Here is a 144,179-nt window from a genome sequence, read left to right as displayed (position 1 = left end):
AGCAGATATGAATTGTGCCCATTCTATAGATGAGGAATTGAGTGACTTGCCCCACAAGAAATGGGATGGTAGAGCTGGGACTAGGTTTCAACGGGACCGGGTAGAGCTGGGGACTTTGCCAGGCCAAGATGTACACGAAGGGGAATAAAGCAGCTACACTGAGGAGCAAGGCTCACCCTCAGCCCATGTGCACTGGAGCTACATGCTGAAGGCTGATTTTGGTGGGACTTGGAAGAAAGGTTCTTGTCTGAAGCTGGTCTTCTGGCTTCCATGCCTCATCCAACTCCTACCGAACTGCATTCTCACAACCTAATGCCAAGTTCCTAATTTCTGCTGTCCCATCATAGATTGTCAATCTCACTTGTCCTCAAATGACTAGTGCTTCGGGTCTAGATGTCAAAATATTTATTCCCAAAATTCACTTGTAATTGTCAAGAAGCCAAAGGGTCCCGTCAGAAGAGCCCTGTTACTTTTTTTTTAATCATTCTTTTTTCTTTTCCATTATGCTTTATTACAGGATATTGAATATAAGTCCCTGCGCTACACAATAGGACCTTGTTTTTTATCCATCCTATATATAATACTTTGCATCTGCTAATCCCAACCTCCCAATCCACCTTCCCCCAGTCTCCTTCTCCCTTGGCAACCACAAGTCTACTTTCTATGTCTGTGAATCTATTTCTGTTTCATAGATAAGTTTATTTGTGTCATATTTTAGACACCACAGATAAGTGATATCATATGATATTTGTCTTTCTTTTTCTGACTTACTTCACTTAGCATGATAATTTCTAAGTCCATCCATGTAGCTGCAAATGAGCCCTGTTACTTTTTATTAGGTACTAAGAGCTTAGCTCCACTGACAGCCAGGGACCACATGGGTGCCTTTATTCTGTTATCCTCTATTACTCAGTATACTTTATTCCTGGAGGCCAAATGAGACTCTCTGATGACTTTCAATATTCATTCAACAAATGCTTATTGAGTACCTACTATGGGATACACAGAGGGCTGGGAGTGCAGGGAAGATATGGTTCCTGTCCTCTTCCTTATGTTCAAGTGGAAAGTCAACTGCACGGATGAGCACTAAGTGATATCAGACAGTTTGGAGGGCTTGGTTTAAACTGGGTTTGTTATTTAAATGCATTTCATGGAGGTCCTCAGAGAACTCAACTAAAATATTTTTTTTAGGTAGATCTCTTTTAAGGATTTCAGACATGAAGGGGCTGATTGGCCAAGGAAGCTATCACTCTTTCAGATCTTTCTTGTTTTTAGGTTAACTCTTGCATTCTTTCATAAAAAGTGACCAAGTGTCAAGGAAAGGTAACCTTCCTCATACCCTCCCCCCCCCCCCCCCAGTGACTGGTCATTACCCCAAGGAGAAAGTCCTCAACTGAGAATAGAAGTGGTACATCTTGACAGTCTAAGTTCAAGGAAGCACCCTTGCCTTGTGCCAAACATCCATCCTCAGGCTTGTAGGGAGGTGGGACTGGATGGCCAGATGGGGCAGGGATTCTGGGAGAACACCCTAACCTCGGAAGTGGACATAGCACGTGACAGTGTTAGGATCTAGGAAACCACTGTTGTCCCTCTGGGAGCTGGAGCTGCTAGAGAAATTGGTCTGGCTCCCTCAAGGACATCAAAGCCATGGAAACCACATGGGGCACTGTTAGCCGAGCCAGCAGATGCTGTAAATGTTAGCAGTGATGCGGTGCCAGTCCTGGGATATAGAGTAGACAGGACCGAGAAAGTGAAGGGTTTCCTCCAATTTACACATTATATTGCAGCATATGAAAATTCCTATTGCTCTACTTCCTCATTTTTAATGTTCGACAATCTGGTGGTTGTGGTTTTAAATTTGATTTACTATTGAAATTGAGTACTTTCACTTATTTTTATTGATCATTTAGATTTACTCTTCTGTGAAGTACCCATTTAAATATTTGGTCCATATTTCTATTGGTTTTTCTTTTTAAAAAACATTGTTTGGTAAATATTCCATATGCAAGTCTTTTATCGGTCCTATGTATTGTAAAATATTCTCTCCCATTCTTTGGCTTTTATCTCTTTATTGTGTCTTCTGACGATTGGGAACACTGAATTTTACTGCAGTTGGGTTTATCATTTCCCTTAATATATAGACATTTTTGTCTTATCTAAGATATCTTTCTACAGCTCCAAGTTAATAAAGATATTCTTCTATTCAATATATTATCTTCCCAAAAAAAAAAAAAGTGAAGGGTTTCCTTCTATGTCTAGCCCTCTCACATAAACAGACTCTGACCTCCAACCTCCTGACCCCCTACTGCTGACTTTCTGTAGCCCATCCAAGCAAATGAGATCAGGCAGAGAACCAGGCCAGACCAGACCAAGAGTATAACATCCTCTCCTCCTCTCAACAAGAGTTCCATGATTTTGACAAGGCCAACAAGGAGACAGAGCTATGAATGGAGGTGATAATACCCACATTTCCTGGATCATGGTGAATTCCAAGACGTGGATAATGTAAGATGTCTACTCTCAGGAGAGCAAAGTTGAAAAATAAAAGTGATTCTTATTTTGCATATATCTGATGGTGACTCTCTGATTCATGCTTGCTACAGCATTGTATTCTATGCCACCTAGAGGACACAAAGGTCAAAAAAGCGGCCACGGGTCAGAGTGGAAATTGCACTGGCTTTGGAGGTGGACAGAGGGTGTTTAAATCTCACACTACCAGCTTTGTAGCCTTCATTCACCTCTCTGCATTTGTCTTCTCATCTGAAAAATGGGGATAATAATATATTACTTTCAGAATTATTATAAGGATTAAAAAATATATATAAAGGATGGAGCTTGGTACAGTACCTATCATCATTATGAAGAATATATTGCCTTGCCCTCAGGGAAATTGTAGTCTAGTTTGGAGTGCTAAGACTATAATAATAATCACAGTAATGTAGCCTGTAACAAACAAGGTCTTTGCAAGTCAGACAGGAGTTTGAAGTAGGGAGAGAAGCATTCCACCAAATTCCATTACATCTGCTCAGTTTTCTTCAACATACATTTATTAAGCATCTAACATGCACCAGGCTATATTATCAGAGTAGTTCAGTTCACAGGTTCTGGAGAAAGATCTGGGTTTCAATCCCATCTCTGTCACTTACTAGAGGTGTGATTTTGGGAAGTTACTTAACAGACACTCTGAGTTTATAGAATAAGGTTGTTAATAGTATCTGCCTCACAGGTTGCTGTGAGGAATAAATGAATTAATGCACATAAAGGATGTAGCAACGTCCCTGGCACACTGTAAGTGCTGAACAAAGCCTAGTTGCTGTCATCATCATCATCATATCACCACCACCCGTCTCTATGCAATGTCAGGGATTTAAAAAAAACGAATAAGATACATTTCCTTACCCCCGAGCACCTCACAGTTCAGGTCATCCTGGGACCATTTCTGATCTTTGAAGCCTTTTGTAGGTGAGCTAGGCAGAATATAGCCTATTTTCCTAGAATAGGAAAAAAAATTTTTTTTGCCTGGGAAATGAGCAATACTTTGACCTAGAGGAGGGTATTTACTTTCCCTTAACGACACCCACTTTGGGAATGTGCTTCCCTCTAGCTCCCCGTGAAATTGAGACAGAGGTTTGAGTCTTTACTAGGTCTATGGGTTTTATAGGACTGAAACTTATCTTGTTCAGTCTTTATAATAATGCAAATGGACAGATTTAGAGATTAGGGGTCCCACCTTGCTGTATCCTTTAATATATGTTTCATGCCTGTGGCTGTGGTTTGTATATTCCAGGGTATTCTAAAGATCCGTAAAATAAAATACGACAGAGCTCTTATTATACTGCACAGGAATCACCTAATTAGGGAAGTAGCATTTTTAGCATTAAAGTGGCATAAAAGTCATGAAGTGCACGCTTCAGTAAAAGGAATTTCTAGTATCTGGACTCAGGATAAGGGCTGTCACTCCCGGTTTATGAGAAAGAAAAGGAAACAAAACAAAAACCATGCATCCTTGATAAGAGCCTTTAATCTAAGGATTTTGAAGGGTGAAGTGTAACTCTCTGCTCAGAGGCAGGGGCTAGACCAGTTGGCTTTCAAGTTTCTTTTTTTTTTTTCTTTTTGTTGCGGTACGCGGGCCTCTCACTGTTGTGGCATCTCCCATTCCGGAGCACAGGCTCCGGACGCGCAGGCTCAGCGGCCATGGCTCACGGGCCCAGCCGCTCCACGGCATGTGGGATCTTCCCGGACCGGGGCACGAACCCGTGTCCCCTGCATCGGCAGGCGGACTCTCAATCACTGCGCCACCAGGGAAGGGAAGCCCTCAAGTTTCTTTTGCTTTTTGCTGTTTAGCTCATTTGGTGGAAGGATGAGCAGGACACAGAACAGTTAAATGGGGACGCCCATCAATTACAGACCACACAGAGTTCTCTTAAGACTTCTTCCAACACTGTCTCCTACTATCTATAGCAAGTCAGCATCCACCAAGGAGAAGGACATCTGTATATTTTTAGATGGAAAAGTGCTGTCTCCTTGTCATTTTGTAGGAAATGCTTTTCTGTCTGCTTCCCTTCATCGGGCCTGGTGGTATCTCCGAAGAGAAAGGAGCTACCTGGTAAATAAAGATAAGCTGTGCTTATTAGCAGAGATTTGCAAGGGAAGAGGCTGTTTAAAAATGGATAAGGAGGTAATTGTGTTCCTCTGGCTTAAAAGCAGGGACTCGTTTTCCTCCGTCAGGGCCGGGCAGCCAGCGAGGAGCTGAACAAGCGTGCTCGCCACTGTGGGGTGACCTGGAGTTCGCATGCACAGGGTTGCTCTCAGCCGCAGGAACCCTCAGGCCTTTGAAGCTGCTGAGTTGTCCCGACAGTAGATCCCTTCCATGAAGGACTGATGCTGTGCCAGGAGAGTGAGACGCCGTCGTTTTTAGACTGCCCTTTGGAAGAAAGGGGACAGTCGTGCGGTGCAGCTCCAGTGCCAGTCTCACTTCTGATGGAGCCGCCGTTGTGTGTCTCCCCAGCCCCACCCTCTCCACACAGCAAGCAAGGACTGAGCTGCTGCAGGGCTCGGGTACCAGGTCCCTTGGGAGGATCTAGGTAAACCATCGCATACGGAAACGAAGGATGGTGGTAGAGGCCACATCGATACAGTGTCTAACATCTGGTTCAAAACTGAGTTCAGTCATCTCTCCAGATGTTTCCACACACACAGAAGTTTGCCACTGGGAATACAAAGCCAGCTCTTTGTCACACTTCCCGTCCGATTGTTCTGGAGTCCCTGGTCTGTTCTTCTATCACGTTTGCTTTTCGATGTGAAGAATTGATCTGGGCCGAATGATAGAGGCACCCAAAGTTTTTTCTGTAACGTTCATCTCCCACCTTCCCCTGCCTTTCCCGTCAGGAGCACGTCAAGGAAATGGGAGAGCCCTGCACCCAGGGGACTAAGCCTGCTCTTTGTCGGCACATGAGCTCAGCTTATCCTGATTGTGCTGACTCTGTGGGATTCCCAGAAAATAAAAGCCAGGGACAAAGCACCGAGAAAATGACCTGGTCCACCTGGTGCCTGGTCTCCTTCCCATAGCCCCGCCTCCTGTGAGTAGCCCTGGGACGGGGGCAGGCGAGCTTGAAAAGGGGTTATGCTGAGAAAGCGAATACCTTTGCAGCCCTCACATTTTCTTTTCAGGTTAATTTCTGAGGCATAATGAATGTGTGTGTGTCATACCTCAGACAGTGTCACAAAGCAGAACGCAAAGTCTGTTTCCTAGGAGTTGGAGATGTCAACCTTCCACCCGCCCACCAACAGTTTTGCTGAAGGCATTTTAAATATCATCTGGTTATTTGGTTATTTCTGAGGAATAAAGGATAGCTGTGAACTGAATGTTATTGAAATATCCATTTTCAGCTGTGATTTTAATTGCTTGGAACTATGGAAGTTCAGTTTTTAAATTTCCAGACTGTCTCTCTTCCTGGCCCTGTCTCTTCAAGCTTCCTTTGCAGGAAGAGACAGAACTCCAAATACTTGTAGAATAAATCTGCCACTCAAGAAGACCCTCAGTCAGAGGTGGGTTTACTGTGAATGAATTAAGCTTAAGCATCCGAGCTTCTCATTTTTTTTAAATTAATTAATTAATTAAATTTATTTTTGGCTGTGTTGGGTCTCCGTTTCTGTGCGAGGGCTTTCTCTAGTTGCGGTGAGCGGGGGCCACTCTTCATCGCGGTGCGCGGGCCTCTCACTATCGCGGCCTCTCTTGTTGTGGAGCACAGGCTCCGGACGCGCAGGCCCAGTAGTTGTGGTGCACGGGCTTAGTTGCTCCGCGGCATGTGGCATCTTCCCAGACACGGCTCGGACCCGTGTCCCCTGCATTGGCAGGCAGATTCTCAACCACTGCGCCACCAGGGAAGCCCCGGAGCTTCTCATTTTTATAGGTGGCTTTCAAGGTCCTGAGAGGGGGTCCTACCAGTGTATTCACATGGTCCCGTAAATTTGTAAAAATAAAATCTCTTAAAAATGGAGTTTTTCTTAAAGAAGGCTACACCAATGCTATAAGTTTAGATTCCTGAGCAAACTCTAATAGCAGGGTGAGTAATTTCTTATAAACTCCCATCTTAATAAAGGCACGTAAATTAGGTTAACTTAGAATAATTTAAAGAGGAATTTTGGGGGCAATTGCCGTGGTCCTCTCAATATGCAAAACACCATTTATTATACTTTGACTTGTCTTGAGGAAAGAAGCTGGAGATGACAGAAGGCTTTCCAGAGGATTTCACAGAGCTAACTAACAGGGAAGAAAATAATAGCCAATATTTCATGACAGGAAGGGACCACCTCCTTGATATTTGGTGGGACACTAGCTTTTGGCAAAAGGACTGCATGGCCCATCTTCTGGACCCTTTCTTCAGGACTAGGAGAAATTAGAGGGAGGTTGGATGACTTAGGGCCCTCATATTTCTCCTTTTAACTTCAAATTTTTTGGGTGGCAAGGCTTGGGCCTAGATGTTTCCTATGATTGGCTTTGGTAAATCAAGTGGGGGGTTCCAAAGGAGAAGGGAGCAATGAGGGTCCTTTGGGCAGTGTGTGGGCTCTGGAGAGGGTTCAGTGAGAGTGTTGCTTGAACCCCAGCTCTGGTCCTCATGACCGCATCACAACAGCACAACTTGCTGAAGCAGAGATAGAGGCAGGACATAGGAATTTCATGGACCCCAAGACTTAGTTAGTATGGTCCCAATCCTTACCCCCTCTCTTTTCTCCTTGCTTCTTCCTGTGTGTTTTAAATTAATTCAATAAACCACATGATTGGAACATGTTCGCTTGCTCTGTGAGTCTTTCTGTTCTACGATCTCAAAGGTAGTTTGTCTGGTGATATACTTGGAGGCTACCAATGCGTCAAAGTAATTTCCCTTTAACACGACAGCATGAATCAGGGTTATTCAATGCTGGTAATAACTCCCCAATTTAAGAGGTTTAACGGACTCTATTTTTGCTCAACAACAATCCAACAGGGATGTTCCTTGTCATGCAGCTTTCCCGGGTAGCTCTCCTCAAAGCTCAAAGGGGACATGGGAACCTTCCATCTTGTGGTTGTGCCTCTTGAGGTCCTTGGAATCCTCTTCATTAAACACACAGATAGAGTGGAGGATTACACATGGGAGGATTTTATGGGGCAGAACTAGAAGACGCACATATCACACTCACCCACATTCTACTGGCCAAAACTAAGTCACATGACTGTGCCCAAGTGCAAGGGAGTCTAGGAAATGCAGTCTAGCTTGCTACCAGGAAGAAAAGGGAAACAGGATTGTGAAGGTTCAGGCAGTCTGTGCTGAAGTGTGCCTACAAACTAATACCAACTACGAAGCGAAGATGTGGAATCTTCATGCCTCAAAATTAGTATTGCAAGATTCTTCTTTTTCTTTTTTTTTTTTTACTTCAGAGCATGGCGGTTGAAGCTGTTGGCTTCTTAAGCCAATTAAAAATGACACAAATAGTCAATGCTCATTTTAGAAAAATTAGAAAATACTGATTCAGGTGACTACTTGATATACATTTTAATCAATGGTGTACTATAGGGGTAGAATTCTGCTGAGTGGTAAGAAGTGTGTGGATTGATTTTTTAAGACTGTTTTGAATCATAGAACAAAGCAAGGAACTAAATACATAGAATTTTAGAATTAGAAGAAACCTTAGAAATGGTTTAATCCAAAGCTTTAATAGATGATAAAACGGAAAGCAAAGCAGAGGGAAGGTACATATCCTGAGCTCTGACAGCGCTCTCAGGTCAAACTCTCTCCATTCCATGGGGAAGCATAATGGTGTGACTTACCCAAGGTCACACACCTACTGAGAGAAGTGAGACTGGGGCCCAGTGCTTCAAATTATGAGTCAATGTGCTCTTCACATTTTTTTTTTTTTTGCGGTCCGCGGGCCTCTCACTGTTGTGGCCTCTCCCGCTGCGGAGCACAGGCTCCAGACGCGCAGGCTCAGCGGCCACGGCTCACGGGCTCAGCCGCTCCGCGGCACGTGGGATCTTCCCGGACTGGGGCACGAACCCGCGTCTCCCGCATCGGCAGGCAGACTCCCAAGTACTGCGCCACCAGGGAAGCCCTTCACATATTTTTAATTAGCCCCCTCCTCCTCCCCCTGCCGTGGTCACATATATACATTCATGCTCCTCTTCCAAGTCATTCGTGTGAGTTTAATTCACAGTCCACTGAAATGGAAGGAAGACACGATTAATGTCCACTATTCTCATAATGTGAGGCTAGCAGGTCTGTGGTGTTACATTCGTAACAGCATCGTTTTCACGGCTTGTATGCTATTTGGCAAATAGCGCCAAAGTATTTTACTTGGTGATCACCAAGTTCCAAGAGAAATGAGATTCTTTTCACGGGTCTGGAAAAGAGCAAGTTGCACTGGCCGACTTCAGAATGACCCATTGTTCCGAGCCTTAACAGGTGCAGGTTTCAACACTAAGGGTTGGATCCCATTACCACTCAAGTTGCATGGATCACTGACCTTGAATGGGGTCTGCACACACATCAGTGTGGGACCCATCCTTTAGGAACCAAGGCCACTAATCTGAATGGCTATTTAGAGCCATGAATGGCATTTAACAGGCGCCCCTCCATTCTCGCATATGCTCACTGAAGAATCCCAGTCCTTTCCTCCTGCTTATTAGAACTGACACTTCCCAGGCCAGAGGGCTGACCAGGGTGAATCAGAGAGGTGAGGTCTTCATCCTGAAGGACAGGGTACAGTTTGGGGCCAGCTGGGGATGAAAGAAGTTACTATGGACAGTTGGGACTTGGGGCTTATGATCATGTCTCCATTACAACAAACACACAGTTACGTGGAATAGCTCAAAGATACCTCAGCTTGAAAGTTAGATGATCAAAGTAGTCGTTTTATAGTAGCCTGTTCAAAAGAACGAATCCTTCAGCCTTCGTGCGTACACCACCTGTCCACTCTTAATATCTCGAATAAATAGACATGTTCCCTCAGAAGCTGGTTTAATGCTCTGTTTCCATTTTATTTACTTCATTTAGGGTGTAGTTTGCCTTTGTATACGTGGTGGTCATATTTATCACTTTGGCTAATTCCTTGAAATCAAAACATAAAAAAGACACTACACATGTTTTAACAATTCAATTGAATTTTGAGGGTACGCAGCCACTGTATGGCTATTTCATGGAGCAAATTTTTTTGTTTGTTACTGGGGGCAAATTAGGCATTTACCGCTCTTGAAGCCCATGTTATAGTCAGTTACTCAACTGGTATTCTACCAATGGATGAGAGGCAGGGGCATTCCATACAAGTATGGAAATAACTTCCATTTAGTCTAAAATGGAAGTGATTTTCTTGGGGTTTGACTACCTAGCTAGTTCATCTATTCTGGTTAAAGTAGACGCAGGCTCACCGCTCAAAATTCAATAACGAGGCCAGGTTGGTGGAAAGGAAAGTTTGCTTTATTTTCGATGCCAGGGACCGGGGACGGGGGTGGGGGGCGGGGGAGGGCAGACACCTGTCCAAAGGCCGGCTCCACCCTCCCACCGACAATCAGGGGGCAAGAGCTTTTATAGACAGAGGGAGGGGGCTACACGCAGAAACAATACAGTCAGCTCTGACAGTATTCTTGAAATTGGTCATCAGTGGTGTGACCAGCGTCATCTTGACTGTTTTAGGTACAGTTAATCTTCAGTTCCAGGTTCGCTTTGTTTCCATTCCTTTGAGGCCAATTCTCGGAATTGTGGCAGCTTATGTCATGGTTACAGTCAGGGCATCATGTAGTTCACTTCTTCCACCTGGTGGAGGTCTCAGTCTCGATAAGACAGCTCACAAGATATGGCTGAGAATATTATCTATAACACTTAAGGAGGAACTAAAGGTCATTGACTATGCTTAATGACTAAACTATTATTATTCGGTCTCCTTTGACTGTTTTCCTTTGTTTCTGCACTTTCTCACTTCTCTGATTAAACTTATTCTTTGGCTAAAGTTTTACCACAGACAAAAGGCAGGCAGAGGACATGGGGGGCAAGGACCATAGGGTCCTGCTCCATTTCAATCTTTGCCAAAGGTAACACTCTGGAAAAATTTCTATTATTTCTATTTCTATTATTTTGAAAAAGTAGCACTGTGGCTTGTGTGTGATAACTATTTATTATATTAATTAATGATTTTGTTCATTCTTTTAGCAAACTGTTGAGCACTTCTTATGTGCAAGATGCTGGAATATAAAGTTGAGAGTGACATGATCCCAGCCTCCAAAGGGCTCACAATTTAATGGAGGAGACAGGCAAACATCCAGATACTACATGATGTGTTAAGTGTTTTGGTGGCCATATATACAAACCTATGTATATGTATATGTATATATATTGTATATGAATGTATATATGCATGTATACATTCATGTGTAAATGCATATACATTCATATATAATGTATATATAATGTTTAATGGCTCCCCTTCCCAGCCATTTGGGTGAACGTAGTTTACAGTTTTCTAAGGGGCTAGGGGAGTCCTTTGAGGGGAGCGTGGAGGAAGAGTGATGAGTTTTTCCAATGAAAGTCTACATCTGTGCCTTGCAAACCTGTTCATCTGTACCATTTTTCTAGATTCCACATACATGCGTTAATATACCATATTTGTTTTTCTCTTTCTGACTTACTTCACTCTGTATGACAGTCTCTATGTCCATCCACATCTCTACGAACGACCCAATTTCGTTCCTTTTTATGGCTGAGTAATATTCCATTGTATATATGTACCACATCTTCTTTATCCATTCGTCTGTCGATGGGCATTTAGGTTGCTTCCATGACCTGGCTCTTGTAAATAGTGCTGCAATGTTGTCCTGTGTTTTTTTCATCCCTTCGGAAGGCTAAGCTTTTGAAACCCCAAAGCCAATAACAGATTCCATTCTTCCCTGTTTTCTACCTTATAATTCTTTTCCTGAGGTAAAGGAGCTGCAAAGTTCTAGATCAGTGTTCTCAATCGCAGCTGCACGTTACCATCACTCTGAGTGCTTAAAAACGAATACAAATGCAGTAGATCTTCTTCCTGATCTTCTGATTTAATCGGCCTGGGGTAGAGCACAGACATTGGTATTATTTAACTGACTCCCCAGCAGATTCTAGCTGTAGTCAGGATCAAGCATAGTATTGAAAAAGGTCCAACATATTAAAAAATGCAGGGGAAACATCAGGTAATATTGCAAAGCATTTTCCAGTCCTGGTTGGCCAGTGCTGCATTTGGAAGAATCTTGAATGCCCTAGAATGGAATTTTGACTTTATCATGATGGGAATGCAAGATATTGAAAGAAAAAATTAAGTAATATTTACTACCTACCTTGTGCTAAGTGCTATGTTGTAAGTATTTATCTAATTTCAGCCAGAGATGAATCCTGCAAGGTGGTCTTATTTTTTAATTTTATGGAGATATAATTGACATATAACCTTTTGTAAGTGTAAGGTGTGCAAAGTGTTGATGTGATACATTTATATATTTCAATGTGATTGCCACCATAGCATTAGCTAATACCTCTAATATGACACACAATTGTAATTTCTTTTTCATGGTGAGAACAATTAAGATCTAGGCTCTTGCCAACTTTGAGGTTTATAACACCGTATTGTTGACTATAATCACTATGCTAGTAATTGTAAGTTTGTACTCTTAAGTGACATCTGTCCCCACATTGATCACCGGGGTTGATTCATCTGATCCGGCTGGCTAGGCGGGTGCCCCTTTCCTCCCTCGCTGCTCCACGTATGTGCCTTGTCGACGAGGATGCCCTTCCCTGATAGAAGAGGACCATTCTTCAGTCAAGGGTATACAAGCCCCTGTGCTCCCCTGCTAGAACCTCCAAACACACTCTCAAGGTCTCATTGCCTTTAGTCTGCATGTGGGGAAACGGTGAGTTTATAGAAATTTCTCAAGGTCATTGGGTAAGAAAATGGCAGCTCCCTCATTAGAATCCATCTGCTTTTTCAAAACCTAGGCTATTTCATGAACTGCTGTTGCCTCCCAAAGTGACCAGATAAGACAGTGTTTTAATTGAATAAGTCAATGATGAGTTCTGTTAACAAAATAGTAGAAGAGTGAAAGGTTAACCCTAAGGAAATGAATAGGTTGCTGGCTGAGGTTGCCTTCTTTTTCAGGTGGTTTTCATCATCCATTTAATGGTTATGACCACTTAGGTCTTAAGCTTTCTTTCAGCATAATTTAGGGAACCAGAATTTAACACATTCATTTGTATTTGTTTTACAAAAATCTAATTCTTTACCAAGTAAACTTTTTTTTATCCAATTTCTCCTGATTTATTTGTAGCAATGAGTTTTTATAATTAATTTCAGCACTTTTTGTACTAGTAGAATATAATGTCACTGAACAAAGATAGAAAGCTAAACTCCTAAGTGTAAATAAAGTATCCTTGCTGCTCCCCTGAGTGGGGTTTACATAACCTTTGCTTTCTTTACATATGTCTGAGGAACATCATTATCTTACTTTCATCTCTAGGTTGCTTCATTCTCTTTTGATGACAGTTATCAGCATGATTCAGATAAAACTTGTTTGTTATTTCCTTACTTGTGGCCATTAATTTTCTTACTTTCTACTTTTCATTGTTTAGGGCACATGAATGTCCATACTTACTGAATCCATTTTTCCTTCTTAGAATGAGGATGGATAAAATCCCTTCTTCAGAACTTGCTGCTGGATAACTTACTTGCCGAGAGATCACATTCCATTTTATCAAGTGATCTCTTGTTGGAGACATCAGAAAATCAGAATATATTCAAAACATTGTTTTGCCTCCACTAGTTATTGTACATTTACTTTTCCTAGTCATCCAGGTCTAGCAGAGTACGTGACACAGTGTAATTAATGTTGACTCCAACGTGGTCTTCACGTGTTAAACCGGTATGGGGTAAGCCAGGTACATTTCATCACCCGTTGTTGAAATGCAAATGTCCTAGTTATGCATCAGATGTCCAGAAGTATAAGATTCTGATCTGAGAGAAATGTATAGTGAATTCTGCCTTTCTACTGATGTTTAAGTCGTTTCTGCCCAGCCCTTCCATTCTGGACATGATAGCAAGCTTTCCTTTGATGTCGGCCAAATCTCCACATTTGTTTCATTTCCTTTTCCAGAGCCACACACTTATTTATCTTCCCTGTGTGTGTTTTGGGGTTGTATCTACTTAGTGAAAAAACATTTTCAATAACATCTTCTGCTTTTATGATGCTTCTATCAGCCTTCCCCTTTTATTACACAAGTTGACCTGGGCCCCATCAAAGAAGCAAGGGGCTTTCAACATGTAGGATCCAGTAACACAGAGTAGAGACACATAGTGTGGCAGTAAAATTTAGTACAGAGAGTCGAGGTGGTTAGAAAGGTGGAGAAATCATGGCTAGTGGAAGAAATAATGAGTGAACAGTAGGCGTACTGAAGATGTGTTTCAGGAGGAATATGTGTTTTTAAAAACAAGGTTGGGGCAGAGGGATGACCTAAGAGCTAAAACATAAATACAGTGGTTTATTTTAGGGAATTGGGCTTGAGAGTAATGGGAACACTGGCTTTCCAGGTCTCGGATGGGTTCCCCAGGCTTGTTTAGATTTGACTTTTATTAAAATCTATTACTACTGTTATTTTTTGCTTTTTTCCCTTTTGAAGGCCTCTGTTGTTCTGATAGTATATTAGAACTACATTTGGATGGTGGGGGGAATAGTTTTAAAAACTGGATGTCCTGATAGTAGGTTGTTTGAAAGTTTCATGGTTAGAGGGGGAGAGGCAAAGGGGAATTTGCCAATATTCTCATATTAGGAAAGATGATTTGCAAGGAGTGAGATTTCAGAAACTGCTCAGTTAAAGGGGACCTTCTAACTGGCAGAATGTGCAGGGGCAGAGGAGACTGTGAGGCAGGAATGGAGGAATTGAATGGAGAAACTGAGAGTGCTGGTAAGTTATTATGCAACGGATGCTTCTTTTGTGGAAGCTGCTGCCCTGAACTTGTCCATATCAGACCCTCTTTGTGTTCTTGAAACTGGTCCATCGTAGGTTCTGGATGAAAGTCTGTCTTCCTCTTCTGTCCTGGTCAACTGCTTTTTCAATCTTGGTGAATGATGCCCGCAGGTGTAGTAAACAATTGAGAGGGTGTACAGAAAAATAACATGAAGGAAAGTAATAGAACAAAACTGTGCTATGGAAATGGTTTCCCTCAGATTATAGATAAACATACATAAATAATGCCATCCCACTCTCCCAAATTCCCATCCCTGTGAAATTCTAACCCAGCTCAATTATCCTGGCTTTTCTGTGTCCCCAGCACTGTGTGATACTCTCCTTCCTTCCACTGTGAGAGCATTTTCAGCCTTGTCTTATACTCCTTGTGGGCAGAGATTATGCCTTAGCTCTTTTTCACTTGCCTGTAACAAGTACCTAATACATATTTTCGAATCAAATATAGATTAAAATGCATGGAAGATCTTGAAGTACTGAGTCTATTTGGACTGAATTGATAAGCTCTGTTCTCAGTTTGTAATGATCACATAGATATTTCCATATGTACACAAATGTGTGTTAACCTTTACACGTGTGCATGCATTTGAAGGCAGTGGTGGTTAGAGGTTTGGCATTCAGGTTCTGGACCTGCCTGCCTGGGCTTTGAATCTTAGGTTTATCACCATCCAGCTGTGTGACCTTGGTCAAGGTTTTCAACCTATCCTATCCTAGGTATTCTCTTATATAACTGGGATGATGCAAGCATCTCTCTTGTAAGACAGTTGTCAGAATAAAATGATATAATACATGTAAAGCACTTAGAACAATCCCTTTCAGTAGGGAATACATGCCAAATATTAGTTGTTGATATTATTATTATTATTATGGTCTCGCTTACAAATTCTTCCATCTGTGTGAGTCTTGTCTCTGATCCCAGATTATAAACTTCTTGTGAGTAGAGACTGTTTCTCTCTCTTCTGTATTTCGTAGCTCAATCTTAAGCAGAGAGTAAACTTTTAATAATTATGTATTTCTTAACTGTTGGAATTAGGGTGCTATTGGAGGCCAGAGAGCTCATGGTGTTTCAGAACATTTCCCTGAAACATTCCAGGCAGTAAAAGTGTAAAGGTAGATGACAGTCTGAACCCAGAAGCATCCCATATTTGGTTGGAAAGGCCAGGGCCTCTGGAACTTTCTGAGATGGTAATAAGAAATATTTATAGCTATAGGCAAACTCTTTTTCAACAAATAGCATTAAAAAGAAGCTGTATATTCTCCAAGTTCTAACCAGGTCCATGTTTTAGGAGTGCTAATTCCAACAGGGCTCATGAATTTAGGCAACTTTAATTTTTTCTTTGCCTTGATTGCCTTCTTTTTTTAGTAATGATATTTGAACTTAAGTTCTGCTTCATTGCTATGTCCTGAATTTGTCTTATTTAGGATAATGTGGGTTTCTAGATGGTGCAGAAATTAGCCTGGGAATATTCAGTGCACCTTTTCAGACTTTCTATTCAAAGAGGAAAAGGAAGAGAGGGCCAGCAAGAGTGTGATATTGGAAAAATATCTTTGTCTCTTTTTCAAACATTTTGAGATGATGAGATTCCACATACATAAAGCTAAATAAATGCCTCCTTCGCCATGAAACCATCAAATATTTCAAGAGAAATTAAATCCTTCAGACTCTGATTCTTTTACACTTGACTCATCAGCATCTTCTTTTGTAAGAGCAACTTGATAGCTCAGAAACCCCTGGAGACTTTATTCTTGAACTAGGAGGTCACATTTTTGCCAGTGCTCATTGCAACATGAACTGAGAGAAGCTCAAGCTCAGCTTCAAATTTGGAACCCACAACCTTGACTGAGTCATTGTGCCAGTAAAATCCATTCTCCCTGCAAATTCACTCAGAGGCCAGGCTTGGAATAGGATGGTCATCGTACACAAGTATGTGTTCTGAGGAGGGAAAGAACTGCAAGGTCAGTCGAGAGATGTCCACTGGGTCAGGTCATGGCAGAAATCAGCCCAGGAATGACATTCTGGGGAAGCCGAGAAGTGGAGTTCTGAAGCAGGGGACCCATGGGCTAACATGGGAAAGGAGTACATCAGGGGTTGTAGATGAGGTGAATGTGTTTTGTAGGCTGAGCTCTCAGTGACCGCTCCACAGTGAATACTCACTATATGTATTCATTCATTCTTTTAACAAGTAGCCATTGAGACCATTCTGTGAACAAACATTGCACCAACATGGGAAATAGAGAGGTAGCAAGGCAGAAGTGTCCCTTTCATCAAAGATAAACAAAGCTGGATACTAGTTAAAGTGGGAAGGACAGAATTTAATCAGAAATAACTATTGCAATGGGGAAAAGAGTCCAGCATGAACTGAACTCTGGTTCCATCTGCACAGAGGTGACTGTATATTTCAAAGGGAGAATGGGGGAGTAGGGTGAGGAGTGGGTGGCAGCTCTGTAGAGTCAGGGAAGTGAAAACTTGCAAAGAGAAGGAAGACAGGTTGGTCCATGGGAAAGCCATCTGGGTTTGCTAACTGGTGTTTATTGCAGTTACACTCCTACTCTCCCATAGAGATAGGTGTCGGCTGGAAGAAATAGTGAATTCTTTTGGCAGCCTTGAATTTTCCCAGGCAGGCACTTTAAGGGACTGGGGTCATCTTAGGGGTGTGGCCTTAAGCTGTTAGAAACTATGTTATTGTTTCTTTAAGTCTTTCTAGGCTGAGGTTGAGGACTAATGGAGAAGAGGGCTCAGAGGAGAAACTGACCAGAGTTTGGTCAGGAAGAGAATCTTTGTCACTTCCCTTGTAGAACTTCATTGTATCAGGAAATTAGAGAATAGCACTTTAATTAAATGTTTAATTAAATCTTTTAGTATTACCTTATGGTAAGAGTGTTCATTCTATAGTTCTGATCTTCCTAGCAAGATGCGTAAAGAAGCAACTTGTCAATTTTCCATGAAATTAACTTTGGAAATTCATGCAAGAATTACTCTGAGTCAGGTGTAATGTGTAAATGAAGGTCATCTTGTTTGACGTGTTTGTTTCACTGTCCTCAAAAAGTCTAAAAGTCTACCAAGATGTCTGAGTAGTCCAACTTTCCATTTGACATACCAAGATGAGCTATGTATATTGTATTCAGAAAGTCTGGACTCTCCCAAATCAATGATTTGGATCATTTCAGATATGTGGACACATCTTTCTTTCCCTATTTTGACTCTGACAAGATGACTTGGACACTTTCAGAACCAATTGCTGCCCCAAGTCTTGAAATCACTTCTTAGCTCAATCAGCTTCTCAGCACTACCTTCTTACCACTTTTGTAGTTTCAAAGCGGGGAACTCATAACCTCAGGGGACAATAAGAATATGAGCAAAAGTAGAACCTGAGTTCTGGTTCCAACCCCATCACGCTTCCTCTACAATATGGGACAAGTCAACCCGCTGGGGCTTCAATTTCCTGCTCTCTGCTCAGCAGGACACAATGAGATGTGCCCAGATGTGCTGTGAAGATGAAAACATGCTATGCACGTGCCAGCTTCTATTAATTTCATAAGCATGCATTGTGCCCAGAGCACATGGTAAGATTAGGCACTATGGTGGAGACAAATTACATGAAAGACTTGGTTCCTACCCTTAAGATATTGACAATCAGTTAAAGTTGGTGACATAAGCAATTAAAAGTGAAACAGGGAGTGATACTGTGGTTTTTGTTGTTGTAGTTTTGTGGTTTTTAGGAAAAGGAGTTGGAAGGAGAAAATACATTTTTTCCTCTGTCTTAAGCCCTGTGTATGAGGGGCTAGAAAACACAATTATAGTTAACGTGCTATTGTGATTTACTAGAATATGAGATGCAAAGTAAGGTAGTGATCTGGCCACATACATGAGGAGACTAGCCACCTGCTTCTTGGATACAGCGTTTGGTGATCAGGGCCACAGGCCAGGTGGCGCCCCCCCCCCCCCACGGGACCTTTGCATGGAATGATGACTGATAAACCCTGATTAGGGAACATGACTGTTCAGAAGAGCCTTTTCTCCTGAGAGCCATGATGTGTCCAAAGTGGATCAAAATCTCATTTCTTCTCTCCAGTTTTCCTTAAAAGGTTCACTGGAGTTATTTGTAAATTTGATAGCGACTAAGATTCAAAGTCCTCTTACTCCCCAGGCCTTGACTTCTTGTCTGTTCTGGCCCCTTAACAATACTCTCCAGAGTCTGGGACTTGCAACAATAAAAAGGAGCCAAGATCTATCGTCTGCATCTCAGTAAGGTCCTTGGTGTTCTAGACCTGGGATGCCAGGCTGCCTTCTCCTCCAACCTGCTGCCTCCAGATGAAGTGACAACTGAGGGCAGAGTCACAGAGAGGGCAAAGCAGCTGAAGGGACAGGACACTCAGTGTCCCCAGTCCCTTTTCCTCTAATAGGAAAATTATGCTGCATCCCTCTGGGGGAAGCATTTGCAGCCTCGTAAGAATGTTAATAACAAAAACTCTCACTGAAAAGTTAAAATTGATGGAAATCCTAGGCCTGATTTTCCTTTGGTTTGAAACGCATGCTGTTGCAAAGGCAAGTGACCTTCCTTTGTTGATGAAATACCTTGAAAATTTCTTTCACAGTCTCTTGCTGCCATGCCCAACCGAGTAAATCCTGCTTTCTCCCTCTGCTCCCTAGAGGAACACCTCAGGATCACACCGGAAAAAGCGAATGATCGATTAATGATGAAATTGGCCAACTTGCCGGTATCAATAAATTGCTTTGTTCTTCCCACAGCAAGGATGCCCTCTCAGTGTGTAGTCTGTGCCTAGAGATGGAGGATGGGAACCCTGGTCACACTTAACATAGGTGAGCTTTCAGACCCAAAATGAGCACAATGACAACAGTAAGAGTGACTCACAGGTCTGTCTTGTTTTTGACCAACTTAATATGTTTCATATAGTCTTATGATCAGATATTTACACTTGTGGAAAAAATGCAATACAAGTAGTCAAGATTTGGTCCAAGCAGGTCTCTCTCTCCTTTATTTGAGTGGATGAAAAGTATCATGGATGGGCAGGCAAATTTTAATGTTTTTAATTTTAATTTTTCTGAAGACAGCAAAACAAGAGGACCCACTAGGAATCTGCAGTCCCCTTGAGGAGATAAAATTTGCACATGAAACAATGTGAAAATAAATACCAAACAACGTGCCGTAATGGACAAATGGATATACACAGTCACTATTTTCATTTAGTAGTTTTGAAATCATGGAATTAATTATTTTAAGAGTAACATTAATGATGCTATACAAATTTAAGAATACATAAAATAATAAAGATAAAAATAATTATTAACTGGGATCCACCACTCAGGAAAAAGAAAAGCAGTCACTTAACATTTTACTGCAATTATTTCTCGTCTTTTTTTTTTTTTAAGCTTGTAGACTTCATTCATAGAAGAGTACGTCACTCATTCTCTATTTATTCTTTTTTTAAAAAACAGTGTGCAGCAGTGTTAAGCACATTCTCGTTGTGCAGCAAAATTCAGATCTTTTTAAAAAGACGCATATACATGGATATGATAGCTTTTTGATTACATTTATTTTTATAAGTAATGTTTTTTTCCCAGTATCAAAAATAATCCATGTTCAATACAGAAACCTTAGAGAATACCCATTATTCTAACACTAATAAATTAAGTTTTACTGGTTATCCTTCCAGCCCTTTTCCACGTGAATACAAGTATTGTATAGGTATGTATGTATGCAGCATTAGGATTTCAATTTATAAAGACAAAATTATATCAAAGGTATCAAATGCCTTCTCCTTTCGGATTATTTTGTGAATGATCTCATGAAAATAAATCTGTACATGCCGTTTTGTTGCCTGATTTTCTTTTATTTTTTTCACTTAACACTGTAGTGTGGGCATTTTGTGGTTACTTCCCATGAAAAAGCTGGAAAGGAATTTGATTGATCAGGAAGGGCTTTCTGGAGGAGGGAAGCATTAAGGCTGGGGGAGAAGGGAGTGCCGGTCCCACAGCCACTTCATCTCCTGCCAGGCTGTTGGCTACCTCTCCCGCTGCTCTGGCCTCTGAGGCATTTAGAGGTGGCGGGCTGTGTTCAGTGTCTACCCAGGGCGCAAGACTAGGGGAAGTTCCCTGGGTTGTAGTGAAATAGGCCGGCCCAGCTGTTGAAAATTAAGCTTCCTGCCTCTTGTTTGCTGGCTAAAAATGTCTTCTTTTCAGGTTGTAAGATAATAATGCTCTGGTGGAGCACTAAATGCAAGAGGAGAGGATACTGAAAGGCAGATACTTATTTGTTGCCTATAATATGTTTCAAGATACACAAGGGAATTTACAAATACTCCTTAAAATAAGAAATAATTTCAAAAATTTCAAGCAATTAGTAACAAGTAGGAAGTAGGCCAGATTATAGAGTTTGAACTGTATCTTGGTGTTAGAAAAATTGAGACCTTGGGTTCATAGGAGTCCTCTTTAATCTGCGATTCACATAAATGGATACATATCACTAATCACTTTAATAATCACACAGGCTGTAGACAAGCTGAGAGAGTTGTTATCAGATTGCTGGGGGTGGAGGTAGAAGTAGCATGTGTGGGGCTTCCCTGGTGGCGCACTGGTTGAGAGTCCGCCTGCCGATGCAGGGGACGCAGGTTCGTGCCCCGGTCTGGGAAGATCCCACGTGCCGTGGAGCGGCTGGGCCCGTGAGCCATGGCCGCTGAGCCTGCGCGTCCGGAGCCTGTGCTCGGCAACGGGAGAGGCCACAACAGTGAGAGGCCCATGTACCGCAAAAAAAAAAAAAAGAAGTAGCATGTGTGACAGGTCATAGAAATTCACTTACTATGAAAAACTCTAAACACACACATATACGCACATACCTACACACGCAACATATATTCCTACTACCTGGTTTGATTATAAAAACCAGTAATTTTGAGGTAAATTCAGAAAGAACAGACCTTCTTGTTTTACAGTTGAAGACAGATGTTGAGTGATAGCTTCGGGCAACACAGCAGATTAGCAATGTCTGACTTCCCTTAAAGGCTTCCTGGGGGGTCTGGGGCTCTGACTGAGGCTGGAGTCCGGGAGCCTGGACAGGGTGGGTGAGTGGACAGAAGTGGTATGTGGTTCCAGGCCGTGGGTGTAAAGTCTGAGCTTGGCGGAAGTTAGGATAGGGTGGAGGCAGATCCAGGAGGGATTCCCGAAACAACACTGCAGGAAGATTGAAGAGGGAGAGGGAGAGAGTGAGAACTTTTTTAGCAGGGACCAGCTGTCCAGTCTGTAAATACGGCAGATAGTTCTGACAAGTGCAGAATCACGCCTAGAGCTTGGGTGTTCTGACTCCTAGGTAATTTCTAAAAGCCACACAAAAAGTCAACACATTCTGCCAGCAGGACACTGTTCTGAGCATGTTCCAGAAGCACACATCAAAAGCAAAAGGTCAGTGTGGTGGATGTGACGGCCACCACCCTGATCCCTGTCCAGGAAGAGAGGACTGATTCCCCGCCTGGAAGACCCCAGGCTGTCAGCTGCTTCCAGGCAATTGTCTCTGCTGAAGAAACCCTTTCCCAGATAGCCTGAATCCAATGACTCAAAGGAAAATAAAGGTATGGGCCCCTCTGACAACTTGGAGCTATTTTGAAAGGTCACCCCTGCTTCAGAGGACCATGTACGACTGGCTGGGGACTGCGTTGAGAATATCCCAGCTCATTTCTGCTTCCTTTTCTTTTGTTTTGCAGGTGTTGAGCCCTGAAAGCTACTCACCATCTCAGAGTCTGTTTCCCAGGATCTGCTCTGGCTGACAGTCAACTTGTCTTCCAGGAAACTGGGGTTGTTACCGGAACGTAAATCTGTGTGCCTAACGCACAGCGAGGCCAAGGAATACAGAAACGTCAGAGCTTGGAGCAGAGAAAGGTTTATTACAGGGACATGCAAGGAGATGGTGGCTCATGCCTTAAAAACCCCAAACTCTTAGAAGGCTTTCAGCAAATCCATTTTATAAGAAAGGTGAGGGAGGGGTGTGGTTAGTTGTTGCAGACCTCTTGGTATCAGATCCTTTGTTCTTGCAGCTGTCCCCGTAGGTCAGGTCCCGGTCAGGTCATGCATTTCCTGGAAACCTCCATCCAAAACAAATGTTATTCTCTGTTATGCAACTTTTTTTAATTAAAAAATTCTTTTTATTGAAGTATAGTTAATTTACAATGTTGTATTTAATTTCTGCTGTACAGCAAAGTGATTCAGTTATACATACATATACATTGTTTTTTTAATATTCTTTTCTGTTATGGTTTCTCACACGATATTAAATATAGTTCTCTGTGCTATACAGTAGGATCTTGCTGTTCACTCATTCTCACACGATATTAAATATAGTTCTCTGTGCTATACAGTAGGACCTTGCTGTTCACTCATTCTATATATAAAAGCTTATATCTGCTAATCCCAGCCTTCCACTCCATCTTTCCCCAACCCCTCCCCCTTGGCAACCACCAATCTGTTCTGTCTGTCTGTGATTCTGTATCTGTTTCATAGATAGGTTCATTTGTGTCATATTTTAGATTCTACATATAAGTGATATCATATGGTATTTGTCTTTCTCTGTCTGACTTGCTTCACTTAGTATGATGATCTCTAGTTCCATCCATGTTGCTGCAAATGGCATTATTTCATTCTTTTTTATGGCTGAGTGCTATTCCTTTGTATATATGTACCACATCTTCTTTACCCATTCATCTCTTGATGGACATTTAGGTTGTTTCCATGTCTTGGCTACTGTGAATAGTGCTGCTATGAACATAGGGGTATTTTTTTTTTTTTTTTTTTTTTTTTTTGCGGTAGGCGGGCCTCTCACTGTTGTGGCCTCTCCCGTTGCGGAGCACGGGCTCTGGACGCGCAGGCTCAGCGGCCATGGCTCACGGGCCCAGCTGCTCCGCGGCATGTGGGCTCTTCCGGGACCGGGGCACGAACCCGTGTCCCCTGAATCGGCAGGCGGACTCTCAACCACTGCGCCACCAGGGAAGCCCAGGGGTATCTTTTTGAACTATAGTTTTGTCTGGATATACGCCCAGGAGTGGGATTGCTGGATCATATGGTAATTCTATTTTTAGTTTCCTGAGGAACCTCCATACTATTTTTTATAGTGGCTGCTTCAACTTACATTCCCACCAACAGTGAAGGAGTGTTCCCTTTTCTCCACATTCTCTCCAGCATTTGTTATCTGTAGACTTTTTGATGATGCCCATTCTAACTGGTGTGAGGTGATACCTCATTCTAGTTTTGATTTGCATTTCTCTAATAATTAGCGATGTTGAGCATCTTTTCATGTGCCTCTTGGCCATCTGTATGTCTTCTTTGGAGAGATGTCTATTTAGGTCTTCTGCTCATTTTTCAATTGTTGTTTGTTTTTTGTTGGTTTTGAGTGTTCTACAACTTTTTATCTAAAGATGTAATGCTCTTAAAGGTCATAGCCTTGAGAATAAGCAAAAAGACATCATTATCCCTCATTTTAGTTGTTCAATGTCCCAAGGCTTGACTTTCTCCCTCTGAGGTCCAGGCCCTGGCTAAGAGGAGGGCTTCCCTGCACAGGCCGGTTACCCTGCCTCAGAACGGTCTTCTAGCACCCATTCTGGGTCCTCTTGCCAGTGCGCAGACCTGGCTGAAGAGGCAGATCTCAGCTGGAGGTGCCCTGGGGGCCAGGCGCCCGGGACCCAGCCAGCCCTGAGGCTCCTCAGGCCACCCAAAGAGGGCCAGGTCCCACGGACTGCGACCCAGGGTGACTGTCAATGCCAGGACCACCGCGATGCTGACTGTTGGCAGGGCGGTACCGCTAACCACCGGGCGCCAAGGGTCTCTCGCTAACAGTCTCGGGCTAACAGTCTTGCACTAATGGTCTCGCGCTAACTGGCTGCGCACCTGCTCCACCTCTATTAAAGGGTCACAATAGTTTGACAACATGGTGTGAAGGTCATTTTGCTCTGTGATAATATTATCAGCTCATTTTAAATTTTCAAACTTTTCCTACAAGGCTTTGATCATCTCAATGACCTTGTGAGGTAGGTGGGACAGTGTCCCCCCCCAATTTTACAGATTTGGAAACCAATGCTAACTGAGGATTACGGACATGAACAAGAATCCATGACTAGTAAGTGGCAGGGACTTTGAACTCTTGATTCCTGGTTTACTACCCTTATAAAATATATGAAAATGGGACTGTCCTAAAAAAAAGATGGGGATTTATGGGGACACCACAAGCAGGGAGGCAGGAGAATTGCTATAAGGATCTACTGAAGTACAAACAATATGGCATAGATGTGTAACCATTGAAAATTGCAGCAGTGGCAATGTCAGCTGGGGATGGGAACCTGGGGGGGGCGGTCCTCAGGGATGGTGGAGATGCGGGGAGAGGATCGTTGAGGATACTTCCCCCTCTCTGAGGTGAAAAGTGAAAGAGATCTGGTGACAGTTTCTGAGGTTGGTAGCACTAACCCCAAACTGAAAAGCAAATTTTCTGTGCAGGATTCTATGGTCCTACATGAATCACACCATTTCTGTCGGTCAACATGTTAGTCTTTTGATAACAAAGAATAATTCTCTTTTTTGGTCACTCAAAATACACATATAAATTTCTATATTATATGTATAATTGTATACCATATATATATGTAATTTTCCCCCCACCAGTCACTTCTACGGCTATTGTCCTGCAAGCTCTCTTTCAAGCATCCAGTGTTGTGGCTGCATGGACCAATTCCAGCTTAGTCTCAGATTACAGGTATTTCTAACGTATTTCTGTGTGTTCGAAACATGCACATTAGAGCACAGTGCGGCCAGCCCAAGTTTTCTCACGGTTTCCTCTCCTCCCGAAGCTGCCTTCCTTTTGGCCCCCGAGCCGCAAGTCACAGGCAAACAGGCAGTTTTCTTTCGGGATGTACCGCGCCGCCTGCCTGCTGGTCCAGCTCTGCCCTTCTCCTGCAACAGACCACATCGGGCACGAGGATGTTGAGAGCAAACACGCCGCTCTGTGGTGTCTGTGACCCGATGGGCGACCTCGGAGCGCAGGCACCCGCTACACTCCTATCAGGCAATTAGCTGATTGCTTGCAGCCCGAGAGGTGCGCGGGGACTGGACTGCCTGCCCGTCTCTACTGCAAATACAGGCACGTTCTCTGACTTTGATAGCTCCCTGGGTTCCTGTGAAAAACAACCACAGCCTTTCCGTAGCGTATTTCTCAAATACGGGTAACAGGGGATCGCAGAATTATAGCAACAAATGTTACGAGGTGCTATTTCCAAGTAGACATGCGGAAAAAGAATCCAAATAGGACCATTAAATAATCATTAAAACCAAACCAACCCAAACGCAATCGTTCTTAAAAGTATTAGAGGGAAAACACCAAAATGTTTTGAGAAGATTAATAATTTTTTCATTAATGTTATTGGATAATGACTCATCATTGGTCTTTCCAGAGTCGTGCATTTTTTAAACTAAAAGTGCCTTTTAGATTTCTCCCATGCAATGTGCACATCAGGTGTGCAGAGAGCTTTTTAACATGCAAAAAGGAATCACAGTATTAGACAATGTGCTATTTTTCTATATCAAGGCAGCCTTTCCTAAAACATTAATCTGCTGCAAAAAGATGCTCCTAATTTAGAAGAAATTAGAGGCAGAGTCTACTCAACAAACACCTCTCCTAAAACTTCATTAGTATGTATTTTCACATAATTCAATTAGCCAAAACACATACGCATGCTAGCAGTGCTGTTCTCTGCTCTGGGAGTGTCAGCAAGACTTTAAGCAGATCTGAAACAAAATTGCATAAATGGCATGTAAAGCTCTGTGCATACAAAGATACCTTCAGGGTTCTAATAAATTCATGAAACTTTTTAAAGTATGATTTCCTAGCAGGCAATCACTTTTAATTAACGGGATCACCTACAGCAACACATGTCCTTCAAAAACTTACATTATTTTTTCTTTTTGAATTTCAAAGTTTCTGTAGTAAAAGTTGAATAGCTGAGTAGCTTAACCTCAAAAGGATTCCAGGCTTTTATGACAGTTATAAATCACTGTGGTGCCTTCTTTATAAGAAGAAAAGATTCTTAACACAACAGAGAAAGAAGGAAATCTCTTTTTAGTCATAGCTAGAAGCAAGCATTTTCTCCAAAGGTCAAAAAACTTTTCCTCAGTTAAAGAATAATTTTAAGGACATTGCAGCTACTTGTACAAGTAATCTCTTATAATTTACTTTATGAATTAAACATTCAATTTCCAGGATTGTGGTTTGACATGGGATGGACTCACCTCTTTCCGGAGCTAGCTTTGTACAGTTTTTCCTCTTTAGTTTTTAGTAAACAAGGGCCCTGGCTGAATGTAGGGTCTTATTTAATGAGCCCTCCTCCGTGAGGCAAATGAGACTCTGTATACTTGCCGAAGGATTCGGTTGAGTGGTTCTTGCTATTTCCGTTTCAGGCTTTTGTTTGAAAGACAGGGACATGCTCACAGGATGTCTAGGGCTAATGGTAAGGTTGCAGAAATCTGAAAGAGACCTTGACAACTGAGTTGAGGGAAGAGTAAGGGACACCAGAGAAAAATCTGTTCACCTTCCCTCCCCTGTCCTTAAGGAACCTGGGCAGTTGCTAAGAAAGGGTAGATAACCAGCTCCAAGAGCACCACCTGGTGAGGGATCCCCCCCTCCCCACTTCCTGTATCCCAGACCCAACACCCCCTTTCCCAATGCTCTTCTTCTCTTTCCTAGGAGACTCCTTTTACTCTGTGATTTCCCCAAATGTGAGGGGATAAACAGGTGGGAATTGGGGGCACGGAGAATCCAGATGATGTCTTCTGCCCTTCTGCCAAAGCTGATAACATACCTGCAGGGTGGAGGTTGCACTGTCAGGACCATAGGGGAGAGGAGAGGGAGAGAAGCCTTTGCAGGCAGATGCAGCAAAATACCCAAGCTCTTCTCTCCACTGCAAGGCCCCTCCTGAAGCCAGGCAGCATCATTTCTCACCTGCGGCACTGCAGAAGCTTCCCTTCTGGTCCTCCTGCCTCTGGTATTGCTCCTCTCAAACCCATTGTCCACATAGAGTTCATTTGTTGGCTTTTTGAGGAATTAGCCTGACCACAGGCTGTATTAGATGTTAGGAACACGAGATCTTTACAGAACATAAATCTGGTCATCTACTTTCAAGCTCAATTCTTTACCATCTTTAAGATAAAATCCAAATTCCTTAATTCGGTGCAAAACCCTTTCATGATCTTCCCCTCTGCTTATATTTCCAGCTTCAACATTCACCCTCTTTTACCATCAATCTGATTTCTAGCTATATTGGACTATTTATATAGGCCCTGACCCTAGCCCAAGGGCCAGTTTATTCCTCACTTTTCCCCCCAAAAATGTGGCTTTTTAGTCTCAGTCTTTGGAAGATCTCTTTCCCCTTTTCCTCAGTTTGAGTCAAAGGCCACCCTAGTTATTACTTATGAATTCATCAAAAAAAAAAAAATCACCCTTTCACATCTCTTTGGAAGTGTTCTCTCACTCCTCCAAACTGTAGACTCTTCTAAGCTCTCACAGTGCATGCTCTGTTCATTTCAGTGACAGGCCTCTTTCATTCAGTGAATATTTATTGAGCATTTACTATGTGCCAAGTACTGTTCTGGGGATATAAGGATGAACAAGAGAGATCTATATTCTAACGGAGCTTGTATTTTGGTGGAGGATATAAACACAGCATAACCGTTCCTATAAGTAAGGAAATAAATAAATAAGGCAATTTGTGATTGTGATCACTAGGATGGGGGAAGAATGGCCCACTTAAGTAGGGTGTTGAGGTAAGGTCTCTGTCAGGAGATCCCATTGAGCTGAGGTATGAATAATAAGAAGCCAGTCCAAGAATATCTAGTTAAAAGTCATTCCATATGCAAAAGAGGAGAAAACGAGCACAAAGTCTCTGAGGTAGGAACAAGGTTGGGGTGTTCCAAGACAAAAAAAAAAAAAAAAAAAAAAGCCAGTGTAGCTTCTGTACCAGGAATGTCTTATACTTTCTGTGACCTGTCTTAGTCTGGGGTCCTGTTAGCCAGCCCATTTGGCTCTCACGCTAAGCAGTGTATTACAACCAAGTCTTCACCAGAAATAAAGCTGTTGTTTTGACCTCTATATGCCATTCCATTGTTTTATTTCTCAGTTTGTTCAGAACTAAGCAAGGCAGAGGGCTGCCACTGATTGGGCTCCTCAAAGACTTCAACACTCATGACTATGTATTGTAAACATTTTTTCCTAGGTAGTTTGTTTCTTTATGTAGTTTATGGTGTTTCTTTTCCTTGTAGAAATTTTTATTTTTACATAGTCAAATTTATTATTATTATTTTTATGGTTTCTAGGATTGGGTCATGATTAAGCTTTTCTCCTGATATTTTAAAAAGTGTCAATTGGTTTTATTTAAAGGACTTTTTTTTTTAGAGCAATTTGAGGTTCGCAGCAAAATTGAATGGAAGGTGCATATATTTCCCATATATTCCTTGATCCCACACATGCAGAGCATCCCCCATTACCAACATCACTCACCCATGTGGTACATTTGTCACCGTTGATGAACTTATATTGACACATTATTATCCCCCATAGTCCATAGTTTACATTAGGGTTCACTCTTGGTGTTGTGCATTCTATGGGTTTTGACAAAAATACAACTTGTAGCCACCATTACGGTATCATACAGAGTAGTTTCACTGCCCTAAAAATCCTCTGTGCTCTGCCTGTTTATCCCTCCCACCCCATACCCCTAGTACATTCTGTGGGTTTGGACAAATGCATAATATCATGTATCCATCATTATAATACCATTCAGAGTATTTTCACTGCCCTAAAAAAAATTCTCTTTTTTCTGGTACGTTTAAGGTTTCATTTTTTACATTCTAGATGTTTGATCTATCTGGAAATTATTTTTGGTGTAAAATGGTAGAGAACCAACTTGCTTCCTTTTTTTCCCCAGCTTTATTAGGTAAAATTAACACAGAAAATTGTAATTTATTTAAAGCGTACAACCTGATGATCAGGTAAATATATACATTGTGAAAGAGTTTCCACAACCAAGTTAATTAACACATCTGTCACTTTACATAGTTACCTTTGTTTATTTATTTTTGGTGAGAACACTTAAGGTGCACTCTCATAGAAAATTTAAATTATACAGTAGAATATTACCAACTACAGTCACTATGTTATCCATTAGATCCTCAGACTTATCACCAAAAGTTTGTACCCTTTTACCAAACTCTCCCTATTTCCTCCACGCCCAGCTCTTTGCAAAAACCATTCTGTTCTGTTTCTATGAGTTCAACTGTCTTTTTAAAATCCTATGTATAAGTGACACCATGCAGTATTTGTGTTTCTCTGTCTAGCTTATTTCTCGTAGCATAATGCCTTTCAGGTTGATCCATTTTGTTGCAAATGGCAGGATTTCATATTTCATTCTTTGTAAGGGCAAATAATATTCCACTGTGTGTGTGGGGGTGTGTGTGTGTACATACGTACCACAACTTCTTTATCTGTTTATCCATCGACGGACACGTAGGTTATTTCCTTATTTGGCTTTTGTGAATAATGCTGTAATGAACATGGGAGTACAGATATCTTTTCAAGATAGTGATTTCACTTCCTTTTATATACACAGAAGTGTGATTGCTGGATCATATGGTAGTTCTATTTTTAATTTTTTGAGGAACCTCCATACTGTTTTTCATAGTGGCTATACCAGTTAACATTCCCAATAATAGTGAGCAAGTGTTCCCTTTTCTCCAAATCCTCACCAGCATTTTATATCTCTATTCTTTTTTTTTTTTTTTTTTTCGGTATGCGGGCCTCTTACTGTTGTGGCCCCTCCCATTGCGGAGCACAGGCTCCAGACCTGCAGACTCAGCGGCCATGGCTCACGGGCCCAGCCGCTCCGCGGCATGTGGGATCTTCCCGGACCGGGGCACGAACCCGCGTCCCCTGCATCGGCAGGCGGACTCTCAACCACTGCGCCACCAGGGAAGCCCCTCTATTCTTTTTGATAACAGACGTCCTAACAAATGTGAGGTGACGTTTCATTGCGGTTTGGATTTGCATTCTCCTGATGATTAGTAATGTTGAGCACCATTTTTTTTTTTTTTTTTTTTGCGGTACATGGGCCTCTCACTGTTGTGGCCTCTCCCGTTGCGGAGCACAGGCTCTGGACGCGCAGGCTCAGCGGCCATGGCTCACGGGCCCAGCCGCTCTGCGGCATGTGGGATCCTCCCGGACCGGGACCCGTGTCCCCTGCATCGGCAGGCGGACTCTCAACAACTGCGCCACCAGGGAAGCCCCAAGCACCATTTTATGTACCTGTTGGCCATTTGTATGTCTTCTCTGGAAAAATGTCTATGCAGGTCCTTTATCCATTTTTAATGGGGTTATTTGTTTGCTTGTTTTTTTTTTTTTTTTTTTGCGGTACACGGGCCTCTCACTGTTGTGGCCTCTCCCGTTGCGGAGCACAGGCTCCGGACGCGCAGGCTCAGCGGCCATGGCTCACGGGCCCAGCCGCTCCGCGGCACGCGGGATCCTCCCGGACCGGGGCACGAACCCGTGTCCCCTGCATTGGCAGGTGGACTCTCAACCACTGCGCCACCAGGGAGGCCCCTGTTTGCTTGTTTTTTGCTCTTGATTTTCTGTCTGGATAGTCTATCCATTGTTGAAAGTGAGGTATTGACATCCCCTAGTATTATTGTATTGCAGTCTATTTCTCCCTCCAAATCTGTTAATATTTGCTTTATGTATTTAGGAAATCCAAGTTGGATGCATAAATATTTACAATTGCTATACCTTCTTCATGAATTGATCCCTTATCATTATATGATGACTTCTTTTGTATCTTGTTACAGTTTTTGGCTTAAAGTATGTTTTGTCTGATATAAGTATAGCTACCCCTTCTTTCTTCAGGTTTCCATTTGCATGGAATAACTTTTTCCATCCCTTCACTTTCAGTCTATGTGCATCCTTATTTTGTTTTAAACATCTTTATTGCAGTACAATTGTTTTACAATGGTGTGTTAGTTTCTGCTTTATAACAAAGGGAATCAGCTATACATATACATATAGCCCCATATCTCCTTCCTCTTGCATCTCCCTCCCACCCTCCCTATCCCACCCCTCTAGGTGTTCACAAAGACCGAGCTGATCTCCCTGTGCTATGTGGCTGCTTCCCATTAGCTACCAATTTTACATTTGGAAGTGTATATATGTCTATGCCACTCTCTTACTTCATCCCAGCTTACCCTTCCTCCTCCCTGTGTCCTCAAGTCCATTTTCTACATCTGTGTCTTTATTCCTGTCCTGCCCCTAGGTTCTTCAGAACCTATTTTTTTTAATTTTTAGATTCCATATATATGTATTAGCATATGGTATTTGTTTTTCTCTTTCTGACTTATTTCACTCTGAATGACAGTCTCCAGGTCTATCCACCTCACTACAAAAAACTCAATTTCGTTTCTTTTTATGGCTGAGTAATATTCCGTTGTATATATGTGCCACATCTTCTTTATCCATTCATCAGTCGAAGGACACTTAGGTTGCTTCCATATCCTGGCTATTGTAAATAGAGCTGCAATGAACATTGTGGTACATGACTTTTTTGAATTACGGTTTTCTCAGGGTAAATGCCCAGTAGTGGGATTGCTGGGTCGTATGGTAGTTCTATTTTCAGTTTTTTAAGGAACCTCCATACTGTTCTCCAGAGTGGCTGTATCAATTTACATTCCCACCAGCAGTGCAAGAGGGTTCCCTTTTCTCCACACCCTCTCCAGCATTTATTGTTTGTAGATTTTTTGTTGATAGCCATTCTGACAAGTGTGAGGTGATACCTCATTAGAGTTTTGATTTGCATTTCTCTAATGATTAGTGATGTTGAGCAGCCTTTCATGTGTTTGGTGGCAATCTGTATATCTTCTTTGGACAACTGTCTATTTAGGTCTTCTGCCCATTTTTAGATTGGGTTGTTTGTTTTTTTGATATTGAGCTGTATGAGCTGCTTGTATATTTTGGAGATTAATCCTTTGTCAGTTGCTTCACTTGCAAATATTTTCTCGCATTCTGAAGGTTGTCTTTTTGTCTTGTTTATGGTTTTCTTTGCTGTGCAAAAGATTTTGAGTTTCATTAGGTCCCATTTGTTTATTTTTGTTTTCATTTCCATTTCTCTAGGAGGTGGGTCAAGAAGGATCTTGCTATGATTTATGTCACAGAGTGTTCTGCCTATGTTTTCCTCTAAGAGCTTTATAATGTCTGGCCTTACATTTAGGTCTTTAAAACATTTTGAGTTTCTTTTTGTGTATGGTGTTAGGGAGTGTTCTAATTTCATTCTTTTACATGTAACTGTCCAGTTTTCCCAGCACCACTTATTGAAGAGACTGCCTTTTCTCCATTGTATATTCCTGCCTCCTTTATCAAAGATAAGGTGACCATATGTGCATGGGTTTGTCTCTGGGCTTTTTATCCTGTTCCATTGATCTATATTTCTGTTTTTGTGTCAGTATCATACTTTCTTGATTACTGTAGCTTTGTAGTATAGTGTGAAGTCAGGGAGCCTGATTCCTCCAGCTCTATTTTTCTTTCTCAAGATTGCTTTGGCGATTTGGGGTCTTATGTGTTTCCATACAAATTGTGAAATTTTTTGTTCTAGTTCTGTGAAAAATGCCATTGGTAGTTTGATATGGATTGCGGTGAATCTGTAGATTGCTTTGGGTAGTATAATCATTTTCACAATGTTGATTCTTCCAATCCAAGAACATGGTATATCTCTCCATCTCTTTGTATCATCTTTAATTTCTTTCATCAGTGTCTTATAGTTTTCTGCATATAGGTCTTTTTTCTCCCTAGGTAGGTTTATTCCTAGGTATTTTATTCTTTTTGTTGCAATGGTAAATGGGTGTGTTTCCTTAACTTCTCTTTCAGATTTTTCATCAGTAGTGTATAGGAATGCAAGAGATTACTGTGCATTAATTTTGTATCCTGCTACTTTACCAAATTCACTGATTAGCTCTAGTAGTTTTCTGGTAGCATCTTTAGGATTCTCTATGTATAATATCATGTCATCTGCAAATGGTGACAGCTTTACTTCTTTTCCAAATTGGATTCCTTTTATTTCTTTTTCTTCTCTGATTTCTGTGGCTAAAAATTCCAAAGCTATGTTGAATAATAGTGGTGACAGTGGGTAACCTTGTCTTGTTCCTGACCTTAGAGGAAATGCTTTCAGTTTTTCACCATTGAGAAAGATGTTGGCTGTGGGTTTGTCATATATGGGCTTTATTATGTTGAGTAAGTTCCCTCTATGTCTACTTTCGGGAGGGTTTTTATCATCAATAGGTGTTGAATTTTGTTGAAAGATTTTTCTGCATCTATTGAGATGATCATATGGTTTTTCTCCTTCAATTTGTTAATATGGTTTGTCAGGTTGATTGATTTGCATATATTGAAGAATTCTTACATTCCTGGGATAAACCCCACTTGATCATGGTGTATGATCCTTTTAATGTGCTATTGGATTTTATTTGCTAGTATTTTGTTTAGGATATTTGCATCTATGTTTATCGGTGATATTGGCCTGAAGTTTTCTTTTTTTGTGACATCTTTGCCTGATTTTGGTATCAGGATGATGGTGGCCTCGTAGAATGAGTTTGGGAGTGTTCCTCCCTCTGCTATCTTTTGGAAGAGTTTCAGAAGGATAGGTGTTAGCTCTTCTCTAAATGTTTGATAGAATTCGCCTGTGAAGCCATCTGGTCCTGGGCTTTTGTTTGTTGGCAGATTTTTAATCACAGTTTCAATTTCAGTGCTTGTGATTGGTCTGTTCATATTTTCTATTTCTGCCTGATTCAGTCTTGGCAGGTTGTGCATTTCTAAGAATTTGCCCATTTCTTCTAGGTTGTCCATTTTATTGGCATAGAGTTGCTTGTAGTAATCTCTCATGATCTTTTGTATTTCTGCAGTGTCAGTTGTTACTTCTCCTTTTTCATTTCTAATTCTATTGATTTGAGTCTTCTCCCTTTTTTTCTTGATGAGTCTGGCTAATGGTTTATCAATTTGGTTTATCTTCTCAAAGAAGCAGCTTTTAGTTTTATTGATCTTTGCTATCATTTCCTTCATTTCTTTTTCATTTATTTCTGATCTGATTTTTATGATTTCTTTCCTTCTGCTAACTTTGGGGCTTTCTAGATCTTCTTTCTCTAATTGCTTTAGGTGCAAGGTTAGGTTGTTTATTCGAGATGTTTCCTGTTTCTTAAGGTAGGATTGTATTGCTATAAACTTCCCTCTTAGAACTGCTTTTGCTGCATCCCATAGATTTTGGGTCGTCATGTCTCCATTGTCATTTGTTTCTAGGTATTATTTTATTTCCTCTTTGATTTCTTCAGTGATCACTTCGTTATTAAGTAGTGTATTGTTTAGCCTCCATGTGTTTGTATATTTTACAGATCTTTTCCTGTAATTGATATCTAGTCTCACAGCGTTGTGGTTGGAAAAGATACTTGATACGATTTCAATTTTCTTAAATTTACCAAGGCTTGACTTGTGACCCAAGGTATGATCTATCCTGGAGAATGTTCCATGAGCAGTTGAGAAAAATGTGTATTCTGTTGTTTTTGGATGGAATGTCCTATAAATATCAATTAAATCCATCTTGTTTAATGTATCATTTAAAGCTTGTGTTTCCTTATTTATTTTCATTTTGGATGATCTGTCCATTGGTGAAAGTGGGGTGTTAAAGCCCCCTACTATGAATGTGTTACTGTCGATTTCCCCTTTTATGGCTGTTAGTATTTGTCTTATGTATTGAGGTGCTCCTATGTTGGGTGCATAAATATTTACAATTGTTATATCTTCTTCTTGGATTGATCCCTTGATCATTATGTAGTGTCCTTCTTTGTCTCTTCTAATAGTCTTTATTTTAAAGTCTATTTTGTCTGATATGAGAATTGGTACCCCAGCTTTCTTTTGGTTTCCATTTGCATGAAATATCTTTTTCCATCCCCTTACTTTGTCTGTATGTGTCTCTAGGTCTGAAGTGGGTCTCTTGTAGACAGCAAATATATGGGTCTTGTTTTTGTATCCATTCAGCCAATCTGTGTCTTTTGGTGGGAGCAATTAGTCCATTTACATTTAAGGTAATTATCGATATGTATGTTTCTATTCCCATTTCTTAATTGTTTTGGGTTCATTGTTGTAGGTCTTTTCCTTCTCTTGTGTTTCTTGCCTAGAGAAGTTTCTTTAGCAGTTGTAAAGCTGGTTTGGTGGTGCTGAACTCTCTCAGCTTTTGCTTGTCTGTAAAGGTTTTAATTTCTCCATCAAATCTGAGTGAGATCCTTGCTGGGTAGAGTAATCTTGGTTGCAGGTTTTTCTCCTTTATCACTTTAAATATGTCCTGCCAGTCCCTTCTGGCTTGCAGAGTTTCTGCTGAAAGATCAGCTGTTAACTTTATGGGGATTCCCTTGTGTATTATTTGTTGTTTATCCCTTGCTGCTTTTAATATGTTTTCTTTGTATTTAATTTTTGACAGTTTGATTAATATGTGTCTTCGTATTTCTCCTTGGATTTATCCTGTATGGGACTCTCTTTGCTTTCTGGACTTGGTTAAATATTTCCTTTCCCATATTAGGGAAGTTTTCAACTATAATCCCATCAAATATTTTCTCAGTCCCTTTCTTTTTCTCTTCTTCTTCTGGAACCCCTATAATTCGAATGTTGGTGCGTTTAATGTTGTCCCAGAGGTCTCTGAGACTGTCTTCAGTTCTTTTCATTCTTTTTTCTTTATTCTGCTCTGCAATAGTTATTTCCACTATTTTCTCTTCCAGGTCACTTATCCGTTCTTCTGCCTCAGTTATTCTGTTATTGATCCCTTCTAGAGTATTTTTAATTTCATTTATTGTGTTGTTCATCGTTGTTTGTTTCATCTTTAGTTCTTCTAGGTCCTTGTTAAATGTTTCTTGCATTTTGACCATTGTATTTCCAAGATTTTGGATCATCTTTACTATCATTATTCTGAATTCTTTTTCAGGTAGACTGCCTATTTTCTCTTCATTTGTTAGGTCTGGTGGGTTTTCATCTTGGTCCTTCATCTGCTGTGTGTTTTTCTGTCTTCTCATTTTGCTTATCTTACTGTTTTTGGGGTCTCCTTTTTGCAGGCTGCACGTTCGTAGTTCCCATTGTTTTTGGTGTCTGTCCCCAGTGGCTAAGGTTGGTTCAGTGCGTTGTGTAGGCTTCCTGGTGGAGGGGACTAGTGCCTGTGTTCTGGTGGATGAGGCTGGATCTTGTCTTTCTGGTGGGCAGGTCCACGTCTGGTGGTGTGTTTTGGGGTGTCTGTGACCTTATTATGATTTTAGGCAGCCTCTCTGCTAATGTGTGGGGTTGTGTTCCTGTCTTGCTAGTTGTTTGGCATAGGTTGTCCAGCACTGTAGCTTGCTGGTTGTTGAGTGAAGCTGGGTGCTGGCGTTGAGATGGAGATCTCTGGGAGATTTTCGCCGTTTGATATTATGTGGAGCTGGGAGGTCTCTTGTGGACCAGTGTCCTGAAGTTGGCCCTCCCACCTCAGAGGCACAGCACTGACTCCTGGCTGTAGCACCAAGAGCCTTTCATCCACACGGCTCAGAATAAAAGGCAGAAAAAGTAGAAAGAAAGAATTATTAGAAGTAGAAAGAAAGAAAGAAAGAAAGGAGGGAGGGAGAGAGGGAGGAAGGAAGGAAGGAGGGAAGGAAGGAAAAAAGAAAGAAGATAAAGTAAAATAAAATAAAGTAAGATAAAATATAATAAAGTTATTAAAAGAAATTATTAAGAAAAAAACAAAAGAAACAAAATAAAAACCGGACGGATAGAACCCTAGGACAAATGTTGGAAGCAAAGCTACACAGACAAAATCTCACACAGAAGCATACACATACACACTCACAAAAAGAGGAAAAGGGGAAAAAACCATAAATCTTGCTCTCAAAGTCCACCTCCTCAATTCGTTTTCTATTCATGTATTCCACAGATGCAGGGTACATCAAGTTGATTGTGGAGCTTTAATCCGCTGCTTCTGAGGCTGCTGGGAGAGATTTCCCTTTCTCTTCTTTGTTCTCACAGCTCCCAGGGGTTCAGCTTTGGATTTGGCCCCGCCTCTGCGTGTAGGTCGCCGGAGGGCGTTTGTTCTTCTCTCAGACAGGACGGGGTTAAAGGAGCCGCTGAGTCGGGCACTCTGGCTCACTCAGGCCGTGGGGGAGGGAGGGGCACGGAGGGCGGGGCGAGCCTGCGGCCTCCGGCGTGACGTTGCAGCAGCGTGAGGCGCGCCGTGCGTTCTCCCGGGAGAGTTGTCCCTGGATCCCGGGACCCTGGCAGTGGCGGGCTGCACAGGCTCCCCAGAAGCGGGGTGTGGCTAGTGACCTGTGCTCGCACACAGGCTTCTTGGTGGCGGCAGCAGCAGCCTTAGCGTCTCATGCCCGTCTCTGGGGTCCGCGCCCGTCTCTGGAGCGCCTTTAAGCAGCACTCTTAATCCCCTCTCCTCGCGCACCAGGAAACAAAGAGGGAAGAAAAAGTCTCTTGCCTCTTCGGCAGGTCCAGACTTTTCCCCGGACTCCCTCCCGGCTAGCCGTGGCGCACTAACCCCCTGCAGGCTGTGTTCACGCCGCCAGTCCTCTCCCGGCGCTCCGACCGAAGCCCGAGCCTCAACTCCAGGCCCCGCCCGCCCTGGCGAGTGAGCAGACAAGCCTCTCGAGCTGGTGAGTGCCGGTCGGCCCTGATCCTCTGTGCGGGAATCTCTCCGCTTTGCCCTCCGCACCCCTGTTACCGTGCTCTCCTCCGCGGCCCCGAAGCTTTCCCCCTCCGCCACCCCGTCTCCGCCCGCGAAAGGGCTTCTAGTGTGTGAAAACCTTTCCTCCTTCACGGCTCCCTCCCAGTGGTGCAGGTACCGTCCCTTTTATTTTGTCTCTGTTTTTTCTTTTGCCCTACCCAGGTACGTGGGGGAGTTTCTTGCCTTTTGGGAGGTCTGAGGTCTTCTGCCAGCGTTCAGTAGGTGTTCTGTAGGAGTTGTTCCACGTGTAGATGTATTTCTGGTGTATCTGTGAGGAGGAAGGTGATCTCCGCATCTTACTCTTCCGCCATCTTCCCGGAAGCCTGCTTCTTTGTTTAATATGGTCCTGTGAGACTCATGAATGCCCAGCTCCATTGGCTATCAGAGCTAGGTGACTGAGGGTCCATCCCTCAGGTGGCAGCTGCAAAAGTTAGGGCACCACATGTGTGGACAACCTCCTTTCAGGGAGAAGCTGGTCACTTGGTTTTATTGTTGAAGCAAGCTGGGGGGAGAAGGTAGTCAGTGCCCACTGAGTCTTTTAGGTTCATGGGAGTATTCCAGTCAGCTCTCAGATGCAGTCTGATTAGAAGCTGTACCCTCAGGCAGCAGCTGGAAAAACATACAGTTAAACCCCTTCCAGGGAGAAGCTGGGAGATGGGCATTTTTGTCTGCTTCCTCTTCACTGCACCTGGGGGGCGGGGAGCTGTGGGAAGTTCTCCCTTATCTGTTTAAAAACTGCATCTTTGTTTGCTCTGTCCCCATGGGACTCGTGAACACAATCTTCACTGGCTCTCAAAGCTGGGTGATTTGGGGCCCACTGCTTGGGTGGCAACCTTAAAGGTAGGAGTTCTAATTGTGTGTCCCAAGCTCTTTGCTCCTCAGGGAGAAGTTGGGATTTGGAAGTTCCAACCTGACTGAGGGAGAAGATTGGATTTGGAAGTTCTGTCCAGATTATAAGGTGCTGTGACAGAGATGGGGTTTATGACGAGAATGTTTCTTGGCCTTTCCCATTCTTTTTTTTTTTAAAAAAATTATTTTATTTATTTATTTTTGGCTGTGTTGGGTCTTTGTTGCTGCGCATGGGCTTTCTCTAGTTGTGGCTTGCTGGTTCTAGAGCGCAGGCTCAGTAGTTGTGGCGCACGGGCTTAGCTGCTCCACAGCATGTGGGATCTTCCCAGACCAGGGCTCGAACCCGTGTCCCCTGCATTGGCAGGCAGATTCTTAACCACTGTGCCACCAGGGAAGTCCCTCCCACTCTTTTTGATGTTGGTATTTTCTCAGCTGCCTGATGTGTAGAAGTTGCCCAACCAGTTTCTGGATTTCTTTCAAAGGGGCTGGATCCATGTATAGCTGTCTATTCTGTGCATCTGTGAGAGAAGAGAAAGTCAGGAGTCTCCTATCTTGTCATCTTGGTGATATAACTCAAATAACTTAATTCCTTTTTAAGATGTCAATCCAGTTGTCTTGTTAACTTTATCAAATAATTTATCATTTAACCACTGAATGTCATGGCTAACTTCATTAGAAATTACAGTCCTCGGGACTTCCCTGGTGGCACAGTGGTTAAGAATCTGCTTGCCAATGCAGGGGACGTGAGTTCCATCCCTGGTCTGGGAAGATCCCACATGCCATGGAGCAGCTAAACCTGTGCTCCACAACTATGGAGCCTGCGCTCTAGAGCCCACGAGCCACAGCTACTGAGCCCATGCACTGCAACTACTGAAGCCCGTGTGCCTAGAGCCCGTGCTTCACAACAAGAGAAGCCCCTGCAGTGAGAAACCCATGCATTGCAATGAAGAGTAACCCCCGCTCACCACAACTAGAGAAAGCCAACGTGCAGCAATGAAGACCCAATGTAGCCAAAAATAAATAAATTAATTTTAAAAAAGCCACTCATTAGAACATAATGGGATATATTCATTAAAATTTAAAAAAATAGAACTTACAGTCCTCTATGTATTTGGGTCTATTTCTGGTGCTATTTACTGTTCTATTTACGTGTTCTTAATCTTGTGCCATTACCCAGTGTTTTAATTATTGTTTTATATTTGGCAGCATTAGTTACGCAATTATTTTTCCTTTGAAGAATTTTCTTTGATATTTTTATGTATTTACTTTTGTTTTTCTAAAAATGTCTTTATTTTTCTCCTAAATAATGATTTAGCTGAATCTACAGTTATACCTCAATGATTATTTTCCTTCAGCATTGTGTAATATATTGTTCCATTGATTCTGATTTCCATTGCTGCTGTCAAAAAGTGTATGATCAATCTAATTACCATTCCCTTGTGAGTAGTCTGTCCTTTCTCTGTGGTTATTTTTAAGAATTTATTTTTGTGTTTGATGTTTTATCATGGTATCTCTAGTTGAGGATTTCTTCTTATTTTTGCTGGAGATTTGTTGAGATCTGAAGATTCAAATCTATCATCAAGTCTGGAAAATAAGCAGATACTGTTATTTTCTCTCTCACATTGTCTGCATGTTTTCCTCTGGAAATCTAATTAGATGTATGCAAAACCTTTTCATTTTATCTTTCATGTCTGTTAATTTCTATCTACTTCTCCTCTGCTCTATTTCCAGATTTCAGGGTGTGACAGGACTTAATCATCCTGTCTTCTCTTTCTAGGTGAATTCATCTATTTTCTGCACTTAATTCCATTTCCATGTGGATGACTCCTAAATTTTATTTTCTGCTCTTTCTTTATTCTTTTGGCTTGTATATTTATTTGCTTATTTGCCATTTCCCTTTGAACATCTTAGATTTAAGCTATTCATCTTCTAGTCTTCACCCACTTCAGATAATGGCTCCTTTCTCACCCAGTTATTCATACTAGAAACCTAGGAGTCATGTTTTTTTACATCTCCCTGAACTGCATATCTGATCAATCAAAATGTTGTACATTTTTTAAAAAAAATTTAATTTTTACTTTTGGCTGCGTTGGGTCTTCGTTGCTGTGCAGGCTTTCTTTAGTTGCGGCAAGTGGGGGCTACTCTTTGTTGTGGTGTGCAGGCTTCCCATTGTCGTGGCTTCTCTTGTTGTGGAGCACAGGCTCTAGGCACACGGGCTTCAGTAGTTGTGGCACGTGGGCTCAGTAGTGTGGCTCGCAGGCTCTAGAGCCTAGGCTTAGTAGTTGTGGAGCATGGGCTTAGGTGATCCACGGCATGTGGGATCTTCCCAGACCAGGGCTTGAACCCGTGTCTGCTGCATTGGCAGGCAGATTCTTAGAAATGTTATACCTTTTAAACTTTTAAAATAGTGTTGAATCTGTCCTCTTCACTTATCTTTTTTGCCACCACTCTCATCCAAACCACCCTCATGTATCATTTAGACTTCTGCAGTAGCTTAACTAGACTCCTTGCATTCACTTATTTCTCCTTGAATCCTTTCTCCACTCAGTCATAGGAATTTCCTTAAGATGTAAATCAAGTCATGCTCCTGCTTAAAATTCTTTAATACCTTAATATTGTACTTAAAATAACAATTAATAATATGTCCTATAAGGATCTACATGATCTGTTCCCCTACTCAACTTCTCTAACATCATTTAATGTCATTTGGCTTTCTTACTATGCTATATAGCCACACTGACTTTCTCTGTCATCTTAAAACATTGTGTCAGTTATCAGTTTCTTGATTCTTAGCTCCAGCTTCACCCTTCATTGTGTGCTCTGCAAAAAAAGGGGAGATAGGCCCTTAAAATATTTCTCCTTTGCCAGCTGGCACAGTGTTACGTTTTACTAGTAGAGGACACAGGAAAGACTTTGCAGGCAGGAAGGATTTTGCTTCCTGGCTCCCCTGTACTTGCTCTCCAGGCAGGCTCTTGTAGTTCTTTCAACTTGTCTAGCACTGTATATCTGCAGCATATGTACCTCCTAAGTGCCCCATATCTACAGGATGGGCACTTTCTCCAGCACCAGGCTTCTGCAGTACTCACAACTTCTTTACTGCCTGGCTCCTGCAGTGCATGGTGACCAGTGACACTAAGAGGCCAACAGTTTCTCTTAGAAACTCCTTTGGACAGTTTTGTAGTGATGTGCCTCTAATGAAACACCTCCCCATGGACATCTCCTGGCACTCTAGAAGATAGATTTCTAGCAAGTTCCATCCGTGTAACACCACAGTGACTTCTCTGCCACTCAATGAGCCACAAACATGCCCATTCTAAAAGATCTGAATCTCAGCTATGAGCAGGGACTCCTCCTTGGGCACTATATCAGCCCTGGGTGGGGGTGGGGGGGCTAAGGGCTGCTCTTTATATCTGCTATTCCTATATTCTTTAAATTTCTCTTTATTTTTACTAGCCGCTGCCTCGTTACTCCAATTCTCAGTAATAGTTAATAATTTTTTTATATTAAACTTTTCCTGTTCAAATCACAGTGAGGTTTTCTATTTCTTGATTGGACCCCTGATTGATACAGAATTGGTACCAGGAGTGGTCTCAGAAGATAAACCGGCAATATAGGATCTTGGGTTTGGCCTGGTCATTTCCTTGGGTTTGAGTGCAAGGCTGATCTTCCTTGACGATGGGAAATGGGATGATAGCAATCTACATCATGCAATGATCTCATCCTTAAGCTGTCATCTGTGGTTGATTGTGATGAAATGCCAACAGAAGCACATGCTTTGGGAGCCCAAGTGGCTGCAGTTGACCATTATGGCAAAAATGACGACTAACAACTGTGGTATGGAATGAATTTTTCTGAGTGCACTTAAGTGACAACAAGGAGGAAATGTCAGGCTCAGATCCAATAACTCTCAGCTCAGGTCATGGTCTGAGAATCAGAGAGTTCCCATGACAGCCCTAAGAGAGACTCTTATTTGTTGTAATTAAAGCCAGATAGTGCTGAAAATCAAACACAAATTTAATTGGGTGGTTTGCTGAATTACAAAGACAGTTGAGTTTGTATCTCACCAAATTACTTGAGTGAAAGTTAGGGCATTAATTAGTAAAGAGAAGGATCCTGAAACATGGAATCTGGTTGGATCCAGATGAAATTGATATTCTTGAAGCCCTAAGTTACTATGAGCCTCACTTGACAGTAGAATTAATTTTGCCTATGTTGGTTTTTATTATTTAAACTTTATATTAAGTATTAAAGTCAGGTAGTATAAATCTCCTAATCAGAATGCATTGAATAGTCTAGGTTCATTGCATTTTCATATTAATTTTAGATTCAGCTTGTTAATAAAAAAAAAAGCCTTCTGGGATTTTAATTGGATGGTGTTGACTATACAGATCGATTTGAGGATAATTGATATCTCAATATTTGTTATGGATTGAATTGTGTCCCTCCAAAATTCATATCTTGAAATCCTAACACTCATAACCTCAGGTTGTGATCTTATTTGGAAAAAGGAAAATTGCAGATTTAATTAGTTAAGATGAGGTGATACTAGAGAAAGGCAGGCCCCTAAATCAATTTGACTGGTGTCCTTATAAAAAGGTAGAAATTTGAACACAGAGACACATATAAAGGAAGAATGCCATGTGAAGAGGGCAGAAATTGGGGTGATGCTTCTAAAAGTCAAGGAATGACAAAGATTGCCAGCAAAGCAGCAGAAGCTAGAGGAGAGGCATGAAACAGATACTTCCTCACAGTCCTAAGAAGGAACTAACCCTGCTGACAGCTTGATTACCAGATCTGTGAGACAATAAATTTTTGTTGTGTAAGTCAACCAGTTTGTTGTACTTTGTGATGGAAGCCCTAGTAAACTAATACAATAACACTGAGTTTTCCAGTCCATGAATATGGTATATCTTTTCAGTTATTTAGGGATTTAAAAATTTCTGTCAGACTGTTTTCTAGTTTTCAGTGTATGGCTCTTGTGCACCTTTGTTAAACATATCCCTGAGTAGTTCATGTTTTTGACGTGATTGTAATGGCATTGATTTTTAAATTTCCTTTTGCATTTGTTTGTTGCTCGTATGTAGAAACAAATTGATTTTTGTGCATTGACCTTGTATTCTGTGACCATGTGAAATTTGTCTTATTGTTTCAAGTACCATTTTTGAAGATTTCTTAGAATTTTTAAATGAACACAATTATGGGTTTTTTTTTTTTTACTTGCTTTATTGCTCTGGCTAGGGACTCCAGTACAAAGTTGAGTATTTGTGGGAGTGGGCAGCCTTGCCTTGTTCCCAATCTTATACAGGAAGCATTCAGTCTTCTACTATGACATAGGATATTAGCTTCAGATTTTCTGAAGATATCCATTATCTCAAGTTAAGAAGTTTCTTCTATTTCTCATTTCCTGATATTTATTTTAAATTATAAATGGATGTTGAATTTTGTCAGATATTTTTATTGCATCTCAATAAGATTACTTGCCTTTTTCTTTTTAGTCTATTAATGTGGTGAATTTCATTGATTCGTCTTTGAATCGTATATCGAGTTAGCAATCCTGGCATGACCTCAACTTTGTCAAATGTACAATATATTTTATATATTGTTAGATTCTTTTTGCTAATATTTTGTTAAGGACTTTTGTATTTCTGTAAATGAGAGATATTGGTCTGCAGTTTTTTTGTCATGTTTGTTTTTGGTGTTATAGCAAGTTTTCACAAAATGAGTTGGGAAGTGTTTCTTCCTTCTTCATTTTCTTTAAGAGTTTGTGTAGGATTGATATTTGTTTCTTAAATGCTTGGTAGAATTCACCAGAGAAACAAACTGGGTCCAAAATTTACTTTGTGTGGAAGGTTTTAATTATTAATTCAATGTATTTTATTTATATAGAACTATTTAGGAGTCTATTTCTTCTGATGTCAGTTTTGGTAATTCTTATTCAAGAAACTTGTGCATTTCATCTAAGTTTTATAATTTGTTGGCATAAAGTTGTTTATAATATTCTATTATTGTCCATTTAATGTGTCCGTGATTTTTAATCATGTTTCCTCCATTTGTATCATTTCTCTTTTTTCAATAAGTCTGGTCAGAGTTTAATAATTTTATTAATCTTTTCATAGAACCAACTTTTGGGTTTATTGATTTCCTGTATTGTTTGCCTGTGCTAGTTTATTGATTTTCATTCTTACCTTTATTTTTTCTTCTTTCTACTTCCTTTGGGTTTAGTGCATTCTTCTTTGGCTAACTTCTTATAGTAGAAAGTTAGATAATTGATTTTAGACTGTTTTTCTTTTCCAATATATGCATGTGCAACTATATGTTTTTCTCTAAACATTGCCTTAGTTACATCTTAGAAATTTGGATGTGTTGCATTATCATTTTCATTTATTCCAAATTATTTTCTAACTTCTTATGTGATTTCTTTTTTGACCCATTGGCATTTAAAGGTACATTTTTTAATTTCCAAATATTTGAATATTTTCCAAATAGCTCTTTGTTATTGATTTATAGCTTGATTTTATTGTGACAAGAGATAAATCCCTTTAAAGTCATCGAGTTTTATGATTCAGCACATGGTCTAACTGAATCAATGGTCAACATACGCTTGAAAAGAATTTGTATTCTGCTGCTCTTAGTAAAGCATTCAGTACATTTAAATTATATGAATTTAGTTAATAGTGTTGTTTAAGTAATCTATATCTTTATTGGTTTTTCTGTCTCTCTGTCAATCAATGAGAGGAGTGTTGAAATCAACTATAGATATGGATTTGTCTTCTCCTTTCAGTTCTGTCAGCTTTTGCTTTAATGAAGCTTGAAACTTGATTGGGTGCATATATATTTAAGATATTTATGTATTCTTAGTGAGTACATAAAAATACATAAGATGGTTATTATTATAAAATGACATTTTTCATCCCAGGCATATTTTTTGTCCAGAGGTATATATATATATATATATTTTGTGTGTGTGTGTGTGTGTGTGTGTGTGTGTGTGTGTGGTATGCGGGCCTCTCACTGTGTGGCCTCTCCTGTTGCGGAGCACAGGCTCTGGACATGCAGGCTCAGCGGCCATGGCTCACGGGCCTAGCCGCTCCACGGCATGTGGGATCCTCCCGGACCGGGGCACGAACCTGTGTCCCCTGCATTGGCAGGTGGACTCTCAACCACTGCGCCACCAGGGAAGCCCCAGAGGTATATTTTGTGTAATATTAATATAGCTACTCCAAGTTATTCTGATAGGTTTATTCTTGGTATGTAGTTTTTTCACTCTTAATTTTTTACCTATTTGTGTCTTTGTATCTAACATATGTTACTTGCAAGCAGCATATACTTGGGTCCTGACTTTTTATTCAGACTGATTTATCTCAGCATTTTATTTGTAATATGTAGGTCATTTATATTTAATGTAATTATTGATATAGTTGTATTTTAATATACCATCTTACTATTTGTTTCCTGTTTGTCAGTTTAGCTCTCTTTTATTTCCTCTTTTCTTACCTCTTTTCAAAAAATTGACTACTTTTGAATATTCCATTTAATCTCCATCATTGGCTTATTAGCTACACCTCTTCATTTTTGTTTTTATGATTGCTTTAAGGGTTGCCCTATGTAATTTAACTTATCACTGTCTACCTTCAAATACTATCTTACCATTTCATGCATAATGTAAGAACATTACAAAATATACTTCTGTTTCATTCTTTCTTTCTTTGTACTATTTTGACATTCATTTTATTTATACATATGTTATAAATCCCACAATTTGTTTTTGTTATGAGCAGTCATTTATGTTGTAATGAAATTAAAATATGAAAAAAGTATTTTATATGTACTCACATACTTATTTTCAGCACTCTGTTCCACCATTCTGAAGTGCTTCCTTTTGTAAACTCTTTATTTCACGTTAATTTCTGATGTTTTTTTTCAATGTATATAGAATTTTAGATTAACAGGTGTTTTTCTTTCTGCATGTTAAAAATGTCATTACATTGTCTTCTAGTTTTCATTGTCTTGTTATGAAGTGTGCAGTCATTTTAATTTTTGTTTCTCAGTTTGTGATGTGTCTTTTTGCATTGACTTCTTTTTTTTTAATTAATTAATTTTATTTTTGGCTGCATAGGGCCTTCATTGCTGTGCACGGGTTTTTCTCTAGTTGTGGTGAGTGGGGGCTATTCTTCGTTGCGGTGTGCATGTTTCTCTTTGCCGTGGCTTCTCTTGTTGAGGAGCATGGGCTCTAGGCATGCGGGCTTCATAGTTGTGGCACACGGGCTCAGTAGTTGTGGGATCCCATGTGGCATGTGGAATCTTCCTGGACCAGGGCTCGAACCCGTGTCCCATGAATTGGCAGGTGGATTCTTAACCACTGCACCACCAGGGAAAGCTTCACTGACTCCTTTATAACATTTTCTCTTTTTCAGTGTCTTTTTTTTTTCTTTTTTTCCCATTTGATTATGTTATACCTTGATGTAATTTTGCTTCTCTTCCTTGGGGTATGTTGAAAATTCTGATCATTATTTCTTCAGATATTTTTGTGCTCTTCCCTGGCACTTTAGTTACACATATGTTACACTACTTGATGTAGTTTCACAGTCACTGAAACTCTGTTTTGTTTTGTTTTTTGTAATTTTTTTTTCTAGGTTTTATTTTGGGTAGTTTATATTTCTCTGTCCTAAAGTTCACTGACTTTATTCTTCACTATCCAATCTACTGACAACTCCACCCAGTGAATTTTCATTTCAGATGTATATTTCAGTGAGAGAAGTTTCATTTCATTTTTTTTCTAATCTTCCATTTATCTCCTTATTATATATATTTCTTTAAGTTCTTGGGCATATTTATAAAAGCTGTTTTATTGTTCCTTTTTACTAATTACATTATCTCTGTCATTTCTGCATCTATTTCTATCAACTTGTTTTCCTCCTGTTATCAATCACAGTTTCTTGCTTGTTAGTATTTCTTGTATTATTGATTGAGTGCTGGACACTGTTTAATCTTATGCTGTTGGAAGTCTGATTTTCATTGTCTCTCTTTAAATAGCATAGGATTCTGGTCTGACAATTAAGTTAACTGAGGATCACCTTGATTTTTTTGGAGTTTATTTTTAAATTTTTAAAGGGCTGGTCTAGAGTAGTTTTTACTCTAAGGCAAATTTAGGTCTCCTACTAGGTGAGACATTTCTAAAATCTATACAAAATCTTGAATGAACTAAATCTTCAACAAGGTCTCTCCATTTTGCTGGCCAGAACTTAAAATTCTTCCAGCAGTGTTTGAAATCTGAAAACTTTCCAAGCAAAACTTTACATTTTCCAAGTTTTTCTTCACCTGGCCTTGTGGATTTTCACCCTATGTATAAGTAGTATATTCTCCAGGAGCAGATTCAAGAGGTCTCCTATGTAGATACCTTTAGCTCTTTTTCTGAATTGTTCCCTCCTCTTTGGTATTCTGCTCTATACATTCTAGCTGCCTCATTGTCCCTGAACGCTTATCTCTAACTCCTCTACGCAGTTTGATTGCTATGATCTCCTTTGGTACCCCTTCCTTGCACTGCAGTCCATAAAATTCCCCCAGGAGGAAATCTGTTTTGTTCTTTTTTATAAACTCAAGATCACACATTTGGCACATGACAGACTGCACATTCAAGCCAAGGGCTGTGAGTGTCCAGAGCCCATGCTCTTTTTCCTAACCACATCACAGGGCAATTCACATTGGTCTTGTAGACTACAGGACTTAGAGGTCATATGAATGAAATGCCTTATAATCTGAATAAAGTGACTGTGCAAATTATTAAGGGCTCACTGGCCAAAGAAGATCAAATACCTGAGTTTACAGACAAGCACTAAGTGAAAAGATAATAATAGGAAGGAATGGGAACATACATAATAGGTGGGATTACCAGATTACCTTTCAATACTGTAGATTCATAGCTTCTTAATAGGCAACATAGAAATATTAAGGTGGCTGGTTGAAAAAAATAATGCTGTAGATATTTGCTTTGTAGATCAAACATGCATCCTGAAGTGCTTCTTCCCAAAGAGTTTAAGACAATGACGCCATTTTGATGGTCACTGACGATATGTAGATTGCATTAGGAATCACTACCGCTACCTCTCTATAGTGTTGTTGTTATTCACTGTTTTAGACTAGCTGGCTCAAATAGTATTAACTGGAATAAGTCAGGCAGCCCTAACTTAAAAATTCTGATAATAGCAAAATGTCTGTGTTCAAGTTTACTTTTGTTGTATTTGTTAAGGATTTGTTGATCAGGTAGAAGCACCCATTCTCTCTGATAATTTCAAATTATGTTTATCTACTCATTAAAGCCATTACTCAAATGACTTCTACTTGAAAATTTCCTTTAGAGCAAACAACCAAGGTATTATTTATTAAAAATATTCTTACATGAAGACTTTTTACTAGATCATACTTGTCTTTCTCCCTTGTCAGACCACGTATTGGTACTTTGCTTTGTTTAGAGTCTTGCAGAAGTGATTTGAACTTGCATTATAACCTAGTTTGTCTCTGAATGCTATCACCTCCCAGACAAAACTCCATTCTTCTGAAGGGGAGACTTGGATTCATAAAGCTTACCATGGATTTTCAGAGTTTTGTTTTATTGGCTGTTTCCGGAAGCATCAGACAGGTAGGAGTCTCTGCATCTCCTGTCTCAGCAGAGGCTGTTCTGTTCCCCATTTCTTCCCTGTCACAATCATCTTATTGAATGTCATGACCATCCAGCAGGACTAACATGCTGTGTGGCTGAATGGGCAAGTTTTTCAGAACTTTGCCGCTGAGAATTTCAAAGAGCTCTGGAAAAGAGAGATTTATCTGACTTTTCAAACTACCTAACCACTAAGATACCAAGTTTGCAGATACCTGAAGATCTAAAGGTATTCTAGTTACCAGAAACATTTGATCAAGATATTGGAAAAGAAAAAATGAGTAGAAAGAGAGGTCAATGAAAACATTAGCATGTCTCTCTTTTAAACTCCAGAGAAATCATTGAGGATCACTTTCTAAATGTAGCTGACTGTGTTCAGGTTCACATGACTTATATATCTGGCTTCTGTAACCTATGTTTTCAGATCATTTTGGTTTCACCTCTGTAAGAAGTGTCAAATTGTGCTGAAATTGAATGTGGAGTTCTTATGGGCTAATACTATTTTAAGCAGTATTGTGTGTGGGATGGTGAACCATATTACCTATAAGGAGAGTGACCAGTTATCTATTTCTGCATAACAAACCATCCCAAAAGTTAATATATTAAAGCAATAATTTCTTATTTCTAATGACTCTCTAGTTTAGCAGGGTGATTCTTCTGCTCCACATGGTCTTATCTGGGAATCACTCACATGCTTGCATCCTCTGGGGCCTGGGCTTCTTTATGGCATGGCTGCTGAGTTCCAAGAGAGCAACAGCAGTGGCTGCCAAACTTAAGCTGGGCCTGCAAATAGCATTACTTCCACTGCATTCTATTGGTTAAAGAAAGTCACAAGGCTAGCCCAGGATTCAAGGGGAGGGGAAATAGTTTCCATCTCTCAATAGGAGAAGCAGCATGGGCATAGACTATGGAAGGGAGACCATCTCTGGAGATTAACGTTCATGCCTCCAGGGAACCGTCCTGGTTTGCTTGGGATCATCCTGGTTTATGTCCATTGTCCTGTGGTAATGAATAGCACTCCCCCTTTACTCTCAAAGTTGTTTTGGTCTGGATGATAAATTATATGGTCACACTATCCATAAGATACCTTTTAGACCTCATATGCTATAACACAAGTTCCACCTGGTAAGGCTGTTTGACCATGGAGTGAATTGTGAGACACAGGTTTCACTCTTGGTTTAATATTTGGCAAGGTTTTCCTCAAATAAGGGTAATGATGGTTTAGCAAGTCAGTCTTTGTATTTCTGGGTCAACTGCTTGCTGTATGGCAATTGTGAAGAGGCTTTGAATCTGTGAGGGCCAGTGAGAGAATATAATGATCATCACTTCTCTATCTCTGTGAAGTGTTTTAGGTTATTTATATCAAAACTTTCCTAGCAGAGAAGAATGGGAACAGCAGAAATCAGATATAACGTATTTTGAGAACGTCTATGTTTTAGCTATGCCTTGCTTAAATCACCTGCAACATAACTAAAAGATAAAGCCTTTTAGGATGTTCCTTGGCCTGAGGCTGTGAGGTAGGCCAAGTGTGTTTTAACACTCTAGTCTCTCCACCTCTGCTTTTGTTGTCTCCTGGGCCCTTTGGCCATGTCCATGTTCACAGACCTCTCATGTCATCCTTTGGCCACCACGGCCTTCAGGACAGAGAACAGCCAAGCAGGGCCCTCTTTCCAGGCTTTTCTTTTTTTTTATTTACATATTTATTTATTTATTTTGGTGGGGAGCTGCATAGGGTCTTCATTGCTGAGCATGGGCTTTCTCTAGTTGCGGCAAGCGGGGCCTACTCTTTGTTGTGGTGCGCTGACTTCTCATTGCGGTGGCTTCTCTTGTTGTGGAGCACGGGCTGTAGGCGCGTGGGCTTCGGTAGTTGTGGCATGCAGGCTCAGTAGCTGTGGTGCATGGGCTTAGCTGCTCTGCAGCAAGTGGGATCTTCCCAGACCAGGGCTTGAACCTGTGTCCCCTGCATTGGCAGGTGGATTCTTAACCACAGCGCCACCAGGGAAGTCCCTTTCCAGGCTTTTGATCTTGCCTCATCCTCTCCAATAAATGGCAACATTTGCTTGTCATGTCCACCATCACAGATTTAGAAATTAGTGAACATGGAAATGGTTATGAATATGTTCTATCTCTTAGGAAAATATTCAAATTTGACAATAGACTTCTGCTAATCTGACCCAATATCCTTCATTATCCTTTAACTCAAGGTGAAATTTCTCAGTGCTGATCAACCTTCTTAAAACTATGTCCTCTCTAGAACCCTGAGGATACTCAAGTCCTCCTCTTATCCCTGAACGTTCTCTGTGTTTCTCTGGGTGCACTCACCCACTCACTCTCTGTGTCTCTGTTTCCCTCTCCTTCACTATAGGCTTCCCCCCTGCACTCTGGTCCTCACTGAAAACCTTTAGTAGGAGGTTGGATCCCCTCAGGGACAGGTCTGGAATTAATCTTGTTGCCCTAATCCAGATAGCTGCTGTTAACCCGGATATTTAACAGCCACTCAGGTTTACATTGTAGAGAAGTACAGTTTATGGCTGGTGCCAGCCTGCACAATGTTGGCAGCTGGTGCATGAGGAGAGAAGTATAGAAACTCAAGTACGTATGCTTGTGACAGGCACTTCTTCAGTCTCTGGAGTTTGTCCTCCATCCCCGTCAGGATCTAGCCTGTCCTGCCTGCTCTTAACACTAAGGAACCTAATGCCAATTATGTATATGAATACAAAAAGCATATATATGAAACAAATTGTCACTGTCTCGAATGGAGAATTCGTAATGAGATTATGACCTTAGAGAGGCCCAGCATGGTCACAGCCTTATGTCAGACCTCTGTGAGCAAAAAGTACGTGTTTATTCTTTCAAGGGACTGAGATTGGGGGGTTGTTTGTTGTTGTAGCAAAAACTGACTACTACCAGAGATTATAAAATGAGAAGTCATACATTAAACAGAAAAAGAAAATATTATGCAAATCAACTAGATTGTGCAAGAAACCGAAATCATGTTGAAATCTTACATTTATTACATGTAATTGTTGAGCTACCAAAGGAACAAAACAAGGAAATAAAAAGAAATGAAAATTTCATTGATTTTATATCTGAAATACAAATTTAATTGAAGAACTGGAGAAAACATCTTTTTCGCCTCCGTGTTTCAATTGGAGCATCTTGTTATTTTTTTATAAAAGTATAGTTGATTTACAATGTTGTGTTAATTTCTGCTGTACAGCAAAGTGATTCAGTTATTCATATACATACATTCTTTTTCATATTCTTTTCCATTATGGTTTATCACAGGACATTGAATATATAGTTCCCTGTGCTATACAGTAGGACCTTGTTGTTTATCCATCCTATATATAATAGTTTGCATCTGCTAACCCCAACCTCCCACTCCATCCCTCCCCCCACCCCGCTTGGTAACCACAAGTCTGTTCTCTATGTCTGTGAGTATGTTTCTGTTTAGTAGGTAGGTTCATTTGTGTCATATTTTAAATTCACATATAAGTGATAACATATGATATTTATCGTTATCTTTCTGACTTACTTCACTTAGTATGATAATCCCTAGTTCCATCCATGTTGCTGCAGATGGCATTATTTCACTCTTTTTTATGGCTGAGTAGTATTCCATTGTACCATATCTTTTTTATCCATTCATCTGTTGATGGACATTTCGGTTGTTTCCATGTCTTGGCTACTGTAAATAGTGCTGCTATGAACATAGGGGTGCATGTATCTTTTTGAATTAGTTTTGTCTGGGTATATGCCCAGGAGTGAGATTGCTGGGTCATATGGTAATTCTATTTTTAGTTTTCTGAGAACCCTTCATACTGTTTTCCATAGTGGCTGCTGCACCAACTTACATTCCCACCAAATTGTAGGAGGGTTTGCTTTTAGAGAAAACGTCTTTTAATGTTAGGTACTAATTTAAAAGGTTGTCAAGGGGAAGCCCATTATAATGGAACTAACATGGTTTTCTAGAAAAAGGTATACAAGCCAGTATTCCTGATAATCCAAATGCATTCTGTCCTGTTGCTTACATTTTGTTACTAGGAGACATGACCTCAGCTGATGACAATGACATTCTTTGGAACACTTCTGAGATTATGTACTATTTTTTTTTTTTTTGCCGTACGCGGGCCTCTCACTGTTGTGGCCTCTCCCGTTGCGGAGCACAGGTTCCGGACGCGCAGGCTCAGCGGCCATGGCTCATGGGCGCAGCCGCTCCGCGGCATGTGGGATCTTCCCGGACCGGGGCACGAACCCGTGTCCCCTGCATCGGCAGGTGGACTCTCAACCACTGCGCCAGCAGGGAAGCCCGAGATTACGTACTATTACATTTTCTAGATCCGTCTGAAGATGAAACATCTTGGTAGAAAATATAAAATTTTGCCTGAGATCTACTCTTAGACTCACAATGGGAATGCTAACCAAATGCTGTTAAAGTAATTAGATTTATTTTAGACAGGATATGAGATTCACTAGAAGAATTGAACAAAACAATAGAAAATCCTCAAATGAAAAGCAAATTGTAGACTTTGGTAGGAATGAAATTAATTTTGAATTTTTAGTATGTATGGTTATTTGGTATAAGTTATAAATTGCTGTTAACTGTCATAAAAGTTTACAAAACACTCAAATAGATACATTTGGCTATTTCATTTTTAAATGACTAAAAATATACTTTAAATTATGGAGGAAGTAATTTTTCTTTATTGAAACTACATGGGATATATGCAACAAAAGTGACATTTCAACTTAAAAATAGGGGAAAAAGAACAAGGAAAGGAAAACCTTTGCAGGACTATGGAAAAGAAGAAACAAGATATAGTTTCAATTGAAAAATGACTTGCATAAATTGAGCAATATATCAAAATGTTTTTTTCTTTAAATTTCCAAACATGGAAAATTTGAAAAAACCTAAGAAACAATGTATCACTTCAGATACTACTCTATGGAATGATGAAAATTGCAATATGAGTGATAACAATTTATATGATAAACTTAAGGTATTTCATAATATGTTCTGCAATGAAGATAATTCTCATATATGACTCCATTATAATGTTTACATGTAATATGTAAAAATTCATAGTGCATTTCTGAATCTAAGTATCACTTCAAGCATTTTTTACTGACAATTCCACTTACTACTGCAAAGTTTTTCCAAATTGAAATTAATTTAAAAAATGATTTAAGAATAACAATGGCTTAAGAAAAGTTATCTAATTTGGTATTACTAAAAATAGAACATAAATTATGTGAAAATATTGATTTAGCAATTAATTTGTGATTTTGCTGAAATGATGGTAAGAAAAATAAATTTTATGAAGGAATATAAATAATGTATGCAATATATATCTTTATTACTAACCCAAATATTTCTGGCTCCTCGATCTAGACATGCTCAATAGTAATTTGGTATTTGATATTTAAACTAGTTTTGTGTGTGTGTGTATAAATTTTAACTTTACACACGCCTTTCAATGTTGTTGTTATGAAGAAATGTTTGTCAAGGTAGGAGGCTAGAACATATTGCATTTAAGTTTGTTAGCTTGACTTATAACGTTTCAATATTTAGATTTATGGTAAGTGGGCCTTCACTTGTCCCAGACCTTGCAGGTAATAGAGGTGCCCTTGGTCAGAAGGACCATTTTTGAGAGTACTTTGCCTCTTACCAGCTGTGTCATCTCGAGCAAATCACTAAACTTCCCTAAAACTCATTTTCCCCATATGTAGGTTTATGATATCTTACCCACTTGTCTCTTAGGGTTGTTTTGAAAATCACCTGAGGTGATGATAATGATGACGATGATGATGATGGTAGTGATGATGATGATGATGATAGCAGCAGCAACAACAACAAATACCTTTTATGCCGACTGTGTGCTATTTATTACCTCTTTAAGCATTGCAATGACCCTATGAGGTAGTACTATTATTGTCCCCACTTTATAGATGAGGGAATTGAGGCATAGAAAGGTTAGTAACTTGCCCAAGGCCACACAGCTAGTAAATGGTGGCGATGTGATTTGAACCAAGGCAGTCTGACTTGTATTTTGTAAACCACAAAGTACATATCAGGTACATTGCCATGTTTATCCATAGTTTGTGAAGGTTTTAACTTTTGGATAGTTGTTATAACATATGCCGCATCTGCATTGTTAGTTTGATGGTAGAATTCTTGCCTTCCAACTCCTTATATAAGAGTTAGGGCTTTGTGAATTTATGTCTTGCTGGAGTTCATGGTGTAAATAGAAAATTGATCTTGAAAACTTCAGTTATCATTATTGCTTTGTAAAAACTATTCAGAGGTTTGACTGGAGATGAATCTGATCTATGTGTTAGAACAAATATCATAGGTCATGTAGTTCAATGCAAAAATTTCTTCTGACATATTCTTGGTACTTCAAGTGATCTCAAGGTCTACTAATTTGATTTGGTTTGTGGAAGAAATAGAAAAATATTATGAGATGAACCAATGACAAATCAGATAAATACCAATTGCAAATCAGAAGAATAGCTCAAAAATTGTGGGGGATAGAGATCTGTAGTCCTTAAAACCCCGAAATTTACAGAATACAGTGCATATTTTTTCAAATAAAATGCAGTAATGAATAACTAAAACATTTAAGCTCCCCTCAGACCCTCAATGATTTCAGAAAAAGACACGTAATTTATAAAGTTACTTTAAAAGTCTGTCCTGGCAACTCTACATTATATTGTTAAGAGTAGTGAGCCGAAATATAAATTCATCTTAATCTGAAAACTTCTTTATTTTCCGTATTATTTCTGCTTATGGAAGGAAGAGAAACAAACTTCATACACATATGGATGCTGGTGGTCATTTGGGTTCACTCACTAGAAAGAGAAAGTGATTAATGTGTACTACTCAGTTATTAACGGTTCTTGGCAGATTGGAAAAGTACTAAATGGCATGGACCCTTGTGGTATCTTGTGTGTAACTGAATCTGCTAATCATATCTATATATTGACCATTGGATGTGTAAGTAAAAAGATGGGCACAAGCTTTGAGGTAAATTAACCAGAATTTAGGCACTCAAATAAAATTTCCCCCAAGTAAATATGGTAGGATACCACACCCTTGTTCCTTACTTAACTTTATTTAAATGATATTTCTTCTGGAGATATTATTCTGGAATTCTTCTGATATTTGGAGCCAGGTGTGGGGGGTTTATTTCTGCTGGTGTTTGAGAAGCTTAGGAAAATTGGTTCTATTTCAGAAACACTCCCTCTTTTGACCCCAGTTGTTTTGAACAATGACATCATCGTTGCGGGGTAAAGGTCTAGCTTCCCAACATGACTGCAGGAGCCACTGGGCTATGTCAGTGCTGGAGCACTCATTAAGGGGAATGGAGAACATTCCTTCACAGCAGCATCCGTGGACTGGGCTCTGATGGGAGGGTAATGGGTGTTGCATGAAAAAAGGGTTTATGTTCTAATGAATTTGGAGAACAGTGCTTGAGAAGGTCAAATGTGTACATTCCCCTATGCCGCAGGACTTATCAGAACATTTAGTATGTTAATGGATGCTGTGATCTCGGCAGGGGATTTTTCAAGATGTGTAACTGATGAATTTTCTATGGAACACACTTTGAGGAATGATGCTTTGCAGTAACACTTCATATTTCATAGTCTATCCCCCCAAACCAAGCTGGTTGCTTGAAAAAATAGGGAGTGTAAATATTAAGGCAGCACCTGTATGAGAAAGGGGTGGAATAGAAATCACTGACCCTACTGTCTGTCCCTTCCCTTCTCAAATGCAGGAGCACGAATGGCTCCTCTCTCTCCATCACTTTCTTTTTCCCTCCAAGAACAAGAAGCAGAGGACTTGGGACAAACAAAACTGCTTGTGCAAAGAATCAGGCAGAGTGGCTCCGAGTTGCTCTAAGGCTCTCGCTTGAATTAAAGGCGAGGCCACATAAGAGGAAATGAAAGGGTCTGCTCAGAGATCAAATGAAGCATTTGTATAGAACCTTATTCAAAATGGATACAAATGCATCAATTCCTCAGAATTATAGGTGAATCAAAGGAAAATTACATCCAAGGAGATAAAGCAGCAGCCAGCAGTCTAACCATGTACAGCACAGAGATGCAACTTTGAAGCTTCTGGCCTGGTGTGCCAAAGAGCCAGATGTGGCAGGTGGAATTATAGCAGCTCCAGCTCAGCATCTGGAGTGTATAAATCTGTCCCACAAAAAATTAGAGGTGCACAAGAAGGTGGTGGGAATGACCAGTTGAATATATATGTTTGAAAGAAAAGTTGCTTTGAAGAACATTCTTTTTTAAAAAAAATAAAAATTAGATCTAGGCTCGGTATTGCTCTATGTATTGGTGGCGGTGTGAAAGGATCATACAAAGGGATTTTTCAAGCTCCAAAATAGCAAAATTCCTAAGATTTCTCTCTTTTCTGGCAGAAAGAGAGGAGGAGGGAGGGAGGGAGGGAAGGTGGGGGGGGAGGGGGGAGAGAGAGAGAGAGAGAGAGAGAGAGAGATGGGCAGGGGTCCAAGGTAGCATTATGTTATTACGTAAACGTGAAGAAAGGATGATGCTTCGAGGCTGAGCCAGTCATTCATAATTAGGGCCCTGATTCAGTCACTCTACAGGCCTGAAGAAGGCTTTTTTTTTTGTGGATATATTCCTTGAGGCTTCCTTCTACCAATCGGAGACTTGTGATTTTTTTTCTGTTACCAAAAAGATGTGCAGTATATGAAAATGTTGCGACAGATACAGTTTCATAAAGATGATATGCAACAATGCAATTACTGCATTGCTAATAAGCAGCATTTATCTAGATCACAGAATATCCTGGCTTGAAGGGACCTTAGAGATTCTCTAGTCAACCCCCTCACGTTCTAGAAGCTGCAACTGAGGAACAGCAAAGACAGTGACTTGTGTGAGGGAAGGTTTAGTGAGTGGCAGAGCCGGGGTGGGTGTCAGGGATCCTGATTTCCAGTCTGGTGCTCACTCGCTTTGCCATGCTTCCTGTGTTACATCAGGGTGTCAAAATTCTTCCCTAATCCGTAGCTCTTCCACACCCCACAATGGAAAGAGATGTGAATACAGGGACATGGTGTCTTCAGTTCCAAGAAGTCCTCCGTTACAGTGGGTAGTGACTATATTTCTCTTTTTTTAAAAAAAAAAAGATGAGAAAGGGGCTGAAAGTGTTGGGAGAGGGTTAGGGTAATAATCAGAACATACTCTCCCACCCAGGGATGTGCTTCTGGGAGGTGACAGAGACTCATTCTCAGGGCATCTGCCATCATTAGGGAGATTCTAAGTGTGGACAATGGATAACCAACTAACTTGATAACTTGCACTAATTCATCATGTCCCTCGTACTTAGTGAAGATGAAAAAAAAATAAAGAAGATGAGACCTCCAGTCTATGAATTGCAATTTCAGCCTATGATCTCATCTGATTCAGTTCTCTTGTTAGAGAATCCACTGCTGAAACCCTTAAAGCACTCTCCCAGCCAGATCTTTTGACCCTTACCACTGATCTGGGAGGTAGGCAGGCAGGACAGGTGTAATCATGCCCATTTGCAGGTAAGAAAATGGAGATTCTATGAAGTTAAATGCCTTCCCCAGAGGCAGGGTGCAAACCCAGTTATCTGTCTCCCAAATATGTGTTGCCTGTTCCTGTTCCTAGAGCTGCTCCCGGGGCCACTGTGTTGATGAAGGGTCACGTGATGGAGGACCACTAGGATGGTGCTCTCCCCAAATGAAGTCCACTGTGAGGGACTTCTCTGGCGGTCCAGTGGTTAAGACTCCCCGCTTGCATTGCAGCGTTCGATCCCTGGTCAGGGAACTAAGATCCCACATGCTGCACGGCACGGCCAAAAAAAAAAAAAAAAAAAAAAATTGTCCACTGTGAATAGGGGGTGGGTTAAGAACCTGGCCATCTCTGCTGGAAAGGACGTGTCAGGTTAAAAAGATGACAGAAGTGGTGGGCAACACGGGGTGGCAATTTGGTGGAGGGCTCTTGGAGACAGCTGAGAGACAGACTAGAAGTGACAAGCGGTAGAGACTGCTGCAGGGGTCTTGACAATGTGATGAACGCCATGGCACTCTAGGAAGATGAGTCCGTTAGATAACAGCAGCAACACGGTCCACAGTAACATCAGCATCCTTCCTGAACCTCATCTCTGGGGCTTCCAAATGCTGCCTGTCACCGTGAGAAAGATAAAAGGCCTTCTCTGTTGGAATCTGGCCAGCTAATCTCAGAGCTCCAGTTCAAGGAACAGGCCAGATGTGTCCTAGCAAGGAAACACTACATGTTTGGACAAAGGCTTGTTCAGGTATAAAATATGGCTCTGGGGTAGGTGACAATTCCTACCACATGTGTAGGAAGAGAGAACCGCAAGCTGGTTAACGTTGCCGCTGCCTTTTCTCCCTATGGGAACAATATGTTTCCCAGCTCTGCACACCCCGGGGGGAGCTTGGTATGCGCTTGGTTCTCTAAGCATCCAGGGATTAGCACATTTTTATTTGGGATCAGCATGCATTTCTTAACTTCTAGTTAAACCTTGTTAACTGGAAGGTACATATATGCTTCCTTGACATCACCTTATACAGCATGTGGTGCGAAGGACAAAACACTGAGTTTGGAACCAGATATTCCAAATTCTGTCTGTGTAACTTCTTAGTATTCCTCATCTATAAGACCATCTTAAGCAAAATCCTTATAAGACAGCCAGTGTTCAATAAACTCATGTGTTTGGCTAAGGGTGTGGGTAACAATCAACATGGGAGTTTTTTTCTAAATGGACAATCTCATCCTTTTCCTGTCCTTCTGCAAGCGTCCTTGTGGAGGATATTTGAAGTGAGACTGGGTGTCTGTATTGTAACAACACCTTGGGTAATTTTGCTGAACAGCTCTGGCTAAGAACCACTATGAAAATATTGTTGCTGTTACCTTATGAAGAACTAAGCCCAATGACTTTGTACCTTAAATTGTCTGCATACAAATACCATAATTGCTGTATATTATGATGTAGCCTTAGCTATTTATTTAAGCAGCTTCTCTATTTGAAAATCATTTAATATTTAGTCTCTTGCAGCCATTAGTATTTTTTTTAAATCTTATTTATATCCCATTTCATTCCCAAAAAGATGTGAGGGGTTTTTATAAAACAACTTTTCTACATAAAGTCAGCTATAATTCATATTGACCTTCATACCTAATTAGTTTAAATTAAGAAAGTTTTTCCATTTTTGAGTATTAATGTTTCTCCCAAAGTTTATTTCTCTGAAACTGCTCCCCATCTTCTTTTAATTTCTCTCAAAGGATAGATATGGCAGAAATGGTGAATTGTAATGGGTTTTGGGATCACCGTAAAAGAAAAACGAAAACCTCCAGATTGCGGAGGCTGTGTCAGACTCTATCAAAAGGATTTGGCTAAGCAGTCCAAGACCAAGGCAGTGGAAGGCCATGAACAGGAATACAAATGAGCTCATTATCATGTCAATTTCCCATCCTTTATGACTGCTTGATTTTTGCAGGTGCCATAGGTCCACCAAATGTTCACCTTTTCCTCTTCAGTTGTAAAATAGGTTGCCAGGTAAAGCCATTATCCCAGAATCTCATCTACCTACCTTTCCTGAAATACCACTTTGGAAGGGAAGAAGATAAAGAATGACCATTTATTGAGCACCAAGTATTCTGGAGGTTATCTTATTTCGAAACTTTATAACGAAATTAAAGAGCTATTTGGGAAGAAGTAATACAATGGAATGAACCAAGGTAAAGTTACAAGAAGCAACTTAAACACTCAAAAAAAAAAAAAAAAAACCTCTGAATACATAAAATTCCAAATAATACTCAGGACTCAGTAGTGTGGCCTTGCCGATTCCCACTTCCTCTCCCCTTGCATGCCATAAAACCCCTCATCTATGACACGCCCCTGTCTCAGACCCATTCATTTTGTTTTTGAATTTTTGAACTTTTTTTATACAGCAGGTTCTTGTTAGTCATCCATTTTATACATATTAGTGTATAAATATCAATCCCAGTCTCCCAATTCATCCCCCCACCTCGCTACTTTCCCCCCTTTCAGACCCATTCATTATTTTGATTCTGTGTGTGGCCGAGTCATACAGTATTGGTTACTTTCTAAAATGTAGCTGATAAACTAATTCCAAAGGGTGCCCAGATCTTCTATTTACATGTGCTTGAAGTGCAGTGTGCTCGTCCTGATGTTTTCGAATTCTCCAGCTGTTTCTATTCCTTTTCACTAAGAGCAAGAGCCTCATCATCCCCAGCTTACAGGGGCAGAGGGCTCTTTGGGCTGCTCGGCCTTCCTACAGCCGGGGTTCTTCTTAACTCCTGAAGCTGCACGTGGATTGGTTCCTTTAAGGCACGTCATAAACGTGGGGTTACAGCACAAAAATGAGCTGTTATTATTACTAGGGATTTTTGCATACTTACTGCTTCTACTGTAAGTATAGGGAAAGAGGTTCAGTTTTAAACATCAGCTTTAAAAAGAATTGCAATACATTCAGTATTTAAATTCTTTTGTATATCAAGTAAAATTTTGTCAGAATTCACGACTCCTTCTCACTTGTCATATGATTCTTCTTTTTTTTCCATATGAATTATGAAATAGTTTGTGAATCACTTGCAAGGTTTATCCTTTCTTTCCCAGATCCTAAATGACGTATTTTTCTTATTGACTTTTTACATTTTTTCTTTTTTTCTTTTTTTTTTTTTTGCGGTACGCGGGCCTCTGACTGTTGTGGCCTCTCTGGTTGTGGAGCACAGGCTCCGGACGCGCAGGCTCAGCAGCCATGGCTCACGGGCCCAGCCGCTCCGCGGCATGTGGGATCTTCCCGGACCGGGGCACGAACCCGTATCCCCTGCATCGGCAGGCGGACTCTCAACCACTGCGCCACCAGGGAAGCCCCTTAAATTTTTTCTAAATGGCTTTTTGACGAATAAAGGATTGTTGAAAGGAGCATTTCTTTAACTAGGTTAAACTGATAGTTATAGTTTCTATGCCCTTCTTAGTTTAGTTTTGTTTTTTTTTCATCGTGTAATTACACAGCAGATCACCTGGGCCTTCTAGGTAATATTTCTCTCATGAACACAGTTTAAGAAATAGGAATCATTGTGCACCCACATCTCCACTATCCATCCCCACCCACCGGGGCCCCTGTTGCCACAGAGAGAATTCCGGAGGTGGAAGGTACAGCCAAAAGTTCAACTTCTCCCGTTCCAAGTTATTTCAGACAAGGAGTTGCTTCTGTTCTTAGATTTCAAAAGTGACACATCAATAATCACAGATGATTACCTGTTCCAATTAATCACGTTTACAATGAAGAAATTTAACATAATTTTTTGGCCAATTTGAATCCATCTATTCTCAATATAAATTGGTGTTTTTCAACTGTGAGTTGCAACATATTCATTAGTGAGTGTTGAAGTCAATTAAGTGAATCATGGTTGGCATTTAAAGAAAAGAAATGGAATTGAATGAAATAGACTATGAAATGTAAAATTGTCTTGCGGAACTTTCTTTCAGGGGTGTGTGTGTGCGTGTGTGTGTGTGTGTTTACTGGGAGGACGTACAGTCCTGCGGATCATGGTGAAAATATTTGAAAACCACTGATTTAAACAACTTGCTTTAAAATTATGTTCCTCAAACTTTAGGGTTCCAGAAAAAGGTGCTGGAGGTGGTTGGAAGGTAGGGAGTCCCCATCACTGGTTCCATCATTAAAAAACTCTTTTTCTGTTGTTTTATGTATTGGGGGTACTGCATAAAATTTCACTTGGAGAAATCATTCTGCTTCTAAGTAAAGTTTGAAAATCACGGCTCCATATCAAGACTATGTTGACCATCACTTTGTTTAGAATTGCGCTGCTGCTCTTCCTAAGAAATAATTATTCAATGACCCCCAGGATTCTTCAAGAGTAGACATTCCCACTTCCTTGTAGGTTGTATTTTTGCCACCTCTCCATAATTGTTATTACATCTGTGGCTCCTTTCTTGTTTCTCCCCAAATTTGGGGAACAACTGGGCCCTGCTGTCACTGTTAAATTGTCTAGTTTAGGTCATTACGCCCCAGCGTAGGTTTCCATCTACCTCTGTAGTAGCTTTTCATTTTGCTGCATCTTCCAAATCTGAATAAGGGGATCTTTATTCAAATAGGAGCCAAGTAAAGGTAAGCCATGCTCACCTAGCTTTCTCCATCCCTGTTTCCCCAGTTTGTAACATGAAGGGCCTGTAGTTTTTTTTAGCTGTTTGGATACTTACCAATGTTAAAGAACATTGAATTGAATCACAGCCCAACTGAATAGCAAAATGTTAGATGTGAATGGGACAGAAGCATCATTTACTCAAACTGCCATGTTTGCATGTTAGGAAACTGAGGCCTGGATAACTAACCCAAAGACACACAGTTTCCATTCCCTTCTACTCAGAGGCCTCATCCTAAAACACCATTGCTTTGTTCAACTAACCATTATTTATTAAGCATAAGAGATTTATACCCTAAGCAGTGGTTTTAGAACTTTTTGACTGCCATTCAGTACGGATAAACACATATATGATCAAGCCCATATGTAATGAAACAAAAAATTTCACAAAACCATATATACCCTTACAACAAGTGGTACACTTTTCTGTTTTCCATTCCTGTCTTAAGTACACGTTAGGTGCTGTAGCACAGAAATCCAAAATCCTGGCTTTAAATAAGATAGAAGTTGATTTCTTTCTCATGGAATAATTCAGTTATGAGTAATTCTGGACTGGCTGGATGGCTTTGCCTGACAAGGGTATTCGGGGGCATAGTTCCTTCTATTTGGTTGGTCTCCTATTTCTGGGGGGTTGTGCTTACTGAGTTGGTTGAATTTGGTTCACCTGCACATCCAGGTTCTAGCCTACAGGGAGGAAAAAGTGGAAGTCCAGACCAAATATTTGTGTCTTTAAGGGAATGGCCTGGAAGTTACATACACATTGCTTCTTCCCACATCTCACTGGTGCAAATTTAGTCATGTGGCAATATCTGCAAATTTATCCTAGCTTGTAGTCATATATCTAGCTAAAACTCGGGTTGTATTTCTAGAAGGATAAAGAGTGAAGGACTACTTGTTAAAAAGTAGTGGTGTTCCACTAGTTCCTTTTCATTTCATCCCAGACTTGCTGATGGCTACCTAGTAAATTGATTTCATAAGCCACTAATTAGCGACAACATGCAGCTTTAAAATCATTATCCTGAAGTATAGTAGGCTACATATTATAAATAATTTTACCAGGAGAAATGTTTAAAAAGATACGCTCAAAATACTATTGATACTTTAGCTAGTTTTATTGTTATTTTTTTTGGCTGCACCACACGGAACATCCCCAACCAGGGATCGAACCCCTGCCCCCTGTGTCGGAAGCCTGGAGTCTTAACCACTGGACCACCAGGGAAATTCCTACCTAGTTTTCATTTTTATCAAAGTTATACAAGCACAGAATTTACAGGCTCAAATAGAATTGCAAGTACCCTCAATCATTCCTAACTCTCATCTTCAGTTTCCTACTTCTGGGATGCTACCGTTTTCAACTCTTGATATTTACTCCATATATTCATAGAACAGGTTTATATTTCTACTTTTTGGTCTGTTAGTTTTAAGCAATATATGTTGATTTTCCACCATAATAAATGAGGATTCCCCACCTCCTTCTGCCCCTTACTCCCCACCCTACACATCTTATCCTTTCAAACCTCCAATGTAGTTAATCATAATTTTGGTTAGATCAGGATTCAGTGTTTACATTATTATGAATATGCAAATTAATTCACAGCTGTTCCATGTATTTTCCTAGGCTTAATTTTCTTTCTTGGACAATCTTTTGTATATTCTTGTTACTGTCTTTTCTAAAAATTTATTTAAAGCTCTATGTACTTATCATTGGTTCATCCCCCAGTTCTCCCCCTGGTTACATAAATCTCCACTCAATACTTTCAAACATATCAGGTATTGCATTAATTTCATCTTCTTGAAGGAAAATTTCCCAGAGTCTTCTGATCTGCCCCAATCTGGTTCTCTAGAAGAGCTGCATAGATATTATATCAGGTTCTTCCTTTACCATCATCTTAGGTATTCCTTCCAACTCCCTCATCTGTTGGATACACTGTTTTTTGGATAACAGTTGTCTTCTTTTTTTTTTTTTTTACTGCTTCATTCCAGTGGAGCATATCCTCCAGCAACTTCCCGAACAAGGTTGTAGGTTAAATAAATGCACTGAGGTCTTGCATGTTTGAAAATATCTTCATTCGACTTTGACACAATTCTTAGTTTGGTTGGACATAATATTCTAGGTTAGGAATAATTTTCCTTCAAAATATTGAAGATATTGCTGCACTGTTTTCTAGGCTTCGGAGTTGCTGAGAAACCTGGTACTATTCTGATGCTTGATCCTGTGAAGGAACCTGGCTTTTCTCTCTGGAAGTTTGTAAACATTCTCTTTGTCTTCAGTGTGCTGAAATCTTACAATGGCATGCTTTGGTGTGCATCTATGTTTATTCATTGTTGGGAGCTCTCAGTGGATCCTATAAATCTGGAGAATCACATCCTTTTTTTCCTGGAATATTTTCTACCGTTATGTTATTAATTATTTTCTCCCTTCATTTTGCTCTGTTCTCCTTTTTTTGAACTCTGTTATTATATTTGAGCTCATGGACTAGTCTTTTAATTTTATAATTTTTTTAACATTTTTATTGGAGTGTAATTGCTTTACAATGGTGTGTTAGTTTCTGCTTTATATCAAAGCGAATCAGCTATACATATACATATATCCCCATATCTCTTCCCTCTTGCATCTCTCTCCCTCCCACCCTCCCTATCCCACCCTTCTAGATAGTCACAAAGCACCGAGCTGATCTCCTTGTGCTATGCGACTGCTTCCCACTAGCTATCTATTTTACATTTGGTAGTGTATATATGTCCATATGTACACTACTACGGTCTCACTTTGTTTCAGCTTACCCTTCCCCTCTCCCTGTCCTCAAGTCCATTCTCTAGTAGGTCTGCGTCTTTATTCCCGTCTTGCCCCTACATTCTTCATAACCATTTTTTTGTTTGTTTTTAGATTCCATATATATATGTGTCAGCATACGGTATTTGTTTTTCTCTTTCTGATTTACTTCACTCTGTATGAGAGATTCTAGGTCCACCCACCTCACTACAAATAACTCAATTTCGTTTCTTTTTATGGCTAATATTCCATTGTGTATATGTGCCACATCTTCTTTATCCATTCATCTGTCGATGGACACTTAGGTTGCGTCCATGTCCTGGCTATTGTAAATAGAGCTACAATGAACATTGTGGTACATGTCTCTTTATGAGTTATGGTTTTCTCAGGGTAGATGCCCAGTGGTGGGATTGCTGGGTCGTATGGTAGTTCTATTTTTAGTTTTTTAAGGAACCTCCATACTGTTCTCCATAGTGGCTGTATCAATTTACATTCTCACTAACAGTGTATGAGGGTTCCCTTTTCTCCACACCCTCTCCAGCATTTATTGTTTGTAGATTTTTTGATGATGGCCATTCTGACCAGTGTGAGGAGATACCCCATTGTAGTTTTGATTTGCATTTCTCTAATGATTAATGATGTTGAGCATTCTTTCCTGTGTTTGTTGGCAATCTGTATATCTTCTTAGGAGAAATGTCTATTTAAGTCTTCTGCCCATTTTTGGATTGGGTTGTTTGTTTTTTTTGATATTGAGCTGCATGAGCTGCTTGTAGATTTGGGAGATTAATCCTTTGTCAGTTGTTTCATTTGCAAATATTTTCTCCCATTCTGAGGATTGTCTTTTGGTCTTGTTTATGGTTTCCTTTGCTGTGCAAAAGCTTTTAAGTTTCATTAGGTCCCATTTGTTTATTTTTGTTTTTATTTCCATTTCTCTAGGAGGTGGGTCAAAAAGGATCTTGCTGTGATTTATGTCATAGAGTGTTCTGCCTATGTTTTCCTCTAAGAGTTTGATAGTGTCTGGCCTTACATTTAGGTCTTTAATCCATTTTGAGTTTCTTTTTGTGTATGGTGTTAGGGAGTGTTCTAATTTCATTCTTTTACATGTAGCTGTCCAGTTTTCCCAGCACCAGTTATTGAAGAGGCTGTCTTTTCTCCATTGTATATTCTTGCCTCCTTTATCAAAGATAAGGTGACCATATGTGCATGGGTTTGTCTCTGGGCTTTCTATCCTGTTCCATTGATCTATATTTCTGTTTTTGTGCGAGTACCATACTGTCTTGATTACTGTAACTTTGTAGTATAGTGTGAAGTCAGGGATCCTGATTCCTCCAGTTCCGTTTTTCTTTCTCAAGATTGCTTTGGCTATTTGGGGTCTTTTGTGTTTCCATACAAATTGTGAAATTTTTTGTTCTAGTTCTGTGAAAAATGCCATTGGTAGTTTGATACGGATTGCATTGAATCTGTAGATTGCTTTGGGTAGTAGAGTCATTTTCAGAATGTTGATTCTTCCCATCCAAGAACATGGTATATCTCTCCATCTGTTGGTATCATCTTTAATTTCTTTCATCAGTGTCTTAAAATTTTCTGCATACAGGTCTTTTGTCTCCTTAGGTAGGTTTATTCCTAGGTATTTTATTCTTTTTACTGCAATGGTAAATGAGAGTGTTTCCTTAATTTCTCTTTCACATTTTCCATGATTAGTGTATAGGAATGCAAGAGATTTCTGTGCATTAATTTTGTATCTGACAACTTTACCAAATTCATTTATTAGCTCTAGTAGTTTCCTGGTAGCACCTTTAGGATTCTCTATGTATAGTATCATGTCATCTGCAAACAGTGACAGCTTTACTTCTTTTCCGATTTGGATTCCTTTTATTTCTTCTCTGATTGCTGTGGCTAAAACTTCCAAAACTATGCTGAATAACAGTGGTGAGCGTGGGCCTTGTCTTGTTCCTGATCTTAGAGGAAATGCTTTCAGTTTTTCACCATTGAGGACGATGTTGGCTGTGGGTTTGTTATATATGGCCTTTATTATTTTGAGGTAAGTTCCTTCTATGCCTACTTTCTGGAGGGTTTTTTTTTTTTTATCATAAATGGGTGTTGAATTTTGTCAAAAGCTTTCTTTGCATCTATTGAGATGATCATATGGATTTTCTCCTTCAATTTGTTAATATGGTGTATCACATTGATTGATTTGTGTATATTGAAGAGTCCTTGCATTCCTGGGATAAACTCCACTTGATCATGGTGTATGATCATTTTAATGTGCTGTTGGATTCTTTTTGCTAGGATTTTGTTGAGGATTTTTGCATCTATGTTCATCAGTGATACTGGCCTGTAGTTTTTTTGTGACATCTTTGTCTGGTTTTGTTGTCAGGGTGATGGTGGCCTCATAGAATGAGTTTGGGAGTGTTCCTTCCTCCGCAATTTTTTGGAAGAGTTTGAGAAGGATAGGTGTTAGCTCTTCTCTAAATGTTTGATAGAATTCAGCTGTGAAGCCATCTGGTCCTGGGCTTTTGTTTGTTGGAAGATTTTTAATCACAATTTCAGTGCTTGTGATTGGTCTATTCATATTTTCTATTTCTTCCTGGTTCAGTCTTGGAAGGTTATGCTTTTCTAAGAATTTGTCTATTTCTTCCAGGTTGTCCAGTTTATTGGCATATAATTGCTTGTGGTAATCTCTCATGATCCTTTGTATTTCTACCGTGTCAGTTGTTACTTCCCCTTTTTCATTTTTAATTCTATTGATTTGAGTCTTCTCCCTTTTTATCTTGATGAGTCTGCCTAATGGTTTATCAATTTTCTTTATCTTCTCAAAGAACCAGCTTTTAGTTTTATTTATCTTTGCTATCGTTTCCTTCATTTCTTTTTCATTTATTTCTAATCTAATCTTTATGATTTCTTTCCTTCTGCTAACTATGGGGTTTTCTGTTCTTCTTTCTCTAATTGCTTTAGGTATAAGGTTAGGTTGTTTATTTGAGATGTTTCTTGTTTCTTAAGGTAGGATTGTATTGCTATAAACTTCCCTCTTAGAACTGCTTTTGTTACATCCCATAGGTTTGAGTCATCGTGTTTTCATTGTCATTTGTTCCTAGGTATTTTTTGATTTCCTCTTTGATTTCTTCAGTGATCTCTTGGTTATTAAGTAGTGTATTTTTTAGCCTCCATGTGTTTGTGTTTTTTACAGATTTTTTCCTCTAATTAATATCTAGTCTCATTGCATTGTGCTCAGAAAAGATACTTGATACGATTTCAATTTTCTTAAATTTACCAAGGCTTGATTTGTGACCCACGATATGATCTATCCTGGAGAATGTTTCATGAGCACTTTAAAAGAAAGCGTATTCTGTTGTTTTTGGAAGGAGTGTCCTGTAAATATCAATTAAGTCCATCTTGTTTAATGTATCATTTAAAGCTTGTGTTTCCTTATTTATTTTCATTTTGGATACTCTGTTCTTGGTGAAAGTGGGGTGTTAAAGTCACCTGCTATGATTGTGTTACTGTCGATTTCCCCTTTTATGGCTGTTAGTATTTGTCTTTTGTATTGAGGTGCTCCTATGTTGGGTGCATAAATATTTACAATTGTTATATCTTCTTCTTGGATTGATCCCTTGATCATTATGTAGTGTCCTTCTTTGTTATATCTTCTTCTTGGATTGATCCCTTGATCATTATGTAGTGTCCTTCTTTGTCTCTTGTAATAGTCTACTGTTTTAAAGTCTATTTTGTCTGATACGAGAATTGCTACTCCAGCTTTCTTTTGATTTTCATTTGCATGGAATATCTTTTTCCATCCCCTCCCTTTCAGTCTGTATGTGCCCCTAGGTCTGAAGTGGGTCTCTTGTAGACAGCATATATACGTGTCTTGTTTTTGTATCCATTCAGCCAGTCTATGTCTTTTGGTTGGAGCATTTAATCCATTTACATTTAGGGTAATTATCGATATGTTTGCTCCTATTACCATTTTCTTAATTGTTTTGGGTTTGTTATTGTAGGTCTTTTCCTTCTCTTGTATTTCCTGGCTAGAGAAGTTCCTATAGCATTTGTTGTAGAGCTGGTTTGGTGGAGCTGAATTCTCTTAGCTTTTGCTTGTCTGTAAAGGTTTTAATTTCTCTGTCAAATCTGAATGAGATCCTTGCTGGATAGAGTAATCTTGGTTGTAGGTTTTTCCCTTTCATCACTTTAAATATGTCCTGCCACTCTCTTCTGGCTTGCAGAGTTTCTGCTGAAAGATCAGCTGTTAACCTTATGGGGATTCCCTTGTATGTTATTTGTTGTTATTCCCTTGTGCTTTAAAATTTTTTCTTTGTATTTAATTTTTGATAGCTTGATTAATATGTGTCTTGGTATGTTTCTCCTTGGATTTATCCTGTATGGGACTCTCTGTGCTCTCTGGACTTGATTAACTATTTCCTTTCTCATATTAGGGGAGTTTTCAACTATAATCTCTTCCAATATTTTCTCAGTCCCTTTCTTTTTCTCTTCTTCTTCTGGGACCCCTATAATTCAAATGTTGGTGTGTTTAATATTGTCCCAGAGGTCTCTGAGACTGCCCTCAATTCTTTTCATTCTTTTTTCTTTATTCTGCTCTGCAATAGTTATTTCCACTATTTTATCTTCCAGGTCACTTATCCATTCTTCTGCCTCAGTTTTTCTGCTATAGATCCCTTCTAGAGAATTTTTAATTTCATTTATTTTGTTGTTCATCACTGTTCGTTTGCTCTTTAGTTCTTCTAGGTCCTTGTTAAACGTTTTTTGTATTTTCTCCATTGTATTTCCAAGATTTTGGATCATCTTTACTATCATTACTCTGAATTGTTTTTCAGGTAGACTGCCTATTTCCTCTTCATTTGTTAGGTCTGGTGGGTTTTTACCTTGCCCCTTCATCTGCTCTGTGTTTCTCTGTCTTCTCATTTTGCTTAACTTACTGTGTTTGGGGTCTCCTTTTCACAGGCTGCACGTTCGTAGTTCCTGTTGTTTTTGGTGTTTGCCCCCAGTGGCTAAGGTTGGTTCAGTGCGTTGTGCAGGTTTCCTGCTGTAGGGGACTAGTGCCTGTGTTCTGGTGGATGAGGCTGGATCTTGTCTTTCTGGTGGGCAGGTCCACGTCTGGTGGTGTGTTTTGGGGTGTCTGTGACCTTATTATGATTTTAGGCAGCCTCTCTGCTAATGTGTGGGGTTGTGTTCCTGTCTTGCTAGTTGTTTCACATAGGGTGTCCAGCACTGTAGCTTGCTGGTCGTTGAGTGGAGCTGGGTCTTGGTGTTGAGATGGAGATCTCTGGGAGATTTCTGGTATTTGATATTACATGGAGCTGGGAGGTCTCTTGTGGACCAGTGTCCTGAAGTTGGCTCTCCCACCTCAGAGGCACAGCCCTGATGCCTGGCTGTAGCACCAAGAGCCTGTCATCCACATGGCTCAGAATAAAAGGGAGAAAGAAGAAAGAAAGAAAGAAGGAAAGAAGGAAAGAAAGAAGAAAGAAAGAAAGAAAAGGAAAGAAGGAAGGAAGGAAGGAAAGGAAGGAAGGAAGGAAGGGAAAGAAAGAAATAAAATTAAAAAGTTATTAAAATAAATTATTATTAAAAAAAAGTTTAAGTAATTTTAAAAAAGGAAAGAAAGAAAGAACAACCAAACCAAAAAACAATTCCACCAATGATAACAAGCCCTTAAAACTATACAAACAAACAAACAAAACCGGACAGGCAGAACGCTAGGACAAATGGTGGAAGCAAAGCTATACAGACAAAATCACACACAGAAGCATACACATACACACTCACAAAAAGAGAAAAAGGGAAAAAATATATATATATCGTTGCTCCCAAAGTCCATCTCCTCAATTTGGGATGATTCGTGTCTATTCAGGTGTTCCACAGGTGCAGGTACATCAAGTTGACTGTGGAGATTTAATCTGCTGCTCCTGAGGCTGCTGGGAGAGATTTCCCTTTCTCTTCTTTGTTCGCACAGCTCTCGGGGTTCTGCTTTGGATTTGGCCCTGCCTCTGCGAGTAGGTCGCCGGAGGGCGTCTGTTCCCTCTTAGACAAGACGGGGTTAAAGGAACAGCTAATTCGGGGTCTCTGGCTCACTCAGGCCGTGGGGGAGGGAGGGGCACGATGCGGGGCGAGCCTGCGGCGGCAGAGGCCAGCGTGACATTGCAGCAGCCTGAGGCGCGCTGTGTGTTCTCCCGGGGAAGTTGTCCCTGAATCATGGGACGCTGACATTGGCGGACTGCAGAGCCTCCTGGGAGGTGAGGTGTGGATAGTGACCTGTGCTCGCACACAGGCTTCTTGGTGGCGGCAGCAGCAGCCTTAGCGTCTCATGCCCGTCTCTGGGGTCCGTGCTGATAGCCGCGGCTCGTGCCCGTCTCTGGAGCTCCTTTAAGCGGTGCACTTAATCCCCTCTCCTCGCGCACCAGGAAACAAAGAGGCAAGAAAAAGTCTCTTGCCTCTTCGGCAGCTCCAGACTTTTTCCCGGACTCCCTCCCAGCCAGCTGTGGTGCACTAGCCCCCTTCAGGCTGTGTTCACGTCGCCAACCACACTCCTCTCCCTGGGATCCGACCGAAGCCGGAGTCTCAGCTCCCAGCCCCCGCCCGCCCCGGCGGGTGAACTGACAAGCCTCTCGGACTGGTGAGTGCTGGTTGGCACCGATCCTCTGTGCGGGAATCTGTCCGCTTTGCCCTCTGCAACCTTGTTGCTGCGCTTTGCTCCGCGGCATGGAAGCTTTCCCCCTCCACCACCCGCAGTCTCCGCCCGCGAAGGGGCTGCCTAGTGTGTGGAAACCTTTCCTCCTTTACAGCTCCCTCCCACTGGTGCAGGCCCCGTCCCTATTCTTTTGTCTCTGTTTTTTCTTTTGCCCTACCCAGGTAAGTGGGGAGTTTCTTGCCTTTTGGGAGGTCTGAGGTCTTCTGCCAGCGTTTAGTAGGTGTTCTGTAGGAGTTGTTCCACGTGTTAGATGTATTTCTGATGTATTTGTGGGGCGGAAGGTGATCTCCATGTCTTACTCGTCCGCCATCTTGAAGCTCCTCTCTAATTTTATAATTTTTTTCTGCTATTTTTCATCTTTTGCCTCAACTTCATTTTCTTTTTTGCGGTACGCGGGCCTCTCACTGTTGTGGCCTCTCCCGTTGCAGAGCACAGGCTCCGGACGCGCAGGCTCAGCGGCCATGGCTCACGGGCCCAGCCGCTCCGCGGCATGTGGGATCCTCCCGGACCGAGGCATGAACCCGTGTCCCCTGCATCGGCAGGCAGACTCTCAACCACTGCGCCACCAGGGAAGCCCTCAACTTCATATTTTAACATCTCTGATTTTTTTTTTCTGCTATCAAATTAAAAAAAAAATTCAGAGATCTCTCTCTCTCTCTCTTTCGTTCTTTGAATGTCCCTTTTTTAGAGCATCCTGCTTGGGTCTGCCTCATCTCTGTGAAGATTTTAGTACTTCCCTGGTGGTTTGTTTGTTGTTTCTTCTGGTGTGGTCTCTGCTTCCTTTGAGTTGCTTTCTCCTGGTTGTTTTGTTCTCTGACTTCATTTTAGATGATTTTCTTAAAGATCTGGTGACGCTTGGCTGTCTTTTCACAGTGTAGAATGGGGCTATAAAACTCCACATGGAAACTGTGAAGCTAGAGGGCTTCCCTTTAGGGTGAGCTGGTTGGGACTTTTCTTTGGGGAAACCCGGATGTCAGTACCTTTAGGTGCTTTCCGTTAGGCTGATCAGATGCCCTCGCAAAGAGTCTTCCAATTTCCTGCTTCTGGTAGTCTGGGAGCCCAGTGGGGAAGGAGGAGGGCTGAAGAGGCAGAGCAGGTGGATCTGAGCATTCATTACAGGAACCGTCTCCTGGTTCTTATCTTTTCACTGCACTACCCCCAACCTCCCATGTGCTCCGTTTCCCCAGACCAGAAGTTTTCTTTAGAGAATAAGCCTTCAGTCCTCTGCTGGTTTGTGTGGGGAAGGGCAGTTGTATGGAGGAGATTTGTGCTTCTCAAGTAGACTTTCTACCAATCCTCCTTTTTCAGACCTACCTTCAACCCTACATCCAGAGGTACCTGATTCCACCAACTCATCAATCTGCACAGGATCTGAGTTTAAATCAGGTTACTTCTGGGGCTTTCCTTACTTTGGGGTAAAGATGCAGTTTTCTTGAATTGGCTGCAAGTTATTGCTTGCACATCTGCTTTCCAGATTCCAAAATATTGTTTTGTCTTTTTTCTCCATTTTGTTTGTCCTAGGGGGTTTATTCCTTAAAAAAATCCTTGCGTCTGTTACATTAACGGAGATTCTGAAGGAAGCAGAGATTCAATGCATGTATTCAATTGCTATCTTTAACAGCTAATTTGAGGCCTCTCAAATTATTTTAAACAAGTATCTTTAACCCTTTCTTTACTTTTCCTCCCCACAATCCTTCAAACATTATTAAGAAGCAGTACAGTTATCTAATTTAAATGTCATTTCTAGAATGTTACCTTTTTTCTTCTAGCAGAGTGCTTTTTTTCCTTTTTTTAACTTTTTCTTTTACATTGGAGTGTAGTTGATTAACAATATTGTGTTAGTTTCAGGTGTACAGCAAAGTGATACAGGTATACATATACAGGTATCTGTTCTTTTTCATATTCTTTTCCTATTTAGGTTGTTACATAATATTGAGCCGAGTCCCCTGTGCTGTACAGTCGGTCCTTGTTCGTTATCCATTTGAAATACAGCAGTGTGTGCATGTCGATCCCAAACGCCCTGACTCTCTCTCCCCCGACCCTCTTCCCGGTAACCATAAACTTGTGCTCTAAGCCGAGCAGAGCACTTTTGAACTTGAAAAGCCAGTGTGTGCCTTGTAGAGGGAAGGAGGAAGAGCATGGACGGGAACTAGTTCATCCCCAGACTCAGTGATCTCCTCTTGAATTACTTAAAGGTGACTCTATCTAACATTTTAGAGGATTAACAAGTGAAAACTAGATCTGAACCCTGAAGTTTGCACAGCTTTTTTGTTTGTTTGCTCGTTTGCTGGCATTATGAAATATTTAGGAGGAAAAAACTTGAAAACTCTGTTTTTTAAACTGTCTGACCTTGGTTAGTGGCCCTGAAAATAAGTAAACGGAAGTTGCCATGTCGTTCCTGGGGCTGCAGAACACATGCCCATGGCTGTGTGGCTTTTCTCTTTAGTCAGAAGAAGAGATAGAAAACTTGAGCCTGTGATAATAATAATAAACCTGCTAGATTAAGCGGCACCCTGATTTCCAGGATTCACACGCTCGCTGAAGTGTCTCAAGGGAAATGACATTGCCCCTCAACATGCATCATTCTTTAGCCTAGAGGAGCATCAGAGGAAGGGGTGATCCTGGAAAAGTGTGTGAGATTTGGCATCACACAGACCTAGATGACCACGATTCAACTTCCGTCTCCATCGTTGAATTGCCACGTAGATTAGTACCAACTACTTAGCGGCTCTGAGCTGCACCTCCTGCTCTGTATATTAAGAACAATAACATCTTCTTGGAAGGATTAGAGACACGGTTTGTAAATCTGCCAGCATCATGTCTGACACTTACTAAGTGCCCAGGGAGAGGTAGTTGTTAGGTTATTATGGTGGTGGGCAAACACATGGAGATGTCTCACAAGAATATGAGTCAATTTCCCCTCGTGGGCTAGAGAAATATACAAAGTAGCTTGGGGATACAAGGTCTAGAAAGAAAAGAAAAAAAGAAAAAGAATAACAAGAAAAGAAAGAGAGAGAGATCTCAGTTGGGAATGATATATTCTCCCTCCTGGATAAATGGTTCCATGTGAACTATCCCAGATTAGTGAGGCAGGGATGTGGTGAAATAGGGCATATAATTCGTGTTGCAGTCCATTAGGATGGATCAAGTCTCCTCTGCTTCACAGAAGCTCATCTCTTGAGCTTCATTTAAATAGTGTGCTGAGCCCTAGTGCCTGAGAACAATCATGTCCCTCGTCACTGCCAGCGAATAACCTTTTATTTACAGCAGTAAACTCCAAAGCCTCCAGAAATTAACGTGGAGTTAATTTTAGTAGAGACACAACAAATGAGGCTGCCTGAACTGAAGGGAGAAGGAGAGGGTACATGCAGTCACATTAAGTAGGGCAGAAGCAGCAGTCAAATATGCCAAGAGATCTGAGACCTCTCAGTGGAACAATGACTTTGGGTGTGTGTGCACATCTATGTATAAACTCGGTGCGTGTGTGTGTTTATGTTAAACCCACGAAGACACACACGTCCCCGCCACAGGGAGCTTTAGCAGGACGGTCACAGGAGAGATTAAGGAGGGAGTAAGGATGAAGGGGAGTGGTGAGACTGTAGCCCTGAATTGTAGACACCAGTGTAGGTTGGAGACTTCAACCTCCTGTCCTCTCTTCCTCCTGCCCTTGACTTACATTGCTTTTGATACAGAAAACCTATGTCTCCCACACTGTTTTAAACCATGAAAAGTAACAAGATTGCCTTGATCTTTTGTTCGGAAAGCCTTGAAAAATAATCCATTTGTGAAGCTGAAAACCAGGAATTGAAAAGAAAAAAAAAGAAAGGAAAAGAAAAGGGGAAAAAAAAAAAAAACCCCAACCCTTGGTGTTTCACTTGCCTAAACCGAAGTATTAACTCTTGTTTCTCTCTTTTCTAATAGTCATAAAGTGAGCTTCCTCTGGATGGAAGTCCCTTTACTCTGAAGCCACTGGTTTTAACAAGAGACAGCTGCCTTATGAAGAAAGCAGCTGCGATCTTCAGGAGCTTTACTTTTGTTTCTCATTTTATTGACCGCCACGAGCAGGTTGCTGTATTCTACCACTTACAATCTAAGGTTTCTGTGCAGCATGGAAGTTAACATGGGTGGCCTCCGTCCCTGGAGTGACGTAGAACGTGGCCCCAACGTGTAACTTCAGGTAGAAGCACAAACTGCGGTCATTTGATTTCGAGTAATACTCCAAGTTCCTTTTAAAGGCTGAAGGGTTTATTAGAATAAGTGCAACCCCTTTCTGATAAATGGGATCACATCTGGCTGCATCAACAACACAAACCTCCCAGTATTCAGAGAGTTGAAGCTGGCAAGGGAGTGGAACATTATTTATAGTGATCTTTGCTAAGTAAATCATTTAAAAAATGGCTTTCTAAATGTAATATTTCCCTTTTAAGAAGTCCTCCAGAATTAAAGGGGCTTTACAACGGAACATGAAACATATTGCAGGGAGAGAGACAGAAGCCGTCTTGATTAATGCCCACGATTATCAGCGATGCAAATCACTTTCACTTATTAAGTCTTGTTTAATATCCTAATGACGGCTTCTGAGCAGATTTGGTAATTCCACAGAAAGTGACTGTGAACTAATGCCCTTTCAGCATGTTGAGAATCAGCAGTACTATAAAGAAAACCTCATTTACCATAATTCCTCGCCTGCCCAGGACCCTATTCTCAGCTTCTACTTCGCAGCAGGAGACAATTAACCTTTTCAGTGCCAGAAGTGATTCCCAGCACTCTCCAGCTGCGAAGGCCAGCAGGGTCAGAGGAAGATGGAAGTTCTCTTTAGTTGTCGCTCCCCTAGAACAGTTCTAAGAAACCGGACTGCGGCGGAGTAGTAGGGATTTAAAATGTAGCTGCCGGTTCTGTCATTGGGCACGTGTGGTATCTTGCACCAAAGTCTTTTCAAATGCCCACGCCGGGCATTGGCATTGCTTATTCAGCTCGAATCAAAAGGCTGCCAGAAATGAAAGCAGACACGCGGAAGAAAAGCCTGCTTCACCCCGAAATGCTGGCCTGCCTTTGTGATCTGTCAGGAAGTAGGTTTTATTGAGGTTGGATATTCGGGAGGTGGCCCCGGGGGTGGTGATTTAGGGGTTTGCCTTGGGCTTTCTTTTACAGCTGGGCTCCTCTTTCATGGCTCTGCTTGTACTTGGGGCCGTGGAGACTTGGAGACGGCCCAGGGCTGGGGCCTGTGCTGAGCCCTTCTCTGTCTGGGTGGCCACACCCACCTGTGGATGCAGAGTGACTTCCTAACATCACCACTCCTTGTCTCCTGAAGCAGTGTGTGGAGGTGAGGCAGAGAAGGACCCCGCCGGGACAGATGTACCTGACCAAGGCCATGGGCTAGTGAGGGGTATCCTCCACTCACGCCCCTCCCAGCTCCCCTGGGGGAAGCCCCTCCAGGCAGCCATGCCCTCTGACTTTCAGGAACGCCCTTTCACTCCTCTCCCTCCCTCAATCTGGAGTGTCAACCGCTGTTCTGGTATTAAAGAGGCTTTGCATTTGGGTAAAGACCCGAGGAAGGAACCAGGCAATTTCCTGGTCTGCTTTGGAACATAGAACAGCTCCAAATGGGTCTAAAGTGACCTTCTCCTTGTCCTAACTGGACCCATACCAAGACTGAACAGCCCCCAATCCAGGGACTCCAATGGGCCAAACACAAAACCTTCTTGTTTCATAGCACGAGCACATGAAGCATTGCTTATTGCTGATGAAAGGAAACCACCATTCATTTTTCCTTCCAAAAGATTTCCGGGGCAGAGAAAGATCAAGGGGAGCAATGGGTGAGAGAGGAAGATGGTGAGGGTTTGGAGGATGAAATGCTGATTCTCTGTCAAGGAGGAGGACAGAGAGTTGGGATGGGTTCTGGGCCACTTTGTACCCTACAGACCCCAGGTGGAGAGATACACTGCCCCCGAGTCCACCATCCCCTGGTGGGGCGGTGGAGGTGGGATCCATCCTACGTGAGTGCTGGAGACAGGGTACAGGAAGGTCAAGCAACGGTATGTTAGAACACGATTTCAGAGCTCAGTGGAGCCATGAGGAATCTCCCCTTCTCAGCCTGGCATCCTAATTCGTGCTGCAGGCTGCCCCGCCCCTCCCTGCACGCCTCTATGTTTGTTCCTCACGTTGCACATCTCAGCTTTTAGCGTGCTAGGGCCTTCAGTCATTTAACTTGTCTACTGCTTCTTTTCTGTCTCCCCTGCTAGAATGTAAGCACCGCGATGGATCTCCATGCACGGACGTGTTTGGGACAGCGCCCCTGGCAGGCGCTGAACAAATGAATGAGTCTGGGGGTTAAAGGACTGTCTCTGTAGCACAATGGAAGGGTCTTAGACTAGAAGGTGAAGGAATTAGGTTTGTGTTGGCTCAGCCTTATGGAAGCCACCACACATTGAAGACCTTTGACCAACTGTTTAAACTCTCTGAGCTGACAGATCCTCAGCCCTAAGATGGGGATTGACATGACCTCATTTGGCCTGTTTCTCTGTAGGGCAGCAGAAAGGGGGATGTGGTAACGCTTTGAAAACCGTGAGGGGTTAGATAAGTTTTGGGTTTTGCCATTGGTGGGGACAGGCCTGCAGCTACTTCATTTTATTTAAGTCCCACTTTCCTTGTTCCCCTTTTCTGTACTCAATGCTCACATGCCCGCTTCTGCATGAAATGTTCCCTGATCTTCCCCGGGCAGAATCCCTCCCCCTTTGTTTGTGCCCCTCTGTCTACAACCTCATTCCAACCTTTCCTGTTATCCTGTCTGCGTTGCATGCCTCTCTGCATCCACAGCAATCATAATGCAACTGCCGTCTGCTGAGGATCCATTACGGGCCCGGCACTGCTGTAGAGGTGTGACATTAATGAACTCATTCCAACCTCAAACAACCCATTTGACAGTTGAGGAAGGTGAGGCATGCAGAATTAAGTCAATAGGTCCAAAGTCATACAGCTGGGAGGTGGGGTGGTCAGCATCTGAATGCAGTCAATTAACTCCTGTCCCACTATCTGTGCCCATGGCCTCTCAGGGCTGCATGGTGCTTGCGTGCTGGAGAGCACAGCAAATGTTGCACAAGCGGGCAAATCTGTGGATGGGACTTTCTGCCTCTCTACTCACCAAGAGGTTCTGAGAAGCAAGTCGAAATGGGTGTGAGGGTGCTCATAATGAAAAAGCAATAAGCACTTACAGCTTATTGTTATAATTAAATAGTTTTAGTGACAATGAAAGTAGAAATGTCTAGAACATCATTAAAGAAGCATCTATGAAAATATCCACCATCTGTTCTTGGGAGGTTTTGTAAATGCTCTATAAAATGACTCACAGATTTCTAGACTTCTTTTTGACCCCCTGCCAAACTTTCAGGTTAATGATATCTGGGCGATCTTTGCTTCAAACTCACTCTGAATTTTTTCTTTTTTTTTTTTTTAAACATTGTATTTCTTTTATTTTCTATTTTTAAAAATTGTAGTAGGGTTTCCCTGGTGGTGCTGTGGTTAAGAATCCGCCTGCCAATGCAGGGGACACGGGTTTGAGCCCTGGTCCGGGAAGATCCCACATGCCGCGGAGCAACTAAGCCCGTGCGCCACAACTACTGAGCCGGCACTCTAGAGCTCACGAGCCATAACTACTGAGGCTGTGCGCCACAATTACTGGAGCCTGCGCTCCTAGAGCATGTGTTCCGCAACGAAGAGTAGCCCCCGCTCACCGCAAATAGAGAAAGCCCACGTGCCCAACAAAGGCCCAATGCAGCCAAAAATAAATAAAATAATTTTTTAAAAATGGTGATAAAATAGGCATAAAGTTTACCATTTTAGGTGCAAAGTTCGGTAGCATTAAGTACATTCATATTGTGTAACCACTGCTACCATCCATCATCTCCAGAAGTTTTTTCATCTTCCAAGATGGAAACTTTGTACCCATTAAACAATAGCTATCTTTTTCCTCTTCCCCAAGCCCTGGAAACCACCATTCTACTTTCCATTTCTATGAATTTGACTACTCTAGGTGACTCATATAAGTGGAATAATACAGTATTTATCCTTATGTGACTGGCTTATTTCACTTAGAATAATGTCTTCAAGATTCATCCATCTTGTAGCATGTATCAGAATTTCATTTTTTAAATGGCTGAATAATATTATACGTGTGTGTGTGTATACCACACTTTGCTTATCCATCCATCTGTGAATGGACACTTAGGTTGCTTCCACTTTCAGCTATTGTGGATAACACTGCTATGAACATGGGTGTACAAATATCTGTGTGAGACTGTGTTTCAGTTCTTTTGGGTATATACCTAGCAGTGGAATAGCTGGATCATATGGTAACTCTATTTTTAATTTTTTGAGGAACCATGAAACCATTTTCCACAGCAGCTGCACCACTTTACATTCCCACCAGCAGTGAACAAGAGTTCCAATTTCTCTGTACCTTCATCAACACCTGCTATTTTCTGTGCTTTCTTTCTTTCTTCTTTTTTTGGTTTAACATCTTTATTGGAGTATAATTGCTTTACAATGATGTGTTAGTTTCTGCTTTATAACAAAGTGAATCAGCTATATGTATACATATATCCCCATACATATCTCCTGCCTTTTGCATCTCCCTCCCACCCTCCCTATCCACCCCTCTAGGTGGTCACAGAGCACCAAGCTGATCTCCCTGTGCTATGTGGCTGCTTCCCACTAGCTATCAGTTTTACATTTGGTAGTGTATATATGTCTGTGCCACTCTCTCACTTCGTCCCAGTTTACTATTCCCCCTCCCTGTGTCCTCAAGTCCATTCTCTACGTCTGTGTCTTTCTTCCTGTCCTGCCCTTAGTTTCTCAGAACCATTTTTTTTTTTAGATTCGATATATATGTGCTAGTATACGGTATTTGTTTATCTCTTTCTGACTTACTTCACTCTGTATGACAGTCTCTAGGTCCATCCACCTCACTACGAATAACTCAATTTCATTTCTTTTTATGGCTGAGTAATATTCCATTGTATATACGTGCCACATCTTCTTTATCCATTCATTTGTTGATGGACGCTTAGGTTGCTTCCATGTCCTGGCTATTGTAAATAGAGCTGCAATGTACATTGTGGTACATGACTCTTTTTGAGTTATGGTTTTCTCTGGATATATGTCCGGTAGTGGGATTGCTGGGTCACATGGTAATTCTATCTTTACTTTTTTAAGGAAACTCCATACTGTTCTACATACTGGCTGTATCAATTTACATTCCCACCAACAGTGCAAGAGGGTTCCCTTTTCTCCACACCCTCTCCAGCATTTGTTGTTTGTAGATTTTCTGATGATGCCCATTCTAACTGGTGTGAAGCGATACCTCATTATAGTTTTTATTTGCATTTCTCTAATGATTAGTGACGTCGAGCAGCTTTTCATGTGCTTCTTGGCCATCTGTATGTCTTCTTTGGAGAAATGTCTATTTAACTCTGGCCCATTTTTTGATTGGGTTGTTGGTTTTTTAATATTGAGCTGAATGAGCTGTTTGTATATTTTGGAGTTTAATCGTTTCTCCATTGACTTGTTTGCAAATATTTTCTCCCATTCTGAGGGTTGTCTTTTCGTCTTGTTTGTGGTTTCCTTTGCTTTGCAAAAGCTTTTAAGTTTCATTAGGTCCCATTTGTTTATTTTTGTTTTTATTTCCATTTCTCTAGGAGATGGATGAAAAAAGCTCTTGCTGTGCTTTATGTCAAAGAGTGTTCTGCCTGTGTTTTCCTCTAAGAGTTTTATAGTGTCCAGTCTTACATTTAGGTCTCTAATCCATTTTGAGTTTATTTTTGTGTATGGTGTTTGGGAGTGTTCTAATTTCATTCTTTTACATGTAGCTGTCCAGTTTTCCCAGCACCACTTATAAAAGAGACTGTCTTTTCTCCATTGTATATCCTTGCCTCCTTTGTCATAGATTAGTTGGCCATAGGTGCGTGGGTTTATCTCTGGGCTTTCTATCCTGTTCCATTGATCTATATTTCTGTTTTTGTGACAGTACCAGACTGTCTTGATCACTGTAGTTTGTAGTATAGTCTGAAATGAGGGAGTCTGATTCCTCCAGCTCCATTTTTTTTCCCTCAAGACTGCTTTGGCTATTCAGGGTCTTTTGTGTCTCCATACAAATTTTTTTTTTTTTTTTTTTTTTTTTTTGCGGTACGCGGGCCTCTCACTGTTGTGGCCTCTCCCATTGCGGGTCACAGGCTCCGGACGCGCAGGCTCAGCAGCCCTGGCTCACAGGCCCAGCCGTTACGTGGCATGTGGGATCTTTCTGGACCGGGGCACGACCCCGTGTCTCCTGCATCGGCAGGCAGACTCTCAACTACTGCGCCACCAGGGAGCCCCCCGATACAAATTTTAAGATTTTTTTTTTCTAGTTCTGTAAAAACTGCCATTGGTAATTTGATAGGGATTGCATTGAATCTGTAGCTTGCTTTGGGTAGTATAGTCATTTTCACAATGTTGATTCTTCCAATCCAAGAACATGGTATATCTCTCCATCTGTTTGTATCATCTTTAATTTCTTTCATCAGTGTCTTATAGTTTTCTGCATACAGGTCTTTGGTCTCCCTAGGTAGGTTTATTCCTAGTTATTTTATTCTTTTTGTTGCAATGGTAAATGGGAGTGTTTCCTTCCTTTCTCTTTCAGATTTCTCATCATTAGTGTATAGGAATGCAAGAGATTACTGTGCATTAATTTTGTATCCAGCAACTTTACCAAATTCATTGATTAGGTCTAGTGGTTTTCTGGTGGCATCTTTAGGATTCTCTATGTATAGTATCATGTCATCTGCAGACAGTGACAGTTTTCCTTCTTCTTTTCCAATTTGGATTCCTTTTATTTCTTTTTCTTCTCTGATTGCCGTGACTAGGACTTCCAAAACTATGTTGAAAAATAGTGGCGAGAGTGGACAACCTTGTCTTGTTCCTGATCTTAGAGGAAATGCTTTCAGTTTTTCACCATTGAGAATGATATTTGCTGTGAGCTTGTCGTATTTGGCCCTTATTATGTTGAGGTAGGTTCACTGTACACCCACTTTCTGGAGAGTTTTTATCATAAATGAGTGTGGAATTTTGTCAAAAGCTTTTTCTGCATCTATTGAGATGATCATATGGTTTTTATTCTTCAATTTGTTTATATGGTGTATCACATTGATTGATTTGCGTATATTGAAGAATCCTTGCATCCCTGGGATAAATCCCACTTGATCATGGTGTATGATCCTTTTAATGTGTTGTTGCATTCTGTTTGCTAGTATTTTGTTGAGGATTTTTGCATCTATATTCATCAGTGATATTGGTCTGTAATTTTCTTTTTTTCTAGTATCTTTGTTTTGGTATCAGGGTGATGGTGGCCTCATAGAATGAGTTTGGGAGTGTTCCTTCTTCTGCAATTTTTTGGAAGAGTTTGAGAAGGATGGTTGTTTGCTTTTCTCTAAATGTTTGATAGAGTTCACCTGTGAAGTCATCTGGTCCTGGACTTTTGTTTGTTGGAAGATTCTTCATCACCGTTTCAATTTCAATACTTGTGATTGGTCTGTTCATATTTTCTACTTCTTCCTGGTTCAGTCTTGGAAGGTTATACCTGTCTAAGAGTTTGTCCATTTCTTCCAGGTTGTCCATTTTATTGGCATAGAGTTGCTTGTAGTAGTCTCTTAGGATGCTTTGTATTTCTGCGGCGTCTGTTGTAACTTCTCCTTTTTCATTTCTAATTTTATTGAATTGAGTCCTTTCCCTCTTTTTCTTGATGAGTCTGGCTAATGGTTTATCAATTTTATCTTTTCAAAGAACCAACTTTTAGTTTTATTTGTCTTTTCTATTGTTTTCTTTGTTTCTATTTCATTTATTTCTGCCCTGATCTTTATGATTTCTTTCCTTCTGCTAACTTTGGGTTTTGTTTGTTCTTCTTTCTCTAGTTCCTTTAGGTGTAAGGTTAGATTGTTTATTTGAGATTTTTCTTGTTTCTTGAGGTAGGCTTGTATTGCAGTAATCCTCCCTCTTATAACTGCTTTTGCTGCATCCCATAGGTTTTGGGTCATCGTGTTTTCATTGTTATTTGTCTCTAGGTATTTTTTGATTTCCTCTTTGATTTCTTCAGTGATCTCTTGGTTATATAGTAATGTATTGTTTAGCCTCCATGTGTTTGTGTTTTTTACATTTATTTCACTGTAATTGATTTCTAATATCATAGCATTGTGGTCAGAAAAGATGCTTGATATGATTTCAATTTTCTTTAATTAACTGAGGCTTGATTTGTGATCCAAGATGTGATCTATCCTGGATAATGTTCCATGCGTGCTTGAGGAGAAAGTGTAATCTGTTGTTTTTGGATGGAATGTCCTATAATAATCATTTAAATCTATCTGGTCTATTGTGTCATTTAAAGCCTGTGTTTCCTTATTCATTTTCTGTTTGGATGATCTGTCCATTGGTGTAAGTGAGGTGTTCCCCCACTATTATTGTGTTTCTGTCGATATCCTATTTTATAGCTGTTAGTAGTTGCCTTATGTGTTGAGGTGCTCCTATGTTGGGTGCATATATATTTATAATTGTTATATATTCTTCTTGGAGTGGTCCCTTGTTCATTATGTAGTGTCTTTCCTTGTCTCTTGTAACTTCCTTTATTTTCAAGTCTACTTTATCCGATATGAGTATTGGTACTCCAGCTTTCTTTTGATTTCCATTTGCTTGGAATACCTTTTTCCATCCCCTCACTTTCAGTCTGTATGTGTCCCTAGGTCTGAAGTGGGTCTCTTGTGCACAACATATATATGGGTCTAGTTTTTGTGTGCATTCAGCGATCCTGTGTCTTTTGGTTGGAGCATTTAATCCATTCACGTTTAAGGTAATTATCGATATGTATGTTCCTATTACCATTTTCTCAATTGTTATGGGTTTGCTTTCGTAGGTGCTTTTCTTCTCTTGTGTTTCCCACTTAGAGAATTTCCTTTAGCATTTGTTGTAGAGCTGGTTTGGCGATGCTGAATTCTCTTAGCTTTTGCTTCTCTGTAAAGCTTTTGATTTCTCTGTCAAATCTGAATGAGATCCTTGCCTGTAGAATAATCTTCATTGTAGTTTCTTCCCTTTCATCACTTTAAATATGTTATGCCAGTCCCTTCTGTCTTGTAGAGTTTCTGCTGAGAAGTCAGCTGTTAACCTTATGGGAGTTCCCTCATATGTTATTTGCCATTTTTCCCTTGTTCCTTTCCATAATTTTTCTTTGTCTTTAATTTTTGTCAGTTTGATTACTATGTGCCTCTCATGTTTCTCTTTGGGTTTATCCTGCCTGGGACTCTCTGTGCTTCCTGGACTTGGGTGGCTATTTCCTTTCCCATGTTAGGGAAGTTTTTGACTATAATCTCTTCAAATATTTTCTCGGGTTCTTTCTCTCTCACTTCTCCTTCTGGGACCCCTATAATGAGAATGTTGTTCCGTTTAATGTTGTCCCAGAGGTCTCTTAGGCTGTCTTCATTTCTTTTCATTCTTTTTTCTTTATTCTGTTCCATGGCAGTGAATTCCACCATCCTGTCTTCCAGGTCACTTATCCACTCTTCTGCCTCAGTTATTCTGCTATTGATTCCTTCTAGAGAATTTTTAATTTCATTTATTTTGTTGTTCATCATTGTTTGTTTGCTCTTTAGTTCTTCTAGGTCCTTGTTAATCATTTCTTGTATTTTCTCCATTCTATTTCCAAGATTTTGGATAATCTTTACTATCATTTCTCTGAATTCTTTTTCAGGTAGACTGCCTATTTCCTCTTCATTTGTTTGGTCTGGTGTGATTTCCTTGCTCCTTCATCTGCTGTGTGTTTCTCTGTCTTCTCATTTTGCTTAACTTACTGTGTTTGGGGTCTCCTTTGTGCAGGCTGCAGGTTCATATTTCCTGTTGTTTTTGGTGTCTGCCTCCAGTGGCTAAGGTTGGTTCAGTGTGTTGTGTAGGCTTCCTGGTGGAGGGCACTGGTGCCTGTGTTCTGGTGGATGAGTCTGGATCTTGTCTTTCTCGTGGGCAGGAGTGTGTCTGATGGTGTGTTTTGGGGTGTCTGTGACCTTGTTATGACTTTAGACAGCCTCTCTGCTAGTGGGTGGGGTGTGTTTTTGTTTTGGTAGTTGTTTGGCCTAGTAGGGTGTCCAGCACTGTAGCTTGCTGGTCATTGAGTGGAGCTGGGTCTTATCGTTGAGATGGAGATCTCTGGGAGAGCTTTCACCATTTGATTGTACGTCGATCCGGGATGTCTCTGGTGGACCAATGTCCTGAACTTGGCTCTCCCACCTCAGAGGTACAGGCCTGACACCCGGCCAGAGCACCAAGACCCTGTCAGCCACACAGCCAGGTACATGGCGAGTTTCTTGCCTTTTGGGGAGTCTGAGGTCTTCTGCCAGCATTCAGTAGGTGTTCTGTAGGAGTTGTTCCACATGTAGATGTATTTCTGATGTATTCGTGGGGAGGAAGGTGATCTCCATGTCTTACTCTTCTGCCATCTTGAAGGTGCGGTCTGATCTCCTCTTTTTTTTTTTTTTTTTTTTAAATAGCTTTCTGAACAAATGTGAAGTAGGTCACTGAATTTTTGAATGGTTCAGTTTTTGTGTTCGTCTTCCATATGTCTCAATTAATTTTCACCTTCAAAACACAATTTTTGCCACATTAAATAGTCTTGATTCTGTCATCTTGAATTTCTTCATTCCTTTATTTATCAGCCTTCAAGTAGATGGCCCAACATGTGCCAGCTACTGTCCTAGGTGCTGGAACATCCTCATGAGTAGGACTATCACATTTCTCTAGATTTCAAGGTTGAGTTTGGTCACATAGCATATAATTATGGTGCTTTGTTACCCAAAGGTATAAATTATCCCATTTATAGCTACATTTGAAAATATCATCATTTAAATTGTATAAGACAAATGCTTAATTGTACAGGACCATGAAATTCTTACTCCTAGAACCCCAAATTCTCTGGATACATGAGGATTTGACTCTATAGGCCCTTCACTTATTTTTTTTTTTAATAAACTTTATCTTTTAGATTTACTACAAAGTTAGTATAGTGAGTTCCCATAAATCCCAAACCCTATAATTAACATCTTTCGTTAGTATGGTACATTTGTTACAATTAGTGAACCAATATTGATAGATTATTATTAATCCACAGTCTGCTCAGATTTTCCTAATTTTTACCTAGTGTCGTTTTCTGTTCCAAAATTCCCGTCTAGGACACCACATTGCATGTAATTGGCATTTTTCCTTAAGCTCTTCTTGACTGTGACAGTTTCTCAGACTTTCCTTGTTTTTGATGACCTTGACAGTTTTAGGAGTACTGGTCAGCTATTTTGTAGAATGTTTCTCTACTGGGACTTGTCTGATGATTTTCTCATGATTAGACTGAGCTTATGGGTTTTGGGGAGGAAGGTCAGAGAGGTAAAATGAATTTTCATCACATCACATCAAGGATACAATCAGTGTGTCACTGCTGACGTTGACCTGGATTGCTTAGCTGAGGTCGTTTTGGTCATGTTTCTCTACTGTAAAGTTACTCTTTCTTCCCCTCTTTGTCTACTATACTCTTTGGAAGGAAGAGTATCACAAGATGTCCTCTCCTTGAGGGTGGTTATCTACATAAATTATTTGGAATTCTTCTGCATGGGAGACTTGCTTCTTCTCTCAGCTTTATTTATCCAATCACTTATTTATATAATGAAATAAATATTTTATTATATAATATTTTATATTTTATAATATTTTATGATATTTTATTATATATTTTATTTATATGTAAAATAAATACCGTGAGTTTTAATTTATATTTATTTATTTTATACCTTGGGTCATAATCTAGCACTGCTTTATTTATTTTGTTGCTGAAATTGTTCCAGCTCTGGCTGTCTGGAGCTCTTTTAGCTGGCTCCTGTGTGCCTTCACTGTAGTCACACATCATTGTGGGTTTTTTGGTTTGTTTCTGAGCTCTTCTTTACTTTCTGGCTCTACAAATTGCTTCAGGCTCATCTTGCATATTTCCTGCCTGAGTCCTAGAATCAGCCGTTCCTCCAAGCATCCCTGGTTCCTTTTATTGGAGAATGGTATTAGAAATCATGATATAGGTGCTAGGTGTGTTTGTTGCTACGGGGGTGTCATTGCATTTAGGCCCTCTCAGTTACAAAAGAAATATAAATAGGCCCTTGAATTTGATTACTATTTTAGACATTTTGAATGAAAATATATATAAAATATATTATGCACTTTCCTGCGTTCAGTAACAGAATACGATCAACATAATTTTTCTGGTGATGTTAATATTTTTTATTTTTGTATTGAAGTATATTTGATTTGCAGTGTTTCAGGTATAAAGCAAAGTGATTAAATTATATACATACACACACACACACACACACACACACACATATATTCTTTTTCAGTTTCTTTTCCATTATAGGTATTACAAGATGTTGAATATAGTTCCTTGTGCTGTACAGTAGTTCCTTGTTTTATATCTATTTTATGTCTAGTAGTGTATATCTGAATAATCAACATAGTTTAACCTGTTCTTGGGATCTCAAGTATTGTCTTGAATGATGGTTATTTGAGGATGATACAGTAATTGCCCTCAGCCCCTCACAAGCTTTGAAAGACTGTTCGTACACCACAGTGCCATGTTATTGTGCCATTTGAATCCTGTTCTGGCTTTTTGTAATCTTTCTAATTTATTTCCTCGTGGTGTCTTTAATAACCTCCTCTCCTCACCTCTAGTTTACTGTTTGTAATCTGCTCTCTCCTAGTAATCAGATAACCAAGTTTGGTTAGGCTGTTCGTGAAGTAAAAGCAAAGAGGAACTGAGTAAGGATCTGAGATTCACTCCAGTAAATAAAGTGAATCTTGTAATACCAATTTTTGACTATGCAGAAAAATCTCCTTCCCTTCTTCTATTTCTTACTTCCTGTTTTTCACCTGTCCTCTAGTTGGACAATAGTACTGAATCGTTTAGGTCGAATATATGTTTTAAATGTGAACACCAAATGTATGTGGGGTACAGGTTTTTCCACGTGACTCTTGTGTCTACGCCCTCAAATTCTATTTAAATAGCTTTAAGTGCAGTGAAAACAGCAGCAGACTTGAAATCACTAGAGTTGAAATGCATGTGAGCTCTGGCTGTCTTGCTCTGACTCAGGCAGGTCACTCAGCCTCTCTGGGCCCAAGGTATCAGATAGAAAATAAAAGAGTTAGCCCAGAATCCCTAGGTTCCTTTCCGGCTGTAACATCCTGTGACTTCTGAGTAAGCTTTATTAATCTTAAAAGAACAATGTGATCAAATGTACTGGAGAGCATGTAATCTCAGCTAAGCTGCCTTCAGACTGAGTGACCTTGGGAAAGTCACTCTAAAAATACCTACCTCAGAGACACACACGTGTACATGCAGGCACTTATTATATAATAAAGGAGGCACTACAAATCAAGAGGTGAAGTGTGGATTGCATGCAGATAATATTGGGAAAACTGGTTCAGTCTGTGGAGGAAAATAAAACTAGATCTTCACATAAGGTCACTAGATGCATTAAATTCCTAAATGAGAAAGATTAAATTATAAATTTATAGAAGAAAGTTCAAGAGAATATCCTTGTGACTAGGGATGAGAAAAGTCTTTAAACAAATGTCAAAACACAAACTTTAAGGCCCTCCCACCAAAAGATGAAATTGATTTCATCCAAGTTAGATGTATGCCAGCAACATGGATGGATCTGAGAAGTGGGAAAAAAAGTAGAAAACAGACTATGACACGTAAGAATATCATTTGCAAAATTAGAAACATTCACAGGAACCAGTAATATATATTTTGCAAGAACACATTCAAATGAATGGAACGATAGACTTTAAGAAGGTTGACTCCAGAGAGGAGAGAGGAAGAGCTTTGCAGTGTTCTCTGATGATCATGTGTTTCATATTAAGTCATGTATATGTATGAACACACATATATTTTTACTATAGTTTTGCATAAACATCGCTTACCCGGGACTGTGAACTGTGAGTCCCCCAAGGGCAGTAATTATCACTTAGCACACAGTAGGCATCTCTCCTGGTGGGATGAATGAATGAATATACATGGACCATCTCTGTCCTAGCTGCTTTGCTGGGATTTTGTGGAGATAACTTCAGATAACAGGCATAAATGCTCACTGAGACTTTAAAGGCTGTTGGTCTGGAATGATCCTTAGGATTTATCTGGCCCAGTGGTGGTGAATTTCAGAGGTGGGTTTAAGGATAGATGGGTGAACTGAAAAAATAAAAAGTCTCATACTCTGGGTCAGCCCGCTGACCTTTTTCTAAACTCAGGTATGGATTCAAAGACCCATCATTAATATTTTACAGAAAAAACGGCTTTTTAACGTCATTGGGTAAGATAAATATCAAGTACTATGGGAATTAAAAGAGCCATTGAGATATATTGAGAATATCATAACAGGATTCTGAGAGACGCTAATTGTTGAACTAGGCTATGAATGATGGGTTTTTTAACATCAGAGAAGTAGAACATTTAAAATAAAGAATAGCTCCTTTGATGAAATAATTTAGCTTAATGAAAACTTTACTGCATTCTTCCCATTTTTCTCACTTCTCCATGGCAACTTCAATGCAACCTGGACCGTGAGCCACTGAGCTTTTCCAACTTCAGAAAGTGTTTTCCCTCATTCTGATAGATCTAGAACTACAATCCAAGCTCTGACTCACAAAATAGCTTTCTCCAACTCAACACACTAAGTTCTTCTGAAAGAAGTCCCCAAGATCCTGCGAAGTCCTGGTGGAAATTCCCTCTCGTGTTGGCCAGCTCTGGGTCAGCAGGCAGATATTTAAAAAGAACACTTCTTCTGGTCCACTGAAGGGTGAGAGGTGTTTTGGACTCAGTGTGGAGAGGAACTTGAGTTCACCATGTGCACATCCCAGACCTGTTGCTATAGCACTCGAAATAAATGAGTCACAGGGGAAACACAGTGGGAAATGGTGACAGCTATATGTGTAAATCGAGGGTTGGTTACCCAGCCAGCCAACAATGATAAGCTTCCCTTCAGCCATAAACCTGACCCAGCTGTGGGGCGTGAGCAAGCCTGTGTAAAGGGAGGGAGAAGGTTTATTTCCTATTGGCATCGAGTCCTTTTGAACCTTGACCTTCCTCAAACTGTCCTTATTTGATAAATGCAGTGTCCCAGAAGCCGAAGAGAAGTAATAGAACGCTGTGCATCAGCCATCTAAAACAACAGACCTCAGAATGAGATAGGGAACAACTATTCCACTGCAAGAAGAGCAATAAAGACGGATGTGCAATTTAGAAAATGCACCAACTCTGGGTCCCCTAAAAGCATTTGATGAGGGTAAACAAACAGTAGAGGTGATTCCTTCATCTCCTTTGACTCACTTTTGAATGTTCCAGTTCATCCATAATTTAAAAAGATAAACACACCAAATAGACCTTTAAGTGTTGTTCATGTTTCTGACACATTGTGATGGTGCTCAAGAAAGAGAAGCCCATGGCAGCCAAGTGAGTGGTGTTATATCTGTTTCTTATCATCCTAACAGCTGCCCTAGTTCCAGCTGTGAAAAGTAGTAAGGTAGCCGACAGTTTTGAATTACCAGAAACCCTAGTAGGACCAAACAAAACTTTTATAAAGAAGCACCAAGAGAGCTTCCCTGGTGGCACAGTGCTTACGAATCCGCCTGCCAATGCAGGGGACATGGGTTCGAGCCCTGTTCCGGGAAGATACCACATGCCGTGGAGCGACTAAGCCCGTGCACCACAACTACTGAGCCTGTGCTCTAGAGCCCACGAGCCACAACTACTGAGCCAGTGAGCCACAACTATTGAAGTCCATGCACCTAGAGCCCGTGCTCCGCAATAAGAGAAGCCACCGCAATGAGAAGAAGCCCGCGCACTGCAACAAAGAGTAGCCCCTGCTCGCCGCCACTAGAGAAAGCCCGTGCACAGCAACGAAGACCCAATGCAGCCAAAAATAAATAAATAAATTTATTTTTTAAAAAAAGCACCAAGAACTCAGTAAAAGACAGAGGTAGTCACATGGGTGCACATGTGCCCCCCCCTCCAAAAACACACACACACACACCCTCATGAGAATCCACCCACCAACAGAGACTGTGTCGACAAAGGCAAAGGGAAGGGGAAAGTTAAACTCAGAAGCGGAAAGAAAAACGATGTAATTTGGTTGTTGCATTATTCAGATTGGCTGCTCATAGTTATAACTTTCCTCTGTAATCTTACAAGGTTATTTTGGGGGAATAATACGTTTCCCACATTGAAAGCTTTTATAGGACTCACAGAATGAACATAGGAAAGAAACCAAGGGAGACAAATGACAACATTAATGAGGAATTGATTTCAAGAGGGGCCAAGGGGATGTTATGTGATGAAAGAGCTTCAAACCAATATGGACGTAGAGTCCTGAGTTCCTGAGCCTCCAGAGGGCCACCTCTCCCCGACCCTGCTATTCTGAAGGCCAAGGATGATCTACATAACCTAATGCCTTCCTCTCTGCATGCTCTCTTCCCTTCAATTCACTCAGCAGATCACCACCAAAGTAACTCTACTAAACACAGTTCTAATATAAAATGATTTCTTGCTCACAATTCTTCCATGGGTCTCCTGTGTCCACCAAATAAAATACTTTTCTAGCTCTATACATTCTTCTCTGTGCTTTAGTTAAACGACCTGCTGTCCATTGATTAAGAAGTTCCTCCCTGGACTCTTTCCTCCTGACCTTCCTTCCTGATCCATGCCCGCCTTCCAGGGGCTCCAGCCCTGCTGTTGAATTCTTGCCCATCTTTCAAGGCCTATTTCAACTATTGCCACCTGATGTCTTATCTGAAAACCTTGATCTATCCCGATGGATCTTTGAATTCCTATAGTAATTTATACTTATCTAGCATTATTTTAAACTATTTATACTTATTTAGGTAGAGAAATAATTATATTTATGTAGAGAAATAATTATGTAGCTAATTAACTATATAATGTGGATAAATGATTGTATTTATCTAGAATGATTATCTTTATATAAATTACAGCATTGATCACACCTCCTCTTGCATTGTAAGAAAGATTGCTTTGTATATCTTTTCTACTAGATTGAAAACTGCTTGACTGGACCTTTCATATTTGTCTTTTTTTTTTCTTTCACTTTTTATTGTGAAACGTAGCCCATGATTATAAAAGTGCACATAACCTAAATATATTGTCTAATGCATTATTACAAAGAAAACAGCAAGTAACCAGCACCCAGGTCAAGAAATAAAATATTGCCAATACCTTTGAAGCCCCCATCATTTGCCCCCATGTGCCCCTTCTTCCTCCCTCCACCACATTCATTTCTTTCTCCTCTTTAGCACCTGCCGTGGAAGCTTGGGCTTAGCAAGTGGTCAGGAAATGCTTGAAGGATGGGCGAACAGACGACAAGGTAGATGCAGCCTGAAGAAACGTCAGCTGAATTCATTACCATCACTGGAAAAAGGGTCCGAACTTCACTCCCTGCTCCATGGTGAGTCAGAATTCTCTTCATATGTGAAAAATGCATATCCTGCGCTCATGGTTGTTATTTAAGGAGCACCTACAGGGAGACGCATGCTCAGCGACATGGGATCAAAGTCCTGAGTGAGGAAAGGCACGGCTTTGTTAAGAGGTGTTCTGAGCTGTCAGAAAGTGAGAGAGAAACAGTGGCTCCCTGGGGGTGGGACTCTAATGGGGCCCTGAGAAGAGCCACGCAGGCACCTGATTCTTGGGAATGGTGACAGGGAAGGATTCAGGCTGTAATTGTGCTCCCAGCAAAGTCAGGATCCTGAGGTTGAATCCGATTTTCAGGATTTCTCGGAAGCCCCAAAGCAGGCAAATATCTAGAATGATCCAAGGGTAATAGAACCAGGGACGATAACAGAGTCTCATGCCATCTTGTTGTTGTGACCAGTCACCTTTTCAATATTTGTGTTTTATTTTTATCTCTGTATTAGAGAGGCATTATTTGTGCACAGGCTGTTAAAAACAGTTCTGAGGGAAACACACTTCCAGCTGCTTCCTCCTGTTTTCCATCTGCTGCATTTTTGCATCTTTGTATGAATTTAACTGTTGCTTGTCGGTGTAATTGGGATTTTACTGAGGACAAGGAAGAAAAACTCCCTAAGGGTGGGTTGTCAGTTCAATTGATCTGAAAGAGATTATCTTGGTTAGTCACTAATAAACCTTAAACTTCCAAGTAGAGCAATAAAAAAGCACCAAGTAACTAAGTTTTAAGAGTTAACTTGCTTCAGTTATATCTTTGTATTCCTATATTTATGCATCAGCTACTCCTTCTCCCATTTAATCTTAAATATGTAAATCCTCAATTTATCTGGAATTACTCAGTGAAAGACTGATGTGTGAGTGTGGCAGATTATAATATTCTATTGCCACCCCTGATCCTCTTTACCTCTTATTCTTTTCATAGCAGATCAAAAAAGCTGTGTGTGTGCCACAAGAATATATTATTTTAAGAGACTTGGACTTAGAAATTGATTTCCTTGATGAGAAAAAGAAAAGTCTCCTTCTGACCTAGAGGGTCACTTCATAATCCTGTCACTCTACATCAAAAACGCCTTTTTTTTCTTTTTGGAGAAGATGAGAATATTTCTGAAAAGGAATTAATTTTTCAGCTACAGTAAAAACAGTGACTTGCAGACTTACCCATCCCCAAAAGAGGGGACTTATTCAGAATACATCTCCTGTGATTAGAACGAGCTCCTGACATATTTTAGGGTCAGGCGGTTTTCAATGGAAATTGGGATTTGTACCATAGAATGAAATTGATATTCTATTTTATTGATGACTTTAAGGCTTGAGGGAGACTCTTTTTTTTTTTTTTTTTTGTGAAGGGATTTCACTGCGTTCAAATACTTAATAGTGACGGTGGAAGGGAGCAGCCTCTCCTCCTTGTGTGTGGATTTAAATTAATGGGCTATTAAACAGCGCGTGATTTTCATCCCCTTCTGATTGAGGTTCAACTGACAACACTTCAGTCTGCATTTCAGGAATGCCTGCACCTGTCACTGAACCCCTCCAGCCAGGGCAGTGGTTCTCACTCTGCGGCACATTTGAACCACCTGGAGAGCTTTAGGGACTACTGGTGCCCCAGCCCCAGTTCTGGAAATTTTGATTCGGTTGATCTGGAGCCCAAGCTTCAGTGTTTTAGAAGCTTACCAAAGTGATTCCAATGAGCAGGCGGGGTTGAGAACCAGCAAAATATAGTGTATTCCGCAATCACGTGGCGTTCTGTTAACCTTGAGTATCTGGTACAGCAGTCTCATATTTGCATTTCTAGACTCCCTTGTTGGACTTGCTTGCACGTAGGTGTTCTGATGGAAGATTTCTAGTCCTTTACTAATATGAAGCCACAGAGCATCTATTTGAATCCCTCAAACTCGGAGAGAGAGAAAGAGTTGTGAGACCCAAGGAAGGACTAGAGTCCCTGTGGCTGCAAGTATCGAGAGATGAGGGGCTTAGGCAAACACCCACTATTACCAAGGGATCTTAGGAGGGCATATATGGTCCATCTCTATCCTACAATGACATTGTGGACAATTGTTCATTGACCAATATTGACCAAGGGCCAACTATGAGACTGGCACTAGGCTAAATGCTGGGGATGTCAAACTGAGCCGTCATGGAGCATATACTTAGCAGGGAGACAGTCAACCACAATCACCCGGGGAAAGCGCTATGGCATAGAATGTACGAGGTGCCATGGGAATACCATACAAGGGCATCTAGCTCCACTTGCCAGGGTCAGGGAAGGCAGGATGTTTATGCTCAGATAGAAGGATAACTAGCAATTGGCCATGCCAAGAGGAAAATTAGAATATCCTAGAGAGAGGGAGTGGCATGTGCAAAGGCACAGGGGCACAAGAGAGAAAACTGCCTTAGAGGAAATGACATGAAGCTCAGTGTGGCTGTAAATGCCAGGGGTAGTGGGAGTGTTAAGAGACTACTCTGGAGAGGTAGATACGTATAAGGTCACAGATGGGGCTCATAAGTTATAAAAGATAGATCTCATAGTGACCATTTCACTAGACCACAGAACTAAGTAATGGCTTTGCATGCACTGTATCATTTCATCCTCACCACGACCTTATGGATAGGATAGGGCCAGTTGTCAACCCCATTTTACAGAGGAGGAAACTGTGACTTAGATGAAGTACCTTGCCCAAGGTAATGCAGCTAGTAAATTGTAGAATTAGGATTCAAATGCAGATGTGTCTCTTCACAAGGTCAGGGTCCCAAACCACTGTATCACGTGGTTAAGAAATTTGGACTTTAAGCTTAAAGAAATGGGAAATTATTAAAGGATTTTAAACATCAGGTGACACAGAGAGCTTTGCATTTCTGGCTACAACACTCTGAGTTTCATTAAATGATTCTAGGGTTCATCTTGTCAATTGATGGACTATTGCTTTGCCTTCTTTCTTCTCTGGCCTACTTTTTGGAGCCTAAAAGAGGCAAAGAAGCCCAAACCGGTCATCTTGATTTCTAATGGGAAACTAGATAAAATTAGGTGGGGCAGACCATGGAACTCAAGGCTGGAAATGAAGACCCTAGTTTGTCTGTAGTAGTTCAGCCTCATTATGGAGAAGTATCTCTATATTGCAGGCTGATATACGTAAGACAAGAAATAAAATGATCCCAAATGGTAATTTGCCTTGTGTGATTAAAAAAATTAAGTCCTCACAGAGCTTCACAAAATTCAGTAAAAATAAACACATAAATAAAACAAAACACACAAATAAAATAAAAATCAACTAGAAAACTCTGTAATCTTGCCCCTCTGCCTTCTGTTTCTTACACGGGGTATTTTCTGCCTGGCACTTCCTTTCCAGACTTCCTTGAGGGATTCTCCATCCACCATGTCAACCTCCCCCGCCTATAGCTTTTTCCAGGGGACACTGTCTTTTCATCTCTGAGACCTTTGGTACCTGATGTTCTCAACTTCTGTGCTTTCAAAGGAATAGCATGATCAAGTGGAAAGTGCTTTGGGGGTCTGCCATAACTGGGTTCAAGTCTCAGGAAACTTTGACCTCAAGGGCTCCATTTCCTCATTATAAAAATGTCAGTATCCACCCAGAAGGTTTGCTAGGGACTAAATGAGACAAAGTATTTGAGAGGACTTGGTCTCTTGTAGGTTACCTGCTGGTTGGTTCTGTTTCCTTCCTTCCAACTGAGACCTCAGTTCAAGTGCCTTGCCCATCTAACGTTTCTCTCAAACCTACCGTCTGTCCTCATGAACTTCCCTGACCCAGATCCCTCTCCACTCTCTGTCCCTTCAGCAATCAGAGGCCCCGTGGTAATGCCTGACTGTGCAAATGATTTACTCTTTTTGATGTAACCTACCCAGTCAGGCTCCTTGGGGGCAGAAGCCAGGTGTCATAAATTCTTTAAATATCCTACAGTGTCCCCTACAGGGGTCTTTATAAAGAAGGAAAGTCACAAATGTAGCATTCATCGGCCATCAGGAAAGGGCACACATAATGTGGAGGGGACTGGATAGTTTCCCACCATTAATGTTAATGAAATAATAATTCACCAGAATTCTTTAAGTTTTTTATTTTATGCTTATTCAGGGCTTGTGACTGTGCCCATGGCTTCTTATTTATCAGTTCATGTATCACTATTTTCGAGTTCCTCGAAAACTTGTTGAAATACAAGCTTACTGTTCTTCATTCCAGAAGAGGCAGATGTGGTTACACTCGATTTTTATAAAAGAGTCCTACACGAATCTCTCAGGATGTGGGGCTGTCATTAACTTTAAATGTAGAGAAATGCAAATTTTTTCTTTTTTCTCTTTTTTCCAACTTGCACATAATTCTGTTAGAAAGGAGAAACCAAAAGAGAGAGAGTGGAAGGAGAGTGGAACTGTTCAGCTGTGTCTGACCAGGCATGGTCCTCAGCAATAACAACCACAACAGCTCCAGTGATCACACACACTGACACTTACTAGGAGCCAGACGCCATGGGAATTCTTTTAATTCTCCTAACAATCCAATAGTAGGTACTCTTCTCCCCACTTTACAGATGAGAAAACTGTGGCACAGAGAAGTTAGGTCATTTGCCTAATTTTCCTCAACCACAAATAGCAGAGCCAGTGTGTGACCCAGATAGCTGTTTCCAGAATCTGAGCGCCTCAGCTCTGTGCTGGGCTGCCCAGGTAGCACAGTGACTTCCTAAGCCTGGCCCCTTGTGTCACTTGAATATAGACCACGAGAGGGAAAAGGCAGGGCTCAGGAAGCCAGGGGTTCTCACAGGGCTGCACCAACCACTTCTCTCATCATGCCCAAACTTGCATTTGTGTGCCTGTGTGAGGATCACAGGAGAGTATTTGAAAGCCATTCATACAGTGGTCTGTACTCCCTGGTGTTCAACAGATAACCTGCTTGGGAGGGGTCCTCTCTCTAGTCCACCCCACCTTCCTGCCCACTTGATGAATGTCAGTAATCCAGTAAAGCTATCCTTTCTCTTGAACAAGGAAACGGCCTCAGAATCCTCTAGAAAGTCACCTCCAGTGAATGACAGTTGGCATGGGGGATGAAACTTGTTTGTTATGCTTGCTGTAGCCCACAGGGGGTAGAGATATTGTTGTATTTGTATTTAGCACTAAGTATATAGTTGGTCTTCAATGAATGAATGATTGAATGAATGAATACCTATGGAACTCAAGCCCATTTGCATTTACCATGGATTCTACTGTGACTCCGATTAAAACCAATGGTTTTAATCAAGGCAGAATATCTTCTTTAAACACAAGGATTAGCCTCTATGAAAAGAGAAATGTAAACAGGACTCTAATTAGAGAATTTACTAATTATTCTTCCCCGCTGAGGATATTAGCTGGGGTTTAGTCTTTAGCTGTGACAGCCACACGACTTTCTCTTTAGCCCCAGAAAGGGAAAAATTGACTGGAAAGATTCATTTCAATACCCTGATTCCTTTCCTGCTCTCTTTCACCCTCAAAAAAAGATATTCCAGCATGAAAGATCACAGACTCAGCCCAAAACAGTGGACCCAGGTTGATGGCATTCAGGAAACTGCTCACTCTTGGAGCCCCAACTGCTGAGGCAAAGATAAATCGGCAGGAAGATTTCTTTGGAATGATGTGAATTTAATGAATCATGAAAAATATCCCCAGCTGTTCTTAAATTTAAGGGAGATTGAGTGATAACAAAAGATAGTTTCCCTCCCTCTTAGATGTAGGTTGGAGCGGAAAGAGCCGTGGTAAAAAAAAAAAAAAAAAAAAACCCTGAGGCCAAAAGCTTGCCTTTTCTTTCCCATCTCTTCTATTGTTGAAGGGAAAAAAAGCTGTCTGCAGTCAGCAGCCACTGAAGGGCATGATGAAGAGTGTTTGCTATTACCAGACTTGAAGAATTCTCTACTCTGATTTCAAAGATCAGGCTGCCCTTGCAGGCAAACATTTAGAAAGTGATGGGCTTTTCTCTCACCTCCTCCCCACCTGCAATCACCACCATCCTCACATTTTATCCAACTCCTTTATTAACACATTGACTGGCTGAAATTAAAAATAATGATGCTCCCTTTTCCTCATCCCAGCTGCCGCAACCCTGACTTCCCCAGCCCGCAAAATCCTTATTAACCCATTGATTAGTGTGGGCTCCGGGCTGGTCCTCAGCTGGGAGATCTAAGCCAGGCCATTGTGGGGTTGGCTAAGCTTCAGGGATTCCCAATTTAGATCCCGGAGATCTGTGCTGGAGGGCTCAGAGGAGGGCTTGAAGGACATGTGCGACTTCCCTTCTTTGCTCCTCCGTTCCCTCCAGCCCTCTGCCTTGGCTGTCATGGGACCCTGAACATGCCATGGACCACCCAGGAGGCCGGCTCTGGGCACGGTGTCCGGGTGCTCAGCTTGCTCTCCTTACCTGAGAAAGCACAAGGCAGGTGGGTAGCTGTGAAGGTCAGGAAGCCTCACCTCTGTTCACCTCTGAGGTCTGTTCCCTGTCTAGATAAATTTCCTTTTCATTCAAGGTGGGTGAAAAAGGCTAACAAGCAAGATTTTTTTTTCCTTAAGGCAATTTTTAACTTCTAGGTATAAGTGAGCGATGTATTTGAGGGATAGAAAAGCTAGCTTCCCTGTGTAACTGTTAGAAGGGGTTCAGAGAGGAGCATGGGTGAGGCAGAGGATGATATGCTGAATATTGATGACAAACAATAAAATTGAAGACTTAAAATGTACTAGATACAATGTTAAATGCTTCTCATATATGATGCAGCAAAAAAAAAAAAAAAACAAATTTGAAACAAAAGACAAAATAAAAACACAAACAGAAACCCTCCAAGAAGTGGATATTTATAATTGCCTATTGAACAAACTGAACTTGGTGAGATTTTGGCAGATAGAAAACTTACTCTTTTTCACCACTCTCTCCAAACACCATTGGATCACTCTCCTTCCTACTGGCTAATAAGTTAGGCAGATGCATAACCTGGGCTAGCCACTTTCACATATTAGAAAATAATATCAGTCAAGACAGCGCAATACTGGCAGAAGGATAGGTACCTAGATCAATGGAACAAAATATTCAACCCAGAAATAGCCCTACACAAGAACAACCAATTGATTTTTGAGGGTGCAAAAGTAATTAACTGGAAGGAGAGCCTTTTCAACAAATGGTGTTGGAGCAATTGGACATCCACAGGCAAAAATGAACCGACCTAAATTTCATACCTTTTACAAAAATTATCTCATATATTTAAATGTAAAACTGTAACACTTTTAGAAGAAAACTTAGGAGAAAGTCTTTGAGACCTAGGATTTGGTGAAGAGTTTTAGACATGACACCAAAGCATGATCCATAAAAGAAAAAAAAGTAATAAATTGAATGAAAGACAAACTACAGACTGGGAGAAAATATTTGCAAGCCACGTATCTGAAAATGGACTCATATTAAGAATACATAAAAAACCCTCAAAACTCAGCAGTTAAAAAGCAAACAAACCATTCAATTATAAAATGGACAAACGGCATGAAGAAACATTTACTAAAGAAGATGTATGATGACAAATGAGCGCATGAAAAGATGTTCACCATCACCAGCCATCAGACAAGTGAAAATTAAGATCATAATGAGATTTTACTATACACCTATTAGAACAACTAAAATTAAAAAGTAGTGAGACTACAAAATGCTGGCAAGGATGTGGAGAATCTGGGTCTCTCACACATTGCTGGTGGAAATTTAAAATGTTGCAGCCACTCTGGAAAATAGCTTGACAGTTTCTTAAAAAAAAAAAAAAAAAAGGAAAACTAAACATAGACTTACCATACAATCACACCATCACACTCCTGGGTATTTATCCTGGAAAAATAAAACATGTCCACATAAAACCTATACATGATTGTTCATAGCATTTTTATTTGTTTACTTTTTGCTCCAAAAGTGGAAACAATCAATGTTCTACAATAAGTGAATGGTTAAACAAAAGTGGTACATCTGTACCTTGAAATAAAAGGGAATGAACTATTGATACACCCAACAACTTGGATGGATCTCAAGGGCTTTATGCTGATTTTAAAAAAAGCCAATCTCCAAAGGTCATAGAGCTTTGAGAGCTTTGATTGTATTTCTATAACAGTCTTAAAATGACAAAATTATGGAGATGGAGAATAAATTAATGGTTGTCAGGGATTAGAAATGGGAGGAAGGGGAGTGATGTGGGAGGTGGGTGTCACTAGAAAGCGGTAGCCCCAGGGAGATCTCTGGTAGCTGGTATTTACATGAATTTACATGTGTGATAAAATGATTCAGCACTATACAAACACAATGCACCAACGTCAGTGTCCTGGTTTGATACCGTACTATAGTTATGTCACAGGTAACCATCGAAGAAACTGGATGAAGAAAACCTGAGAACTCTGTACTATCTTTACAACTTCCTGTGAATCTATAATTATTTCAAAATTAAAAATAGAAAATAAATTAATGCATCTTTCAGTATGAAGCATTACTTTCCAGTGTCATATAAAAATTTTAATATCTCATCTTATATTCAGAGGGAGCTGAATTCAGAAGCAGAGCTTCTCCCCTCCCTAGCACTGCCAGGTCAGGCCTGCTCCAGCCTCCACTGCATTATTAGGGCAGGCTAAGCCATGCTGTACTAATAAAACAAAAAAATAAAATAAAACCCCCTGAAATTTTGGTACTTTAGGATAAAAAAGTCCTTTGTCACTTATGTCCAGTGAGGGTAGGGCAGCTCTCCTCCAGGCAGTGACTCAGGGACCCAGGCTCCTTCCATCTTGTGGCTCTGCCGTCTTCAACCTGTGGCCTCCATGTTCACCCTTGGAGGAGAAGACAAATAGTGGAGGATCATGCAGGGGACTTTGTGGCTAGGCCCATATCACTCTCACTTGTATTCCATTGCCCAGAATTTAGGCATCAGAACCCAGATTAACTGCCAACTGAAGTTGGGAAACACAGTCTTCCTGCATGCCCAGGAATGGCACACATAATTGGAGTAAGGATCTCGTGGTGGGTGGGTAGTGGGTGGTAAGATTCTGCACTCCCTTCAGAGAAAGGTGACTTGGCTAGTTTCTTTTCTTCTTCCTCATCACTCACATCTGCTAAATCTGATTTCCCCAAGGTGGCAAAAAATGAGTAGAGGAAAACAACAATGTCTTCCACTGGTGTGTAATCTGAGGTTGGCTCCATGCATGGCCCCGGTGCTGGCTCTTTTCCTCCTTAGGCATCTTGGTGGGTCATCTAGAGATACTGTTTCCCCCAGCAGGGACCTCTCATGGTGCCACTCCTTGGCACAGTGAGTCACCTTCTAGCTGACTCTATGTGACACTCACTCCCCTTCTGCATCTACAGGCACATCCAAGCCTCTTTCTGCTAAAGTTATTGCACCCTGCCATTCAAGACAGGCACGGTGAGTCCTCTTGGGCATGGTCCTTTGATGATTCAAGCCTGATGCACAGGAAAACCTAGCATCCTTCCTCCACTGAAAGCTAGAAGGGCTGGCTGCTCCCCTACTCCCCCATGGCCCTCTTACTTGCTTTGTCATGAGAGGAAGCCTTAACCAGACTCTTGTCTTAGGTTTTTTTCAGGCAAGAGTCAGGCAACACAGGCCATTTACTCACAAGAACTTGATAAATTTGCTCTTCACTAGCGCCCATGGGTTTCCTTGTTACCGAAAGTGGGGTCCGGCTGCTTGCTGCTCAAAAGCCAATAAGGAGGGAAGACTGGTGGAAAGGAAAGTTTGGTTTATTTCAGAGGCTGGCAACCGGGGGTGGGGGAGGGCTGACTGATATCCAAAGGCCAACTCCCCCCACTGACAATCAGTGGGCAAGAGATTTTATAGGTGGAGGGAGAGGGCTACATGCAGAAATAGTACAGTCAGCTCTGACGTCATCTTGAAATTGATCGTGCAGTGGTCTGAGCAGTGTCATCTTGATTAAGTACAGTTTGTCTTCAGTTCCAGGGTTGGTTTGTTCCCATTTCTTTGATGCCAGTTCTCAGAATTGTGGCAGCTTATGTCATGGCTACAGTCTGGTCATCATGTAGTTAACTTCTTGCACCTGGTGGAGGCTTCAGTATCTACAAAAGAGTTCGAAGGACATGGCTCAGAATTTTACCTGTAGCCCTTGAGGAGGAACTAAAGGTCCTTGACTTTAATGACTAAACTATTATTATTTGGTCTCATTTGACTGTTTTCCTTTGTTTCTGCATTTTCTCACTTCTCTGATTAGACTTATTTTTTGACTGAAGTTTTTCTACAGACAAAAGGCAGGTGGAGGACATGGGAGGGAAGGACCACAGCAACATTTTTCTGAATCTATCTCCCAGGTCAAAAGAAATAAAAGCAAAAATAAACAAATGGGACCCAGGTAAACTTAAAAGCTTTTGCACAACAAAGGAAATCATTGACAAAATGAAAAGACAACTTACAGAATGGGAGAAAATATTTGCAAATGATATGGCTGACAAGGGGTTAATATCCAAAATAAACAGTGCATACAACTCAATATAAAAAAAAAACCACATTAAAAATAGGCAGAAGTCCTGAATATACATTTTTACAAAGAAGACATATAGAAGGCCGACACGTTCGTGAAAAGATGCTCAACATCACTAATTATCAGAGAAATGCAAATCAAAACAACAATGAGATATCACCTCACACCTATCAGAATGGCTGTCATCAAAAAGTCTACAAATAACAAATGCTGGAGAGGGTGTGGAGAAAAGGGAACCCTCCTACACTGTTGGTGGGAATGTAAGTTGGTACAGCCACTATAGAAAACAGTATGGTGGTTCTTCAAAAAACTAAAACTAAAACTACTATATGACCCAGCAATTCCACTCCTGGGTATATATCTGGAAAAAACAAAAACACTAATTTGAAAAGATGTGTGAGCTCCAATGTTCATAGCAGCATTATTTACAATAGCCAAGATAGAGAAGCAACCCAAGTGCCCATCAACAGACGAATGGATAAAGAAGATAAGGGGTGTGTGTTTGTGCATGTGTGTGTGTGTGTATAATAGAATATTAGCCAGAAAAGTATGAAATTCTGCCATTTGCAGTAATGTGGATATTATGCTTAATGAAGTAAGTCAGACAAAGACAAATAGTATATAGTATCGCTTATATGTGGAATCTAAAAAATAGTACAAACAAATGTATATGCAAAACAGAAACAGACTCACAAATATAGAAAACAAACTAGTGGTTACCATAGGGGAGAGGGAAGGGCGGGGGGCAAATTAGGGGTATGGGATTAAGAGACACAAACTCCTATGTATAAAATAGGTAAGCAGCAAGGATATACTGTATAGCACAGGAAATTGTAGCCATTATCTTGTAATAACTTTTAATGGCATATAACCTGTAAAAATACTGAATCACAATGCTGTACACCTGAAACTAAAATAATATTGTAAATCAACTATACTTCAGTAACCCCCCCCCACCCCAAATTATCATTGAAACACCTGTAACCAGGTGGCTTTGTAGGGGAGAAAATTTGTTCAGGAAAACAATTTGAAAACTTGAGGTTATGGGTTAAAAGATGCCTGCAAAACAGAACAAAATTGCCGGAGTGTCACAGATAAGAACTGGAACTTGAATTTGGGGGAGGGACAAAGGGAGGGAGGTAGAGAAGAAAGAGGCTGGATGAGGCAGCAAGGCAGGCACCTGGATCTGCAAAGTGGAGCCCTGGAGAAGGAACTTAAGAACAAATGTGCCCAGTGGCCATTTTAAATTACTTGGGGTGTAAACCATCTCCGTCTCCCAACTTTCAGTTAAGGCTTCTGAACATCGATGCCTTTTGTACCACTGTTGGGGAGGAGAGAGATCAAGGGCAGAGCAGCCTTTCGAAGTCCACGTTTGGGAGGAGTCCAGAGGAGAGAAACCGGCTAAAAAGAGGAGTAAGGTCAGGGGCTTATTGAACACAAGCTTGGAGGTCGATGTGGTCCTGAGAGGTCCGCCCTCGGGCATGTGCAGTCTTGAGGAGGGCGTTCAGGTTCCTGCAGGACACCGCAGAGTCAGCTTGAGCTAATTTAACCCAAACCTCATGTGATGGGGTGACGGCAGCTGACATCTGGGTTGCACTCGAAAACTCAAAAATCCTCTTAAGAATATGCTTCGTAACCCTTTCCTCACTAAACTTTTTACCCAACTTGCTAAAAAGAATAGTTTTGATACTGCTTCTACTTAATTGCCATCCCCAGGCCTTATGAGGAGATGCTAGAGAGGAGCAAAATAAACAAGAGAATCAAATTAAGGAAGAGAGAAACAACTGGTCTAATAGGATAAACTGACAATCAGCCCACAATAATTAAGTTTGATCAGTGAGTTAGCGAAGAGCTAGTTCTGTGTGTGTGTGTGTGTGTGTGCGCACTGTAGAGCAGTGCTTCCCAAATTTTAATGTGCACACCAATCACTCAGGATCTTGTCGTGGGGTGGACAGTGGTTGATGAGATTCTGCATTGCCAACAGCTTGCAGGTGATGCCATGGCTGCTGGTCTGAGCACCACGGTTTCAGAGGTTTTAGAGCACGATGCAGTAACCTTCTAGCCCAGAAGGCCATTAACGGGCCCACAGGAAAAAGGGAGAGATGGGAAACATCAGAGTGTAGATGAGAGGAGAAGAGTGAAGGGAAAATAGAGGGAGAGAAGATTAAAACAACCACCACCACCAAAACAACAAGCCAAGACTCTCCAGGAAGGGACAGAGGAAGTCACCAGTAATTGTTCCAAAACAGCTTGATGTTTATCTCAATGACATAGGTTGCTTTGCCCTCTATTAAAGAGCACACATTCTTTGTGCCCCAACAGTGCTTAAGTTTCAAGGGTGAAAACGTAAATACCTGATTCTCTAGTCATTCACAAGAATTTATTCATAGGTGTTATAGAATGCCAGTATGGACAGAGCCAGTGCTATGATACACCTATTTCCTGTGCGGATGGAACTTACAATCTGGTGGAGAACCTCAGACACAACACACAGGGAAAATTAAATTACATGTCAAGTAAATTAGGCATGGAGCCTAATACTGTACGTTTTGTATTTAAAAAGGAACTTTTCATCCATTTCACCATTTTTCTACCATTTATTGATGGAGGGAAGACCGACTTACTATCACAATTTTATGGAGGAGGAAAGGGGAGCTCAGAGAGGTCAGGTGACTTGTCCAAGGTCACATGGCTACTAAGTGGCACAGCCTACACAAGGAGACTTCTCTTCTGGTTCCTGTTCTTTCCATTAACCTCCCGACTTGAATGCAGTGAAATTTCCCAAATTCCATTTCACCCACCGTCCTGTCTTTTTGTAGCTTTGGGAGCCAGGGTTTCTCAACAGCTCAGCATTTAATTGGTTTTGAGTTCACAGTTGCCTCCCTTGTTCAAAATCTAAACCAGTTAAACAAATTTCCCAGAAAACCAAAATAATGTTTAAGCAAAGGTCACTGCCAGGTCACATCTGTCTAAGTAGAAGGTGTTTTCAGGATACAAGTCATTAAAAGCAGTGGTGAATAATGAAAACCTCTTTGCAAACTAGTTTCTCCATTGCCTACTGCTTGGGTTCTAAAACATACATACAGCCCAACTTCTCTTACAGATATGTATGTTCATGTGAAATGTATATTTATACACATGTGTACATATTTAGGACATCATTTTGCTAATCACTTGCAAAGAACTAACGAGTTCTTTCACTAATGTCAGCACATTAATTTGACCCTACTGTTATTGTAACTTTATAATGTAGCTTAACTTAAACAATTCTGTAATCTGACAATTTTTTTTTTTTAAAGAAGATGTTGGGAGTAGGAGTTTATTAATTAATTTATTTATTTTTGCTGTGTTGGGTCTTCGTTTCTGTGCCAGGGCTTTCTCTAGTTGTGGCAAGCGGGGGCCACTCTTCATCGCGGTGCGCGGGCCTCTCACTATCGCGGCCTCTCTCGTTGCGGAGCACAGGCTCCAGACGCGCAGGCTCAGTAGTTGTGGCTCACGGGCCTAGTTGCTCCGCGGCATGTGGGATCCTCCCAGACCAGGGCTCGAACCCGTGTCCCCTGCATTAGCAGGCAGATTCTCAACCACTGCACCACCAGGGAAGCCCCTGTAATCTGACAATTTTAATAAGTATAATGCAGCTGAATTTCCACCTAAATTGCTCAGGCTGGGCAATGCCTGCTTCCGGTAACTTATAATGCACACACAAGTTAACTAGTCAATTGGAATTTGCTTTGGGAGCAAGTCTGGTGGTGATGGGGCTGGTGACAGAAAGGGTGACAGTGAGCCAAATTTCATCCTTGGTGGAATTTTCTTGTGCTCTCCTGAGGCCCACCAACAGAATAGACCAGGCTCTTTATTCCCCTCTTGCCTCCTGACCTTATGGTGGTGAACAGGAGTGCTGTTGAAGGACAGCCATAGCATCTGCTGGAGATTCTGGTTCTCGATTCTTAGTCTGGCCCCCATCCCCCAAATACTTTTCCATTTTTTCCTTTGTAAGTCTGTTCCTCCACCTTAGCAATTCCCGATCTTTTCATCATCTTAACACCTTCACATTTTAGAATACGTACAACTGAGGTAAACAGTTTAGAGCAGCGGTTCCCAACCTTTTGGGCACCAGGGATTGGTTTCATGGAAGACAATTTTTCCATGCACCGGGGGGTGGGGGATGGTTTCAGGATGATTCAAGCACATTACATTTACTGTGCACTTTATTTCTATTATTATTATATTGTAATATATAATGAGATAATTACACAATTCACAATAATGCAAAATCAGTGGGAGCCCTGAGCTTGTTTTCCTGCAACTAGATGGTCCCATCTGGGAGTGATGGGAGACAGTGCCACCCGAAGTGTGTTGCTTATGTCCAGTCTACTCCGTAAGATGCAGCTTAATTATCACTTGCTACTCACTGATAGGGTTTTGATATGAGTCTGCAAGCAACTGATTTATTATGGTCTCTGTGCAGTCAAACCTCTCTGCTGATGATAATCTGTATTTGCAGCCGTTCCCCAGTGCTAGCATCACTGCCTCAGCTCCCCCTCAGATCATCAGGCATTAGATTCTCATAAGGAACCTAGATCCCTTGCATGCGCAGTTCACAGTAGGGTTCGCGCTCCTATGAGAATCTAATGCCGCCGCTGATCTGACAGGAGGCGGAGCTCAGGCGGTGATGTGAGTGATGGGGAATGGCTGTAAATACAGATGAAGCTTTGCTCGCTCACCCAACACTCACCTCCTGCTGTGCAGCCTGTTTCCTAACAGGCCACGGACCAGTTCCGGTCCATAGCCCCGGGGGTTGGGGACCCCTGGTTTAGAAAAATCCAGATATTGATGCTTCTTTCCCATTCCCCATCCGATGCATAATTCTTGGAAGGATCTTCCAGTTTGCTTGTCTCTTCGGGACTCTGAAATTCGTAGTTCAGGAGGGGGCAAGGGTAGGGGAGCCAAAGATGTGAATTCTTGAGAGTTGCTTGTTGTTGGAGATTTGGGGTGCTCCTCAATCTCCAGAGCTCCGCTCCCCTTCTTTAGTTCGAACCAACTGATAATTATAGGTAAGGAGGCAAAAGGGTATCAGAATATGTTTCCTGGCTTTATTGATGGCAAAGCTGCATGGAAGAACACAGCAGGATGTGCGTGCTCTTTAAAAACAGGTCCAAGAGAACGATGGCTAAGAGACGTTGGACACAATCTAACAATGTCCCTTCAATCCTTCTCCTGAGCCTGGTATGGGTGTGGGGATAGAACCTCTGGTGAAGGAGTAAAGTGATTGCAGAAACCCTCGCACGTTCTTTCCTCTTCCCGTGCTGCTACAGGAAGAAGTCAGGTTGGGTATGTCTACTACAGCCTCTTCAGTTCTGAGCAGCTGCAGAGGGAAGGCCCAGGAGCAGTGCTGACTGAGATCCCTGCCCTAGGCCCTGTGCTCTAGAGAGCCCTGCTCTGGCCCTCCTCTGGCAGTGCCCTTTCCCATGGGACAAGAGGTGGGGCCCATCCCAAGACCACACCCTCCTTGGGAGCTTCCTGCTCAAATGGCCCTGAGACTACCCCAGGGCATGTACCCCAGGGCGTGTGTGGGCTTCCACCTTGGTAGGCTGGCAGGTGTCTGTCCTCCCACTCATGCCCCCTGCCCTGAGGTGGGATCATGCCATTTGCATGTAGAACTGAGGACTAGATATTTCAGCTGGGGTTGCAATGTTGCGGTGTAGGGTGGAGATGGAGGATGGAGAAGGGAAGTGGGCAGACCACAGGCTGGTGGCCAGTTGCCCCAGAAGCCCATGTTCCAGGACAAAGCTCTGAGGAGCATGGGAATTTTTAATTAGAATCTTTCAGGTTGTTATCAAGGTATATTTACGTAGGAAGACAGAGCATATTTTACTTAATAGTTTGTTAGGGCTTCCCTGGTGGCGCAGTGGTTAAGCATCTGCCTGCCAATGCAAGGGACACAGGTTCGAGCCCTGGCCGGGGAAGATCCCACATGCTGCCGAACAACTAAGCCCCTGTGCTACAACTACTCTAGAGCCCACAAACCACAACTACTGAGCCCACGTGCCACAACTACTGAAGCCAGCGCACCTAGAGCCCGTGCTCCGCAACAAGAGAAGCCACCGCAATGAGAAGCCCACGCACCACAACGAAGAGTAGACCCCGCTCACCACAACTAGAGAAAGCCTGCGCACAGCAATGAAGACCCAACACAGCCATAGATAAACAAACAAATAAATAAATTTATTTTTTTAAAAAGTTTGTCAGCTTGATTTATAGTGTTTAAAAGCTCAGACATACAGTACGTGGGGCTCTGTCTGATTTTGCCACAGACGCCGCACATTAGGAGTAGGAACAAAGAGGTCCTAGATCTGGCTCTTGTCTAGGGTCTCAGAGAGCAAAGCCTGTATTGCTGATAACAAAACACCCCAAACTTAGAGACCTAAAACCAATGATTTGTTAGGTTCACCAGTTTTGTGGGTCAGAAATTCAGAATGGACCCAGAACAGGGACAGAGCCTTGATGTCTGAGAGCCCCACTGGTAAGACTTGAAGGTGACTCCGTGGCTGGGGACTAGAGTCTCTGAAGACACCCTCACTCACCCATTTGGCAGTTGATGTTGGTAGCGGGGAACCCACTGGGGTTGGCAGCTGTAGCATTTACACGGGGCTTCTCCCTGTGGCCATAGATCCTCACAGCCTCGTGGCTGGGTTCGAGGGTAAGCATCTCAAAAAGAACCAGGCAGGAGCTGTTATGCATTTTATGACCTATTCTTGGAAGTCACATGGAACCACTTCTGCCATAGTTATCAACCCACGCAGATTCAAGTGGAGGAAACATAGACCTCACTTATTAATGCGAAAAGTGTCAAAAACATATTGTACAAAGGGCCTGTGGGATGAAAGATATTGTTGAGGGTACTTTTTGAAAATGCAATCTGCCACAGTGTTCTTTGCTCAAGAGTGCACAATGGACAGGGATTTGGGAGGAGATCCCCAGTCCAGGGTTTCCAGAAGTATGTTGCGAGTTAATTCAAGTCAAAGGCTTAAAACAGTCCTTTGGCATATGATAAGACTCAATAAACAGCAGCTGCTGTCATCATCACCATCGTTGCCATCAACATTATCATCATCATCACCACAACCATTATCAGCACCATCACCATCATTATTATCACCATCATTGCCATCAACATTATCATCATCATGATCTCAGAGGAACCTATGGAAATGGTTCAATTATCTACAGGAGATAGGAAACCTAGGCCTGGGTAATTTAAGTAATGTTTTGGTTGTCCCTAAATGATTCAGTGATAGTTCTGTATTTGAACCTGGACTTCTGACTCCTACTGGGGAACTATGATGGAGTGGTTTGGGGACATTGTAAGGAATGGGCCATGTATTAAAACAGCATTGATAACCCTGGCTATCAGTCACTTCTTTCTTTTTTTGGTCTCTCCACATGGCTTACAGGATCTTAGTTCCCTGACCTGGAATTGAACCCTCGCCCTTGGCAGTGAAAGCGAGGAGTCCTAACCACTGGACCGCCAGGGAATTCCCCAATCACTGCTTTTGTTTGTCAGATGCTAATGGCTCCAGAAGAGATTTAGTCAGTAGATTTTTCAAGTATCCTTTAAAGAAAAATAAAACAACAATTTTAAAACTAATAACCATAACACTTTAGTAATAAGATAGCTAATTCAGATGAAAAAAATCTGATTCGTTTTTTATTTTGAAACAATGTCTCCTAAGCCAATTAGCAAAACGAGCTTGTAAGGCTTGGTGTTTAATTACTTGCGGAGCCAAACTTTATCTATACAAATATTATATGTATGGAATGAAAATTTTATAAGATTTTATCACTTGTTCATCAAAACTAGTCTCCAGAAACCCATTTAGCAATACTCTTATTTGATGGTGTTTAAATATTTAAAAAGTAAGCAATTTCTTTAAAGAACTCATCTGTAATTACTCTAACCAGCCTTTTGCAAACTTAATTTTTCCATAAAAATCTGACATTATAAACTTTTGTCTAGCCTGTGTGTTTCGTTTTGTTTGGTTTGGGTTGATGTTTAGAGAGCTGTTCTTCCCCTGAGGGAACACGGGTAGCAAAACGAAATCAGTCAATATCCACTGATCTCAGCCCAGCTGGGCTTATGGCAGGGCACCTGAGGGGTAAGAGTGAATCGAACATTAGTTTGTGCTTCTCTCTTAGTGAACATCTGTGTTTGCTCTGGAGAACCAGAAACAACTTAGAGTGTCAAGAATATAGGTCAGTATTACTTTATGTAACCGTCCCCTTTTTTGTTTTCAGTTGGGAGACCAGGGCAAGGGTAACTGTTCTTAAGAGGTCATCCGTCCGTGTTGAGCCTGAGACCCATCCAAGGAGACAGAGTCCAGTTGATGTTGGATGTTCACTGAGTGGTGTCAGCAAATGAGAGGGATAGTGATGAAATCTTCCACTCAGGTGTTTTAGGCAAAAATGGCAGCTCAGCTATTTAGTCCAAACACTAGACCTTCCTTTCTGAGGAAGCGTCTAGAACCAGACAACTTGGGTTCACCATTACTAACTATGTGATCATGGATGTGTGTGCCTCAGTTTCCTCAGGTATATAAAACAAGAATAAGAGTAGCATTTACCACTTAGACTTCGTATGAGGAAACATGAAGAATATAGGCAAAGAGCTTAACAGTGTCTTACACGTAGATGGTCCTCACCAAATTGGTTTTCTACACCCAATACCAATAGCAGTCATTTATTGAAAATTTGCTATGTGGCAGGCACCATGTTAAACTTGTTGTGGATATTTTATCCTGACAACAACTCTATGTGATAGTTATTTTCACCCGCATTTCATAGATGAGAAAAGAGAGGCCCAGAGAATTTCCACAATTGGCGCAAGGTCACACAATGATGAATTAAAGAACTGGGATTCTAACCCGGTTTGTCTGACACAAAAGCTTGTGATCTTCCCCTCCACATGGCACTGTGATAAAAACAAAGAAAACAAAGCAAAAATAACCTTGTCATTAGCATACTCGATATTCCCTGAGAAGGCTAGTAGGTTATTCTTAGATCATAAACTCTAAGGTGACAGAGCTGTGGCTGTGATTTTTTTGCTACACCGTCTAGCAGGGTGCTATGTGCAGAAGACACTTAATTAAAGGCTTTCTGTTCCACCTGTGACTGTTGTTGTTGATGACACTCTAAGCTGTAACCTCAGACGTGGCCTACAGGCAGGGACCCTGCACACAAGCACCAGCCTGAGTGTTATAGGAAACTCGATGGTGGTGTTTTGGGCAGGGGGAGATTCAGAGAGTCCCCACAAATCCTTGATACTCTCAGTTTCCACCCAATGTTCAGGAAGAGTCAGACCAAGTTACTTATTTCAAGGTCTGCTAAAACAGAGCTGAGTTACCTTTCTGATTACACCTCCCTTCTCCTGTACTCCTCTTTTTTCCTCTGGAACCACAAACAAGGGAAGATTGATAGCTGGAATGGAAAAACCCATGGTGTGGCCTCACAAATCCAGGTCTAGGCTGGGGTGGGGGAGATCCTCCTTCCTCATCTGTTTGTTTAAAGATAAAGAGGCCCTTTCAGTCCACATGGGGTCCAGCAATTTAACCGTAAACTGTATTAATGGATACCAGAAAGTACCTGCTCTGCCGGGCTCTGTGGGGAGGGGCATGAACCCTGGGTCCTGATCACTCTGGGCCAAGCTTCCCCAAACCCCTCAATTCAGAAGTGTTATCCTTCAAGTGTTCACTCTAGCATCTCATACCCCATGTTTAAAATTAAAAAAAAAAAATTAAAGAGCCTTTTGTATTTCAAATACACACAGATCCTGGAATTTCAGATCTGCCAATAACTCACCCTGTTCCAAAGAAAAAAAAGTCATTTTTTTTTCCTTACTGGAATTTTTTCATTCCTTCCCACCCACCCCACCTCCATTTCTCATTTCCTCAGGAAACCATTTAGTTGGAGACAGAGGGAAAGTTTTCCAACACACTTCCCCCAAGCCCCTACAGACTCATGCATACCCAGAGAGAAACTTAGCACCGAGAACATATGTTGCAATGTACTCAAACTTGCCCCTAAAGATTTCTGTCTCCAGTTCTCTGGAGCATTTGGAAGGCCTTGCAGTGAACGCAGCCTTCACTCCTGGTAACACCAGTCACCATCCAGGAACCCTTGGAGGCGCTCAGGTTGGCCCCTGGGTGTTTGCCCTTTGCTGCAGACTGTCAATCAGTGAGGCAAGTATAGAGTCATTATAGCACTTCCATGGTGTCCCTGGACATGACCATCTGTGGGCTTTCTAAAGTAAAGGAAGGTAAAGTAGGGACTCCCAGCTGATTTTAGGAGGAACTATGGGAGTTTGTTGTCATTCTTTTCATTGAACAAATATTTGAGAATTTTACCATGTACTAAAAACAGTGTTTCAGATGCTGGGGATATAAATGGTGAACAAGGCAAAGTTCCTGCTCTCAAGTTTACTTTCTAGTTTAGGGGACAGGAGTGTTGAGGAGAGAAGGCAAAATCAAGAGTAGGTAACACGGGGACTTCCCTGGTGGTCCACTGGTTAAGAATCTACCTTGCAATGCAGGGGTTGCGGGTTCGATTCCTGGTCGGGGAACTAGGATCCCACATGCCTCAGGGCAAGTAAGCCCGCGCGCCACAACTACTGAGCCCATGTGCTCTGGAGCCCACACGCCACAACTAGAGAGGAGCCCATGAGCTACAGCGGAAGATCCCGCATGCCGCAATGAAGATCCTGCGTGCCGCACTAAGCTCAGACACAGCCATAAATAAATAATGTTTTAAAAAAAGATCACTGGAAGATTTGGTGGAACCAAAGTCCACCATTAAAAAAAAAAAAGAGTAGGTAACACAAAAACCAAGAAAGCAAATAAATGAACAAAATACGTTTATTTAGTGATGAGCTATGACGAAATCAAATAGCATTTTTGAAGAGCAACTCATCTCTTTTCTGCCTGCAGCTTTTGGGAAGCCTCCCTCTCCAACCTTTAATTTTGGAGTTACTGACATACCTCCGGGCTCTGGGACTCTCATTGGTGTTTGCCTTTGTCCCATCCAGAGCAAAGATTCCACGTTACTTCTCTGAAGATGGAGTTCAAATAACTTTTGTGGGCAAGATCTGAGGCACAGGACACTTCCACCAGCTCCTGGTCTCACTCAATGTGCTGAGAGACAGAAGAGTAGAAGAATTCAGAATGCTCTGGAAGACACTTTCCAGTCTATGGCCTCCAACAAATGGAGAGCTTTTTAAAATATTTGAGTGACAAAGGGAAAATGAATAGAAGCAGAATTATTTCCAGCTGCGACAAAAATGTTACCTTCAACCAAAAAGGAATCTCCTGTGTTATTCACCTTCCGTGACTCATCAGGTATGTTGGGACCAAGTCCAATCTTTGTCAAAATCCTGGAAGTTGCTTCCAGGGAAGGTGACTTTTCACCCTTCATTCTGGTAGCCAACATGTCTCTTCTCGGTGCCAATTGTTTCCTTTGCTTCTTGGTTTGCATCTTTGCTTTCCCTTTGGATATAAAAACATTCTTAGTTCAAGAGGAGGCCTCCAAAAATTGGTGGCTGGGGAGTTTGTTGTAATCTGAGGTAGAAGTCCTCCTAAGACTGTGCTTACACTCTGCTTAGCAACCACCAGATGTCAGCAACTCATCTGATTTCAGTTCTTTAGCAAAAGGAAAGACAACCCATGACGAATGACAGCCTTTGGCTGACACCAGCTTTTTCTGTTTCAGGTGTAACTTCAGAAAGTTGTCTACTCTTAGGAAAAGTGCTAATGGCTCAAGCAGGATCCCAGTCTGAGGATGAAAAAGCCACTCAAGCACACTCAGGTGATGGAATTCCAGGGCTAACAACTTAATTTGATTTTCCTTTGTCAGCACCATTTACAGATAGCAAAGAAGTTTGTCAGGGAATTAGAGAAGGTTCATTGGGAGGATTTTTAAGGCCCAAGGCAACTAAATGGATAAGTTTGCTTTAAAATTTTCTTTTTTTTAAAGAATCCTGCTAGACTCTTAAGAAAAACTCTGTAAGAAGGAAAAGAGAAGTCTGAAAGTGCAAACGTTATTTAAAAGAGGGGGCTACAGCAGAAACTAACACAATATTGTAAAGCAACTATACTCCAATAAAAATTAACTTAAAAAAAAGTGAGGGGCCATAAATAAGGTATCCAAAGGGCAAAAGGTAATTAGGATCAGTTACTGTGATGGTTATTTATTTTGCAAAACCAGGTAAAGCAGCTATCAGTACAATAAAGTGTGAGACAAAATGCCCTGGGTGAATTAAAAGTCAATATAGCTAAAACTGCCTCTAGTTTTGTGGAGGAGGCCTGTGCATTAGTTCCTGGGTTTCACAGACACTGCGTAATGTGCTCTTCAGTAAGCCAAGCCCAGGGTGTCAATGCAGTAAGATGACATTTATTAAAAGTTCTCAGATTCCCAAGACCCTAGTGGCAGTGATTCTCAGACAGCTTCCAATGTATCTTCTCCCACTCTTCACCTTCATTCTTCTTGTTCCTGCTATTGATTCTGTACTTCAAGGTCAAATCACTCCATTGTCGGGTGAGTCTCTGCATGGCAGGAACTGTGAGAGGAAGGGTCAGGTGTCCCCTGTCACAAGCCTCCCAGTGTGAAGGCTGGTACCAGAAAATTAAAATCTGCGACCGTACCCAGAAGCCTGGCACTCAGGCTGGGGCAGGGGTCTTGTGGAGGCTTTGCAAACAACTCCCTCTCCATGGCCAAATTTAGGACTGGGCATGGAGCGGGCACTAAAACCACCCACTGACCAAACAGGGCACAACCCACCTCTCCAATGTGCTCCCACCTCCCACTTCCCATCAACCTTACCTCAATCTCTCACACATGCCCCAACTTTCCTTCCTTTGACCTTCACTTCCAGTCCCCTCTACACACACTCCCCTGGAATTTCCTTCGAACTCATTTAAACTCAACTGATGTTTCAAACGCTACCTCCTCCCTAAAGTTTTTCTCCATGTCTTTTGTCGTGCAAAAAACCTCTGTTTACCCATTTACCCATTAAAGAATAACTGTTTACACCAATTCCCAGCCCCTGGCAACCGCCATTCTTTCTGTCTATATAGATTGGACTCCCCTAAGTATCTATGTGAGTGGGATCGTAGTGTATTTTTCTTTTTGAGACTGGCTTTATTTCACTTAGCATAATATCTTCAAGTTTCATGCATTTTACAGCCTGTGTCAAAATTTCCTTCCTGTTTACAGCTGAATACACTGTAATTTATAAATATATCACATTTTACAAGTTGAAAACAAACACACAAAAAACCCCTCCAGCGCAATGTCATTTCATACCTCTTCTTTCCTAAGTACTGTGGTAGAAGATCTTTAGTTCTCTTAATTAATAATCAAATACTCTATTAGTAATTGTATAGATATAATTATATACCAATAATATGTATCATATATGATACATATTATATCATATTGCCATCTATATTATGTAAACCTATTTCTTCTATATTTTCTTCCAAAATAGATCTTACATTTCTTGAAATTTAAAAATAATTTTTAGGGAATTCCCTGGTGGTCCAGTGGTTAGGACTCCGTGCTTTCACTGCTGAGGGCCCGGGTTTGATTCCTGGTCTGGGAACTCAGATCCCGCAAGCCTCACGGCAAGGCCAAAAAATAATAATAATAATTTTTAGCCAAGTATTTTACAAATGGCAGGATGTCTGAAGATGCCTGTTACTTGAAAGTTTATGCTCTAACTTCCAGAGTACATGTCCCCGGAAGTAAGTTTTTAAGATAAAGGAGAAGTAGAGCCTGGAGCCCTGTGTTCCTCCCTTATTCACTGCTCCATTTGAGAACCTTAAATGAAGAAAGGCCCAAAGAAGTGTAGGTGGTTGTCTCCAACCCCTTTCTCTGAAGGCTGTGGTTCCTCTAGGCAATGAGGAATGTCAAGCCTCAATTCCCTGAGGGTAATTTGATCGGCTAATTATATGCAAAGACTCAGATCCCTAAAAGAAGGCTTGACTTTGTTGTCACCTGGGAAATTTCAACAAATGATGTTATCTCCTTTTGAGCAACCATTGTGGCTCCTGGTTGGGCAAAGAGGGTCAGCAGGGAAGCCAGGCGAGTCAGGGGCCCTCAGGGTCACCAGGGACTGGGATGGGTGTGGCACTTAACGACAGTGACCTTCTCCCTATAACTGTTTTTCTCGATGAAATTTTAAACATTCATCATGGTTCTTTTACAAAGGGAATCTTGAAAAGAAAATCACCTTTCCATTGTCTAACTTGGAAACAGCGGAAGAGCTGCGCTAAAGCTTTGATGGGCATTTGTAGTATCATGACATTGCTTTTGCTGGTTAGACTAAGGCCACATCCAAAGCGAGTGGTGTGGAATGCGGGCTGCCCCTTCTCTGTCTTCTGCTAGATTAGGCTGAGGTTGGATGAAAGGCAGGCAGTATGGTTGGTGAAGTCCATTATGATAATTTATTACTCCATTTAGCCAGTGCTTGCTGTGGGCTGGGTGCTTTACATCCATTCCCTTATTTAATCCTCACCACAACTCTTGAGGATTTATTATTTCTATTTTATAGAAAAGGGAGTTGAAGCTCAGAGAGGTAAGGAAAGTTGCCCTGTGTCACACAGCTAATAAAGGACAGGGTTGGGTTTAAACCCAGGTGTCAGTTACCTTGGATTCTAGTCCTGATTTTGTGACTTAGAAAGAACAACTCAAAAAACTTGTTTGAGCCTCTGTGTCCTCTTCTAAAAATGAGGCGGCTGGGCTAGATGGTCTAGAACTACTCTGTCCAATAAGGTGGTTACTTGTCACATGTGGCTTTTGAGCACTGGATGTGGCTGGTCTGACTTGAGAATGGTTGTAAGTGTACAATACATACTGAATTTCAAAGACTAGAAAGAAGAATGTGAGCTATCTCACTAGTATTTTAAATATTGATTACATTTTAATCAATATTACATTTTATATAAATGATAATTTATATACATATTGCATATATATGTTTAAATAAACCAAATTATTAAAAATCATTTTACCTGTTTATTTTTACTTTAAAAAATATGGCTAGTAGAACATTTAAAGTTACATGCATGGCTCACATTCTTTTTCTATGGAAGGGTGCTTTCTGGATTTTTTCTGATAAATTGTCTCTAGAGGACATGTGTCTCAAGAATTGATACAGTAATTCCCCTACATATGAATGAGTTCTGTTCCAAGAGCATGTTCCTGAGTCCAATTTGTTCGTAAGTCCATCAAAGTCAGACTAGGTACCCAACTAACACAATTGGATATATAGTACTGTACTGTAATTGGTTTAAAATATTTTTCACACCAATAATACATTAAAAAACAAACGCAAAAAATAAAGAAAACATTTTTAATCTTACAGTGCAATACCTTGAAAAGTACAGTAGTGCAGTAGTACAACAGCTGGTGCTTCTTAGCAGTAGCAGCTACATCACTGGTGTTTTACATTTACGTCCAGACTTCCTGGGCTTGAAATAAAGATACTATACTACTGTATTCTATACAGTACTGTACAGTAAAGTACACAAAAACACAGCCACTTGTAGAGGATGCACGTACGTGACAATATATGCCAGACATTTGAACTAACTTACGTGATTGGACATGTGAACGCACGTTCCCATCTTTGAAGTTTGCAACTTGAAGGTTCGTATGTAGGGGACTTACTACATTTCTTGATGACCTGTCAGGTCTGGAGTTGGTGATGAGAGTAGGAACCAAGGCTGAGGGGGAAAGCGCAGACACTGCAAGAGCCACCCCTGGAAATGGCGCAAGCTTCACTATTGAGACCCAAACTGGTCACTCAACTTGGTTACAACAGACTTGTACTTGACAGCACATTGGTGGAACAGACAAATACGAATGTAGTTTTGCATTTTTCAGCAAACACAACCACCATCACATTCACAGGTGCCAGGTGAAATTCTCGACCATGTACATAATTCTTTACCAAATGGACAATTTCATTTAATCCCTCACAACAGGCCAATGGAAGTCAGTTCTACTATTATGCAGATTTTACGGATGATAAACTGAGGCTCAGAAAAGGTTAAGTAACCTGCCCAAGGCCATAGAGCTAGTTAGTGATAAGTGTATCTGACTCAAAAGCTTAATTTGTAACTGTTAGGTAATATTACCTAATCCAAGTGGTCTCAGGTTCTCCAGCTGTAGCCAGGTGGAAAGTAGAAAAAAGCATCTGCTTTGTGGAAAGGATACTGGTACTGGAGGAACCTCCAGAAGGTCCCTGATTCTGCTCAGGGATTATTTATTGGGTTGGCCAAAAAGTTTGAGGTTTTCCAGAAGATGTTACGGAAAACCCGAACGAACTTTTTGGCCAACCCAATATATATCCTGAAGGGCTTGTCCATCATTACCTACCCCTCGGGCAAAAGTGCTCCACTGGGCTCTGCATCCCAGCAGTTTGGAGAGTTTTAGGTTCTTCAGTTGAAGGCAAACAGCAGTGAGGCAAATAGAGATAATTATTTACCATGCACAAAACTCTACCAAGAAATTGGGTGAAAACCGGGAGGTTTGTCTCTACTATTCAGCCATTTCCAAACGTTCAGGTTTGGCAATTTAGAGACTGGATTTTTAAATTTCCTTCCAAATGTGTGATGCTGTATGTATCAGTCAAGTTCCAATCAGGAAAGAGAATCTATAGAATAATTTAAACATGAAAGAGTTAATATGAAAATTATTAACTGTGTTAATAATTAATAATTCCTAGTGTTGGCTAGGATTAAGTAAAGAGCATTCTAAGATACAGGGGGGCTTCCCTGGTGGCTCAGTGGTTAAGAATCTGCCTGCCAATGCAGGGGACATGGGTTCAAGCCCTGGTCCAGGAAGATCCCACATGCCACGGAGCAACTAAGCCCGTGTGCTGCAATTACTGAGCCTGTGTTCTAGAGCCCGTGAGCCACAACTGCTGAGCCCATGTGCCACAACTACTGAAGCCCGTGCGCCTAGAGCCCGTGCTCCGCAACAAGAGAAGCCACCGCAATGAGAAGCTTGCACACCACAATGAAGACCCAATGCAGCCAAAAATAAATAGGTTAAATAAATTAATTTAAAAACTATAAATAAAATAATAATAATAAGATATAGGAATAGCAGATATAAGGAGCAGCTATTACACCCAGGACTGAGACAGAAGCCCAAGGAAGATCACCTCCCCACTACTGCCCCTTCCTTCCACCCTCCCTCAAGGCATTGAGGGACATTGTTGGAGAACGGCCCACTGGATGTGGCTGTGGCCCAATGGATGGAAGAGGAGTAGCTGCATCAATGGAATTTGCTGGAACTTTGCCCTGTGGAACTTGTAAATCTGTTCTCTAGGATGCAGGGGAAGTTGTGCAAGAGGTGGAGTCTCTCTGAAGGCACTTAGTATGGAATTATCTGGGACTGGGGAAGCTTCTCGAGGTGCGGTATGACTGGCTGCCGGGCACTGAAGGCACTGGATGCTTGAGAAGCCACGTGTACTTCAGAAGCTGGCTGCTAGAAAAGCTGCCTGTACTGCAGGAGTCTGGCACTGAAGAAACTGCCCACCCAGCAGGAACCGTGTGCTGGGAAAGCCACATGTGCTGTAAGACCCTCGTGCTGGAGGAGGTGTCTGTACCACAGGAACTGGCTACTGGCGAAACCCTGCATGTGCAGAAGTGGGACAGTGGAGAAGATGCTGGTGTCGCAGGAGCCTGCTGAACCAGAACACCAGAACCGGGATGGGAAGTCCTCTTCCTACTGCAGTGCCTCTCTAGTGCTCTCTCCTGACAAGGCTTAACATTGTGACAGCTGGTGAAGGAAAAATATTTAAAGGGCCCAGATCTGTTTTTTGCAGAGCAGGCAGTGAAGGATGAATTTGGAGCTGAGAGGCAATAAATTGATAAATGGCATATTATAGAAGTAAGGTTTCTAAACTCTAGCATACTTAAGCAATACCTGGGGAGTACTTGCGAAAACTTCAGAGTCCTGGGGACCCCCATCCTGGATTAGTGGATTTAAGTTTGACTCTGAACTTTGTAGGCATTCTATCATTTTACTGGGTGATCTGCTACCATCAGTATTCACTTGGATTTTTGCAGTACCCTCTTAACTGATCGCCCTGGTATCATCTGTTTTTCACACAACAGCCGAGTGTGAAATATAAGTTAGAATATAAATTGGAATTAAAATGTAAGTTAGAATATGTCACTCAGTTACTCAAAATCCTCCAGCGGGTCCCCGTCTCACTAGCGCAAAAGCTCAAGTCCCTACTGAGAGAGACTTGAATGATTTGGGTCCCTACTACCTCCCTCCTACTACCCACTCCCCTGTTCACTCTACCCAGCCCACACTGGCCTTCTTGTTGGAACTTGAACATCTCAGGCACACCCTAACCTCAGGACGTGTTCTACTGTAGTTCCTTCTTCCTGGTTGGCTCTCCTCCCAGATTTCTGCCTTCTGGTCTTTGCTCAGATGACACATTTTCAACTAACTCTTCTCTCCCCTGACCCCTTTATTGCAAATTATAGCCCTCTTTCCACCCCTTCATCCAGGGTACTCCCTCTCCTCCTTCGCTGGTTGTTTTTCTCCATAGCACTTACCACCGTCTAACTAAATATATTCCACTTATTTATTTTGTTTGTTTTTAGTCTTGTCCACTGGAAGGTAAACTCCATGAGAAAAATCACTTTTATCTGCTTTCTTCACTGCTGTACTCTCCAGGGTCTGGAACGATGCCTTGGACGATAAGGGCTCAGTGAAGATTTCTTGAACGAACGAACGCAGAGTACGCTTTGGGAAACTTGTTTATAGAGCATATAGATTGTGAAGTTGTTGTACTAATGGGCAGCCGAGGTCCTCAACAGTTGTCAAACTTTTCAAAAGCTTCACATACGTAAACTCTAACCTGGACCTTTTAAAGGAGCTGCCTTTATGAAAAAAGAGCCTTCTAGAGCAGTGAGGATGCAATGGATAAAGAGAGCACTCCTGCACCTCTTCAGATGGCTGGAAAAGCAGCCCAGTTCATTGAAAGAGCACGTGAAGTTTCAGAGCGGGAAAATTGTAATTACTTAAAATGACTATTTTTGAGATAAGTCTATATCCTTAGTTGTGTTCCTTCTGGAAAGTTTCTGGAGGCCTCTGGATTTAGAAGACAAGGCTTCAGATACAAATAGAGCAGGTCTGTCTGGCTTTTTCCCAGAGCCAACTTTTCTTGTTTTTGGAGGAATGAAGCATGAAGCACTTCCTTCAGGCTCTGGAACTTTTCCTCCATCACCTCACCTCTGGATCAAACCTCTCCTGGCAGCTCTTAACACTGAAGGACTGAGTGAATTCCAAGTGTGGCCTTGCCAGGTGAGTCATATCCCAATTTCACGTGATTTGGACCTTATTTAGCCAAGGACAATTATAAGCTTGTGGATGGATTATGTAAGAAGATGGCAAAGGAAGACCAAGAGGTAGATCTTGAGAATCAAGTTGGACTCTGCAAAATGGGTTAGATGCAAAAAAACAGGCTTGACACATCATATACACATGCAATTGGCAGGCCAACAGTCTATAAGTCTTTAGACGTATTTTTAAGATGGAATTTGGCAGAAAAGCACCATCTTGTTATTGTCAGAAGACAGAGAAAAAATGAGACAATTCGAGTTAATTTGCAGTTATTGGGGTTAGTAGTCTATTTATGGAATCCAGACAATTCTATTATGACTGCTTCACCTAATGTTAATACTTGCTAACAAGGCATCGGCCACATACGTGTTATAATATTCTGCTGTTGAGATGAATCCTCTTCTGAGTATAGGCATGATCACCTGCAAATATTCTGCTTTGTAAGTTCACGAAAGGCTGGAAAATGTATTCCTTCTTCCGTGAGTTGTCAACTCACCAAAGTTTGGAAGGTGCCTTGGGTCCTGAGATGTTCAAATAGGAAACTCACCACCAATCATCATTAGCTTTATAAAAACTATCACTTGCTCATCATTTTGTCTCCAATATTTCTAGGATGATAATGAGAGAAGCCAAATTAGACTAGTAAGAACAGTTTAAAGAAGCTAATTAACCGCCTGGTGTCCCTAAGAACCATGAGACCAGAAGGATGAAAAGGTGTAGGTGCATTGCCTCCCCTACCCAGTACCCTTTATTATTATTTTTTTTTTTGCGGTACGCGGGCCTCTCACTGCTGTGGCCTCTCCCGTTGCGGAGCACAGGCTCCGGACGCGCAGGCCCAGCGTCCATGGCCCACGAGCCCAGCCGCTCCGCGGCATGTGGGATCTTCCCAGACCGGGGCACGAACCCACGTCCCCTGCATTGGCAGGCGGACTCTCAACCACTGCGCCACCAGGGAAGCCCCCCAGTGCCCTTTAACAGTGACCTCTTGGTTTATTTCACTTGCTTATATTGGTAATATACGTGCTCTCCCAATTGCCAAATCCAATGGCCAATTCTCAGTCCATATCACACTCTAGCAGCAGCAGTTGACAGGATTGAGCACTCCCATCAATTTGCAAAGGTTTCCGCACATGGCCTGGCTACCCCTCTCTTCTGATTATTGATTTATTTCACTGGCTTTTCCCTCCCAGTCTCCTTTGCTGTTTGTTCCTCACCTCTGCAAGATCTTCCAACTGGAAGGCCCAAGGATTTAGTCCAAAGATTTCATCCCTGTTGTATCAATAGCTAATCACCACCAAGATAACCTCATTCAGGGTCATGATTTTAAATACCATCTATCTTCTCCAAACTTCCAAATTCATATCTAATTCCTAGACTGTTCCCTGAAACTCAGATAATATACAACTTTTTACTTGCACACTTACTTTGATGTCTGAGAGGTATCTCAAACTTAATGTACCCCAAAATAAGTCCCTGATTTCGACACTCCCTCAAAAAACTCTCCGTGTAGTTTTTCCACCCTAGTTAATGGTAATCCCCTCTTTCTAGTTGCTCAAAGCTGAAAAGGGTCCTCCTTGACCCTTTCTCTCATACCCCATTATTTGATCCATCAGCAAAATCCCGTGGGTTCCAAATAGATCACTTGCCCCCCAAATATAGTCTCAGGACAGTAGCTGTAGTGATCCTTTTTTTTTTTTTTTTTGTGGTACGCGGGCCTCTCACTGTTGTGGCCTCTCCCGTTGCAGAGCACAGGCTCTGGACGCGCAGGCTCAGCGGCCATGGCTCACGGGCCCGACCGCTCCGCGGCACGCGGGATCCTCCCAGACCAGGACACGAACCCGTGTCCCCCGCATCGGCAGGCGGACTCTCAACCACTGCGCCACCAGGGAAGCCCTGTAGTGATCCTTTTAACAGATATGTCACATCCCTGCTAAAAAGCTTCCAGTGGCTTTCCATCTCACTGGGCAACAGCCAGAGTTTTGCAGTGGCCCTCAAGGTTCTATGTAGTCTATTCTCATCCTGGAAAACTCTCTAGCCTAATCTCCACCACTGTCTTCCTCTAGTAAACCCTGGACTTCCTCAAACACACCAGTCACACTCCCATCTCTGGGCTTTTGCTTTTGTTGCACATTCAGCCCTAGAAAGTTCTTCTCCCAAATAACTTAATAGTTTGTTTCCTCACTCCTTTCAAGGTCTCTGCTCAAGGACCTTACCTGTGAGGTCTTCCCTGACCGCCCTAAAAAATAGCAATCTGTCTTAGCCAGGTTTTTCTGTGTAAGGCAGGAATAATTATAAATAATAATGCAACCTACACACGATGCTTAACACTACTCCCCTTCCCATCACTGTGTGTCCCCCTCACACTACTCAATTTTCTCCTCATATTGGTTTGTCTCACTTACTATCTGACATCATATATATTTGCTTGTCTGTTTATTGTCTGTCTCCCTAACCTGAAGTATAGGCGCCATAAGAGTAAAAGAATTTTGTCGATTGCGTTCATTGCTATTTTCCAGTCGCCTAGAATATCACCCGGCATAAAGTCAGTGCCCAATGAGTATCTGTTGAATAAATGAATACACAAACAAAAAGAAAGCAGTTGCTGGTAGATTAGGACATGCATGAAGAATGACACTGCTGCATGCTGAATGTTTTGTGTCCCCCCAAGCCTAGCTCCCAATGTGATGATATTTGGAAGTGGGCCTTCCAGGAGGTGATTAGGTCATGAGGACAGAGATCTCATGGTGGGTTAGTGCCCATTATTAAAGAGACCCCAGGATGCTCCCTCACCCCTTCCTCCATGTGAGGACACAGGGAGAAGAGGGCTGTCTATGAATCAGGAAGTGGGTTCTCACCAGACCTTGAATCTGATCTTGGATTTCCCAGCCTCCAGAACTGTGAGAAATAAGGTCCTGTTATTTATGAGTCACTCAGTCTATTGTACTCTGTTAACGCAGCCTGAATGGACAGAGGCAGGCACTGTGAATTTAGGAGGGTTAGGAAGAGATGGATGCCTGCAAGAGAACAAATTCATGAAGGAGGTGATAGCACGTCTCTCCTTGGAGAACTGCAGCCACAGGCACGGGGCCGAGGGTTTCCTGTCCTAGTCCCTTTGGACTTGTGTTTAACTCTTTTGGTCACTATGAGCTGTCTGCTTTGGACATGATATTTAAACTTGCTAAGTCTCAGTTTTCCTCAGCATGAGGATAATAATAGAACCTACCTTAGGATTCTTACAAAGAAAACTATGTTAAAAACACTTAGCATGGTGCCTGGGCATAGTAAGTGCTCAATAAATGTTACAATTATTTTTGTTGTCTAAAGTAAGACTTTGGTGGGATATACCCTCAAAAATCAGTAATGGCTAGCCTGAGGCTTGGATTGTGGATGATTTCTATTTTCTTCTTTTGGTTTCTATTTTACCATTTTTCTACAATGAATAAGTATTATTTACTACATGAAAACAAATGAGAGCTATTGTTTTTTTTTAAAAAAAGTTTGACCAATGCAGCTGTGTTTCGCTGGGGTTGAGTCAAGTGGACCAGTTTGAATGGGTCTGATGGTCTCCTCAGGTTCTTATCAGCCTTTTTATTCTGCTATTTCTAAACCAAAGGCCAGCAGGTAAGAGCCAGTGTTCTGAGGGCGAGGGTGGGAGATAGCAAGAGTGAGAGGTGATGGGCAGAGGCAGAGAGCTTAGAGAACCAAAGAGGTCCAGGTGCTGCTGTGAGGAACCTCTGAGCCTGCCTTTCCATTTCATGGCTCTGGATGAGGGTAACTTTAGGGGCCCTGTGCTGGGCAAAAAGAAAACACAAATCAATTCCATGATCTGAAAACGTGCTCTGGAGAGAAGCTGGATTCAAATGTGTTGAAGCTAAAAATTCTCTTGAGGGACACTATCCAACAGAAATAGAATATGGGCTTTGTGCAATTTTAAATCTTCTAGTAGTCACGATTTAAAAGAAAGAAAAGGTGACATTAATTTTAATAATATATTTTATTTAATTCAATGAGTATATTCAAAATATCATTTCAATATGTAGTTGGTACAAAAAGATTGTGAATGAGATGGTTCCCTTTCCTTTTGTTTTTTGTACCAAAATCCTTCAACATCCAGTGTGTATTTTACGTTTACAGGACATATCAATTCAGGCTAGTCACCTTTCAGAGGCTCAACAGCCACTGGGGGCAGTGGCCACGGTGCTGGAGAGTGCAGCTCTAGACCATGCCATTGCCACTCCAGGAATGGAGGTTCCTGAAAGTCAGCCAAAGCTTTCTCTTTCTTCTCTTCTATCTTATCTCTATTTCTTCTCAAAGGTCCTCAGATGTGACTGGCCATTTCCTGCTAGGATCATTCTCTGATGTTGCCAACCTTTCCCAGAAAAAGAGTGTTTTCTGGAAAAGATAGGCCCTATTGAGAAATACAGAGGGGCAGGTAGTGAGCCATGTTGAGGGCATCCTGCGTCACTCTGTGCTGCTGGAGTCTCTGAGGATGTTGTACAGCGCAGCTGGTAGCCAGCACAGCTGGCTTGACAAACCCTCAAGGTTAGCAGAAGGCCTGGGCAGAGCTAGGCAGGGAGACGTGTTGTGGTTCGACTACCTAGCTGAGAAGGTGACCTTCACGAGCTGTTCCTACCAACACGGCCCCCTCCCACCCTCTCCCCATGCCCAGCCTCCATCCCTACATAATGTGCGGTAGCCCCTGTGTTCCTTTTCTCCCAACTAAAGGGAATTCAAGATAAAGAAACATGTTTACCTTGCTTGGGGGGCTCAAGTACCACATTTGTTAGTGCCGGAGCTGGGGTTTAAACGTGACTGGCTAGTTCATTTGTCACAAAGGTGTATTTATCTGTGTTTGGAAGATTTAATTTTTCCCAATGAAGAACTGTATAAATAGGTCTAATGAGCCTTGAGGACTCTCATTTGCTTTCAGAGTTTCCAGCAAGCTGGGAAATCTCCTAGCACACTTGCCTCTTGGGGTTCTGTGCTGCCCACTGTGAGGGGGAAGGGGCGAAGGGCAGAGCCCTTCTCATCCTGCAGGGTGCTGTGGCCTCTGGAAGCCCAAGTTTTCCCATTCAAGGGATTACGTTTTGGGATGTTTAGTTAAGATAATCTGCATAATCTTTTGTTTGTGTGGCTGGCAAAGAGCTCTCCAGATAAAAGAGAAAAGGGCAGAGTTAATATATATGAATAGAAGAGTAACGCTGGGGAGCTGAGTGCTGGGGTGGGGGGGGAGATCTGCCTTTCCATTGGGGCAGTGTCTGCCATGAGCTCTCCTAGTTTCTTTCTTTGTTTTTTGCGTTTTTTCTGTTTTGTTTTGCCTTTAAAATTTTATTTATTTATTTACTTATTTAGGTATCGGCCAGGCCACGCCACACAGCTTGCGGGATCTCAGGTCCCCCACCAGGGATCGAACCCAGGCCCATCGCAGTGAAAGCGCTGAGTCCTAACCCCTGGACCGCCAGGGAATTCCCTCTTTCTTTGTTTTATTGAGGGAGTTTCTGTCTAATTAAGGGCCAGTGTTAGTTCCACCAGTATGTGTGCATATGTGTGTGTATGGGGGGCGGGGCAAGGGTAGAGAGCATGAGGAGAGGGGAGTCTGTGATACAGAAGGCCTGGGAGACAGACAGGAGGGGGAGGGGAAGGGGAAAGAGGATTTTAAAAAACTGATAACAAAAAGGAAGATAATGAGGAAAGGAGAAGAGAGTGAGAAGATGGAGGGAGGGTAAAGTGGGGATTCAGAGAGAATATCATCGATGTTATTGCTGGGAAAGCCCCAGAAATCATCTTTTTGTCTTATAGCTGAGGAAACACAGGAGAGAAAGGGGCAGCCACACAGGGTCACTGGCTGAGCCAAGGGTCTGTCCATGACTCTGTCCTCTGTGGTTTCCCCAGGAGCACAAGAAAAGAGAGACACATACAGGGGGTTTTGGGAGACCTTTGTGGGCTCCCCTTTCAAATCATGAGTCAGCATTGCTCATCCTTGGTAGAGAAAAAGAGACACTTCCCCTCTCTCCTTGCACCGGCCACTTCTTTGTAAACAAGCGTTCTCTGTTCCGGTCCAAGTTTTCAAATCACTTGGGTGAGATCGAGAAAGCAGAAACCCTAGTCCATATTTGCATTAAAGACTCAGCTGATTCGTATTTACCCTGTGTTGACTCCTCTGGAGGGTGTCCATGCTTGTTTTTTAGCTTCTTCACATCAGTTGAACATACTTTGAGAACATTTCTACAACACACACACACACTGGGTAGGAGTCAAGAGGTACAGGTTCTAATCCCAGCTCTGCCGGGAGGTTGCTAACCCTTTCACTCCTTGCCTCAGTTTTCTCTCCTGAGGAATGGCCAGGTTGACCTGCTGACCTCTGCAGCCCCTCTGGCTTCCCTATCCAGTGATGGCAGAGGCAGACTGGTTTGGGGGAAGGACAGTGGGCTTTGGGCTGCTTTATTTGCTGGGTGACTAGACAATTTTTAAACTCCCTCTGACCCCCCTGCCCCCATTCGTTTAACAACAATATGGCTAATCATTTCTACTTCATAGAATTGTTGTGAGGTTGAGATAATGTATCTAAGTACGTGGCCAGTAAAGTCTTGGTGTATTATAGGGCAGGTAGCTTAGTTCTTTTTCATTTTTCTTGTTTGCTCGTTGTCTCTTTAATCCTCTGACTTCCAGGAGTTTGTGCAGAAGTTGGCTCATGCTGGCTTTGTCAAAGCCAATTGCAGTCATTTCTCCCCAGTTCTGCGTTCAGTCACATGTCCAAGCTTGAAATCGGCCATGGTGGGAGTATTAACAGCATGGAAATAGGCAGCTGTAAATAAAGGCACTTTGATTTTTCCTTGACGAGACACTCGTCAAGGAATGTTGATATTACTAGCAATTATTATCAATTATTATTGATATCTAATTAATATAGATATTACTAGCACACCACTGGGCCTGACCTTGCTCTTTCATTTAGGTTTACTCTGATTTCTCTGGATTTTGAACATATTATTCATTCATGCAGCAACTACTACATAAGGGCTGTGGATAGGGTTGTCAGATAAAATACAGGGCACCAGTTAAATTTTAATTTTAGATAAACAATGAATAATGTTTTCCTATAAGTGTGTAGTTTGCAATATGTGGGATACACTTATACTAAAAAAATTAAAATTTAGCTGAATGTCCTATATTTTTATTTGCTAAATCTGTCAACCTTAGCTATGGAGAATCCAGTTATGCAAGATACCATTCTTGCATCATTGCTTATGACCTAGCAGGAGTGCCGACCTTCTGAAATTTGAAATCAGGAGATTAACCTGGGTCTTTTGACACTCTGATCCTTGTCTTCATCATCATCACCATTTATCCTTTATGTAATGTTTATTGAGCACTTATTATATGCTAGGCATTATTCTAGGTTCTGGCGATTCAGCAGTAGACAAAGCACATGCATCTGTATTCTCACAGAGCTTCCCTCTGGTGTGGGAAAGACAATAAATAAGCTAAAAAGGTAAAAGACATCATATATTAGATAGTGGTAGACAGTATATTAGATGGTACTGTGGAGACAGACAAACTAGGGAAGGGACCTGTAAGAGGTAAGGGAGCATGCCTTTCTAAGAGTGTTCTAGGTAGAGGGAGTGGCAAGTACAAAGGCCCTGTACTGGGCGCTGGCCTATGCCAGGCCTGCGCTAGGCGCTTCACTTCCACGATCTCATTTAGTCCAAGCCGTGGCCCTGGGCGGCAGGTATTAATATCATTCCCCTTTTGCATGTGAGTAAACTGAAGACTTTTTTGAGAGGTTAAATCTCTTACACAAGGTCACCCAGCTAATCAGTGGCAGAGTCCACACTCTTACTCAGGACTGGCTGGTAACCACTCGGATTTTCTTTCCCACTGAGAACAAGTTTTAGAAGAGGCACTTCTGAATTCTCTCCACTCCCAACCTGCTCTGGCTCTGGGGAGGACCCAGGGGGAGGCTGGAGTAGCTCTGAGCCTTCCCAGCTTCGGCTGAGGGCAGCTCCCCGTAGGCCCTGCAGCTAGTGGGCAAAGTGCCTGGTCCACAGGACCCATTCCTCCTTCCACGCAGCGCCAAACCAGGGGCCTTGGCGCCACATGGCGCGAGGTGTCCTCTCTCTACAGGCTCTGCCCCCACCGCCCTCCAGCGGGGCACAGGAGCCCCTCGCAGGCCTCAGCGGGGCCTGTGCGCGCGAGCTCCCCGCAGGATGGCATGGTTAGAATCTCACCTCCGTCGTGCCCGGCTCAGCGCGCTTCTCTCCGCCCAGGAAGCGCCTTGGCCGGCCTTTGGAGCCTTCTCCCATGCGGCGGGTGGGGGTGGGGGGGCTGGCGGACACCCCGAGGGCCAACAGACGCTGACCTTGCACCTAAAAAGAATACATTGTTTTCAAACACGGCTTCCTATTCCTGCCAGATAAACCAGCACATTAACAATGCGTCCAGGTTGTAAAATGTTGGCCAGGGTTTCTTTTTTAGCAGCGAACTTTTTGTCAAGAGATTGGCATTTTCCTTCCCATTCACGCCTGGCCGGCTCTGCTTTCAGGGCTGGGCGCTGGCCCCTGGGGTACCCAGAGACACACACACTCTGCCCGGCTCAGCCTTGCAGCGTTGATAACATTGTTATTATTAGACGTGGCCTCTGGAATCCCGGAGGTCATTCCCAAACAACAGCCCTTCTGGTGCAATGAAAGAGCAGCTCCGGTTAGGTTATCGCGGTGGCGGCCCGGATCCATTACCTCCTGGGCGGCTCCTGCACAAGAAACCCGCCGGGAAAGTTATCCCCGGAACCCGGGCTGAAACCAGTGCCCGGGACCAGTGCACCTGCCCCTCCTCTTCGCGGGTCCTGGCACCATGCGCATCCCACCTCCCTCTGCCCTCGCTGGATGACCCCACTCGCGCCAGGCCTGACACCGGGTTCATTTGCCCCGAGCGGCTGGTTCCCTGATTCCCAGCTTCAGTCCCATGCCCTCTTTTGTGTCCTCAATGTCCCTTCTTTCCTCTCTCCCTGTCCGGGGTGCCCTACGTACCGCATGCGTCCCTGAGCACAGCCTGCAAAAATTCACTGCCTCTTGTTTGTCAGTTTCTTCCTCAGGCGCTTTAAGATCTGTGTATGTTTTTATCACAGAGTAAACGCCCTTAAGTGTTTTCGTGTGCCTTCCCAGCCAGACCGTAAGCTGGAAACCTTCTGGTGCCCATGCTGCCTCTCATGTGCTAATGATACCAGACTGTGAGGTCTTTGTGGGCAGAAATTTGTCTCTTTTACCCCCATTGAGGTGTGAAATATCTTCAGTCAACTGCGGAAAGTACACAAACCTTAGGTATGTATATGTATACATTGAGTACAGCTCAATATATGTGTGTGTGTATATATGTGTATATATGTGTGTGTGTGTGTGTGTGTGTGTGTGTGTGTGTGTGTGTGTGTGTGTATACTAACCAATACCCAGGGCAAGATAGTGTTTCTAGATTCTTCTTCCCAGTCAATGCCCATCCCCGCCCATAACCACTGTTTTGGTATCTAAGAGATGTCTTAAATGTCTTTTCATCCCACCTAGCAAATGCTTGATAAATATATTTTTCAAGTAAAACGTATTATGCTTTGCACCTGGTGAACACTGCCTAGCGCTATACTCCTTTGCCTGCCTGGGGTGGGTCTTGGTTCTTAATGGGTTAATCTAGTAAGCCTGAGGTGGTATTTCAGTAGATTTGCTCAGTGCTGGATTTAAACACAGTGGAAACCAAGTTAAGGGCAGTGCTGTTCTGTATATCAGTATGCCCACTGAGCCAAGGAGACCCATTTATTTTTAATTGAATTAAATTGCTCACAAAATGAAAGTAGCATACTTTCATTAATATTTAATTACATACAGTGTTAAACAATGATCACAAAGAAAACTTTGCAGCATTTTTTTGTCTCTGCTTTTTTTTTTTTTTATTACTTTGTTAAACAAGATTCTCTTATTAGCAGTTTTATGCTTGGAATTTTAAGCGCCCTGCTCTTATACCTCTCCAGAAGTACTTAATTGGCAGGACTCAGCTGAATGAGGTGGTAGGTTGGCTGTGACGCTGGCCACTGGCGTGCACGTGTGTGTGTGTACACATGTATATACTCTAATTTCAGTCACTTGGCCACAGAGAGATATTTGTGGGGGCAATCAGGGCCTCCAGCAAAGAGATAAAAGTCCACTTTCTGGATATCTTGAGGTCAACCAGTCATTCCTACTCCTCCAAAAAATTCTGTATGTAAAGTCAGCCCTCTGTATCTGTGGGTTCTGCTTCTGCAGTCACAGAGGGCAGACGGTACTACACCATTTTATATAAGGGACTTGAACATTTGCAGATTTTGGTATTTGAGGATGGTCCTGAAACCAATCCTTCGGGGATATGGACAGATAACTGTACTGAGAAAAGACATTACATTTTGCAAGAGGTCATCCCAAAGGAAAAAGAATTCTACTTTACATGACGACCCATTTCTATATTTTATTAGGTTGTTCTCACATCATAGAGCAGTGATTTTTAAACTTCTGAGCACCTAAGTAGCCCTGAGGTGCTTGTTAATAGATTCCTTGGTCCTATGGCCAGAAATTTTAATTCATAGAGGCCAGAGAATCTGCATTTTCCACAAGTATCCGAAGTGTTGATTCTGACATAGGAGATTGGAAGACCACACTGTGAGAAATATCATCATGAAGGTATAGAACAGAGTTAAGAAGACCACTTCGATTTATTTTTAGCAATGGAACTGTTTTTCAAATTAAGTCTTATATATATCCTCCTCAGTAGGTAAAACAAACAAAAGGGTTGTCACTATTGGGACTTCCCTCGTGGTGCAGTGGTTAAGAATCCACCTGCGAATGCAGGGGACACGGGTTCGATCTCTGGGCCGGAAAGATCCCACGTGCCACGGAGCAACTAAGCTCGTGTGCAACAACTACTGAGCCTGCGCTCTAGAGCCCGTGAGCCACAACTACTGAGCCAGCGAGCCACAACTACTGAAGCCCATGCACCTAGAGCCCATGCTCTGCAACAAGAGAAGCCACCGCAATGAGAAGCCCACGCACTGCAACAAAGAGTAGCCCCCACTCGCCACAACTAGAGAAAGCCCATGCGCAGCAACGAAGACCCAGTGCAGCCAAAAATAAATAAACAAATTTATTTTTAAAAAGTCCTCATACTGTTTCTCAGTCATTTTTTTTCCTCTGAGATTGGGCATCCCGTCCTTCCCCATCTCCATAAAAAAAAAAAAAAAGGATTGTCACTATGATTAAAATGATGGTGGGGTCCCTTGTCTTTCCTTTTCCCCTTAGCCTTTTTCTGGGGGTTGGAGCCACAGAGCTATAGCACTTGGAGGTTACAGTTTGGAAACCCCTGAATTAGTCTTAGTAAATAAATAATAGACTAGTTATTATTATTATTATTTTGACTAGTTAGGTAAATTCATAATGTCATGCAGGAATTGTCTAAGATGTGTCCAAAGATAAAATAACTTCCCAGAGAAGTAGTATAGAATTCTCTGTCAGGAGAGGAGTCTAGGCAGTCACTGACTGCTACATGACAGGGATATTCATTTGTTTATCCATTCATTCAACAAAAGTTGACTGAATGAACACTACGCAGCGGACACTAGTGTCAGCACTAGAGATACGCTGTGGACAAGATAGACCAGGTCACTGCTCTCACAGAGCTTGTGTTGTAGTGGGGGAACAGAGATGGTGGAAGAAAAAGCAAGCACATAGCATTATGGGGGACGCAAATGGAGTCATGTGTTTGACAAAGAAGCTCTCCCAGAAGAGATGATATTTGAGCTGAGACTTTAATGATATCCAGGTATAGGAAGCAGAGAGAATCCCAAACAAGATGAACCCAGAGGCCCACACCAAGACATATCATAAAAATGGCAAAACTTAAAGATAAAGAATTCTAAAGGCAGCAAGAGAAAAACAAAGAGTCATATACAAGGAAGGTTATCAGCTGATTTTTCTGCAGAAACTTTGCAGGCAGGAAGGGAGTGGCATGTTACATTTAAAGTGCTGAGTGGGGAAAAAAACTACAACCTAGGATATTCTACCCAGCATATTTATCATTTCAGAATTGAAGGAGAGATAAAGAACTTCTCAGATGAGCAGAAACTAAAGGAGTTCACAGTAATAAATTTATCCTAAAAGAAATGTTAAAGAGTATTCTCTAAGTGGAAAAGAAAAGGCTGCTACAAGAAGTAAGAATTTACAGGAAAGGAAAAATCCCACTAATAAAGGCAAATACATGGTAAAGGCTATGGATCAACCACGTAAATAAGCTAGTATGAATATTAAAAGACAAAAATTGTAAAATCAACTATAACTAGAATAAATAGTGAAGGGATAAACATGAAGATATAAAATATGACATCAAACCCCCCAAAATGTGGGGGAGGGGAGTAAAAAAATGTAGATCTCTTAGAATGTATTTGAACTTAATTATCAGTTTAGCATGAGTAGATATAGGACAAAATATGTGAACTTCATGTAGCTACAAATCAAAAACCTACAATAGATACACAAAAACGAGAGAGAAAGGAACATAAGCATACCACTAAAGAAAATCATCAAACCACAGGGAAGAAAATAAAAGAAGAAGAAAAGAACAGAGAAAATCTACAAAGCAACCAGGAAGCAAGTAACAAAATGGCAATAAGTACATGCCCATCAATAATCACTGTAAATGTCAATGGACTAAATGCTCCAATCAAAAAACATAGGGTGGCCGATTTGATTAAAAAACAAAACCCATCTGTATGCTGCTTACAAGAGACTCACTTCAGCACTAAAGACACAGAATAAAGGTAAGGGGCTGGAAAAAGATATGTCATGCAAATGGAAGCAACAAGAAAGCTGGGGTAGCAAGACTCATATCAGACAAAATAGACTTTAAAAGAAAGTCTATGACTAAAGACAAAGGCGTTATAAAATGATAAAGGGATCAATAAAAGAAAAGGATAGCACTCATTAACATATATGCATCTAATACAGGTCCTCCTAAAAATACAAAGCAAATGTTAACAGACATAAATGGAGAAATTGACAAAAATACAATAATAGTAGGGGACTTTACTATCCCACTTACATCAATGAACAGATCATCCAGACAGAAAATCGATAAGGAAACAGTGGTCTTACATGACACATTAGACCAGTAGGACTTATTCGATATTCACAGGACATTCCATCCAAGAACAGCAGAATGCACATTCATTTCAAGTGCACATGGAACTTTATCTAGGGTAAATCACATACTGGTCAACAAAACAGGTCTCAACAAATTTAAGAGGATAGGAATTATATCAAGCATTTTTTTCTGAGCACCAAGGTATGAAACTAGAAATCAATTACCCAAAGAAAAATGAGAAAAACACAAATATGTGGAGAGAGACTAAACAACATGCTACTAAAGTATCAGTGGATCAATGAAGAAATCAAAGAGGAAATCAGAAAGTACCTTGAGACAAATGAAAATAAAAGCACAACTTTCCAAAATCTATGGGATGAGGAAAAGCAGTTCTGAAAGGGAAGTTTAAAGAGAGACAGCCTACCTCAAGAAACAAGAAAAATCTCAAATAAACATCCAAACCTTCCATCTAAAAGAATTAGAAAAAGAACAAGCAAGGCCAATAGTTAGCCAATAGAAGGAAGGAAATAATTAAGTTCAGAAGGAAATAAAGTAGAGGTCAAAAAAATAATAGTAGAAAAGATCAATGAAAACAAGAGTTTGTTTCCTGAAAAGGTGAGGAAAATTGATGAGCCTTTTGCTAGGTGTCTTCAAGAAAAAGAGAGAACCCAAATAAGGAATGAGAAAGGAGACATCACAATCAATATCACAAAAAAATCATAAGAGAATACTACAAACAGTTAAATGCCAACAAATTAGACAGTCTAGAAGAAATGGACAATTTCTAGAAATATACAATCTTTTAAGACTGAATCAGGAAAAAAAATAGACAATTTGAACAGACCAATCACTAGTAGTGAAATTGAATTAGTTATCAAAAAACTCCCAGCGAACAAAAGTCCAGGACTGGATGGCTTCACAGGGGAATTCTACCAACCATATAAATTATAGCTAATACCTATCCTTCTCAAACTATTCCAAAAAACTGAAGATTGAAGAGGAGGGAACACTCCCAAATTCATTCTATGAGGCCACCATTACACTGATACTAAAACCAGAGAAAGGCACTACAAAAAAAACCTTGCAGGCTAATATTTCTGACAATTATAGATGCAAAATCCTCAACAAAATATTAGCAAACCAAATTCAACAGCATATAACAGGGATCATACACCATGATCAAGTGGGATTCATTCCTGGGATGCAAAGATGGTTCAGTACCTGCAAATTAATCGTGTGATATACCACATTAACATAATGAAGAATTTAAAAAATCACATGATTGTTTCAATAGATGAAGAAAGAGCATTTTATAAAATTCCATATCCATTCATGATAAAAACTCTTATCAAAGTTGGTATAGAGGAACATATCTCAACATAATAAAGGCCATATATGACAAGTCTACAGCTAACATCATACTCAGTGGTGAAAAGTTGAAAGCTTTTCCTCTAAAATCAGGGACAAGGATGCCCACTCTCACCATTTCTATTTAACATAGTGTTGAAAGTCCTAGCCACAGCAATCAGACAAGAAAAAGAAATAAAAGGCATCCAACTTGGAAGGAGAGAAGTAAAACTGTCACTATTTGCAGATGACATGATACTATATAGAAAAAACCCTAAAATCTCCACCAAAAAAGTATTAGAACTAATAAATGACTTCAGTAAATTTGCAGCATGCAAGATTAATATACACAAATCTGTCACTTTTCTATACACTAGCAATGAACTATCAGAAAGAGAAAGCAAGAAAGCAATCCCATTTAAAATCACATCAAAAAGAACATAATACCTAGGAATAATTTAACCCAGGAGGCGAAAGATCTATACTCTGAAAACTATAAAACATTGATAAAGGAAATTGAAGATGATACAAAGAAATGGAAAAATGTTCTGTGTTCACAGATTGAAAGAATTAATATTGTTAAAATGTCCATACTACCCAAAGCAATCAACAGATTTGATGCAATCCCTATCAAAATACCCATGACATTTTTTCACAGAACTAGAAAAAAATAATCCTAAAATTTATATGGAACACAAAAGACCCTGAATAGCCAAAGCAATCTTGAGAAAAAACAACAAAGTTGGAGGTATCACACTCTAGAACTTCAGGCTATACTACAAAGCTACAGTCATCAAAACAGTATGGTACTGGCACAAAAACAGGCACATAGATCAATGGAACAGAATAGAGAGCTCAGAAATAAACCCATGTACCTATGGTCAGTTAATCTATGACAAAGTCGGCAAGAATATACAATGGGGAAGAACAGTTTCTTCAATAAGTGGTGCTGAGAACACTAGACAACTACATGTAAAAGAATGAAATTAGAACATTTTATCACACCATATACAAAAATAAACCCCAAATGGATTAAAGACCTAAATGTAAGACTGGAAACCATAAAACTCCTAGAAGTAGGCAGAACATTCTTTGACATAAATAGTAGAAATATTTTTTAAGATCTGTCTCCTAAGGCAAAGGAAACAAAAGGAAAAATAAACAAATGGGACCTAACTAAGCTTAAAGCATTTGCACAGCAAAGGAAACTACTGACAAAATCAAAAGACAATCTATGGAATGGTAGAAAATATTCACACATGATATGACCAATAAAGTATTAATATCCAAAATATATAAACAGCTCATAAAACTCAATTCCAAAAAAAAAAAAAATCAACAACAACCCAATCAAAAAGCAGGCAAAAGACCTAAATAGACGTTTGCCCAAAGAAGATATACAGATGGGCAACAGGCCATGAAAAAGTGCTTGACATCTCCCATCATCATAGAAATGCAAAACAATACAACAATGAGATATTACCTCATACCTGTCAGAATGACTATCATCAAAAAGACCACAAATAACAAGCTTTGGGGAGGATTTAGAGAAAAGCGAACCCTCATACACGTTGGTGGGAGCATAAATTGGTGCAGCCACTATGGAAAACAGTATGGAAATGCCTCAAAAACTAAAAATAAAACTACCATATGATCCAGCAGTTCCACTCCTGGGTACATATCTGAAGAAAATGAAATCAGTAATTTGAAAAAATACATGCATCTCAAAATTCACAGCAGCATTATTTACAATAGCCAAGATATGGAAGCAACCTGTGTCCATCAACAGATGAATGGATAAAGAAGGTGTGATATATACATATATATATATTGGGTTGGCCAAAAAGTTGGTTTGGTTTTTCCCATAAGATGGCTTTAGTAGTGCTTAGCTGTCTTTAACTTCATTCAAAACAATTTCGTTAGACTGTATTGTGACAGCTGTCATATCAGCATGCTTTTAAAAAAAACAAAATTCGTGAATTTTTGTGTAGCCATTTTAATATTGAAGATGGAAGAAAAAAGCAACATTTTCGGCATATTATGATTTATTATTTCAAGAAAAGTAAAAATGCAACTGAAACACAAAACTAAGATTTGTGCAGTGTATGAAGAAGGTGCCGTGACTGATCGAACGTTTCAAAAGTGGTTTTCGAGGTTTTGTGCTGGAGATTTTTCGCTGGACGATGTTCCATGGTCAGATAGACCAGTTGAAGTTATAGTGATCAAATCGAGACATTAATTGAGAACAATCAACATTATACCACGCGGGAGATAGCCGACATACTCAAAATATCCAAATCAAGCATTGAAAATCATTTGCACCAAGCGATTGGTTATGTTAATCACTTTGATGTCTGGGTTCCACATAAGTTACGTGAAAAAAAAAACTTCTTGACTGTATTTCCACATGCAATTCTCTACTTAAATGTAATGAAAATGTTCTGTTTTTGAAACGAATTGTGACTGGCGATGAAAAGTGGATACTGTACAATAATGTGGAATGGAAGAGATCGTGGGGCAAGTAAAATGAACCACCACTAACCACACCAAAGGCCGGCCTTCATCCAGAGAAGGTGATGTTATGTATGTGGTGGGATTGGAAGAGACTTCTCTATTATGAGCTCCTTCCAGAAAACCAAACAATTAATTCCGACAAGTACTGCTCCCAATTAGACCAACTGAAAGCAGCACTCAGCAAAAAGCACCCGGATTTAGTCAACAGAAAACGCATAATCTTCCATCAGGATAACGCAAGACTGCATGTTTCTTTGATGACCAGGCAAAAATTATTATAGCTTGGCTGGGAAGTTTTGATTCATCCACTGTATTCATCAGACATTGCACCTTCAGATTTCCATTTATTTCGGTCTTCACAAAATTCTCTTAATGGAAAAAATTTCAGTTCCCTGGTAGACCGTAAAAGACACCCTCAAAAGTCCTTGGAGGCTTGCATTTCTCCCTTTGCTGGGTGATTCATGATCTTGTGGCAATTTCAGGTTATTGTTAATTGACCTTTTAGTTTACAAAGCACTTTCACATACCTTATTGCATTTGATCTGCACAATAACTGCAGGGCAGCGTTTATTTTCCTCCTTTTACAGATGAGCCAAGTGAAGCTCACAATGGTTAAGAAATGAACCCACAAACCAAAAGTAAGGGGCAAAGTCTGATTTTGAGCCCAGATGATCTCACGCCTCTGTTAGTGCAAGTCCATTATTCTCACCTTGTCTCCTGAAAATAATTGTCAAATTAGTAACACAATAATGGTTCGCTCATCAAGAGATGTCTATTATATGAAGTTTGTTTAAAAGGTGCTTCTGGGGATAGAAAAATAAGTAAAAATCATAGCCCCTGCTTTTGGAATGGAACTGCTATTGAGGATACAGCTGGGCTAAGAGCTTTCTGAGCAGCCCCTTCGATTTTTCCATCTCTCTCCTTTTAGAACTCTGACTCCAGTAATTCCAGTCGCCCCACCGGGATGCAAACCCCTTGATCCTACTTCCATTTTACCAGCACTCGCCTGAATTATGTCCTTGTTTCTCTTCGAGCACGGCCCCTATGTAACATTCTAACTTTCCTGCCTCCTCTCCCCTCGCTGGACTTGTCTGGCAAAAGCTCAACCCTGGTTGAATTTAACTGCCAACCTGCACGGTACCCACACCTTTCTAGCTGACCATGGCTGGAGAAAAATACACAGCTGTGGCGAGTGGCCTTGGTTTAAACTCAGGATGACTCATTTCAAGCTGGCTCTCAGTGTTGGCTGCCAATTCTACTATAATTCCCTAGTTCACTCACTTTCCTTCTCATCTAGACAGCTATTTCACCACTTCTTCTCTTTCCTCAGTATGCGATATCGCCCCTCCCATCCGTGCTCAGTAGGGAAATCTATAAACTTTACCACCACATCTACCCACCCACCTGCCTTTGGACTATGTGCTCTACCTTCAATCTATAGGTTGCTAGGTAAGGAAGACCACTTTACTTTTGCTAGTTGATACTACATGTTGCCCTGTGTCTTGCTACTCAAAGACATCACTCCAGCAATTCTGTATCATCCATTTATTCCTTTGTAATGCATCAATCCCATCAGCATACATACGACCCGTATTGCTATTTATCCCCATCTTAAAAAATCCTCTGCCCTGACCTCTTATCCCCCTTTACCTTTTACTCTGTTCTCCTTAATGGCAAAAAATCAAAAGAACTGGTGGTATTCAATGTCACAATTCCTCTCCAATTCTCACTCTACTCCAGTCTGCCTTTCTTCCCACGCCAGTCACCAAAACTGCTCTCATCAAGGTCGCTAACAACGTCCATGTGTCTAAATTTGACAGTCGCTTCTCAGTCCCCATCTTGTCTCTCAGAAGCACTTAACGATGTGGATGACTTTCCTTGAGCATCTCCTTACTAGGCTCTTAGGTTACCATATGTTTCTGGATTTCCTCTAACTTGCTGGCCACCCTTTCCCATTCTCCTTTGCTGGTTCCTGTTTATCGCCCTTACCTCTAAACATCGAAGAGCACCAGAGCTCATCTTCACGCCTCTCCTCTCCTTTCTCTATGTTCACAGCCTTAATGATCTCATCGAATCCCTTTCAATAAGCTGATGACTCCCTGTTACGGGCTGAATTATGCCTTCTCAAAATTCATATGTTGAAACGCTAACTGCCAGTACCTCAGAATGTGACTGCATTTGGAGATAGAGCATTTAAAGAAATGAGTAAGTTAAA

The 144,179-nt window shown here is 41.3% G+C and overlaps 1 long non-coding RNA gene across 1 annotated transcript; it reads left to right on the top strand.

Annotated features, from left to right (window-relative positions):
* The first annotated feature begins 37,828 nt into the window (after window positions 1–37,828).
* LOC307191208 lies at window positions 37,829–118,781 on the top strand. The gene is made up of 4 exons (XR_013829638.1): window positions 37,829–38,238; window positions 94,887–95,038; window positions 116,616–116,925; window positions 117,296–118,781. It is a non-coding gene; the product is annotated as an uncharacterized lncRNA (long non-coding RNA).
* The last annotated feature ends 25,398 nt before the right edge of the window (window positions 118,782–144,179 follow it).

Source organism: Stenella coeruleoalba, assembly GCF_951394435.1.
Source record: "Stenella coeruleoalba genome assembly, chromosome: 1".
NCBI lineage: Eukaryota > Metazoa > Chordata > Mammalia > Artiodactyla > Delphinidae > Stenella > Stenella coeruleoalba.
This window is presented reverse-complemented; position numbering and strand designations above follow the sequence as displayed.